Genomic DNA, 103813 nt, shown 5'->3' on the forward strand with positions numbered 1-103813 from the left:
TAGGCTATCCTGAACTGGGCCAGCTTAGCTGCCTCAAAATGAAATTTCCCAAAGAATCCAAGCTATAAGCTCACACTTTTCACTGTGATTGCCTTTGTTATTATTTGATTTAATGATAATTTATTAAGTACCTCCTATTTGTCCAGCTAGGTATAGTGAAGAGTCCAGAAGACTTACTTGACCTTTATCTTAAGAAACTCTGTCTCAAGAAATGTACAGATTGTTAGAAAAGACCAATCTTATGTTTATAAAAAAATTTGAAAATAACAAAAACCAGATTGTTTTGTGTCAAATGGGTGATTCACTTAAGACCAGTGGGCACTCAAAAAGGGAGATCAGTTTGGGCTAGAGTAGCTTGGAAGGGATCTTCATGGAAGATGGGCAGAAATTCATTCATTCATTATTTGAGTGGAGTCATCTATCACTTCTTGCCCCCAGGACCACAAGATGAGCAAGATCTGGGATGAGACGTAGGATGAGAAGGTAGGAGTCTACAGATACAGAACACTACTCATGCTATTAGGCATCTTGCCCTTAGCACCCACAGATCTACAGTTAGAAGGCATTTCTGAGGCCTTTGATTTCAATCCTTCCAAAAAACTGGGGGTCAGGGAGAACTAAGTGGCCTGCCCCAATCATTCAGAGTATCTCCAAAATGGATTCTTTTTTCTCTGTGCTGCACTGTCTTTGGATTAATTGTTTTTTTTTCTTTGATCTAAGCAATGATGATATTAAAAAAAAGGGTAGCATCAATAATTTTAAGAAAAGTTAGATCTAGCTCCTATTGTCTAGAATTTTACAGCAGAGGACTTGATTTCCTCATTTATAAAACAAGAGGTTTATATAAAATCTAAGGATTCTTCTGGCTCTGACATTTTATTCAGCTATGAATCTGTGATTTGGGAGGTACCTTGAAAAATATGTATGTATAACAAATTTCCATCACTAGGTTTCTCCTATGACAATAAGAAAAGCTGTTTTCTTTCATTTGAATACCATCTTTGCGAGGTTGGGCTAATTGAGAAGTTTTGGTTTTGTCTTTATAAGATAAATGTTTAAATAATGTAAATTATCATTTGCGTTTTGTATTAATAGTTTGTTGTTTAGTCACTTCAGTTTTGTCTGACTATTGTGGTTTTCTTGGCAAAATATTGAAGTATTTTGTTATTTCCTTCTCCAGCTTATTTTACAATTGAAAAAAATTGTCAAACTTTTATTAGGTAAGGGGGCAAGGTAGGCAAGATCTAGTTTCATCCTTCTTGGTAGCAGCCTTCCTCATGGCAGCTTCTCTCTCTTTCTCTTGGCCCAGATGTGAGTTCCCACCTTTTTTTTTTTTATGAACTTAAGGACTCACTTATCCTTGGAGACCTTTAACAATTCCATGGTCCTCCTTTCATGAGGAGCAAGCCCACATGCCTCCCTGATTATGTCTCACAGACTGGTGTGTTTGGTCAAGTGGCAGTGCCCTGACTTGGAAACATTTTTGGTACTTTTATGGCCCTTATTGAGGCCCACAGCCATGAGATATTGCATGGCCATGGCCCTGGGCTGTTACAGCTCCAAGAGCAGCCACAGCAGAAGGAAGAGGGAGTGTGGAACTCTCTATTTAACAGATTTTATAGGAACTGAGGGAAATAGAATTAAGTGACTTGCCCAGGGTCACCCAGCTGGTAAGTGTCTGAGGTTCCAATTGAACTCAGGAAGAGGAGTCTTGCTGACTTTGTGCAGTATGGTACCACTGAGGTACCCCCATATTAATAATGGTACTTTCTTAGGTTTTGAAAAAGGCTTTGCAGGTATTATCTTGTTTGCTCAAACTATCTCTGTTGCATAGATTTTATTGTCTTAATTTTATAGTAGGAAACTGAAGCTCAGAAACCAAAACAGCACTTAAAATACTTAATAAATGATTGTTGAGGGCAGATAGAAGGTGCAGTAGATAAGAGCACCACTAACCCTGAAGTCAGGAGAACCTGAATTCAAATATGACCTCAGACAATACTTTCTAGCTGGGCAAGTCACTTAACCCCAGTTGTCTAAGCAAAAAATAAAATAAAATAAAATAAAGAAAATTAGAAGTGGTTTTTAAAAAAATCAAATGCTTGTTGACTGACAGACTAGTTAATAATTGGTGTTAGCTATTAAATATCAGAGATAGGATTTGAAACCAGGTTTTGCTTAAGTCCAACGTAAGCCCTGTTTCTGTCACACCAATTGGTTTTTAGTTTTTAATAGCAAAAGCATTTTGAACACAAACAATGCATCCCAGTACTTTAAACATACCCATTGCTCCTCCTGTTACCCACTCCTTCCTGTTCTCCCAGGAGAGAATTAAATATATGAAGGAGTTAGCTGGGCTTTTCCCTCCGTGCCTTCTTTTACTCCAAGGAGTTTCTCCCCTCCCTTATGAAGAATTAGAGGTGGAATTAAAGGGACCAAACAGAAAAGTGTTGCCAGGTAAGAGAAAACCATTTCATCTTTTGAGATTTTAAAAAATGACCAATGCTGGGTTCTTTGCTTTGAATGTTCCCATGACAATTTCATTTTTCTTCCTTTCCACATGAAAGCCTCTTTGAGTGTAGGGGAGCCTGAAATGAAGAGACTGCATAAGGAGGTTTGATGTCTTAAAAACTCTCACATGGTGGGAACAGAATAGAATAATTGGGGAGAGGGTGGAATGATTGATAACCTGTTCTTTGCTGATCTAGATGAATAGATCATGAAGTATTATTATCATTATTATTATTATTATTATTATTTTATAGCTATAAAGTACTGTTGGTTTTGGGGAGAAAAATTGAAGACTTTTGTTAGAAAAGTAACATTTTATATTATGAAAAAATTTTAAAGCTTTTATGAATAATGAGATTGTAATACAGAAGACCAAACATGAGGGAGGAATCGCAAATCTTAAAATATTTTTTAAAGTATCATATTGTTTCCTTCTTTTTTAAATTTTATTTTTTCAATGAACAATTATTTATTTTCTCTCTCTGCCCAATTGTCCCAATAACAATTTAGGGGCAAGAGAAGAATGTCAGGCTAGATGTCATTGGGGTTTTTCCTAATGTTTGACTTGTTTCCTTACTTCTGTCAAATGCCATAATATTTTTATGGATGAAATAAGATGCTTATTTTTGCAAAGCTCTTTAAGAATCGGCTACGTAGAGTTACTTGTTTGGATTCCATTGAGATGGGTTTTGTTATTATTATTGTTTTATTTTTCTTTTTGTCTTTTAATCAGCAAGGAGAGAGAAGGTAATTATCCTGTACTTAGTATCATCAAACACACAGACAGTGAAGAGATTGGGGAAAGACTGTCTTCCTGTGGGACACTCATTATTCCTGAGATTTGGTTTGTGTACTTTATAGGAAGAGAAGCAATTTCCATTTTGGCTCATTTATCTATTGACTTGGGGAGTAGAGGAGCACCCCTGGCTAAAATGTCCCCCAGTAAAAGACAATTAAAATCTTCCTGGAATGATCTGGACTTTTCATTTCCCTTTCTTAGCTCATGGTTAGGGTGAGGATACCAATAGAGGTTGGAGGGAGAAACATCAGATAACCCCTGAATTGCAGGAAAGGTCATGAAAGCTTTACAGAGCCATTTTTGGGGGGTCAAAAAATAAAGAGTAAATGAGCCTTTTTGGGAGGGTTGCAGAGGTTTATAGAATCCAAGGGAAGAATTTGGTTGACAAATAAGACTTAATTAGGGATTAAATGGAATACATGCTTTGTATGCAGGAGCTCGGTTAATTGTTTAAAAATGCACACAGGAAATATTATCCTCAAACATTCCATAAGAGTTCTGGGTATCCTTACTCACTAATATATTATCTAATTGCATTTTTGTGGTAGAGAAGTTTTATAGCATCCAGGATTGGGAAAAGGTCAGAGCTGTGATTGTATTCTCTTCTCTGTTTCTCCATACACATTTGTAGCAATGAAAGATTAAGCTAAATTTTAAGATTTTCTTTGATGTCTTAGAAGGAAGCATGAAGATGTTAAAACAGGATGCATTTAGTTAGGAGACTTGAATGTAAATCCCGTCTCTGCCAATTGCAAAGTCAAATGACTTTATTTTTGTGAGTCTTGGTTTCTAGTCGTATCAATTAATTATGTTTTTTAATTCTTTTTAGATTTTTGGCCATCAAAACTTACAGAAAAATAAACAAATATGATTCCCATTTTATTATCTTAAATCTTCAAAATAAGTATTGCCTTGTGGGAATCCCCTGATTCCCAAATTCCTTTTATTCATTGGATAGGACATTCAAAGTTTTTGATCATGAGAACAGAGTGTCTTTTTCCAGTTTTGGGAAGAATAAAGGAATTTAGAGACCATGATATTGAGATAAGGGAAATGTTTGGATTGTAGGATTCTTTCAACTCTTGGCAAAATACATCATCTCTCCCCTTTTTATGACTTTTTATGATAACACGATATGGCTGATGTGTCCTGTTAGCAAAGAAATTCTACTAGAAAGGAAGTCATCTGGGGAAGGATGTATTGGCCAAGTATAGTTATTTTTACATTGAGACTGTGCCATATCAAATGCAATACCATAAAGTAAGGCATGGGAAACGTGGTCAGAACTGTGGCTCTGTTTGTGTCTCATCTAAAAGGTGTGATCTTTTTTTTTTTTTTTTTTTTTTTTTTTTCTTCATTTGCTTGCTTTAGTGTCAAGCCTGAATGATTCAAGGGAAAAAAAGGGTCTGGTATAGTAGAAAGAGGGATGACTCTACAGCCAGAGAACCTGGGCTCAAATCCTAGCTCTGATGCTTGCTGCTGTGTGACTTTGGCTTTAGCATTAATCTCTGGAGGCCTCAGTTTCCCAAACAGTAAAAAGAGAGGCTTGGATTGTATGATCCACCAATTCTAGCTCAGAATTCTGTGTTTAATGCCCTGAAAACTCTGCTTAGGATGTGGAGCCTTTTCCGCTGTGTGAAGATTATTTCTGAGCATATTTCCAGCCACATATAGTGCAAATGATTTCATTAGCCACTGACCTTCCATCAATGAAAAGGCTCCTACATGGTAGGCTTGCATATGCCTTATATGATAATATGATATTATTTATATTCCAAGACATTTTGAGAGAAGAATCATCTGCTTTTTGTTCTTGTTCTTCTGTGGTTTCATGTCCAATTTTTTGTGACCCATTTGGGATTTTCTTGGCAGAGATATTGGAGTAGTTTGCCATTTCCTTCTGCAGTTCATTTTACAAATGAGGAAACTGAGACAAATAGGGTGCAGTGATTTGTCCAGTCACACAGCTAGTGAGTGTTCAAAATTCAACGCTGAATTTTAACTCATGAACACGTCTTCCTGATCCACATATGGAATGTTATTTTATTATTTTAATTTATTTTAATTTTAACAAGATTTCACACCAAGATCCATCATGCAGGCTTATTTTCCCCACAACTTTCTTGTTTTGTAAAGGGTAGTTTTCTATCATCCTCCTATGTGTTTTTTGAATAAACATCTGTAAAATCAGAATTGTCTTGGGCTGCTGTGTCTCTTCACTTGCCAAGATTTACTGTTTGCTAAATAGGCAAGTTTCTAGGTTCCTTTGGCCTTTTTCTTGTGGCAAATATTTTACATTGGTTAAGATTCTCTTGGAGACATTGAGGAAATCGAGAGAATAAAGGGGATTTCATCTTTTACCTGTCCCAGCAACTCAGATGGAAAATGGATCTCAAAGGAAGGCCCAGATTCAAGTCCCATTTTGATACCTCCTGCCTGTGTGATCCTGGCATATCTTCTCATCTCCCAGTGCCTGAGGTTAAGTGCTGAAACATCAATACTCTCAATTAAAGGAAAAATACCAATTGCATTGGTTGATGGAGTTTCTTTGCATGGAAGTCCAACCCTTATGCAAGGCCAACCCTTATCCTTAAAATCCTCTGAGAAATGGTGATAATCAGAGTTAATACTTTTAATTCTAGGTTCGATTTGCTATGAAAATAATACATAAAACAAAAATATCAACTTTGCATGTGTCAACGAGTACAATCAATTGTTCAAAGAGTTCAATCTGTGGCTTAAAAAGTTATCATTATGGGGCAGCTAGGTGGTGCAGGAGATAGAGCACCAGCCCTGAAATCAGGAGGACCTGAGTTCAAATCTGCTCTCAGACACTGCACATCCTAGCTGTGTGACCCTGGGCAAGTCATTTAACTCCAATTGCCTTAGGGGAAAAATTATCATAGGGATCTCTTGCAGAGAACTACAAGAAACTGGTTGAAATCAGGATTGGATTAAGCTCCAAGCAATTTGTCATTTATTTGCTTAACTCCTAAGGTACTTTTTGTTATTTGGGGGCATAAGAAATAGGCAGTGACATGTTACCTAGGTGTCCTGGAAATCATGAACTTCTGTCCTATTGAGGAGGTAACCCAAATTGATCTACTTCCAAAAACTATTGCACTTTTAAAAAATGAACCATTTGCTACTTTCTGTCTCACTGGGTGGACCAAATCCCTGAAACATTGGAGTAATAAATTAACCACATAAAAAATGCACCATTTGGTTAGTTTTAATATATGTATGTCCTTATGTTAGATCAGCTACCAATTAAACTCAGGAAAAAGCTCATTGAGTAGCAAGATTTTAATTAGGGCCTCCAGCTGCTCTATCATCATCCTTGTGAGCATTCTCAAATTTTTGTAATCAAACAAATCTTTTCTGATATGCAAAGCATTATGTTCTAAGGTTAGGATTCTTAACTTGAAGTGCGTGGTTCTAATAGAGGTCAATAGATAGATTTTGGGACAGTCTGTGAATTTGGATGGAAAACTTACATCTTTATTCCAAAATAATTAGGTTCTTTTGTAATCTTGTGTAAAGAAATGAGCACATCTGCAATGAATCTTTTTTTGCCTCAAGATTTTGTAATCCTTAAATTAAAATATATGCATTTAAAAACATCATTTTGAGAAGGGGCTCATAGTTTTTACCAGAGGGTCAAAGGGGTTCATAATATAAAAGATTCTAAAAGCTGGGCATCCACTTCTAATCCCAGGGGCCAGGGAAGATGAAACTATTGGATGTCTTGAGCTAAAGTGGGCTAAGCTGAAAAGGTGTCTGCATTAAGTCTGGCACTAATATAGGTTCCAGGGGCCACTAAGTTGCCTAGGGAAAGGTGAGAAGAAACAGAACAGGTCAAAGCCCGCATATTGATCCATATTTGGATCAGGCTTATGAGTAGCCTCTCTTCTTCCAGCCTGGGTGAGAGGAGGAGACCCATTCTTAAAAAGTGAAGAACTCATGCTTAGGGGCTGATATTTGACAAGTTCTTGTAGAGGGCTTCTTTACCAATCCTTATTGTTTTTATATATATATATACACACACACACACACACACATATACATATATGTATACATATATGTATATATGTGTATATATGTGTGTATATACATATATGTATATATGTGTGTATACATGTATGTATATATATGTGTGCGTATATACATATATGTATATATATATGTGTGTATATATATATGTATAGCTAAAGCTGGTTATATGTATATATATGGCTAAAGCTGGTTAATTTTCCTAAAAATATTTACTTCTATTCTTTGAAATATTTCTATATCTTTAGTGATCTATGTACATAGAGGCAACACATTTGCAGATCACACAGGAGAAAACTCGTGAGAAACAAAACTGAAGTTTAGCTCTTTCTATTAAACACACGGTGTGGTCTATAATGTTACATGTGGAGAAAAACAAATTATTATTCCTTAGCTGTTTGTGTTACAGAACTATCTTAAATCTTGATGATCAGATGTTTATACACTAAGGTTGCTTTTTATGAGAGCCAAGAAGCCAATGTTTAAAAGAATGATGTTCTTGACGAAGATTTGAGGTATGGACAAACCCAGACAATTCACTTCTTGGTCTGAATGAGAACATATGGACTTTAAAAAAAGGGTCTCCCACCCTATGACATTACAAAAAATGAGCATATATACAATGAATTTTTCACCCTAAGATTCTGAAGGCTTCTTTTAAGCTGATGCTATATTTATTCAAACTTAATATTCTGGTCTCTGCTACCCAGAGTATTTATGGGGCTAGGAAGTCCCGGATTTGAATCCCACTTTAAATGCTTGATAATTCTATGACTCTGGGAAATTTCTCATCTGTTTCCTCATTTAAAATTAGGTACAAAATTAACAACTATATGATGGGTTTGTTTTGAGGCTCAAATGAGATAATGCAGGAATTCCCATTCTGGAATACATGTACAAGAAACCTGATAATGGGGTACTGGGAATATTTAGTAGATGACTATATAATCTTATTAAAATATTCCCAAAGTAGCATTATTAGTTGAAAAAATTATGAAATAATTTTAAAATGAAAAACTGATCTATATTATTTTATTTCTTAAATATGTATGCATGGTGATCTCTGGAATTTATTTTGTTTCATATTGAAAATTAAGTATAAAAGTTTTGTTGAAAACCAAGGGGTCTGGGTACCAACAAATGTGGTTACCAGTCCTTTTGTGAAAATAATAACAATAGACCTGTACCCATACTATATGTACTTCTTAATCTCCTGCCAGAAGGCTCTTTAATGGTTGGGTGACTTAGCTCTTCCATGACCTGGTTGTTTTGGGGTTCTAGGTTTTGGAAAACTGGAATTGGCAGATTTAGAGATAAGATGTCTACTACTGAGTGAATATAAAATGGGTATGAAGGTGGGAGAGGAAACTTAGAGCACTGGATCTCCAGATCCTAAATTTCTGAAATGATTTGTCAGATTGATAGGTTGATAATAATCCCTTTCTTGGAAATGGAAAAAAGAAAACAGACAGAGGCTATTAATTCCTGTTCTTGGGTGAAATAAAGGGAAGCTGCATGTCTCTGGCTTAAGACTCCCACACAATTGGTCTTTAAACACTGGACAAATTATGGCTTATTGGTGAGGAGTGGTTACCCAGGAAAAAAGGGCAATGAGTATGACTAAGACTAATGTATTTTCTGGTTTTCTTGAGAACTTTTGGTGGTGACTCAGATGAGTTCAGACTTGACAGTTCCTGGGTTCAAGCCCTATAGTTCACAGGGTAGTGGAGAGAGAGTTCTCCCCTTCCTTTCCCAAATAAATCATTATTCCATCTTTATATAGAACTGACAAAACGGAGATGAAAAAATACCATTCCCTAAGTGATGAGTTTACTGTGGACATTTCTATCCCTGAACTTAGCAGCTTCATTATTTTCCCTATTCCATCCCATTCAGCCAATCTCTTTGACAGAACTATTGGTTTGAGGTGCTAGGTTTGAAGTGATAATAGAGTCTACATAAAATATGATCCCTGCCCTCATAGAGCCTACAGCTTAGTAGGAGGATCTGAGACACACAAATGACAATGGCTGACATTTATATAATGTTTTATTCTCTATAATAGGCTTTAAACATGTCATCTCATTTGGCCTTCACAAGAACCTAGCAGAGTGGTCATTATTACAGCCATTTAATAGATGAAACTGAGACTCATATTTAAGTGATTTGGTGAGGTCACAGAGCAAGTTAGGGGCAGAGAAGGAATCAAACTCAAGGTTCCAGATTCCCAATTTGCTGTTCAGTCATAGCCCTGGGAACCCTGCTGCCTGTAGGTTTTTCTTGGCAAAGAAACTGGAATGATTTGTCATTTCTTTCTTCAACTCATTTTACAGATGAGGAAACTGAGACAAACATGGTGAAGTGACTTGCTCAGGGTCACACAGCTAGCAAGTGTCTAAGGCTGAATTTGAACTCAGGAAGAAGGGTCCTCCAGATTGTAGTCTCAGTGCTCTATTCACTGAGCAACTTAACTGCTACCTATTTTTCACTATCCCACCACTATCAAAACTAGAATAAAAATTTTTATGAAATATAAAAAAAGCAACTGAATGTAGGAAGAGGGAGGATTGGGGATGTCTTCAAGGAAGGAATTCTGAGGCTCAATTTTAAATTATGGATAGGGATTTAACAGGAAAATGGGATAAAAAGTGAATTTAAGCAAAGACACGGGGCCAGGCAGGAATTGGACTTAGGTGGAGCAAGGGGACTGGTTTATGTTAGCCAGAGTTTCTTGGAGGAAAATGCTAGAACTAGGTTGGAAAAAGAGGATGGCACCAAACTGTGGAGGGTGTTAAAAGCTTGACTGAAGGAAGATTATTCAGAGAAGCAACAATTAAGTAGGGGGAGAACCCGCAGAAGGTAGTGACTTGGAACCTGAAGCAGGAGAGACTATCCAGAGGGAACTGAGTCAGGTGGTCAGCAGTCCCAAACTATTCCCAGAGGTCATAGCTGATGAACTGAACAAGGACAAAAGATCTATGTTTATGTTTATGGTAACCTTTAAGTTAGTCTTTAGTCTAGTGATCTGGAGACTGCAAGGAACTTAGGAGACAGAGGTTAGTAAGGAAGGAGAAATGGGATCAGTTAAGTGGCTCACAATGTAGTTAAGGCTGGCTATGGAGGCAACAAAACTGGGAAGGCAGAAGTCGTTGGGGGAACAAGAGGGCCCAAGGGACAGAAGGTTCAAATGAAGTTGGCTTAGCTTTGGTATGAATGTGGGAGTCAGAGATAAAAACAGAGTAATTTTGGCATCTCAGACAAGGAACAAGAAATGTGCCTGGGGTAAAGAGCACCAATGACGTCTTTGTGTCAGCTTTCCAGTTGAAGGAATGCATATGCTAAACTTTTGCACTTCCTAAATATCGGTGGCCTAGTCAAAACCCCAGTTGCTACACTCTCCATACAACTTTGGGTAGATGAATAGAAATATGTATAGAGTGTAGTAATTTGTGTATTTTAGAATTTTAGAACCAGAAATGATCTTAGAGATCATTGAATTCAATCCCATTATTTTGCAGATGGGAAAACCAAGGCTAGGAGAAGTAAATTAATTTCCCAAAGTTAAAAGAGCTTGTTAATGGAGAACTGGAATTTTTCCTGACTACCAGCCCAGTACGCTTTTTTAATTTATATGGGAATTTGAAATTTAATCAACTAAGATCAAGGTTGTTTATAGTTTAAGATGAGGAAAATTTCTATCCTTTCTCCTCTCCTCCCCCCACCCCCCTACAATGTTACCTTAAAAAAGGTACATCAGCAAAACATTTCTATAATGCTTAGCAAGTTCTAAGAGTTCATATTTTGTATGTGTTCCATACCCACTAGATTAAACCTTATCTTCCATTTTAAAAATTACTGTCAGACAAGACATTTGATTAAAGGGTTGATATGTAGAATCTCATTTTATATGTCTAGGGAGACCTCTTCGTTTCTACTTGGCCTTAACAATATCTTAGTAGGAAAAAATTAGTTTTATCTTTACCTGGGTAGAAGTTATGACATCACAACTTTTGGCTCAATGTTAGGAAAAAATTCCTAAAATTAAAAATTGTCTAGAGATAGAAAGTTTGTCCTCGTGGGCAGTTCTGCTTCCCTGGAGTTTATCAAGCAGAGGCTAAAAGACTGTGATTGGGGATGTTGAAAGGATTCTCTTTGGGGTCAGAGTTTATAGGATCATTGATTTAGAATTGAAAGGGATTTTAGAAAATGCTTAGTGCAATTCTCTTTTTTCCAGTTGAGGAAAGTAAAGTCAAGAGAGATGAAGGGATAAATTTCATTGTCCTTCAACTGCTTTTTGGATTAATAGACCACAGCAGTCCCTCTCACCCCATGGATTTGCTGCTCCAGTGTGCCTACTGCCTGAGAAATACTTTTAAAAATTTCTGGTTCTTAAGAGTCTTGGAGAAATTCCAGTTAAATGTTAGGGGCCCAGATTCCCCTTGTGAATCTGTTTTTACCTAAAGTTCTCTTGTCTTCATTCTCACTCTTATAGAGTCAAGGATAAAACTGCTTCAGCAGCTAAAGCCAAGAAAATCAATGCCAGATATGTAGCTATCAGTGCAGAGTATATTTGGTGTAGACTATTACTGCTACTAAGTGCTGAATGCAGTTATTTTTTGCCTCGTGGCTATAAAACACACACAGCTGCTACGTGATTATAAAAAGCTGTTGGCCTTTGCAGAAGCTTTCCTTAACGGTTGCTGTGATTTATTTGGACTTCACTGAAAATAGTAATTATTGGCTTGTACTCTTCTAATTCCTCATTTCCATGAATAATAGTGACAATAATGGTAATTCTAATAATGAAGATAATGGAAAAATAGATCCTGTTCTAGCTTATTTTCTCCCTGACCTGGCTAGCCCAATAATTTTTAATATTAATGTATTATAATTAAAATAATGGTTACCTGGATTTTTAAAAAAGCAATCTTCTCTTTAGGAAGATATGTTTGATAGAATAATTTGGAGCATGGAACTTATATTTCTTCCATAGACAGATCTTTCACAGTCTTTCTCTGCCAAGAGAAGTGGATTCTTGGAAAAAGCTGGTGAAATTTCTGGCTGGGAAGTACTTCCTTGAGGGTTCCTCCAGGAAGAATGAATGAAGAAATGAAAAAGCACTTATAATATACCCCAGGCACTGTGCTAAGTGGTATGGTTACATATACAAAAATCAAGACAGTCCCTGCCCTCCAAAAACTTACTAAAATAGCATGTTAGGGGAATGAGGGTGAAGGAAATGTTTTGTCTGGAAAATCCAGATTGGTGAATGGAGCCACAGGACAATTGATTGATTCATTCTTTCCTGGAATGGAAATGGTAGTTTGATTATCATTTGCAGAGCTAGCAGGTGAAGGGGTTTGGGGTTAGGAAGAATAAGGAAATGACTTGAAATGAAGACAGAAAGAAATCTGGATCTGTGCTACATATGGAGCCCAGGGCTCCAGGAAAGGCACTGGAGTATTAGGTGGGAAGCAGAAGTTGGCATCTGGAGGTACAATATGATCAGAGAGTAAGTGTCTCAGTACGGATGACCCTGAATGTTGAGGGAATTGGTATAGTATTGAAGATATTTGACAGAGTGATGAGTTAGGAAAAAAAGAAATAAATATTCCCTATCCATATTCAATGTCAATCAATCAAATAATCAGTTAACATCTATTAAGCGATGACCATCTGTCAGATACTGCACTAGGAGGAACTGTTGATACAAAGTAAAACATGAAAATTTAATCCTCAAGCTTACGTTTTGGTAGGCTACATGTATACAGATAAGAGTATACAAAATGATACAAGGTGAGTGGAGAGATATAGAAAGAGAAATACCTGTCAGTTGGCTAGTGTTTTTTCCTCTTAAAAGTAATTGAAATTATCCTCAAGACTTTATTGGCTCAGGGGATGAAGGCATGGACCAAAATAGCTTCCAGGCGGCCTGAGAACAAAATAAACTATGAACAGAAGAGATCAGTAGCATTTCCCTTAAGCTTCTGACCATCAGAGTGAAGTGACCATGCAGAGACTAAGAAGCAACACTCAATTGAATCAATGCTGTGTCCTTTTTGAATATTCCTCTTCATACTATGGATAATTAAATTTCCTTTTGTTAGTTCCTGGATGGTATAAGGATGATTCATATCATTGCAAACTTGAACCTGAACCAGAGGGGTTCAAGAAAGGCTTCAATGGTATCCTTTCTAAAGAAAGGTGAAAATGCATTTATCTAGCACCTACTATATTCCAAGCACTAGACTAAACTTGTTCCAAATTTTATCTCATTTTGATTTAGTTACTTGTCAAAATTCAGCAGCCATCATGTGCCTACTATGCAAAGACACAAATTGAACAGGTGCTGCCCTCATGGAGGTTATATTTTACTGAGCAAGTATAACATGTTCATAAGTAAACACAAGGTGCTTTTAGGAGGGAGCTGATGCTACTGACAATTGAGGATTTTCATAGGATGTGGATCTTGATGGAAGGTAAGAATTCAGAAAAGTAAAGGTGAGGAGTGAGTATTTTTCTGGTAGAGGGAATGATGAATAAATGATGGGAGAGAAAGGTTAAGTTTGAGGAGCAATTAATATGAAAGGCAAGAGAATAAACTAAGTGTGAAAGGATAGGTCAGAGGCAAATTGTGGGGAAGGCTTAAAGGTCAAACTAAGGCATTTATATTTTATTCTATAGGTCATGAAGAGCATTACGAATTTTTGCCCAGGGAAATAACACGACATCTGAGTAGTAGGAAAATTATTTTGGCAGTTGTATGGAGGACAGATTGGAGACCAGAGATTTGTAGAAGCTAGGGAACCAAGGAGGAAGCTTTTGCAATAGTAAGGCAAGAAGAATGATGGAACCTGAACTAGGATGGTGGCTTTTTTCTGTACACAGAAAAGAATGGAGGCAATAGAGTCATTATGGAGGCGGAATCTGTTAAAAGAGTTTCTTTTCCATACATTCTGCTCTTTGTGCTATGTGTATTCTGGAAATGGAGATGTGCCTGAAAAATTATTGCTTTTCTTGAAGTTCTTTGGAGACAGATTCAAAGGTCAGAAAGCAAATTTAACATTTAAATTCTTGCTTCTTCTTCTTCTTCTTCTTCTTCTTCTTCTTCTTCTTCTTCTTCTTCTTCTTCTTCTTCTTCTTCTTCTTCTTCTTCTTCTTCTTCTTCTTCTTCTTCTTCTTCTTCTTCTTCTTCTTCTTCTTCTTCTTCTTCTTCTTCTTCTTCTTCTTCTTCTTCTTCTTCTCCTCTTCCTTCTCCTCCTTTTTCTTCTTTTCCTCCTTATTCCTCCTCCTCCTCTTTCTCCTCCTTCTTGTTCTCGCTCTTTCTCTTCCTTCTCTTCTTCTCCTTCCATCCTTATTCCTTCTCCTCCTCCTTTTCTTTACTTTTCTTTTTTAATAGGCTTTTCTTTTTTCCTATTACATGTAAAGATAATTTTTAACATTCATTTTAAAAATAATATTGAGTTACATTATAGATAACTTATTTTCTTTTTTTAAAAGCATTAATAGTATTTTATTTTTCCAAATTAATGTAAAGATAGTTTTCAACATTCATCTTTATAAGATTTTGAATTCCAATTTTTTTATTCAATCCTCTCTTATGCCTCCCCTCTCCCCAAAACAGGAAGTCATCTGATATAGGTTATACATATATACTCATTTTCCATATTGGTCATGTTTGAAAGAAAAATCAGAACAAAAGGAAAAAGCTGTGATAAAGAAAAAAGCAAGCAACAAAAAACTGAAAATTGTATTTGTCAATCCACATTCAGTCTTTGTAATTTTCTCTCTGGATGCAGATGGCATTTTCCATCCCAAGTCTATTGGCATTGTCTTGGATCAGTGTATTTCTGAGAAGAGCTAAACCTATTATAATTGATCATCATATAATCTTATTGTTACTGGGTACAGTATTCTCTTGGTTCTCTCACTTTACCCAGCACCAGCTCATGTAAGCCCAGGCTTTTTTGAAATCAGTTTGCTCATAGGAGGATATGAGTAATAGGATGATAATATTCCATAACATTCATATACCATAAGTTATTCAGCTATTCCCCAACTGATGGGCATTCACTCAGTTTCTAGTTTCTTGCCACTACAAAAGGGATGCTACAAACATTTTTGGACTTGTGAATGAATCCTTTTCCCTGTTTTATGTAGATCCTACTTTCTTCGACTGTGGGTCACAACCCCATATGGGATTTTATAACTGAATGTGGAGGTCATGAAATTATAATTTATTATCAGTAAATGTTTGATTTGTACATTATTTGGGCTCACACAAAAATTTCTTGAGCAAAAAGGGGTTGTGGATGGAAAAAGTTTAAGAACCCCAGATCTAGATGCTTCAGAGAGAAAGACCGCAAGAAATATTTTCAGGCTGAGTCAAGACAGATGTCTTCATGACATAGTTAAATATATTTACAACTGTATACAAATGTTTATCTAGTTGCTGAATTCTGATTTTATACAGGCACAATTCTCTTGAAATATTTATTTTCTGTCCACTCATTTCAGTCTGTGATACTGGATTCCCACCTCTTAAACTCATTATTCTGTTTATGATGATTTCTTGGGAGAGATTTGAATTATAAAGGGCTTTTTGGAGTATTTAAAATCCTTTCCATGTTCGACTTACACCACTTGTTCTTAGCACTCTCAAAGTAATAATGCGTGATTGAAGGTTTTGCTGTTTTATTAGAAGACGTCTTAATCCTAATTTCTTTCTTTTTCTAGTCCCGGTGCTGGCATGGATGTGTTTCCACCCTTGCTTTGGGTCATTCTCTTGGCAGCTACCTTCTCCTCAGTCAAGCCACAGAGAAATGGTAATATATCTCTTCTGCTTTTGTTTATAGATGATAATTACATTGGTAATGTAGCATAGTTTTAGCAAAAAGCTAAAAAGGTGGCAGAAGAATCCACAAATAAAAAAATATGAAAAAAGTAATTTGAAAGGTAGGCTCATTTATGTGCATCTCACCGGGATCTTAGAAAATATTGGGGCTCAACACCTTTTATAAATGGGAAAACCAAGGCCCAAAGAGAGGCAGAAAAAGACCCAAGAACACAGATCTAACCAGAAGGGCTGGGTTCCAAATGAAGACTTTCAGATTCCAAAGCTAATACTCTTTTTCTTTTGCCTTCCATTCCTCTCATCTCTATAGCTATTCCCCAACTGAACTGTGGATATGTGATTTCATTTTTTAAAAAAACCTACGTGATAACTATTAAGGCAGAAATCAATATATATATTTGACGATTTTAATCAGCACAGAAAATATATTTTGAAGATATATTAATATACATTTTGTTTTATTTTGTTTGGCAGAACCACCCAGATAGGAGCAGTAGCTCTGTGATTCCTGATAAAAATTAATGGCTTTATCTATAGCTGGTGATACTTTTCCAATTTTCTCATTTTTATTTTAACAAAAGCTTTTGTAAGATAGAAAGCTAATTAAGAAAAGATTGTCTGCTCAACGGTAGTTTTTCATGGATACCTCACAGAGGTTTATGCATTTGAATACAGTAATGAGTTTTTGTTGGGAAAAAATAAGCTCTGTCCTAGCTAACTTAAAGCTATTTGAATTTTGAATTCATCTCTAACATGCCAATGAATGGGAGCTTTGGCTGTAATAGACTTTTTATAATTTAAAAATATGGCAAAATAAATTAAAAAGAGGGTTAGCTATTGGATAGAGTAGAGAAAGAAATGATGTCTAAAGATACAATATATCTCTTGATGTTTCCTAAATCCTTGTGCAAGATTGAACCGATTAATATTTGCCAAACAAGTTTTTTATGTACGGCCAAGGAATTTTTCTGATAACTGAGAATAAGAGCTAAGGAAGGGCTTGATAGTCTGTATTTTGTTTCTCTTTAAAAATGAGAACTCTAGATGGCCATTATGCTTGGAATTCTAGCTAATCACCAGGCTGGTATGTTCCTTCCTCCAGGCAGAAAGAAGGTAAAATTGGATTCCAATTGTAATCACTAATCCAATTCCATTTTCCATTTTCTCTTTTCTCATGAAGAAATTTGGCTTTGTGAACTGCTCCTAAAATCCATGGTTTCTGGCTGAAAATAGTTTCCTTGAATCATGGGCTTCCTATGTTAACTAATACAAATTGAAACTTTTCCTCCTTTTTATGTAAACCTTGCATTCTTCTCCCATGTTCTCTTTTTCTCGTAACCTTTAATGTTTAGGCTGCTCTTAATAGGAATATTTAATCTTAAGTAATTCCATGCTTCTGTTAGTGTGATAGGTTAGAGGGAATCTGGTATGGGAGCCAGAAAACCCCGACACATCTGTTCCTGGCTGGGTGACTCACTTATTTTCTTTGCTCTTCAGTGGAAATGACCCTGGTTTGGGAACCAGAGGACCCAGATTCCAACTGAGTTACTTTCCTTTCCTGAGGAATCAGAGGTGGGATTCAGACCCATGAGAGGAGCTTAGTTTCTCTTCTGTGAAATGAAGGTTGGGGTTAGCTATCCTGTGAGCTATATAGAGCACTGTGTAGCTCTACATCTTTTTATTATTTGTACCCCAGCACTGAGCATGGTACCGGGCACATAGTAGGCACTTAAATACTGTTTATTGGGCTGGCTAGATTTATGATCTTTTATCATTAAGATGAAAGGTGCTAGTAGAGATAACCTGGAATCCCCTGTCTCTCAGATTCCCTCTCTCTCTCATTCAATGCAATTTAACCACTGTAAAGTCTAAGTTCCAGGCACTCTTTCCAGACCCCAGGAACACAAAGACGAAATTGAAATAATCCATAACTTCAAGGATTTTACTTTCTACAAAGGGGAACAATAGAAATGTGTTTTGGTAAATGCATTAAAATTATTTTAGGGTTAGGATGGCAAGGAGTAACAACTGGAGGGATTTGGAAAGGCTTATTCTAGGGCAGGGGTTCTTAAACTACAGCCCATGGGCCAGATGCGGCCCGCTGTGGACATTTATGCAGCCCTCCTGGTTATGGCAAATGGACTGAGGGGCGGAGGCAGAGTGTGAGTTTTTGTTTTTACTATAGTCCGGCCCTCCCACAGTCTGAGGGATAGTGAACTGGCCCCTGTTTAAAAAATTTGAGGACCGCTGTTCTAGGAGGTCACTCTTCACCTGTGTATTGAAGGGCATCATCAAGTATTCCTACAAAATGGGGGTGAAGACTAAGAACATTCAGGGGCATGGTATGCCTTGCCCAGGGTCACAGTCTAGTTAGTGTCTGAGGCCAGATTTGAACTCAGAAAGAGGAGTCCTCTTGACTCTAGCCCTGATTCTCTACCCACTGCATCATCTAGCTGCCCCAAAGTGATATATAAGGGACAGTTTTTAGGATAATGACTTTAATTTTAATTAATTCTGATTCAGTTCATTCAATAAATATTGAATTGGATTGAATTGACTTTTATTATGTTTTTATTTTGAATTTTTATCACTTGGATCCAGTAGAATAATGTACCTTGTCAAAAGTTCTTTCTTGTTTTCCACCTATCTAAAAGTCTTTTCACGGGGAAAGTTGTCAAGAATAGAGGAGTGGATGTGTGTTTTCTGAGGACTTATCTAGATCAGTTCAGAAAGGCCACCTGAGGCTGGCCACAGAGAGAGGAAACTTTTGGTGACACGAATGGTTTTTTGGAGACAAATGAAGACTTTTAAAATGAATCTTTTGAAATCCACTTTTTAAAAATAATGGCTTTTTATTTTTCAGAATACATGCAAAGATAGTTTTCAATGTTCACCCTTGTGAAACCTTGTGTTCCCAATTTTTCTCTCTCCTCCCTTCCACCTTCCCCAGATAGCAAGAAATCCAAAGTAGATTAAACATGGGTGACACTAACTTTTGAAGACTATCTCTTAATTCACAGAAGCTGGTAATCTGTTAGTGAAGGGAATTCCTACATCAGTAGAGATGGGAATCCTTGAATTGTATCTTCTCACCAGTTCCCTGCCCATTTTGTCTATCTTGGGTGATAGTGATCCAGTTTGTGGTTTTATAGCTCCTGATCCTGATCAAATAATGCCCACAATTTGAATGACTTGGCAAGATAAAAGGAGGAGAAAGAAAAGACACAGGAATAAACCGGGGTTCAAACCCTGATCCGTGTGCCATTGGGCAGCTCACGTAACTCCCCTGGGCTCAGTTTCCCCATGTGGTGTGATGGCTGGCCCTGAGCTTGTCTGTGACAGGAGACCGCATTATTCTGATTTTGGACTGAGCCCATGCCAGGACGGTGTCTCTGTTTCTCTTGTCGCCCATCCTGGTCTGTGGCTTGCTGGCCTGGAGCAAGTAGGAGGGCGGTGTGGGGAGGCAGAGCCACAGATTGACTGGTGGCGGGGGAAGGTGAGGGATGGAGACAGGTTGATCCAGGCCACTTCTCTTTGGGGCCAGCCCATCTTGAATTCATTTATGCCCCTTTTTCCTGGCTTCCTTTAAAGTCCCGGCCTCTCCTTTCCAGTCTGTCGGGAGGCTGCAGCGGCGGACGTGGTGTTCCTGGTGGATTCCAGCGGAGGCCCAGAAAAATCCCGGGCAGTTCAAGATTTCTTGTCCGCGCTGGTGGACGGCCTCGATGTGGGCCAAGACAAAATCAGAGTGGGCCTGGTGCAGTCTGGCCCCGCTCCCAGCACGGAGTTTGCCCTCAGCACCTACCAGAGCAAGGAGGAGGTCTTGGGGCACATCCAGGCCTTGACGTTCCAACAGGGCGCTTTCTACGCGGGCCGGGCCTTGCGCTTAGTGCTCGAAGAGGCTGGCAGCCGGATGCGCCCGGGGGTCCCAAGGCTGGCTGTGCTGCTCACGGGAGCGCCCGCCCAGGATGACGTCCAGGGGCCAGCCAGGGCGGCCAGGAAGGCGGGCGTGCTGCTGTTCGTGGTGGGCCTCCCGGGGGCCGATCTCTCTGAGCTCCGGGGGATAGCCAGTGATCCCCAGGACAAGTTTATCTTCCAAGCAGCGGAGCTTCCTGCCCTAGGGGACCTTTCCCAAAGCGTGCTGCTGGCCCTCTGCGCCACAATCCTGGAGGCCACTCAGAGCGGCACCCAGGTCTCTCCAGGTAGTCCCTAGCTGTCGCCTTCTTTCTTCTTCCCTTCTTCCCTAATAGAGCATCCCAGCAGTACTTTTAGGTTTTCACAGGGTGTTATCTCTTATTTGGAGACTCAGATTTCATTGGACATGCATTCAGAAAACTTTAGTGAGCTCCCACTTTTGTGTAAAAGCACTTTGTGAGGGGCTGGGGGTGCTTTTTGGGAGCGTGGTCAGGGCTCTCCTGAGGGCTTGGGCTGGAAGGGCCCTTCTACTCTGACATTCTAGGGTTCGGGGATCCCGTACAAGGCTTTCACCAGAGAGTCTGTGAAATAGACTTAGCCGTGGCCAGGCTGCCCAGCTGATAGAATACTGGGCTTGAAGTCACCAAGACCTGAGTTCAAATTCTTCCTTCAGCATTTAGTAAGAAGCTTATAGGAGATAAGAGACAAGTACAGAAGTAACTGTGACTTAAGGGAAAGGGATTTTGTTGCTCAGGAGAGTGTCACAACTAGATGGGCAGTAGATAGAGCACAGGGCTTGGAAGGAGGAGACTCATTTCCCTGAGTTCAAATCCAGCCCCATTCACTTGCTAGCTGCGGGACCTTGGCCAAGGCACTTCACCCTGTCTGCCTCAGTTTCCTCATCTGTGAAATAAACTGGAGAAGGAAGTGGCAAACCATTCCAGAAACAACATAGCAACAACAGGAGAATTACATCAGAAGTGTGATGAGGTAGAGATCATTAAATGGGGCTGTGGGTGGAAGGAGATCAGGAGGGCTTCATGGAGGAGGCGGTGTCTGAGCTGGGTCTTGAAGAACTGGAGAGACATCAACAGAAATTCACTATAGATCATGAAACTGGCATAGATAACAGCCCTGGGGTAGAGCTGGAATAAGCATTTATTAAATGCCAGGTACTGTACTAAGTGTTTTACTCCTCACCACAGCTCTGGCAGGTAAGTGCTATTTTTAGCTCCACTTTACAGATGAGCAAACCAGAGGAGGTTAAGTGACATCCAGAATCACACAACTACTAAGTGTCTGAGGCTGGATTTGAATTCAGGTCCTCCTGACTCCAGGTTTAGCACTCTGTGCACTTGCCACTCAGCTGCCTCTAGGATGGGAGAAGGCAAGGGGAGAATGGAGGCAGGGGTGGGGGAATGGAACACAGTCCAGTTTAGCCAGATCATAATAGGAAGGGTCTTGTATGAGATGAGGCTGAATGGTAAGTTGGATCCAGATCATTTGTACTGTACACTGGGTCCTCATCCTAGAACAGAATTCATAGATTGCACGTTTGAGATTCATGACTTTGAGAAAATCTAATTTGCCCCCTTATTTTTATAGATATAGAAACTGAGGCAAAGAGATTAAGCCAGTTCAGAATCACACAGCCACTGAAACGTCAGGCTGAGAGTGTTCACTTTGTGTTTTTTCATTCCCCTTCCCCTTCTCTCCAACCCCAGCCTGCAGAAAAGCAGCCGTAGCTGACTTGGTCTTCTTGGTGGACAGCTCCACGAGTATAGGCCCGGACAACTTCCAGAAAGTGAAGAGCTTCCTCTACTCACTGGTTTCAGGCCTTGAGATCGGCAGGGACCAGGTGCGGGTTGGCTTGGCCCAGTTCAATGATAACATCTACCCGGCATTTCTGCTCAATCAGTTCCCTCTGAAGAGTGATGTGCTGGAGCAGATTCTAAATCTCCCTTACCGAACTGGAGGGACCCGAACCGGGAGTGCTTTGGACTTTCTCAGGACAACTTATTTCACTGAATCGGCGGGCAGCCGGGCCAAGGACAACGTCCCTCAGGTAGTGATCCTGGTCACGGACGGGGAGTCCAACGATGAGGTGGCCCAGGCGGCCACCAGGCTGAAGGAAGGAGGCGTGTCCATCTACGTGGTGGGAATCAATGTCCAGGATGTCCAGGAGCTGGAGACAATAGCTAGCAAGCCCTTAGAGAAGTTCCTTTTTAGCACAGAAAACTTCAACATCCTTGAGGGTCTCTCTGACAACATTCTTCCTACCCTGTGCTCAGCAGTTGAGAACCAGATGCAAGGTAATCATTTACCCTTTACTAGGCTGATTCCAGGCAAGAGATGAAATAGATGATATTTATCTTTGGGAACCTCAAGCTTCTTCATTCTCTCTCTTTCTCTCTCTTTCTCTCTCTCATTTTCTCTCTCCCCTCCCTCCCTCCCTCTCTCTCTCTCTTCTCTCTCTCTCTCTCTCATCTCTCTCTCTTCCTCGCCTCCCTCTCTCTCTCTCTCTCCCTCTCTCTCTCTCTCTCTCTCTCTCTCTCTCTCTCTCTCTCTCTCTCTCTCTCTCCCTCCTCCTCCCTCCCTCTCTCTCTCTCTCTCTCTCTCTCTCTCTCTCTCTCTCCTCTCTCTCTCTCTCTCTCTCTCTCTCTCTCCCTTCCTCCCTCCCTCCCTCCCTCTCTCTCTCTTCTCTCTCTCTTTCTCTCTTCTCTCTCTCTCTCTCTCTCTCTCTCTCTCCCTTCCTCCCTCCCTCTCTCTCTCTCATTCTCTCTCTCTCTCTTTCTCTCTCTCATTCTCTCTCTTCTCTCTCTCTTTCTCTCTTCTCTCTCTCTCTCTCTCTCTCTCTTCTCTCTCTCTCTCTCTCTCTCTCTCTCTCCTCTCTCTCTCTCTCTCTCTCTCCCTTCCTCCCTCCCTCCCTCCCTCTCTCTCTCTCTCTCTCTCTCTCTCTCTCTCTCTCTCTCTCTCTCTCTCTCTCCCTTCCTCCCTCCCTCTCTCTCTCTCATTCTCTCTCTCTCTCTTTCTCTCTCTCATTCTCTCTCTTCTCTCTCTCTCTTTCTCTCTTCTCTCTCTCTCTCTCTCTTCTCTCTCTCTCTCTCTCATCTCTCTCTCTCTCTCTCTCTCTCTCTCTCTCTCTCTCTCTCGCCCTGATTTGCTCTTTTTTTTTCATAAACTGATATCTAGCTCTTCATTCTTCCCACTTTTCAAACTTTCTATCACCCTGTGATCTATAAGAGTGATAATCAGTTTACCTAGGATCATAGTTTTAATTTATTTATTTTAAAGATAATTTTTATTTTTTCCCCAAATTTTAAAATTTTAATTTAAATCTTAAAAATTTAAAAAGTTCCAATTTTACATGTAAAACAATTTTTACATTTTTCTTTCAAATTTTGAGTTCCAAATTCTTTTCCTCCCTTCCCGTCCATTGAGAAGGCAAGCAATTCAACATAAATTGTATATGTATAGTCATACAAAACACATTTCTATGTAAGTCATGCTGTGAAAGAAGGCACAGACAAAAAAAAACCAAGAAAAATAAAGAAAAAGCATATTTTATCTACTGCTCTTTCTCTGGAGATAGACAATATCTTTCATCACAAATCCTTCAAAATTGTCTTGGATCATTGTATTGCTGAGAATAGTTAAATCATTCACAGTTGATCATCTTACAGTATTGCTGGTTACTGTATACAGTGTTCTCCTGATCTTATTCATTTCACTTTGCATCAGTTAGGGTCATAGATTTAGAGGCAGAAGGGACCTTAGAACCCAGTCCCCTTATTTTATAGATGAGGATACAGGATGAGAGAGGTTCAGTAACTAAAGCTCCAGAGAAACACAGTTAGTAAGTGTCAAGTTGGATTCCTGACTTCAGGCCTGGTACTCTGGGTACTATGGTACCACCCAGCTACCTAGGTTCTATAAAGGTAAAAATTAAAAGAGTCTCTGAACTCAAGGATGAAAAAGATGTTTTATATATATCTATATACATGCATATGTTACTAAAACTTAAAATTACATTAAGACTTTTAGGACAATATTATCTATCTATTCATCCTTCTAAATATACCTCTCTATCATCTGTCTGTCCATCCAGCTAGTTATCCATATCTCTCCTTTGCTCTCCTATCTTTTTTCCTCCTCTCCCTCCTCCTCTTCCTTCTTTTTCTTTTTCTGCTTCTTCTCTTCTTCCTCCTCCTTTCCCCTTTCTTCCTCCTTCTCTTTCTCTTCCTCCTCATCCCTTTCTTCCTCATCTTTCTCTTCCTTCTCCTCCTCTTCTTCCCTTTATTCTTCCTCTTTCTCTTCCTCCTCCTCTTCTTCCTATTCCTATTCCTTCTCCTTCTCATCTCTTCCTCTTCCTCTTTCTCTTCCTCCTTTCTGCCTATGTGACCTTAGCCAGCCACATATGTGTTCTAGGCGAACTAAGGCTGAACCAAGAGTCAAGAAACAAAAGACCAAGTTCAGATCATGTCTCTGTTCATTACTCCCTCTGTGAGAGGGAGTAGTTGCTAGATTTACTTAGCTCATCTGTGACATAAAGAGAGCTGGATTAAGAAGACTTTGGAGTTCTATTCAACTAGACATCTAAGATGATGCTCTCCATGCCTTTCTTTCCTCATTTGTAAAATGGGACTAATAAAAACATCTTCCTCTCAGGGTCATTGTGAGAATCCAATGAAACAATGCATATAAAGTATTTTGCAAACCTTACAGCTTTATCGATGTCTCTATTGGCTTTGGGAATAGTGTAGGTCCTGGCTCACGGGTGCATCACATCTTGTAGAATGGAGTTCTCCACTTATCCTGCCCCATTTTTAAATGTGATTGTTAGCTTAGGAGTGAGAATGAGAAACCCATTTGTCAGTCAGCTGTTTGAATTATGAATTCACCCATGGACTGTGTAAATAAAGCTTTTGATTTGGATCTTACAGTTGGTTATGGTTGTCCATAAAACTACTTGCTTGTTACAGAAACATTGAATCAGAACATTATAATGACTCCCCTCTGAGGTGGAGAGCTGATATAGTCACAAATGACCATCTCAAGATCTCAAGTGACCTCCCCTGTCAGGGACTCAGTTTCTTCATCTATAAAATGAAAGGGTTGAGCTGGATGGTCTCTGAGGTCCCCTTTCTGCTCAATAGCTATGATGGAATGTAAGCTCCTTGAGGGCAGGACTCTGTTTTATTTTTTATTTTGTATCCAAATAAGGAAACTGAGGTACAGGGCAAGAATAGTTTCCAATGCTCAAGTCTCTCTTCTTCCATCTGAATGACTCAGGAAAAATCATCCTTGTCTTTAGTTACTGTGAACAACATCTTTCACGTTTATTATGTTTTTTTTTCTCCCTCTTTTACCTCCCCTTCTAGCATTCACCAAATCCTATGCTGATGTGGTCTTCCTTGTGGATACCTCAAAGGGCACATCACCAGCCAGTTTCCATCGGATGAAAAGTTTTATTTTCAGAGTCATCGACATGTTGGAGATTGGGCGTGACAAGTACCAGATTGGGCTGGCCCAGTATGGTCACCAAGGTCATGTTGAGTTTTTGTTCAACACCTACCAGAAGCCAGATGAGATGATCACCCATATCCAGCAGAATTTCCTACTCCGAGGAGGTGCCAGGAGGACAGGGAATGCCCTTCAGTTCATACAGGAGAATTTTTTCCAGGAGAAGGCAGGGAGCCGGTTTCTCCAGGGCATCCCTCAGTATGCAGTGGTCATCACATCTGGGCAGTCTGAAGACTTGGTCTTGGAAGCTACTCAGAAGCTTAAGGCAAGGGGAGTGAAGATCATGACAGTTGGTATACAAAACTTTGATAGAAAAGAACTGGAGGTCATGGCAACTCCTTCCCTTGTCTTTGAGATTGAGGGACAAGACAGGCTCAGGGAGCTTCAGCAGGATGTCAGCCAGGTGTTGGAAAGCTCTGGCTGGTTGCGCTTCAGTTCTGAGATGGAGGAAGAAACCTTGGCAGGTACGGTGTGTTCTTTGGGGTAAAAGGAGAAGTTTATGTCCAGAGGGTCAAAGAGCTGATAGTAGGGAAGCTAAGAGATTTCTTTTGATTATTACTTTTACTTATTATTCTTTTACTTTTTAAGATGGAGCTGCCTTGCTTTTAGCAAAACCAATGCCATGATGCCTTGATTCACACATTCTCTGGGAAGGAGGACAGGGCCACACTTTTGAATCACACACGAACAAGTTTGGGAGGTTCTGTTGGCTATAGTTGTGAAGATTTTTTCTAACACTTAATGGCAAAGAGGGATTTAACTCCAAGATGGCAGAGGCATAGTCCATCTTACCTTGAGGTGAAGAGGGGTGAAAATAGTGTCCTGATTTCCAATGAGATGGGAATATACTGACAGAAAATCTTTATACTTTTTATGTCATTTCTTTCTTAGGCAATGAAGTTTCTAGTAATTGAGAGTATGATCTGAATACATTATCTATTGTATCGAGAAATGAAAAAATCTCTATGAATAAAAAAGATAAATTGGGGGATGATTATTCATTCTACTTTTATTTATCCATTTTAATTAATTTAAATCATTTAAGTTTTAAGAAGAGGATTCATAATGAATTTGATTTCTCCTTTACTACTATAAAAAGTGCTTAAAATAATTTTTTTATGTATAAATCCTTTTCTTCTTCTTTTGATCTTTTTGGGAAATAGACTCTGGATCAAAAGACATGCACAGTTTAATAACTTTTGGCTTAGTTCCAAATGACTTCCCAAAATAACTGGACAGTCGATAGCTCCATCAATAGTTTAGTACCTATTTTCTCACAGTTCCTCCAGTATTTGTCATTTTTTGGGCAGTCAGTTTTGACAATATGATGGAATCAGGTGGTATTTCAGAATTGTTTAATTCTATAATTATTAGTAATTTTCATTTTAAGAAAGGCATCATGGATTCCTGTGCTTTCCAGTGTTGTTTGTTTTAAAATATAAATGAGTATTGTATCTCATCAAAAGGGTTTTTTTGCATCATTATAGTATATGATCTTTGTGATATGTCTTTGCAGTCTCTTTGCTGATCTTTTTTGTCCCCATAGCATATGATGGTTGCTGATTTTAAATAGATGCTACTGATTATTTTAAGGAAAAGTCCATTTATTCCTATACTCTCTAGTGTTTTTAATAGGAATGGGTGTTGGATTTTATCAAATGCTTTCATATTTTTTATTTAAAATTTTTGCATAAGTGTTTACTATTGGTAAATTGGTCTTATAGTTTTCTTTTTCTATTTTGTCTGTTCTGGTTTAGATATCCAGTCTATATATTTGTGTCATAGATAGAAATTGCTTTTGTCATTTTTTTCCAAACAGTTTATATGGCATTAGATTGTTCTTTAAATGTTTGGGAGAATTCATTTATAGATTTAGCTAGTCCTGTTTATTTTTCTTTCCCACAGGGAATGCACTTATGGCTTGTTTCATTTACTTTTCCATTATAGTGTTATATATGTACTCAATTTGCTGTTCTATTATTCTAGGCAATTTATATTTTTGTAAATATTTATCTATTTATTTAGATCAGTTTTATTTACATATAAAATAGGAATATAGCTCCTAATAACTAATTTTTTCCTGATTGTGAATTTGCCCTTTTCATTTTTGATACTAGAAAATTTTTTTCTTCTTTTTAAAAATCAAATTAACTAATAGCTTATCTATTTTATTTTTTAAGCTTCTTATTTTATTTAATAATGAAATTTGTTTTTGCTTTCAATTTTGTTAATATTTCCTTTTATTTTTAGGTTTTCTGTTTTAATGTTTAAATGAAAGTTTTTAATTTGTTGTTTTCCTATCTTTTAAAAAGTTATATGCCCAATATATTGATCTACTCTTTTTCTCTTTTATTGATGAAACTGTTTAGAAATATAAATTTTACACTAAGTATTGCTTTGGTGGCATCCCAGAAATTTTGTCATATTGTCTCATTGATGTCATTATCTTTAATAAGATTATTTATTATTTCTGTGATTTATTCCTTGATCTACCCATGTAGAATTAAGTTATTTAGTTCCAATTAGTTTTTAATGTTTGCTTCAAAGTTGTTTATTTAATATAATTTTATTGTATTTTGGTTCATGAAAGATATACTTAATATTTCTATTTCCCCCTCCATTTGTTTATGAAGTTTTTGGTTCACTAATATAAGGTCATTTTTTGTGCATAGCTGAGACATAGATATACCCCTTTCTGTTTCCATTCATTGTTCTCCAGAGATCATCATATCTATCTTTTCTAAAATTTATTCAGGTCCTTAATTTCTTTTTTGTTTATTTTTTGGTTAGATTAATCTAGGTCTGAGAGGGGGTATATTGAGGTCCCTGGCATAATTTTAATGTCTATTTCTCCTTATAACTCATTTAACTTTTTCTTTAAGAATTTAGATGTTATATCATTTGGTACATATGTGTTTAGTGCTGATATTAATTCATTGTCTCTGGTACCTGTTAGCAAAATGTGCTTTTCTTGTTTATCACTTGTAATTACATCTGTTTTTGCTTTTATCTTGTCTGAAATCATGATCGTTACTCTTACATTTAAACATTAGTTGACATATTGTAGAGTCTGCTCCAGCTCAGTCTTTTAACTCTCTGTGTGTGTGTGCATGTTTATGTGTTTGTTTTTCTTTTTCAAGTGAGTTTCTTGTAAACAACATATGTTGGTCTCCATTCTGCTATCTGCTTCCATTATGTGGCTCTCATGCTCAGAAATAGGTGGGTCTGTTAGGTTGAGATCCTGGAAGCAAATTATCAGTAATAAGATAGCTATGAAGTGATAAAGACCTGGAATAAGAGGAAGAGGTGGACCTAAGGGACATTTTGAAAGAAGAACTTATAGACCTTGACAGTAGATTTTACTCAAGAAATGCAGTAAAAAAAGAAACTAGAAAGTCATATAAAGGAACATTCTTATTGATTTTCCAGATATTCAGACTCTGGATGAGTGGTGTGAATATGGTTCAGGGTTGAACATTTTAAAACCTACACATTGGTAGTGTATCACCTGTAGTTACCTTCCTTGCCTTAAAAGGAGCAAAAATTAGACCTGAATTCTAAACCATCAGCTTTGTGCCATGTGTTCTAAATCAGCACATGGAAAATATAGTAGTCATTAGAATTGTGACTGATCCTTTCTGGCTTTTTGCTTGTAGTGTGTACAAGTGCTTCCATGGCTGACATTGTGTTCCTTGTTGAGGCGTCAAGTGGAATGGGGTTGGAGAATTTCGAGCTGGCCATACAGTTCCTGGGGAGAACCATCCACTCTCTAAATATTGGCCCTGACAAGGTCAGAGTTGGCCTGGTACTTTACAGCGAGGAGCCGAGGCTTGAGTTTGGGCTGGACACGTTCCTGAGCAAATCAGAAATCTTGAGCCACTTGAACAAGTTGCCATTCATAGGTGGCCAGACCAAGACAGGAGCCGCTCTAGACTTCCTCAGGAACACTGTGTTCACTCAGCAGAGGGGTAGCCGGTCTAGACAAGGAGTTCAGCAGTTTGCTGTGGTCATTACAGGAGGCTCTTCTCAGGATAGGGTGGACAGGCCAGCTTCTCTCCTCCGGCGATCTGGGGTCACACTCATTGCCGTGGGCACCCAAAAAGCTTCAGGAAACGGTGACCTGGACAAAATAGCCTCCTATCCACCTCGGAAGTATGCTATCTACCTGGAATCATTCCTGCAGCTCTCAATGGTCAGGGACAAGATAAAGAAACGTTTGTGCACAGAGATTGTGCAGAAAACCTTTTCAGTTCCAGTGATGACTCGTACCCTGAAAGAAGGTAAGAAGCATTCCCCTATTCTTCTCTCTTCTTTCCTTCCTCCTTTCTTTTCTTCCTCCCTTTTCCCCTTTTCCTTTCCTTTCCTCTCTCTTCTTTCCTCCTTTTACACTCCCCTTTTCTGTTCCAAGTATCTCATATAATCCGTATAGTGTCATAGGTTGGGAGTTTTAAGGGACTTCAAAGGCCACTGAGTCCATGCCCTAATCCTACAGATGAGAAGACTGAGCCCCATGGAGGTAAGGGTGTCTTGGTCATATTTATACAGTAAGTGGCAGAGCTCAGCTCTGTACCAAGGCCCTTCGGCTCTTAAGCCATGGCTTTTCCGGTGTGCATCCTCTCCCTTAAAGAAGATTTTGAACTTTGCACTTTTTAGTTTTGTGAAGAACATACCTTGCTTCTGTGTGTATGTGCCTGAAGGATCTGTGATTGTCTCAGCACATGGGAGCTTCTGCTGCTCCTTCCCTGAATGCAGATCACAAGCCATCTAGGACTTGGTAACAGACCCTAGGTAATAGTCCCTTGGTAACAGACCCAGAGAAATTAGAAGTGGGCACATGTAAGGGAAGAGGCTAGAATCACAGAAAAAAACTGCCAGTAGACCACAGGCTGGAATTCTCTGTACTGCCTGGCCATAAGGGGCAGGCGTGATGCTCTGTGCAAGTGCAGCTGGCTTCTTGCTTCTTCTAGACAACGCTCACTCATGGGGGACCTCACTTAAAACAGGAGGCTCCCATTCTCACAAGGGCAGTGCCAGTCATGAAGGGACCTGCCTGGCTCATTGAGTCTGCAGAAAGGTGTGGCTCATAAGCACACCATTATCACTGTCAAGATCACTCATGTTTTTTTTTTTTTAATAGTTTTTATTTACCAGATATTTGCATGGGTAATTTTACAGCATTGACAACTGCCAAACCATTTATTCCAATTTTTCCCCTCCTTCCTCTCCCCCCCCCCCAATGGCAGGTTGACCAATACATGTTAAATATGTTAGAGTATAAATTAAATACAATATATGTATACATGAAGGTCACTCATGTTTTAAGGTTCACAGAGGTTTTTTTCTCAGAGTCCTCCTATAAGGGACAGAGAATGAAAATGCTCCTGTTCCATTAGGATGCCGTGTGGTGCAAACCTCTTGGGGCCTTCTGTAAGGTGAGGATCATCTCTGAGGTCCTTTCCAGCTTTAATCAGTTTTTCCCATTTTACAGATAAGTGCTCAGAGAGTGACTCACCCATGGCCATGGGGCTGGTTAATATGGGAATCAGGTGTCCGGCCTGATCCGGCTGCCTCTTCATCACCTCCTATGTGGAAAGTCTTAGACACAGAACTTAAGCAGGAATTGTTTCCTTTCTGTCCGTGTATCTCCAGCATTGAGCCTAATGACTGGAACTTGGTCCTTGTGGATGTATTTCTCTCTTAGGCTGTGCCTTTTAACCTCTCGGCAGGGAGTATTTTTACCTGTCTCTGTGTTCTCACTGACCAGGCTGTGTAAACACGGAGGAGGCCGACTTCTATTTCCTCATTGATGGATCAGGCAGCATAGTCCCTGAAGACTTCAAGGAGATGAAAACATTCATGGATGAGCTGATCAGCGTGTTCCATGTTGGTGCAGACCAAGTGCGCTTTGGGGTGGTCCAGTACTCAGACTACTCCCAGACCGAGTTCAACATCAGCCAGCACACCAGCGTGGCCCAGCTGAAGAGGGCCATTGGAAGCATCGAGCAGATGGAAGGTGGCACCCACACGGGAGATGCCCTGAGATTCATGAAACAACTTTTTTCAAGGGATGCCAGGGACGGAGTTCCTGGATTTCTCATCGTCATAACTGATGGGAAGTCCCAGGACCCAGTGGCCCAGGCTGCAGAGGAGCTGAGGCAGGAAAACATTACCATCTATGCCATTGGGGTCAAATCTGCTATCACCAAAGAGCTGGTGGAGATCTCTGGCTCAGAAAATAGGATGTTTTTTGTGAATGACTTTGGGTCCCTAAAGCATATTCAGGAAGAAGTCATCCGGGACATCTGCTTCTCAGAGGGTAAGGAAGATGAGGGCCCCAAATCAACTCTCACTCATCATCCACAACACTCCCATCTTCAATCTGGCCTACAGCTGGGGAAGTTAGGTCATCATGGAACATAGAATTAGGGTGCCCCATGGGTCATCAAGAAGAGCACATTTCACAGTCTTGTCTTATGTCCACTCAGACATAGCCACACAATGGTTTATTGGCTTGAGAAATGGTTGGACTGAGCCTTCTAAATCACAGTGGATTTTCATTTTTAGAAGAGCTGGTACATTTTCCACCTAAGTTGCCACATGTGGATGTTTTGGGGGAGGGATTTAGAGAGTGGGAGGTGGGAAAGGGGGCGAGTTCCACTAAATTCAGACATGAAATGTTCCTTTTTTTTTCTTCTACATTTTCTCAGTGTGTAAGGATATGAAAGCAGACATTCTTTTCTTGGTCGATGGCTCTGAGAGAGTCCGCTTTAAAGACTTTGACAAGATGAAGGAATTTGTGAAGCAGATGGTGAACCGGTCGGACATCGGCTCTGACAAAGTACGCATTGGGCTCTTGCAGTTCAGTTCAGTCCCCCAAGAGGAGTTCCAGCTTGACACTCACTTCTCTAAGACAGACATTCTTGGAGCCATTTCTGATATGGTACAAATGAAAGAAGACACCCTGCTGGGGAGCGCCCTTTCCTTCGCTTCTTCCTACTTTGATAGACCAAAGGGAGGAAGACCTAACGTACCCCAGTATTTAATCCTGATCATCGATGGGGAATCCAAGGATGCCATAAAAATGCCAGCCAAGGCCCTCAGAGATAAAGGAATCAAGATCTTTGCCATTGGAGCACATAAGGCCAACAACTTCCAGCTGCTGGAGGTCACAGGTGCCCAGGACAAGGTGTATTATGAGGAAAACTTCGACTCCCTCCTTTTCTTGGAAAAGGAGATATTTTTTAGGCTCTGCAACATAGAGGAGGGTGAGTGACAGCAAACCTCTGGTTTGTTTTAAAATTCACACATGAAACGTAGAGGGTATCTACTGGGTTTAATTAGATTGAAAAGTTCTCTTTAGTTCTGTGCCATAGGGGTGAGAGATAGTGAGTGGAGTGGGGACACTTTGCACTGAGCTCTTGTGTGATTAGGTACACATCACCCCATTTCCATATAGAAGCTCAAGGCATGACTGTGCAAGGTAGGCACCTACTTAGTGAATGAGTGAATGTGTGAGACTTTTCTCCTTTTCTTTTCTCGTAGCTTGCAAAAAGACAGAAGCTGCAGATATCCTATTCATGGTACATGCATCTAGTAGCACCTCCAACCAAGAGCTCATGGCCATTCACAGACTCATGGAAGCCATTGTCAATGACTCGCTTGTTGGAAAGAACAATGTGAGATTTGGAGCAATTTCCTATAGTGATAATTCAGAAGTACTCTTTTCACTGGATACCTACATTACCAAAGCTCAGATCAGGGAAGCCATTTTACACCTGAAGCCCAAGGTGGGGAAAGCCCACACAGCCACGGCTTTAAAGTTTGCGAAGGAAATGTTTGCCGAGATGCATGGAGGTCGCCCATCCATGGGTATCACCCAGATCTTGGTGCTCATTACCAACAGGCCAACTGAGCCTAAAGAAAGAGCGTACCTACGAAACTCAGCAGAGGCTCTGAAAGAAGCTGATATTAATGTCTTTGCCATTGGAATAAAAAGTGTCAAGCGACCAGAACTTCACACTATCACAAGATATCAAGATAGATCATTTGTGGTGCAGAGTTATGATGAACTTTATAATTTGCATGAAAAAGTGACTCATGTCATATGTAATGAATCAAAACCAAGTAAGTGAATCTTTTTTTTCTCAAAAAATAATTTGTTGGTAATGGGATTTTTTTTAATTCTAAGAATTGCCAAATTAACTATCACTTTCCCTCTTTGAACCTACTCATAACAACAACATAACTAAGAAAATAGTTGGATGAAGCATTTGAATCAAAAGCATGTACAACATTCTTCCAGTATTGATGCTTACTCTTTCCAAGAAGGAAATAACTTTCATTAAGCTTGGTTGATTTTAATTGCTTTGAGTTCATCTATCCTTTGGTAGTGCAACTGTTGCTTATATCATTGGATATATTTTCCCAGGATTCTGGGTTTTTTGTCCTGAATCAGTTCATTTGAGTCTTCTTATTTTCTCTGAATTCTTCATCTTTGCCATTTCTAATTATACAAAATATTACTTTGCATCCATACACCACTATTATTTTTAGGCAATCTTCACTTCATGGGCACATATTTTGTTCAGTGTTTAGACAACCAAAAAAAGTTAGTGAGCCTATTTTTTTTTCAAATACACAATTCTTCTCCAATAGCTTTTTCCATTGCATCTGATTTTTGTGTTTATTTAGATGGTCCAGCTTTATTAAATTACATTTCCTCATGTGCTTTAATGATATCTGGCCAATTTCTAATTTAGAAAGGATGCCATCCTCCTTTTTTGTCTCCTCACTTAGTAGTATTTCATTTTTTTCTATTTACATCTAAAGATAATTTAAAACATCTACTTTTTGATTTCCATTTTCTCCTCTTCCTTTTCCCTTCCTCAAGATGGCAAGCAATCTGATAGAGGTTATATCTTTACAATCACACTAAACATATTTCCATATTAGTGATGTTGTGAAAGAAGAATCAAAACAAAAGGGAAAAATCATGAGAAAGAAAAAATGAAAAAAGAAAAATATTTTGCTTTGCTCTGGATTGAGACTCCATAGTTCTTTCTCTGAATATGGATGGTAGTTTATAATGATTTATTTTATGATGAGTGTTTTTGCACTAGATCATTATATTGCTGAGAAGAGCAATGTCTGTCAAAGTTGATCATACACTTTTGCTGTTACTGTGTACAATGTTCTCATGGTTCTGCTCACTTCACTCAGAGATGCCATCATTCTTGTTGCTCTTTTATCCTATTTTGATTCTTCTTTGATTCTCTCAGGCCCCTCAGGGTCCTCACTGAGCCCATCCAGATTTCTGGAGATTAGGGATAGGGGCAGAACCATAGTTTTTAGTCCCCCATTCATAATACACTCTCACACTCACATTCACATACACATCCCTTACACACATCTTGTGCTTGCCTCCGGGAGCTACATGATGCTGGGCAGCATGCAATAACATAAACATCTGAATTAGATCATGGGGTTACAGGACAAGATGCTTGGGAGCCCCTCATTGCCATGTGGCAAAGCTGAAACCAAAGTCTTTACCAAAGGTTGTGCTGTGAGCAGAGCCAGAATTTGCTCTGGGTTCTTCTGCCTCCAAACCCAGTGCTCTTCGGAACAGTCAGGATGCCTTTCTAGTCAAATCAGCGCATGCATTTACCTAAATTGTTCTCAATGAGAATTGGAGGATTTAGCCGATCTGAAGCTTGGATGCACTTCCATATTTATGCTGGTACGTGAGAAGTTGTCTCATTCAGAGCTGTAGTAATGGAGCAGAGAGCCAGCCCCAGATCCAGGAAAAGGGGTTCAAGTCCTACCTTTAATACCTATTGACTGTGTGACCCTGGATAAGGGACTTAACCTCTCAGGGTAGTTCTCTCCTATTCTAAATTATAGAAAAGGGGCCACTTTGCATTGATAGAGCCCTGTGAGTTCTGTGTATCAATTGAAATCACTCATGTCTATCCCTCGCCTCCTTGGCTCTGTGCTACATTTTTCAGAATACACTCAGTTTTAACTTGTCTACAATCTCATTTCTTAAAAGACATATGACTTTAAAGACATAAATGTGTATTTTTGTTCATTTGATTGAATCAGACATATGACTTTAAAGACATAAATGTGTATTTTTGTTCATTTGAATGAATCACTTGGCTAGGGTTGGGAATAAGAGTAAAAACATCAAAGGAGAAAGACTTGGATAATGATCTTACTTCTCCAAACTTGTGTTTATTTGATTTTTTTTCCATTTCCAGTTTGTGGCCATCAGCAGATAGACCTTGTGTTCCTGATTGACGGATCCTTGAGCATCCATCCCCGGAACTTCACTGCTATGAAGACCTTTATGAAGCAAGTAGTAAGCAGTTTCACCATTGGCAAGGATAAGGTGCGCATTGGGGTCGCTCAATACAGCACTGATCCTAAGAAAGAATTCTACCTCAATGCTTTCTACTCTGGTGCCGAAATCAGTGACCACATTGACAAGATTACTCAGCTGAGAAGTAAAACGTACACCGGGAAAGGACTGAAGTTTGTCAAGAGTTTTTTTGAACCTGCCAATGGGAGCCGGAAGAACCTCAATGTGTTACAGAGCCTAGTAGTCATTACTGATGGGATGTCCAATGATTCGGTCGTGGAAGCAGCGAACGACTTGAGAAATGAGAAAATCAACATTTTTGCCATCGGTATTGGAGTCATCAATCTCTTTGAACTTCAGGCCATTGCTGGCGACGGGAAGAGGGTCTTTGTGGTGGGAGACTTTGGACAACTGGGCTTTATCGAGAGGAGGGTTGTCAGTGAGCTCTGTGCACCCAGCGACATTATTAATCCTGGTGAGTGACTACTGGATGTGTGCTGTTCATAATTCACATTTCCATGATGACTCCAGACAAAAGAAGAGGTATTTATTGAATGGAGTAGAAATAATCTCAGAGAGATTCATTACCTAAAGAAAGGCAAGGAAGTAGATGAGGGTTAGATGGAAATTCAATAAATAGGAGGTCTCTGGGATCTTGTCAATGGAGTCAGGAAGATTCAGCTCTTTCCTCTGACCATGAATTGAGACTACAAGTTCCAGAGGAGCTGCCAGTAGATTCTGGTGGAGAGATTTTCTATATTATGCATTTTCTATACCAGTGAAATCACAGGATGGTATGAGAAAAAAAGTCAACTTTATGTAGAACCCTGATCTAGGGTTCTAGCTACATTAATGAAACTGTGGACTCATTTTCTGCTTTCTTTCTTCTGCAATAGTTCAAACTAGTCTTCTTTTGATTAACAGCTTTTATACAGTACTTCAGGTTCATAGGCATCTAGATTTAGAACCAAAAAGGATCTTGGAGACCATTTAGTCCAATGTACTATATAGATAAGGAAAACAGAGGCTTAGAAAGGTAAACAAGATTGAGGTTAAAAAGATAAACAAATGAATAAAAAGGACTTAATTATATAAGGTATTAATATCCTATACTCCTAAGGCAAAATAAAAAGATAATCATGATTAAGTTAATGGAGACCAAAAAATAAAGGAAGCCCAACCCCAAAGAATCATAGTTAGATTGTCAGCACCTATCAAATACATCAGTTTGCATTGCCTACAAAGACAAAGCCTAAAAATCCATTTTATGATAAAAGCTTGAGGATTTTCTTTTCTTTTTGACTCCATATTTTCTCCAGATCTTAGACACTGGGAAGGTTCCCTTGACTAACATACAAATTAGATTTATCTGATTTTAAAAGCACATAAATCTTTATAGTTAATATGACTATCATACATCAATCTAACCATTTATAAAATATGTTTATATCAATCTAACCATTACAAAGTATACTTACTTTGTAAGAAAAAAATCATGTTTAAGGCTTTATATTAACACAGTAGGAAATCTTCCCAGGACACTTATTAGCATGAAACATAATTATTGCCTCAGTGAAATTATTTTCAAAGAATCTTGGGAAGCAAATATTCTCAGAAATCTAGTTTCTTGGTACCAATTGATGTATAGTCTCTGTAGGGCTAAGCTATTTCCCCAGGTTTATCATTAAGGACCCCACTTTAAGTTAAGTTCAGCTATTCCAGAAACTGGTGGAATGTAGAGACTTCTTTTAATGTGAAGCCAAAATTTTCCTAGGTTGGCGTTCTGTGTTGTTAGAACACTGTGAAATAATTGAGAGCCACAAATTCAATATCTTCTTTTCAAATGTAAAAGACACAGCACTATCAGGGACTTGAAAACTCAGACTGACTGCCTCACTGTTTATAGAGGCCACATAATATATTGGAAGAGCAGTAGGGACCCAGTGTAAGATTCTGACTGGAATCTTGTTTCTGTTCCTTATTGATTCTGTGACCTTGGGCAAAGCCTGTCACCTCTCAGTTTCCTGAGCTATAAAATGGGGACAATAATATTAGTAGTGTCTACTTCACAGACCTGTTGGAAAGGGTCAAATGAGCTAATCCACTTAAAATTCAAGGCAAAACTTCCAGTTTAGTGTAGTCAGCTGCGATTAGTTGGTGATTGTTACAAAAAATTATTAATTGCATAATTTCTATAGTGCCTTCCAATTTTTCATTATACACATATGAATAAATGCTTTTGTTTCAGCTACCCCAAATTCAGATAACATGTTGCTAACAAAAGAGCCAGTGATGGCTATTTTAATGCCCTTCACATCAATTATAGCAGCAGGTTCATCCCCATTTTACAGATAAGAAAACTCAGACTCAGAGCTAAAGTCATTTGTCCAAGGACCCATAGTTAATAATGAAGTGATAAGTACTTGAATAAGATCTGATTCTAAACCTGATATGTTAGAAATTTGTAACCAGAATTGAATTAATAATAGGCTAGAATAAAAAGGTTATAAAATAACTTCAACAAAAAATGGATTTTTAAGGAAAATGTATCTATATTTTAATATTTAATATATTTATTATTATATAATATATAAATAATAAACAAAATATATTTAAACACAACCATACGCAAATTATGTCAAAAGGCAGTTATTAAATGCCTACTATGTGTGTGAGACAGTGAGGATACAAAAAAGGCAAAAGCTGTCCTTGCTGTCAGTGAACTCCTGACCTAAAATAATCTGCCAACAGCTGTGTACAAACAAGATATATACAGGATGACTTGGAAGAATACAAGTGTTTCATGGTTATATGTACATGGAACAGGATCTCAGCAGCCTCCCTGTGAATTTTGAGTAGAGAACAGAAACTTTTAAAAAATCTGTTATCCAAGAGTATATGTTCTCAATTCATAGACACGAGTGATGATTAAACATCTCTGAAAGATAAATGACTAGCTGTCACAGACTCTGCAGTAAGCATGGCTGGGTCTCAGCTACTCTTGAATACTTGATAGTTTTTTTGACCTTTCTAATGTTCATGAGAACACTAAACAAAAATGAGAACAGATTAAAATTTCCCACATTCATCATCATCATCTCCATTTTTATATTAACAGTACTCCACTTATTTTCTCCAGAAGCATCATTGTTTAATTTTCTCTTGTGTCTGCAATCTTTCTTTTCTGGGTCAGAAGTGAATGGCTGAGGCTTTTTTAGTGTGATTCCCTCTCGGGGCCAGAGAACTGGAACGCTTCTGAATGCTGACTTTTCTTTGCATGATCTGACTCCTATTGGAGCCAGGTAGGAGGTGACAGAGCAACGAATCATTAAAATTATTTCTAGGAAATGGCTCAGCTACGGCTAAGAGATGCTCTGAGGCTCATAGAACCCCACCAGTTCATAAACGTGCCCATTTGTGCTAGTGAAAAATCAGCTTTTCCAGAAACATGTTTCTCTGTCTCTAATGGTCATTTTACAAGTTTTCCCTTGGTCCGTTTTGTTGGATGATATAATGAGATCTCAAGCCAAGAAGGTTCAGGATCTAGCATTGCCTCTTATTCATATTTGTGGCTCTGAATGCCCCAGACATGCCACGAAGTAGAGTAAGGACTTGTTGTCCACATAGGGTGAAGTCCTTATGGGCCTGAGTTACAGCTGGGTCCGAGAGGCCGGGGAAACTCCATACAGGGTGAAGTCCTTAAGGGCCTGAGTCTGATAGGCCAGGGCTTCACACAGGGTGAAATCCTTACACTTGCTTGTTGCTGGTCTTCCCCCCACACAGAGTGCACTGTGGACATCTCAGTGGGACTGGACACTTCCACTTCTGCCCATCAGGTGCAGCAGCGGCTGCAGCACCTGCTGCCAGGCGTGATGCAAAGCCTGACCGGGCTGGCCAATGTCAGCTGTGGGGCCCGTACCCCGCTCAACATAAGGCTGCGCTACCATGTGCCCACCCCCGATGGCCGGTCCCAGTTCGACTCAGGGTTTGAGAAGTACAGCAAAGGGATCATCCAGAAGTTCTTTGACCAGCACGAGCTGATGAGCAACTCTATGAATGTGGCTTTTGTGCAGTCCCTTGGGGAGAAGGCTCTCAGCTTGACTTCTGCTAAAGTGAAGGTAAGGGCTGCATTTGGAACCCAAACTCCCACCGTGCAAATATACTTTTGCTCTCACAGTATTCCCATGCACACCTTCGTTTTTAGGCAGTGGAGTCCCCATATTTAATGCTATTTTAAAGCAGTCTAGTGGAGTAGTCAGAAGGCCGGCCTGTGAATCAGAAAAACCTGACACATCCTGACTTGGTAACCCTAGGTAATCTCACTATAACTTGAAGAATAGGACCTCTCTCCACTGAAGACGGGGCGCGGGGGGGTCTTTATTGGCCATTCCCTACACCAATGAAATCACAGGTCTAGTATAAAAATGAAAATGCCTATTTCCAATTTTCTTCATTGTTGGAAATTTCATATTCATATTCTGCTCTCACATATTCTAGAATAAGGACTGATAAGGAGATTCCTATTTGTCTGGATTTGTCACAAATTCCCCCTAAGTATAAGTTGAGTGACTTTAGAAGGGACATTGTTCTGTAGGAAGGGTTCGGAGTGGAGGTTATTGCAGATGGAGAGACAATCTCCTATAAAGTGATTTCTAAGTTCACATAGGTGGTTAAGAAGGATGGTGGACTCTTGATACTTGTGCATCACATTTTTGACAGATGCTTTTTTTTTGAATAACAGGTTCTCTTAGTGTTTACAGATGGATTGGATGATGATTTGGAAAGACTAAAAGAAACTTCGACATTCCTTCGTCTCAAAGGTATGGTCCAATATTAATACCACGGCATCATACAGTGTTTTGTAATGGATAGAGAGCTGGTATTAGGGGTCAGGAAGACTGGGATTCAAATGCAACCTTTGGTGCTTACCAGCTTTGTGGCAATGGGAAGACCACCAAACCTCTCTGAGTCTGTTTCCTCATCTGGAAAATGGGACTAAAAAGACCTGTAACCCTGCAGGCTGTTATAGAGCTCTAGTGAGATACTGTTTGTCAAATGCTCTACAAGCCTCATAACACAACATAAATATGGGCCTATCACTATGTCTCATTGGAGACGTTACCTACTTTCTGATTTCTAGGCTGCCCCATCCTGTTTCTATTGGTCTTAAAGCCTCCCATGGAGCTGTTTGAGGCTGATGCACTGACAAGCAAATGAAAGTTACTGAATGAGTATGAAAGGGATGAGTGGGATGAAGAACGCCTGTTAAATCCCCCTTGTAAAAAAATATTTTAATGTTTTTCCTTGGAAGGTCTTCACGCACTTGTATTAGTTGGCTTGCAAAGTGGGCAGAAGTTAGAAGAACTTCAAGATATTGAATTTGGCCGAGGATTTGGTTATAAACAACCTCTGAGTATCACAATGCAAGCTCTTCCAAGTCTTTTGCTGAGACAACTTGTAAGTTGTTTTGTACATTCACATCCTCCCACGTTGGAACCCATTATTTTTTTTGGTTGAAGCTTTTTATTTACAAGATATATGCATGGATAATTTTCCCAACACTGACCCTTGCATAACCTTTTGTTCCAAAATTTCCCCTCCTTCCTCCCCCACCTCCTCCCTTAGCTGGCAGGTAGTCCAATACATGTTAAATATTGTTGAAATATGTGTTAAATCCAATATATGTGTACATATTTATACAGTTATCTTGCTGCACAAGAAAAATCAGATCAAGAAGAAAGAAAAAGAAAAACTGAGAAAACAAAATGCAAGCAAATAACAGACAGTGAGAATGCTGTGTTGTGGTCCATACTCTGTTCCCACAGTTTTCTCTTTGGGTATAGATGGCTCTCTTCATCACTGAGCAATTGGAATTGGTTTGAATCATCTCATTGTTGAAGAGAGCCACGTCTGTCATAATTGATCATCATATAGTATTGTTGTTGAAATATATAATCATCTCCTGATTCTGCTCATTTCACTCAGCATCAGTTCATAAAAGGCTTTCCAGGCCTTTCTGAAATCATCCTGCTGGTCATTTCTTATGCAGTCATTCTCCAATTGATGGACATCCATTCATTTTCCAGCTTCTAGCCACTATGAAAAGGGCTGCCACAAACATTCTTGCACATACAGGTCCCTTTCCCTTCTTTAAGATCTCTTTGGGATATAAGCCCAGTAGTAAGACTGCTGGATCAAAGGGTGTGCACAGTTTGATAACTCTTTGAGCATAGTTCCAAATTACTCTCGAACCCATTAATTTAAAAAATTGGATCTTAAGTTTTTTTCTTTTAAAACTTTATACCAAATGTCAAAATTAAAATGTATTTTTCTTTTTATGTGGATTTTATTTTCTAGGACACAGTTGTAGAAAGAGAATGCTGCAAGGTCAATTGCAAATTTTGGGGGGAATCTGGTATTTCAGGAGAACGAGGGGGCGATGGAAGGAAGGTAAGAGGCTTTATCAATGTTTTCCCCTTACAAGAAGCATTTCTTACTGACTTTTGTCTGGTTATTGAAATAGAAAATAGGGGGGGGGGCAGCTAGGTGGTGCAGTGGATAGAGCACCAGCCCTCAATTCAGGAGGACCCGAGTTCAAATGTGGTCTCAGACACTTAACACTTCCTAGCTGTGTGACCCTGGGCAAGTCACTTAACCCCAGCCTCAGGAAAAAAAAAAAGAAAGAAATAGAAAGTAGGACCAGGGCTTAACTCTAAATTGTTGGGGCATTGAGGTGACAGCATAAATTCTGCTCCAGTTATAATTTGTCTCGTCAGCAGGAGGTTGTGTGGTTCAGTGGGCCGCCAATGAATTTAGACAGCTGACATTGGAGTCATTGAACATCCAGTTTTTTGGATTTAGTTTCTTCATTTGCAAAAGGAGAGGGTTGAATTTTCAATTCAAATTTAATCTGACAAACATTTATTAAACTTTTATTATGTGCTAAGTGCAGAGGATTCAAATTAAGGCAAGCAAGATAGCACCTCCAGGAGTTTACATTTTAACAGGTAAAAATGCACATAAAGAGAGCTGGAAGGGAATGGATTGTTATCCTTCCTCCCCCAGAAACCCCTAGAGATAATCCAGAGAGTCCAGTGGAATCTGGAAGTGAGTATAAGGCCAGGCTTTGTCAAGGATGAAATGGACATGATGGCCTACTTGGAGTCCAGGGCAGACTACAGGGTTTGTAATAAATTTGATAGCCACATGTCCCCCAGTGAGAACTATTCTTTCTGCCACTCAGCTGACTTGATTTTGACATACAGGCTTGAATTTTTTATGGAAAAAAAAAACACTTTTGTTATCATTTAGTGGTTCCCCATTGCAAGGCATTATGCTACCAAGATTGTAAGTGTTTCTAAGACATAGCTCCTGCCCCAAGAATCTAACAACAGTTGTAAAGTTTTCACTTAGTCACAAAATGTCTTTTATGCCACGTCTAACTAATACTATACACTGGCAATTTTTTATATCACTAGACTGCGATAACCCAGGATGTCTCTGCTAAGTCTGCTAATTTACAATTTTTCTACTTTCCCTTTGCTTATTTCTGTGATTTAGTGATAAGAAATTCCCTTGTCCAATGCCATTAAGGAAATAGGTTTCACCTGAGCTGGCTTCAGTACTGCCATCTGGTTTTCATAACGAATGGGTTTAATTATTATGGCAGCTATGTAAACCTAGATCAGTATCAAAAATCTAAGATCTACCTCTTATTAGTTTTAGAACTAGATTTTCTCATTTAGTTGTCTATAATCAGCATCTCAAGATTAGAAAATCAAGCCTGGGAATTACTAAAAATGTTTTCTTGCTGGCCACAGACATTTAAACAAGGGTGAAGAGGCAAGTCCAGAAAGTGCAACGAACTTAACCATATCTGCCCTCTGTTTTGTAGGACTTAGTGATCAGTTATTGGCATGCTTGTCAGGAGTAGAAGATTGCTCACGGGTCATTTTAACTTGATTTAAACATTTTTTCCAAAATGGCTTTTACTGATATCTTTACTTCATTTCCCCCCAAACCTTCCCACTACCCATTTCCTCACTTATTATCAGAGCTATCCCTTGTAACAAAACTTTTTTTTTTTAAAAAGAACTACTGAGCAAAAATAACCCAACATATACATGTCTCACATGATATATATGAAATATCCCATTCCCATAGTCCTTCACTTCTTTTTTTTATTTTATTTTATTTTTTTTCCTTCACTTCTATAAAAAGGGAGAGAGGTATATATTCTCATCTCTTCTTCAGAACCAAGACTGTTCATTATCATTACATAGCATTCAGTTTAATTTTGGGGGGGGATTCTTTTCATTTGCATGTTTATAACATAAATGTTGACTTACAGTTATTTTGAAGGTCCTTCTGACTACAAGTTAGCATTTCAAAATTGTTCATTTCAGTGGTATGTATGAAGGGGATAAACATAATACATAACATAACATAACAGGAAGGGCAAAGGGCAAATAAAACTTAATATCTGAGATATACAGAAAAAATCAACAACCTTTCATTACCTTGGATGAGAAAAAGTTAGTTTGTGATGCATCATCATTATTACAATTATTAAAATGGGCATCTATCTTCAGGAGAGAATTTATCTTTAATCCTTTACTCCTAAACTAAGGAATAGCCCTACAATGATACAATTATTACGCAAGCTTAGAAAAGAGGAATAGATTTAAGTTTGTGTCTAAAGAAAGAAGTATTCAGGTTTCTTTGATCAATTCTAATCTAGGAAAGTGTATTATTATGTCATTTCAGGAAACTAGCCACAATTTCATCAGTTTGAATTAACAACAGAATTGAGGAACGATGCTAAATGAATTTTACTTTAAGAATTAAAGTCTATTTTGTTTTCAGGGAGAGACAGGTCTTAATGGGATGCCTGGCTATCCTGGTGATGAAGGTGGACCTGTAAGTAATAAATCTTAATTTGATACAGAAGAACAGTGTTGAAAATGCTCCAATGGCTGTTTACCATACTGAACCAAGGTCATTCCAATGACCCTTCACTATACTTTTCAAAGAATTTCATTTTGTTGATTAAAATAAGTATAAATTATATACATTCCTTTTAAGTTTTTAATCAGGTAGACTAATGAGAGATTCAGGAAGTAAAACTGCAGTTATTTTGGTGTGGTCTTTTATAATGAGCCTAAAAGTAATCTGTGTTGAGTTGTGTGCATGTAGCTGGAAGATTTTAATGTGGAGGGTGGAGCCTTCATTAGAGAACAAGGGCTTAAAAACTTTGAAAAGAATCACAAAGTAATATTTCTCCAATTATATATACTCTCGTAGTGGTAAGGAGCCATAGAAGCTTTGTAGTCCTATTAGTATCTGAACAGAATGGGAGAGAATACCTCCAAATTAGTCATTCATCCTTCGCTTAAAAATCATCCAGGAAAGGAAACTTACTCCCTCCTGTGGCAGCCCGTTCCATTTTTGGATGGTGCCGATTGTTAGGCCTCTTTTGCTTACTTGGGGCTGGTCTGTCTCCATCCAGAAAAAAAGCTAACTATGGCCATTCATATTCTTTTAAAAAATGTATGGAATAAAATAAACATTTCCATAACAGTACAGTAAAAATGATTGCATATGGAACTGTGAGTCTATTATGTACAATTTGCTACTAAGTTTTTCCCCTTTTTTCTTTGTTTCTTTTTTCCCTTCCTCCCTCCCTCCCTCCCTCATTTCCTTCCTTCCTTCCTTCCTTCCTTCCTTCCTTCCTTCCTTCCTTCCTTCCTTCCTTCCTTCCTTCCTTCCTTCCTTCCTCCCTCCCTCCCTCCCTCCTTCCCTTCCTTCCTTCCTTCCTTCCTTCCTTCCTTCCTTCCTTCCTTCCTTCCTTCCTTCCTTCCTTCCTTCCTTCCTTCCTTCCTTCCTTCCTTCCTTCCTTCTTCCCTCCCTCCCTCATTTCCTTCCTCCCTTCCTTCCTTCCTTCCTTCCTTCCTTCCTTCCTTCCTTCCTTCCTTCCTTCCTTCCTTCCTTCCTTCCTCCCTCCCTCCCTCCCTCCCTCCCTCCCTCCGTCCCTCCCTCCCTTCCTTCCTTCCTTCCTTCCTTCCTTCCTTCCTTCCTTCCTTCTTTCCTTCCTTCCTTCCTTCCTTCCTTCTTTCCTTCCTTCCTTCCTTCCTTCCTTCCTTCCTTCCTTCCTTCCTTCCTTCCTTCCTCCCTCCCTCCCTCCCTCCCTCCCTCCCTCCCTTCCTCCCTCCCTTCCTTCCTTCCTTCCTTCCTTCCTTCCTTCCTTCCTTCCTTCCTCCCTCCCTCCCTCCCTCATTTCCTTCCTTCCTTCCTTCCTTCCTTCCTTCCTTCCTTCCTTCCTTCCTCCCTCCCTCCCTCCCTCCCTTCCTTCCTTCCTTCCTTCCTTCCTTCCTTCCTTCCTTCCTTCCTTCCTTCCTTCCTTCCTCCCTCCCTCCCTCCCTCCCTCCCTCCCTTCCTTCTTTCCTTCCTTCCTTCCTTCCTTCCTTCCTTCCTTCCTTCCTTCCTTCCTTCCTTCCTTCCTTCCTTCCTTCCTTCCTTCCTTCCTTCCTCCCTCCCTCCCTCCCTCATTTCCTTCCTTCCTCCCTCCCTTCCTTCCTTCCTTCCTTCCTTCCTTCCTTCCTTCCTTCCTTCCTTCCTTCCTTCCTTCCTTCCTTCCTTCCTTCCTTCCTTCCTTCCTTCCTTCCTTCCTTCCTTCCTTCCTTCCTTCCTTCCTTCCTTCTCTACTTCCTGATTAATTCCCTAGTAATGAACTCAAGTCTCCCCTTCTGGTGGGATAATTAAGAAACTGAAGTAAATGGACTAACCTTTTCACGTCTTGTCATCTTAGCAAAATTAATGAAATGAATCAATTAGTTTAGCGATAGAGATAAGATGGCATAGTTGTAAAAAGTACTTGATTAAGAAACAAGACACCTGGATTCTAGTCCTGCCTCCTTGGGTCTCAGTTTCCTCACTAAAATGGCTATATGAGAAGATTTGTAAGTTCATTTATAGCACTAAGCATCCTTAATTTTTTTATCTTTCCCTCCTGTCAATCAATTTGCATCTATTAAGCACTACCATATGCTACCCACTATGCTAAGTACTGGGAACACAAAGGAAGGGGAAAAACCCCAAACAAGAAGGCCCTTGCCTTCAAGGAGCTCACAAATAAGTTGGAGCCTGGATGACGGGGGGGACGGCTTAGAAGGAAAGCATAAGCATGAAGGGGGATCCCAAAAGACTGCTTGCAGAGGGTAGGATGTTAGCCGAGATGTGAAGGTGCGGATGAAGAAGACCTTTCTGGGCACAGGGGACAGCCAACCAGAGAAGGTGCACAGTGTCGTGGGAGAGGAATAATTGGCTTGCCTGGCTGTGCAGGAAGAGCCTGAAGTATTTTTATTCCACAGGGGGAACGAGGCCTTACTGGCTTGCCGGGACCTCGTGGTGATGGAGGATGCCCTGGTGTAAGAGGGCTTAAGGTGAGCACTGCCCACGGGGAGGAAGCAGCAGTCATTGTCCTGGTCTCATTTTGCACTTTCTGCACTAGAAATGTCTTCTAACTTCTGAAGTGTTCAGGACGTGACTTGTGAGTGCTGGCTCTTAGCTAAAATTCTATCTTGTGGGGTGTCTACTAAATTGAGTCAGACAGTATCACTATAAGTGGCGTGTCAGGGTCATCAATGTTACCTGAAGATTTCTTTGGCTTCCCCTCCCCCCTACTAACCTACCTAAGAAAAGGCCTTTTTAGTCGACAGCCTTAGATAATACTCCTTACCTGGAGAAGTTCAGATGTCGACTCATGGCATCTTCCTGTCTCATCTTGTTGTATGTTGGCAATAAAGCTTCTCTTCTCAATGATCCAATATCTCTAGAATGTCAATTTCTCTGGGGGAGAAGTTCTAAATTTTTATGTCATATTTATCTTTCTTTATTATAAATAATGCAAATGGTTTAATGAACCTGATATAGTTTTTTCTAGATCTTGTTTTAACAATTTTTTTTCTCTCCAAAATTTAGGGATCAAGAGGGTTTGTAGGAGAAAAGGTGAGTATTTTATTTTCTCCTAAATTGGATATTAATTTTCTATTGAGTAAATGCGATGGGGAATCTTGTCTCTTTTGCTTTGCTTCAATAAAGGAAGATCACACAATTCATGGAAAAACAAAAGAAAGTTTTATTGATGTTGCAGGTCCAGCATTCAGGTCTAATAAATGAATATATGGTGATATATATACGCATTTTCCAAGGAAATGGTATATGGTAGAATTTGAATGTTTCCAGCTTTGATTAAATCATCCCCATGATGATTTAACTCAAGTGGGGGTTTGAACTTTTTTTCTAAGGTTCTGAGTAGTGGGGTGAGGATCAGATAGGGATTGGCTTTGAGAGAGTCAGTTGTTGGATCCAGGGTAGTGGGGTAGATGTTGGCAAATCTGGGAGTAGCCATGCGTACCTGCTAATCCAGAGGCAGAAACTGGGCAGGAAGCCCGAATTTGCCACAGGTCTGTGAGAGTTGATTAACATATCCTATCTAGTAAGTAGAACATACAAGCATCGCATGGTTTTATAACTGTATAGTTCATTAACCATGGTCTAAAAATCTCTCCTTCAGCATATGGGCAACAAATACATTGAGTTAACTATGTATGTGTTTCCAACCTAGAATATAGTACACAGTAAATGTCTGTGGAGTTTGATGATGATGATGATGATGATGATGATGATGATGATGATGATATCATTGGTAGAAGGGACATTTACCAGGAAAGCTGAAGTGTCAGTAAGAGTCTAACCAAAAGGATCTAAATCCTCAGATAGGTGATAGGATGTTGACCTGTGATTTCTTTAGTATAGGGGAATCCCAAGTGAGGGAACTCCATCTACCAATGCAGGTGAGTACTTCCTCTGCAATTTATAGTCTTAGAGATTTGTTCAGAACACAGCTACGGAGTGAGTAAGTCTCAGAGTAAGAACCAAACCCAGGACTTCCTCTCTCCAAGGTCAACTTCTTATCCACTAGGGCCATTTTGTCTTAGCTATCTGCATAACCCTATTGGAAACAGAAAATGTGCAAAGTTTCTCTGAAGACTTTATAAACTAGAAATTAACAGCTCCCTTGTGCCGTGGGACTTTGGCATATTGTACAGGGAAAATGTGCAAAGAAAGGATGTCCTCAATGCACTGGTCACCCCAGGAGAAGGAAGACAATGATGGAATCTGCCAAATACTTATCCTATACCAATATTTTTCCTCCTTATTTAATGCTTCAACCATGCTGAGATCAATAATCTGAAGCTCCTCCCTTGTAGGGTGGTTGTCAGGAAATGTGCAAACTTTTTAGGGCTAAATGGGAGTTATTGTTGCCTAAGAAGGAATCCAAGAACAAGTTGCTATTCTTGTTTCACTCTTGTATACTTAATGGTTTTAGATTTTGGGGCAAATAAGAAAATGATCTTTGAATGGGAAAAGGTAATTGCGTAACAGTATTGAAATGGAAGCTCATCTTCTATAAACTCGCTGAAAGTTTTATTGGAACACATCCATTAGTAGACAGGATAGGAATGATATATGTCTCAATATGTGCCCCATTAAAAATTCTACTAGATAACTGTATTTGAAAATGTTTCTTTCTATGTAGTTTACAGATTCTGTATTCTGTATGTTGAGATCCACTGAAATTATTGTCCTTAAATTTGTATGAACAGTTTTTATGTCCAGAGTTAAACGTTGTCATTATCATTGTCATCTCATTCTTCTTATATTACTATTACTATTGCCCCTACTAGTCCAAAACTATGATCCCTGGAAATCGCCTTAGAGATCTAAAAGCAAGACCGTTGAACCATTGATGTGACCAAAAGTTAAAGTGAAATTTGTCCTACTGGTAGAGAGAGACCACAATAATGAATAAACAAGAGTGAAAGTTTTCTTGATGAGAGACTCATAGTAATTACTGTGTCTTTATGTGTTCTGGAAAATGGGCACTTTTGCTCATATTAATCATGAGTGCCCACACTGGTCTGTTAGTAAGGAGATAGGGACCACTTATAGGAGATATGGGTTGCTGGGTAAACACCACTAGCCTGCTGAGACTTTCATTCGGTTCATTTCACTGTCTAGTCTTTTATTCCAATACCTCTGTGTTTTTTGGCCACCTTGTCTGTCTCCAAGACACAGCACACCGCTTCCTGAGGATTTTATATCCTTTTCTAAATTCTGGGGAAGAGGAAGGAGAAGACACACTCTTTTGTGCACATCAAAGCTCTCTCTTGGTGATTGTTAATTCTCCAACTCCTATTCAGCAGCTGATTTCCTGAGCATGTATTAGGAAGATTAGCACATAGGATTGGGGAGAAAAAGTAGTAAAAAGAAATCATTTGGCAAAAGAAGAGAGTCCTTGGTATTCAAACAACCAGTTGAGTATTATTTGTTATTTTGTGAAATTTATTGTTGTGACAACTGCCTAAGAGCAAATCATTACTATTTGATATATTTTAAAACACTTCCCTGAACTCTCCACACTATTGGCTGCTCCTGTGCCTTTGGTCATGATTTAAGAATAAAACATTGTTATTTTCTTTTCTTCCTAACTTTGACAGTATTCCTTCTTAAAAGCATTGATTTGCATAAGATGGCTAAACCAAGCTCTATCAAATTTTGAAAAGTCCAGAGGAATTAGTTCTACTTTAGGAGTCAAGAAAAAGTTTTTCATTACCAGAATCCCACTCTCCCCTCAAAAAGGTCTTTTTAGAATGTGCTTGATTTTATCTTGGTACAGTTGTGCTGACATCCTGACTGGTTTCTCTTTATCACAGGGCAACCGGGGTGACAATGGATTGGATGCGTTTAATGGAGAAGAGGTATAAGAATATATCCAATCATTGAAGGAATGGAAAAGACTCACTAATATAGTTTATGGGATAAGAATAGTTCCATGCCTTTATTTTTCTTTTCCTTTTCTTTACCCCTGAAATATAGGGTGAACCTGGCAGTTCTGGAATCTCTGGAGAAAAAGGAAATGCTGGACTTCAGGTAAAGTGTGGTATAACTTTGCTCTCAGAGGGTGAACTTGTGCCAAGTGTGACAAGTTCTGCTTGGTGGTAGAGGCTATCAGTGGCATAACTTGAGATCCTGAGGCAGGACTCAGTTAAAGACCTTGATGGCACTGAGGAGAAGCTGAGTTGCTTCTCCCTCTAAAGATGATGAATTGAGTGACTTCAGAAAAATCACTTAATCTTCTGGTTATCATCATATCATACCCCTACTCTGCAAGAAAGCCTTAAGAACAGCTCTGTCTCTGACACATCGAAGATGTGTGGCCAGCCATACTTACTTGCTCCCCAGGCAACACTCCAAGAACTTACTTTAGAGATTGCTATCAATCTGAAGGAGTAGAGGGGATTTCCATTTTGGGAAGTCCCTCTGCCAATGAAGTCAAAGGTAAGGTCATATTCATGTGTACATGTACACTTGTCTATATATGTATACATTAATGTATATGTATGCAATGTGTCTCTAAGAATCTATAAAGTATACATATGTAATATATGTATGAATTATACATACTGTCTAGCATATTTTGTCTCCTAGGTTCCCCTATTAAAAGAATAAAAGTTCTTAACTCTTTGGCAATCTGGAAAGCTTATAGATCTTTAAAAATTTATATATATATATATATATTATAGATACATATAATATATATATACACACACATAAACACATAAGAATACAAAGTTATCTATTTATATTGGAATACAGTTATCAAAAAAAAAAGTTCACAGTCTCCAGATTAAGAACTACTGACAGAATGCCTTTGTCTATTTATCTACCTATATTTCTTCTTACTATTTCAGTGGTTTTGTGTTCATGGATTTGTAATTTAACTAATGTGGGTACTTTCTTTTTGATAGGAAGCAGATAGTTTTCAAGAGCTACTCTGCCCCCAGAATTCATTAGAAAGCCTAGTGATTGGCCCCTTCTAAACGTCATGTGGTTGGTCCTCAGTTGACTGACTTACCGTACTTAGTGGATTCACATTTGGAGCATTTCCAACTTGACAGAATCTATTCAAGCTTATTCTCTGCTGGCCCAGCCTTTGAGATCCCAGTATTAATGTCGTGCTACAATGAAGCATCATAATAAAAACTTTACAAATGGAGACATTATTAATCTTTTTTCCCAACTAGCATATTGTAAGCCAGGTCTCTGCAAATGTGCAGAGGAAAACTATAATCATTTTGTAATTATAGGTAGAAGAATACTTTAGAGCCTGAACCTTCTTTGAATTTCTTAGGATACTATGATCTTTCTCCTGTACGTTGTCATTTTCTAACTTATGTTCTTTAACTGCAATTGAGATCACTGACCCCACTGTGCGATTGGAGAGACCTTCTCTCCCCAGGCCTTTGTCTGTCTCCAGACAGACAATATAATTTTGAGATTATCTCAATATAATCTTGAGAGAACACTTTGTCATTTCTCTAGGACTTAACTTCCTTGCCAGTGTAGGTCTCATGTGCTTTTTAATCATATCTCTAGGCAAGGTGATCAGTTCCCTGGCATTGGAAATATTGTCCCCATTGAGCCTGGAATGGACACCTCTGAATATTGAAGTTTCTGACTGGTCTCTTGTTAGGAACTTCTCATACAGTCTCCAGCCTGAATTCAGAAGTACTTCTGTGCTCAGTGGCTATGAGAACCACATTAGTAGTTCAGGTTATAGTAAACTTGATATCTTTACTTATTTGGGAGTCATAGTCTATAACTGACTTTCAGCTGCATGATTTCAGAATTCTGCTGCTTTTGCTGCATTCAATATATTTTTGTCCCTGATCTCACTCTTTTTTCCTGTCATTCAGATTAGACTTGTGATCATATCAGCCAAGTGGCCAAATCTCTGGGTGTGAGAAAGCCAACCCAAATAATCCCTTAGGTTCTCCGAGCCATTCTGTGCTTCCATCCTCGTCTTATTGTTGGCTGGCTTAACTCTTGCCTACAAGTGGCCAACTAGCATCTTCATGGCACAGATCCAGCATGTCCACCATGACTCATGGTCCAGAGTACCCCGAGAGCAGTAGGAATTCTATCTTATCTATTGAGAGCGCCCTAAGAGAACTTCCAAAGGATCACTTGTTTGAAAGAGGTTCCTTCCAACCTCCTTTCCACAAAGGCTATTTGTACCTGACATATTATAAACATGTGATATTATATCATAAAAGGTAATTCACACCAGACAAAGAGAGGCCTGAATTGATGTTAGAGTGTGTTCTAGCAAGTGTAGGACTGTTGAATCTGGTGGCAGTGGAGCTACCGTGATGTGAGAGCTACCGTGATGTGAGTACTTCCGTGATGGTGGTCACCTCCTGCAGGTTTGGATTTATTCTGTATCTCCAAACTGATGCTACCAAATCTTAGAGAAAGGCAAGTTACATTTCACATCATGTTTTTAAAATCATATCCTTAGGTTAATAGAGCAGAATCTACAAATCTGTGTTCGTCAGAAATGCATCCAAAGCTGTGTCTGCAAGGTTTTCTTATTCAGTTCTCTCCTTGCCATAAACACCAGAAACCAAGGGAAGGGGTCCATACGAGCATCCTGCCTTGTGCACACACAGCCTCCCCATTCTGTTACTCTCTGTGTTACAGTCCTGAGTTAAATTAAGTAAGTTTCTCTTTGAAAAACTTAGCACAACTTGTCTAGTTGCATAAAGATAATCTTCACAAAGTTTATAGTGTACAAATTAATTAAACAGTTCTGAAACCTGAGGATTTAAGTAACATACTTGTCATAGTTGAGCTTTATTACTGCAGAAAAAATAATGCTTAATTTCTCTTTTGAAGTTTCCTTAGTTGCCTGCATATTTTAAGGGACTTTTGGCAAACGTCTTTATACATTCTTGCTAACACACATTTACACCCATTCACTTCAATTCAGTATCTATTTACTCAGCACAATGCACAGGCCAGGCACGCTGCTAAATGCTAGGGATACAAATAGCAAGAAGAGACAGTTCCTGCCCTTCAGGAGCTTTAATCGAATGTGGAAACACAAGACATAAAAGGAAGTAAAAATTCAGGGTCATGGGGAAAAGCAGGAGGAAGACCACATTGTTCTGAGGATCCAAAACAAAGCAGAGACGCTGGTGGGAAATGGAGTGACCAGGAAGGTTGTGAGCCCTCTGTAAAGGAAAGCTTTAGGAGGAGTTTAGTCAGTGAAATAAAAGTAAATATGGAAAACTTAATTATTTAGATTCTAATATAAGAAAAGTCCATAAAGTTTTCACAATATAATAAATTTTAAGTTTTATATGATATAAGTAAAAGAACACTGAACTAGACTGTTTTTCCCATATGTTTTTCCCTATTATAATGCGTACTTCTTGGGAGCAGGAAAATCTTGCTTTTCTACTTATATAGCCAGTTCTTAACATATAGTGAGAAGCTAATAGATTTTTGTTCGTTCATTCATTCATTCATTCATTCCCTCATGGGTTTCTCATATTCTGGAGGCTCACCTGATTCTTAGTCTCATTTTTTTGAAAATTGCCTAAACAGGAGGTTTAAATCTTCCAGGGTTGAGAACATCTGCTCTGCAGGCATTCTGCCTCCTTGCTTTCACCAAAGTCTCTAATTTGATGGATTTGGTGCTTTCTATTGCTTTAGTATTAAAATATAGCCAACTGGTATTCTCAGTTTCCATAATACTGCTGCCCATGGTGCTGACTACTTCTCTCGCAACAGGGCTGGTCACTCAAAACACCTCCTCCGTTCTTGTTCCTACCAAGTATTAAGTCCCGATCCTAACATTCGAGATTCTCTTTTCTGATTTCAATTGCACACATTAATGTTATATCCCTCCACTCCATGTATTTTATTTCCCAGACCAAGTAGACTATTTTCTATCCACAGTTTTCCTGCTATCTTCTCCCATCTCTGTATCTTTGCTCGTGTCATCCTAATGTCCATAATGAATCCTCTTTCCTGGAACTTTTGTATTCCTATTCTTTTCTTACTTCAAGGTTCAGTTCATAAGCTACTAACTCCATGAAGCTTTCCTTACTCTTTTCTTCCCCCTCCCATGAAAATCATCTCTTCGTTTTTAAATTTTTTGTATCTCTGTGACCAGAACTCTCCTCTGCATTTTTCTCATAGAGTGTACTTGTCCTTCCTCCATTAGATTATGATCTTGTTATTATCTATCTTTGTTTCCCCACAGCTTGGAATATAACAGATATTTAATAAGTTTTTGTTAAATGATTTAATTGAATTGTTAATATCCAGGTTTAGTTACCCATTAGATAGTTGGAAATATAAGATGGGAACACAGAAGTGGGATGCCATTGAGATATAAATGTGGTGTCCTATGCAAAGAGATGGTAATTGAAATAATGTGAATAGATAAAATTACTAAGGAAAGGTACAGAGAGAAGAGAGGGCTAAAATGGGACCACAGTGAATACCTGCCTTTCAGTGTTTGAAAGAAGGAATGATTAAAGATGTAAAAAGAGAACTGTGGGTATGAAATGCCACAGAAGTCGACAGAGAGAAAAACCAGGAAGAAGAATGTGGCTTATGATGTCATGATTCAGGGAGCACCGAGGAGGAGAAGATGGGATAAGAGTCACTGGATGCAGTGGAAGGCCATTTCCTTCTCTAACTCATTTTATGGGTGAGAAAACTGAGGCAAACAGAGTAAAGTGAGTACCCAGGGTCAACAGCTAGTAATGTCAAGGCTGGATTTGAACTTGTGAAGACAAGGCTTCCTGATTATAGGCCTGGTTCTCTATCTACTGTGCCATCTATCTGTCCTCCAAAATATGTATTTATATGTGCATATAAATATTTATTTCTATGTGTACACACATATAAACATACATATATGTATGTGTGCAACACACACTATATAAGTGTACATGTATATATAATATGATCACTGTTCTAGTTGATATAGAGACATGGAACATATATGTTAATCTTTTTAGAAATCTGGCAATGAAAAATAGTTTAGGGATGGAAAACAGCTTGAGGCAGTGATAGGGTCAAGGGAAAGCTTTTATAAGACAAGGGAAAACTGAAAATAATTTCTTGATCGAGGAGTAGGAAAGCAAGAATATTGAAAACATATGAGATTTTATTGATGAACCAAAGTTATTGTTGATTCAGAAGGACCAAAGGTATAGGAAAGGAGGACTACTTTATCTCCTCTGAGCCTGAAAGGAAAAGAAGAGAACAGGTAAATATAACAATCAGTTTAGAGGAATATAGGATAGGGATTGAGGGATTTTACTTGCAATAAACATGCTGCAATTTTCTCAATAAAATATGAGTGAGGGTGAACCCTTAAGAGTGAGAAGAGATAGAATAGTATTGAAGGCTGGAGGAGAGATGAAAAGGTTTGAAACAGCTCATTTTGATGATCTGTATTGAGTCAATAGGAACAGAGTCAAATTGTTTCTATACAGCAGTGAGGAACCAATTGGGATTAAAATGGTCACAGAATATGAGCTGGTCAACACAATTTCATGATTTCCTCTGGTTGCACTTGGCTATACTGGGTAACAGAAATTGCTGAGGGTTAGCAGTATGAGAATGATGGAAGGAGGCAAGAGATTCAAGGGTGGAGAAGAGGAAATATTAAAATGTCTGACCATAAGGTGAGGTAGAGATATGATGGAAAGTGAGCTCAAATTAGGGTTGATAGACTGGAAGATTAAGGGATCTTAGGGGATCACAAGAAAGGTGAAGAACAGGTTTGAGATAGTAATAAAGAAGGAGATAGGGAAGAACAAGAGGCTGTAATCAGAGAGAGGAATTTTAGAGTTCCAGGTCTTGAAGGTGAACTTATTTCAAGTAATGCTGAATTCTAAGATAGGATTCTCTAGTGGGTAACTGAAATAGAGAAGAGATAGAGGGCATGGGGATTGAGATAGTCAAGGAACTGTTGACACAAAGGGGTTTTGCAATCTCAGCAGTTAATTGTGGTTTGCCAGTTCTCTAATTGAGCAGAACTGAAGCCACAGCTTAATCTAAGAATCCAAGAGAGGGACTGATGGAAGATTTTCCTGACTGGTCCTGTTCAGTCATGGGGTGATTGGAGGAGATGATTTTCTCATGGACTCATGTGTTTTAGGGATGCAGTCTGCTTGAGGAATGTTTTACTTCATATCACAGTTACTTGTTAATAGTAGGAATGAATAAAAATGTGTTTTTCTCCTTCTTGTGGGCATTTGACAACTGTAGCTGTTGCTTCCCATCAACTTTGGATTAAGAGTATCTTTGAACTTGGAACCATTTTCTTATTTTGGTGTCAATATTTATTTTAACACATCAGGGCTGAGCCTCCTTTTTTCCTTAACTCCCATTTAACATCTACATAACATAACATAAGGCTGAGCAAATAAAACTGAATGCCTGATTTCTTATTCTCTTTTTGTGTTTTTAGGGCTTGAGGGGCCCTCCTGGAGCATCTGGTGACCCAGGAAGTCCTGGTCTGAGAGGAGACCCTGTAAGAGATGGTTGATTCATTTCTATAATTTTGGCCGCAGGACTTTTCTGTTGGCTAGGGGCTGGGATCCAAGAATGTTAGCAGTTATTTAGCTTTTTATTGACCTTGCATCAAAACTGACCTTTGAAAGTGAAATTCTTCTTTTGGGTAATCAGGGCTTTTAAGGGAAATGAAATGTATTTCTTCAGAATTCACATTCCTTGTCTGTGTTCCAAATCAAGCCCGATAACTTTGGTGACATGGGTTTTGGCTTAATGGATGCTTGCACATTGATGGATGCTTTTTTTTTTCCTTTCTTTCATTTACAGTAACAAAAGTTTTGTTTTCTTAGGGAGAGCCTGGAACTGATAGCAATATTTGGGGTCCTCGGGGAGAAAAAGGAAAACCAGGTCGCCAGGTAAAATCTGATCCTCTATCTCTGGAGCATTGGGGCATAAGGGACTTGTCCCAGGATGTCGAAATTAAAAGAGTCCAACAGCATTTGAAATCTTATAGTGGTAATAATAGTAATAATTAACACCTGTATATAGGTGCTTTTAAGGCTTGGAAATCATATATATATATATATGTCATATATATTCTCATCTCCATTTACTCTCTAGTTTTCCTTATTTCTGTTCTTTGTCTGAGATCCATGATCTCTTAACCTGCCTCAAGAGAGAGAAAAATTAGCATTCTTTGCCTCTGGCTAGAGTAACACAGAACATTCCTGAAATATGGAGCTCAAACATTACTGGAGGGCCATGCAAGGTGGGCAGCTTTACAATGGGCAAGAGATCCCTTAAAGTTCAACAATCAGTATTTAAAAAACCGATTATAATCAATTGTTCTTGCTAATTGTGTGCTTCCCAAACCTTAAAAGCTCTTTATAAGAGCTAGTTACTACTACTACTATTATTTTTTTTCTTGTCTTGAGACATTGTGGTGTAGTCGTGAGGATGCTGGACCCAGGCTCCTCATTCTGGCCCCGACACTGGGTGTCTCTGTGGCAAAATCATTACACTTTCCCAGGATGTAACTTCTGCATCTGTAAAATGAGAAGGCTGGATGAGAAATGATGACTAAGCTTCCTCCCTGTTCTGAAATTCTTTAATTTAGGGAAATTGTATTTAAACAAAAGATCCCTCATGCTAGAGAAAGGTTTGCTTTCCTTTCTGGGTAGTGTCAGAATATTTTCTTTTCTTTTTTTTTTTTTTTTTTAATTAAAATTTTTTTGTGTCAGAATATTTTCAAATGCCATTTCCCTTCTTTTTTAGATCCCTTTCTTCTTTTGGTGCTAAATTATATACTCATAATTTAATAGGACAGGAAAATTATAACTCACTGATCCATAGGAAAACAAAAGCATATTAACCTGTCAATTACTAATGTTTTAAAATCAATACTCTTAGTTCTCTATAAATCTAATACCAAGGTGCTAGAATAAATAACTTAGAGAACAAAATTTCTTAAAAAGAGAGTTGTATATATTTGGTGATCCTTTACTCATTTTATGAGTCAAGAAAATGATGTTCACAGTTTCCTAGTAAATGGTAACTGAACAAGATCCTTGGTTGGTAAGTCCATGAGGAACAATCATTATAGTCATTCGTCATATTCATTTGCTAGGTACTACAATGCCTGGCATATTGCTAACTCCTACAGAGGCACTAAAACATACTTTTAAAAAATGGAACAAATTATTCGTTGAATAATTTGTGTTCTGGTCCTACCTTTCTCCACTTACTCACTGTGTGATTCTGGGCAGATCCCATCACCTCTCAGGGCTCTAGGCAATTCCCTAAGACTCTATTTATAATTGTAAAGGAGATGCTAACCTGCTTTGGAGAAGGGAGTTTCTCCACTTGGAAATTCTCTATACCGATGGAACCAGAAGTCTAGTCTCTATTTCTGTTCAACAAATCGCAGCTGACTAGCCCTTATTTCAAGGTATTTCTTTTCTATTTCAATTAAATTCTTTGGGGAAAAGACAATATAAATTTCCCCATTTCCGTGGAAAGTATGTTTTCTGGACTGAAAAATCAAACTTCAAATGCTGTGACACTTGGTGATTCCTTTAAGCTCCCTATAATCTTATGTAACTGTTACAGGATCCTGTATTTAGATTAGGAAAATACTTAGAGGTCATTGTGTCTCTCTCCCCCCACCCCTGGTTTTACTCATAAGGAAATTCGTGGCTCTGAGGCTTTGAGAAGTTAAGAAACTGTCACTCTGGGCTATTTGAATCCATGTCCTCTTGACTCCCAGTGCAGAACTGTCCCCACTCTGCTGCCTCTCATTCGAGTATACATTTTAGGGCCTGTGCACTATCAGAGGAAGTTCCTTAAATGGAGCTCTCTGTAGCAACTAAATGGCAAACATGGCTGTCTTCCCTTCCTGTATGTTCATATTCAATTTGCACGGAGCATTTGCTTTTCAGCCACAGCTGGTCAGTGGCAAGTTTCCAGCTTAATGAAAGTTGGAAGCTGCTCCTTTCTGTGGAAGCTACCCCATGATCTCAGTCGTGGGCCTAGAATAGCTCCTATTTTTCATTTTGCTGTAATTGTCCTCCAAGCCATCCCCCATAGTTCAGTCTTCTTCAGCTCAGTTCACTTTTCTTAAATATCATCCAACTTGACTAGTATTAAACAAACTAGCATTTGTTCAAAAACGAATTGGTCAAACAACAACAATTTGGTTTATTCCAGTGTGGATCTCAGCTCACCCTGGAAAAACCTCAGTGATGGACACCTTGTCTTCAGGATAGCCTTGGATCGCCATGTGTCCCTCCAGGAGAGTAGGTTGAGAATCCTTATTAAACCCTTGGGTTACCTCCTCCATCAAGTCGTTGTCATTCTTATTAGCAAGTTTGTTGATGACTCAGTGCTTGCAGAGCCCCCTGTGAGCTGCCCAGACTAAGGGAATACTCTGCCCTCTGTCCCACATGGGAAGCAGGCTATGCCAGCATGAAGCGTGTAGGAGGTAATGGGCCAGTATTGACAGTCAGAGGCAGAGGAGACCTCAAAGAGCATCAGCAGCAACTGCTAAACTTCTGTAGAATTCAGGGCTTGGGCAGCACTTTACATGCCTCAGGCCATTCTGCCCCATGAGCTGGGAGCTGCAGATCCAGTCCAGTCTAGTCCACAGAGCACCCATTCATTCCCCACCATGGCTGGGCACGGGTCCTGGAGAGAGAAGACAGAAAAGTGAGATACTGGAGATTAAGCTCCTATAGACACCGGGCCAGTGAGTGCTGGGGTAGATTTACAAGCCCAGGTGTTTCAGATGCTGAGTGCGGCACTCTTGCCACCTTGTCCTGTCTCCCCTCACACCTCCCTTCAGCTTAATTTCCTCATTTTACAGATTTAGAATCAGGGGACCGGAGAGTCTTAGCTTCTCAAAGTGATTGATGGAAAAGTGCGTGCCCATTGTGATTAATAAAGCTTTTAGTGGAACCAAGCCTTGAAGGAAAGATCCCAAATAGATTTACATCTAGATGGAGTTTGGAGAAGCCATAAGTTCAATATTCTTACATTCTCTGTGGAGAAACTGAGGACCAGGGAGTTCAAGTGAATCCTATGAAGTTACAGAGGTAGTCAGGGGCAAAGCCGATGTGTGCACACACTTTCTGAGGCTCTGGATTCCGTGCTTCTCCTGCAGGACGTCTGGAGCACCCTGAAATTTAGAAATTCTGTGTTTGGCTGTTATTTAATTGGAGAGAACCAACAAAAAATGTGAATAAATCCAAACTCCTCTTATTTTTCAGGGAAAACCCGGGCAACCTGCTCAGGGAGGTGTGCCTGGAGACCGAGGTTCTAATGTAAGTATAACCTGAGCTTGACACTGTTTTCTCTGGGACTCAATTAAAAAAATTCTCCCATCAACTCTCTACCTAACTGAAATTGTTCTTTTTTATTTTTCCTCAGGGCCCAAGAGGTAGAAAGGGTCTACCTGGAGTGCAGGTTGGTGCTTTTCAGAGCAGAGATATTTATGTTGTTCTCTCACTTGTGACCATTTGACCCTGCAGTCCATAGAAGTAGTATTTGTATTTTTTAAAGGTTTACTTTTTTATTTTAATATTTTAATAGTTTTTATTTACCAGATATATGCATGGGTAATTTTACAACATTGACGATTGCCAAACCTTTTGTTCTAATTTTTCCCTTCCTTCCCCCCCCCCCAAGATGGCAGGTTGAGCAATACATATTAAATATGTTAAAGTATAAAATACATGTCCAAACAGTTGTTTTGCTGTACAAAAAGAATCAGACTTTGAAACAGTGTACAATTAGCCTGGGAAGGAAATCCAAAATGCAGGCGGACAAAACTAGAGGGATTGGGAATTCTAGGTAGTGGTTCATAGTCATCTCCCAGAGTTCTTTGGCTGAGTGTAGCTGGTTCAGTTCATTACTGCTCTATTGGAAGTGATTTGGTTCATCTAATTGTTGAAGGGGACCTCGTCTATCAGAATTGATCATCATATAGTATTGTTGTTGAAGTATATAATGATTTCCTGGTCCTGCGATATCTGTATTTTTTTACAGACACGATTTGATCTTATGTTCAGTTTCATAAAGATGATTGGGAAGTTTTGGGTTTTGGGGGGACATTTTCCATAGACATGGGGAAGTTTATATTGTGTTTTTTTTCCTTGATTGTTTTGTTTATGAAGGCATTTTGTAGAGTTTTTAATTTATTAAGCTCCTACTATGTGCCTGGAGTTTTTAATTTATAAAGAAGTTTTTTTTTTTAAATTCATTTCTTAAGCTCCTATTGTGTATCTAGAGTTTTTATGAAGGAGTTTTTAAGAGTTTTTCATATTTTTAAAGCTCCTACTGTGTCTAGAGTTTTCAGTTATTAAGCTCCTACTAGGTGTCAGGTACCATGATAAGTGCTTTATAAATATCATCTCAACCTGGTTCTCACAACAGGCTTGAGAGACAGGTGCTATTATTATCCGTGTTTTATAATTAAGGAAACAGAGGCAGACACAGATTGAGTGACTTTCCCAGTACCTATAACTCGTAAGTGTCCGAGAGTACATTTGAACTCAGCTCTTTCAGACTCTAGGCCCAGCGCTCTGTGCTTTATGGCATCCCCCAGTAGTTTTAAAAGAAACTCAGTATCTTTGAATAAGGACCACTCAGCTCTAAGATCTCAAATAGGGGTAGATTTTAGAGCTTAAACTTAGAGAATTCCTGGGTGAGGGCGCCCAATGGCACCTACTTTGCTAGAGGGCCAAGAAATTAAGTGACTTGTCTCAGGTCCCACCAGCAGTGTTTGTCAGAGGTCAAACTCACCTTCTGGTTCCAAGGTCATTTCTCTCTTCTCTATATTCCAATGCCTCCTGACTAATGAGAATGATTAAGGGGGGTAAGGAACTGGCTACAATTAGGAGCAACGAGTGAATGTTAAAGGAGATTCCATAGAAGAGAAAATGCCCAAATTATTAGAGCTGTCTAAAATAACAGGTTGTCACAGGAGATAATGAGTTTCCTGTTAATCAAGGTATTCAAGTAGGGGTATTCATGAGCCTCATGATTTATGTTGGACTTGGAGTAGACTGGAGATCCCCAATAACTCTATTAATGCAATGAATCTGTGGCCCTGACTTGAAGAGATGACGGTTATGCACTGAAGTCACAAGAAAACCTTATTACTGACAGTAGTAAATTCTTTCCTGGCTAGAAGAGAATTTCCAAAAATTGTCCTAACGCTGACGGAACGGTGGGGCGGGCGTGCTGGAGAGTTGACTCTCAGGGAGTTTGTGATGGATTGTTTAAGAGTAGAGTCTGAGTTACAGAGGCTGGTGAGCATGTTAAAGTAAAGGATAAAGCATCTATCTGCTTTTATGGAAGCTGAGATTAACTGTGAATCAGTGTGAATGACTCCCAGACTGATTCCAAATTGCTGACCAAGGGGAAGGGGCACTTCAGGTCTTCAGATGAAACTCTCTCCAGGTTGGGACCATGGAGAGAGGGAATTCTGGGGAAGTGGAGTAGCTGATTCACCCCATTAGAGCGACCAACCCTGGGAGTGCATGCATATTCGGTCCTAGAGTTATTCCCCTCAAAGTGATCACAGCACTCTTTTAAGAGCAAATAGAATTGTTTTTGTTATTCAATTTTTTCAATCATGTCAGGCCCTTCATGACTTCATTTTGGAGTTTTCTTGGCAGAGATACTGGAATAGTTGGCCATTTCCTTCTCCTTTTGATTGTTCACTTTACAGATGAGATAACTGAGGCAGGCAGAGTTAAGTGATTTGCCCAGGGTCATTCAGCTATAAAGTGTCCAAGGGCAGATTTAAACTCAAGTTTTCCTGACCCCAGGGCCAGCACTGTTTCTACTGTACCACCTAGCTACCCTGCATTCATTTTCTATATGATTTATATATTCACATATAGGGTATCCCCAAAGTCTTAATATAGTTTTAAGCTTTAGTAACTTCAGAAGTGTAAATTCTACAAAATTATAGCAGATAACTTTATAAATAACTCATAAAATATTTCAAACTTGTGAACTTATAAAAATTTCTAGAAAAAATTTAAAAGATTATTGAAACTTTTAAATATTTTATGTTTCTCATTAGAATTCAATATAACTACTGTCCTATGGACTTTTTTTTAATAAAAACTTTCACTAGTTGCTGCTCAGAGACTGAAAGCATTACATTTGAAATCCTAGCCTTAAAATTATTAAGAAATGAGAGCTTAATGACAGTTTTGACATGATCCCACAAGAAAAAGTCTAATAGAGCTAGATCAGGGAACCAAGAGAACCTCCTCCACCAATCCTCTGGATCAAGAAAGGGTCATCCAGAAACACACATGCAGTGCATAGTGTGACAAAGTGCTCTATGTTAAAATGAAAATGAAAACTTCATCACTTAAAATGTACAAAACTAAGTAAGTATAGGAGACATTTAAATACTTAAGCTTTCAAATTATGTTTTTAAAAAGTTATAGAACACATCTTTGAAGTTATTAAAATTAAAACTAAAAAAGACTTTAGGAATACACATACATATGCACACTGCCTCTCCTGATAGAATGTAAACTCCTTGAGACCTGGACTTCCTGCTTTTTATTTGTATCCCTAACACTTAGCATTGTCCTTGGCACATAGTAAATAGTTGTTGTAATGTTTGAGGAATTACCCTTGCCCTTTATTTGAATGCTCAGGATGTATTCCCAAACTCCAGCCAAGTGCTCTTCTGGATCTTCTGTACGGGGGTTGTCTGAGGTTGGACCCTTTTACCTCTGAGCACAGATGGCAATAAGGTGGTACTTAGATATCAGGCTTCTTGGATACAAAGGAAAGGGAGTAAGTTGGAAATAAAGCAGACAAGCTACCCATGGATCTTAAGAGAATGCCTCACTTTCAAAAAACTAAACCTGCTTTGTAATTTTTAAGAGACAGGGTCTCTTCTCATTAAAAAGTTAGGCATTTGAAAACAAGTCATAGATACCTGCCTAATTGCTCATATTTTGACAAGTAAGAGGAGGAAAAAATCCCCTAAGTCTTAAAATCTCATTTTAGCTTAGTTCTTTTAAAAATATAATATTTTATTTTTCCCAGTTAAATGTAAAAACAACATTTTAACATTCTTTTTTCAAATTTTGAAATTTAAATTCTCTCCCTTCCTCCCTTCACTTCTTCACTGGGAAGGCAAGCAATTTGTCATACATATATAGTAATGCAAAACTCATTTCTGACAAGGCATGCTATGACAGAAAATAGACAAAAAACCTCCAAGAAAAATAGAAAAAGTAAAGCAAAAAGTGTCTTTCATCTGCATTCAGGCTCTACCAGTTCTTTCTCTGGAAATGGACAGCACCTTTCATCATAAGACCTTTGGAATTGTTTTGAATCGTATTTCAGCTCCTTTTTTTTTTCAGTAGCAGAACAGAAAGGAAACAGATTGAGAGCTTGCTGGCCTTAGCTTTGGAAAAACTGAGCTGCTCTGAATAATTAAAAGATTTCCTCATTTAGGATATTTTTGTTAGAATATGGTGTTCTCTATCTTTCCCTGGCCCTTTATTGAATATACTTTTTATTGCATTGTGGTCTGAAAAGGAACATTTACTATTTCTGCCTTTCTGCATTTGATTTTGAGGTTTTTATGCCCTAATACATGGTCAATTTTTGTGTAGGTGCCATGTACTGCAAAGAAAAAGGTATATTCCTCTCTGTCCCTATTCAATTTTCTCCAGCAGTTTATCATATCTAGGTTTTCTAGGATTCTATTAACCTCCCTAGTTTCTTTCTTGTTTATTTTGTGGTTAGATTTGTCTGATTCTGAGAGGGGGAGGTTAAGGTCCCCCTGTAACTGGCTTAAAATCTTCTCTAGGAATTTGCCTGCTCTACACATTTAGTATCGTTACTAGTTCATTATTTGCAGAACCTTTTATAAAGAAGTATTTTCCTTCCTTATCTCTTTTAATAAGATCTGTTTTTACTTTCGCTTTATCTGAGATCAGAATTGCTACCCTGCTTTTTTTTTTTTTAACTTCAGCTTAAGCATAATAAATTCCGTTCCAGCCAGAATATGGTGTTCTATTTAACAGGATACCCACTAGACAAATGTTGGGAGATCCTAGGATTATCTCTCTTGTTGCTGAACCATATTTTGGTTATTTTAAAGTTGCAGAGGTTTGTAGATCTTTATTCTGGAAATTACACATATTTTCCTCTCTTTATTTATGCAGTATTTCAGGGTTTTCTGTCTGTCTATCAAGCCCTGAACAGATAAGACTGCTTAGAGAGGTTGAGGCTCACATAGGGCAGATGAGACACAGGAAGACCTTTAGTAAGAGGGGTAGAACGGAGTGGTCATAGCTGTTTCACATATCCAGGAGGATAAATGCTTACCAGTAAATGAGTAGCCTCAGATGGGGCAAAGAGAAGAGGTATAATCCTGGGGAGGTTCATCATGCCAATCCCAGAGCCAGCCTCCCGGACAGTAGAGCTTTAAATGTCAACTATCCCTTGAGATGGCATTGTGTTAGATTTCTCTTGGTTGGAGTGCTGTCCAGGGTCCTGGTTCTGGCATGAGATTCTGTCATCTTTTCCAGCCTCTGATTCTTTCTGCACATTTCAGATATGTGGCGGGAGAGTAATCAGCTCCTGAGAACTTCTACAAAGTTAGTCTCAGACAACTAGCTATTTACCCCTGGGCAAGTCACATAATGTGTCTGCCTCAATTTCCTCACCTTTAAAATGGGGATAATAATAGCACCTACCTCCCAGGGTTGTTGTGAGAACCATTTGAGATAATAGTTATAGAGCACTGTTCCTGGCACATAGGAACTGCTTAATAAATGCTGGTTCATTTCTTTTCTCTCTTGAACTGTAGCAGGTAAGAGAAAATAGAGAGCTCCCATTTTTTTTTTTGTTGTTGTTGTTATTGATATTTTAACACATAACATACGTTTAACATATAAGTTTCCTAATTCATTGTGTCAAACTTCTTGGAGGGCATAAAGTCACACAGGATGGACAGGAATAGCATCATGGTTCCATGGAATATATAAAGAATGTGCTTTCACCTGAACCTGGGTTCAAATTCTGACTCTGCCTCTGTCTGTGAGCTCTTGGGGAAACCACTTCATTTATCTCTGCCGTCATCTATAGAATAAGGGATTTGGAGTAGATGCCCTCTGAGTTCTCTTCTACTTCTAACTCTATCTTCTTCACTGTCCCCTTACACTTGGGCATGTGGCTATTTGCGTCATTGGAGGGAATGCCCACAGGTGGAATTAGAGTTCTGTTGGAATCCTGGATATGACACACGCTGACATAACAATTTATTGTGTGATGAATGGCAAGATACCATTTTTTTTTAACTACTGTAAGTTTTGCTTAAGAGAGACACTGAGGTCACATTAGGTGTCCCATGTTGAGAACAATTAAATGGTCCAGTGCAAAGACTGCTTGAATTGGAGTCAGGAAGACCTGTTCAGATTCTGCCTTGGACATTGACATGGCTGTATCTGTGGGCAGGTCCCTGGATTTCTCTCACCTTCAGTTTGTTCATTTGTAAAATGTAGACACTAACAGCACCTAAATTATCGGTTTGTTGAGGGGATGGAAATAGAGAATATTTGTAAAATGCCCTGAAAACTCAAAGTGATGTAAAAACATTAACTATTATTATCATTTTTGAGAGAATCTATTACGTGAATTCTCATTCTTCTGTCTGTCCTTGAAAGTTAGCTTAGATGAAGGAGAAGTAGAGATTTCTATTTCATTAATTACATGGTTTTCATATGATTTAATGACAATGGTATCAGTGTTATCTACAGAGATTTTTCCTCTTTCCTCCCTAAAGGAAAGATACTGAGACTAGGGAGCAGAAAGAGCTTAACCTAATGTTTTTCCAGAACACCAGATGGAAAGTCCCCATACTTATCCTCCTCCTCCTCTTCCTCTTTCCTCCTCTTCCTCCTCCTTATTTCTGTTTTCTCCAATCCTTTAAATTTTATCCTTTCTAGCAAAGAATGAACCCCACCAGCTGTATTTCTCATTCTTTTAGCTATAGTCCAAAAATACTGTGTAGGAGGGAAAGATTTTGTTCTGGAAGCTGTGGCCCCATTGGAATAATAATAAGTTCCAGGGAAATTCACTTATTTGCTTTGAGAATACCATCCATGAGACTGACCACTTTTATAGATCACACAGTATCTTGCACCCCATGGGATGCATGAATTTTTAAGTGTATTTGATGAAAAACCATAGTGTCCACTAAGAAGAATAGTTGAAACAACCAACATGCTGATCTTATACACTGAATACTTTTTAAAAAGCTGAATGTAATAGTTCACTAAAGAGATGTATATTTTTCTTGCTCCCATTTTTAGCAGCCTGACATCTGTTTCTTCTTTCTGTTCATCTTGGCAGGGTGTGCCTGGAGAAACTGGTATACATGGCTACAGTGGAGTTCCTGGACATCCAGGCTTGGAGGTTGGTCCAATATAGGCTAACTTACCTTTTGTTTTGCTTTTGCTTTATTTTTATTTTTGCTCTCTTCTACTGTTCTTTGATAATTCATTTTAGAAGGCAGTGGATCATTCTCTCTTTTAAGTCTAAATAAAATTGACCTTGGGAATCCTTTTTATTAATGCATTCTGGAAAGTGGAAAGAGCAGCATATTTTTCAGTCTTTCTTAGAATTTACCAAAAAGCTGTCTATAAAGTCAAGTCAACAAGCATATCTTAAGGTGCCTATATGCTAGGCACCTTGCTAAGCCCTGGGAATACAAAGAAAGACAAATATCCTCGCCCTCATGGTGCATCCTATATAAAGGAGGAGTTCAATATGCAAACAGCTGTACACATGTATATGTTATACATAGGTGTCATGTATGTATGTATGTATACATGTGATATAATATGTAAAAAACAATCTCATAGGAAAGGGACAAACATTCAGGAAGACTTTGATCAGGAAGGGCTTCTTTGCAAAGGTGTGATTTTAGCTGAGATTTTAGAAGGAAGCCAAGGCGACCATGAGGCAGAAGAATTAGGCATGGAGGCAGCCAATGAAAATTCCAGGAGTCTGGAGATGGAGTGTTGTGGGGGAGACAGCAAGGAGGTTTCAGAATACTTCAAGAGGAATAAACTGTAAAAAGAATAAGAAAGTAGGAGAGGGCCAGGCTGTCAAGGGTAAAATAGAAATTCAAACAGAATTTTGATTTGATTGTGGAGTTGTTACAGAGTTTGTGTTGAGTGTGTACGGGGGGCAAGGACAGATCTTCTCGGGAGGATGATCACTTTGACAGCGGAGTGGTGGGTGGACTAGAGTGGGGGGGGAGAGACTTGAAACAGAGAAAAACCCAGCAGGCCAAGCGTGGGGTGATGAGGACCCTTCACAGGGTGGCGACAGCATCCTAGGAGGGAGCAGAATGCATGTGAGAGATGTTGCCAAGTTAGAGTTGATAAGACTTGGCAACCGATTATATGCCTATAAAAAAGAGAGATATAAATATGTCCAATGTTCAGGGTCCTATATGTGTGTATGTAAGTATCCTGGGTAGGTCTGTCTGTGTCCCGAGGCAGCTAGGTGCCTCCTGGATAGACGCTGGGTCTGGAGTTAGGAAGACACCTCAGACACTCATTCGCTGGGTGACTCTGGACAAGTCATTTCACCTCACTTTGCCTTAATCCACCGAGGAAGGAAATGTCAAACTCCTCCAGTCTCTGCCAAGAGAAGCCCAGGGACAGTGTTGGTGGGTTGTGGTCCACAGGGGCAAATATGACAGAACAACTGAATAACAGCATCGTATCTATCTGCCCATCTCCCATGAAAAATCTCCAGAATTTCCCATCAATTCACTGGGAAAAATGAGGCAAGCAAGTTGTTTCCAGTTTGTGGAAGAGTAGAGAGAGCTGAATTTCAGATACCTTAGCTAGTGTCTACACAGGGATTTAGGGTTTGCAAGTAGCTTTCTCTGTTTGTGTCATCTGATCTGTGCTCAAGGATCAGGGCCTAGTGTCTATATTTAATATAGAAACTGAGGCCCTGAGAGATGCTGGCCATGGAATTGAAGTCCAGCTCTCAATTACACCATGCTGCCTTCCTTTGCCTCCTAAACAGAAGAACCTAAATTGGAAATCAAGGAAGCTCTACATGAAAGCTTTTAACTGTCCACCTCTTTTCAAAATACCAAATATTGTGGCTGTTAATTGATTGCAAATAATTTAAAATGAAAAGAAAGATTCTGTAAGTAAATTTCAATATTGTGTTGGACCAGTCTCTAGATTTCAAAATTGTATAATCCGTGGCCTGCTTCTTTCATCCTGTGTGACTTTGAGCAAATCTCACTGTAAAATAAGATTATTGGATTCTTCAGGGATTGTTAACCTGGGGAGACGGATCTATGAACTTAAAAAAATTTTTTGATAACTATATTTCAATATAAGTGGTATCCTTTGTATTTCTTTGTATGTATTTTATATATTTTAAAACATTCAGAGAATAGGGTCTATAGCGTCTACCAGACTATGCCAAAGGAACACCTAAAAATCACTAAAGTCCTTTCTATGTCTTATGAGCTCATCAGTTCTTTTACTGAAACTTTCAGATCCAATGATTATCAGCAAGAAAAATGTCACATATGTGAACTAGAGAATATTTAATTACAGATCAAAGTAATCCCATGATTACTTTATCATGGGAATAAATGCCCTAACTTAGGAGGAAGAAACTAGAGGTTTGGGGAAATAGTCATATATGTTCATTAGTTTTATTGAACTGTGCTCTCCCTTTCTTTTCTTATTCTTTATCACAAGGGATGATTCTGTGGAGAGGGAGAGAGAGGCAGATACTTGGAAATGAAAGTCATATAAAAACCATCTCAAAACACACACAGAAAAGAAAAAAAATTATCAGTGGCTTTCGGTAACTTTCTAGCACCCTCTCTCCCACCTGAACCTTCCTCTTTTCCTATCTCTCTCTATATTACAGGGTTTTTTGAGTTGGTAACCATAGTTCTGATGATTCAAGGAGAAATCAATAAAGCCTCTCCATACTTGTACTTTTCCTGTTGAGAGGTAGCTGTGCAGCTCAATTTAGGGAGATAGCTTCCAATATTTCACTCAGTAGCCTGCTTGCCAAAATCAATGAGGCTGAGACCAGAAAGGGGTTCACAGTAGCTCCATGGAAAAATAAAGCATTGAAAATCAATAAGGAAGAGGGGATTAGGGAGAAAATGAGTGACTCTAAATGCACTACATTTGGGGGCTAGTCTGAACAGCAGAAATGGATATTCATTTTGTTGATATTGTGAACATAAGAGTCTCAACCTTTTGCAAACACAGCTCCTCAGCCTTTGTCCTTGACATGTAAGGAGATGTATGGTATTTCTTCAAATGAGTTTCTTTCCTCAGTATTTAAGAAAAATTAGATTGAATTTTTCATGATGACCAATAAAAAGATTGGCCCTGGAAACAAGTAGAGGACAAATACTGGCTTGGTTTTATTCTGTGTCTATGCTTTTAAGCCAATCCAGGAAGCATTTATTAAACTAGAAAAATGATGTTATACACAGGAACTTACTTGACTAAGCATCATTTGGACAGATAACTTCCTTTCTCCTGTTTGCTCTCATTTCTTGCTGTGTATATTTGAATTCTGCCATTACTGAGAGTAGTATAGGCACCCCTCCCTTAATTTCCCCAACTCCTGAGCTCATGCTGGAAAGGTAGATCCCCAGAGGGGCATATATTGTACCATCCTGCTTCCTATAAACCATCCTGCTTATAGGATCCTAGGGGCTAACTCCTGAGGGTAGCTGCCCTCCTAATTCTATAGCTCTTGAGCCCCTATCCCTGTGCCATGATCAGATTAGCCAGCTGACACTATTAACTCTTAACAAAGACATTTACTCCAGTCAAAGCAAGAATAATAATTGTATAGCATTTTATCTATAAACCCATTTTCCAAATAAACACAGTGTCCATAGAAACAGTGAACGCAAAGTTGAATTGTAGTAAGGCATGTGTGGCCAAGGAAATTCAAATCCCTACAACTGTGGGTCTCAATATCCTTTCTCCCTCTCAGGGACAGTCCTCACAAAGTTCAGGGAGATGTAGTATTTGTATGGGATGGAAGCTGACTTTGAGCAAATCACTCAAAGCAATGTGCTAAGCAATGTGGATACAAAGACAACATGAGAAACAGTTCCTTCCCTTAAGGAAATTCTATTTCACAAGAGCAGGTTTTGTACCATGGATCCTTGGGCAGTGTCTGGTGAAACTTATGGACTTCTCACAATAATGACTTTAAATATATAAAATAGAAAATTACAATGGAACTCAATTTCAGGGAAATACAGTTATCAGCATTCTTTTTAGAGAAACAAGTTTAGGGACCCAGGTTAAGAATCCTTATGCTAAAGGGATACAACAGAAATGGGAAAGTATGGACAGGATACATTGAGGAGGGAGAGGGCACTGATCATTAAGAAAATCAGAATGGGCTTCCCAGAGGAGGTGGCCCTCAACCTGGACCTGAGAGTAACTGGGAGTCCAGGATGCAGAGGTGAGTATACAATACATTCCAGGCGTGGGCAGACTTTGTACAGAGCCACAGAGGTTTGGGAGATGGAGTGCATCTATTTGGAAAATAACAAATAAAGTGATTTGCTGAAATATATGGGGAATGAAGGGAGGGAATGTGAAAGCAGGTAGGAAAGTTAAGGAGCAGTTTGTGAAGAGCCTTAAGTGCTGTTTTGTCTGGCCTGAGACTTTCAGGGCCAACATCAGGACTATTCTTATAAACAGAGAGAGCCTGCCTCAGCGGTATTTGTCATTCGTCAGTTATCACGACCACTTTATAGTTGGGTAAGAGCCTGCTCACATTTGGCAAAGTTAGCAACATCTCTTATTCATTTTTGACTCAGGGTCCAAGAGGTGAACAAGGATTCCCAGGAATGGCTGGACAACAGGGCTTACCAGGAGAACAGGTGGGTTTGTAAAGGAAATTTTCCCATCCCTTCTGTCTTAAGCTCTTTTGTGTGAGGGATTCCAGATAACTCTTGTACGCCTCCAAGCTTCTTTAGCCTGTTAAGTGTATGTCAAAGACTGGATATAGAAAATTTCCACAATAGAATAGTCCTTGTCTCACCTGTAACCCAGGTTTTGGTGAACAATGGACCTTTTTGCTTGTTTTCAAAAAATGCATTTATTATTTATTTTTAACAATCATTTTTGAAAAATTCTCTCTTTGCTTTCCTCACCTTCCCCATCCACAAGAAGAAAAGCACTGGAATAGCATAGGTTTTGAGAGAATTGAATAGACAATTAAAATAGCCAGTCCTGACTGAGCATCTCCGGTAACAGCTGGGCCAGTTCTAGAAAGGTGACAGCAGGAATGCCATCCATGGGGAGAATTGAATCAAATGCTCTCCCCATATTTCCAGGAGAGTGCCCTTGGTCGGTTAAGAGCTTGGTCACAGCTCAGGTTTCATGTGCTCTTACACGATCCATCTGTTTCAGGGGAAGCCTGGGCTGCAAGGCCCGCTTGGTCCTAAAGGAGGCATTGGGCCCAGAGGAGCGAAGGTAAGCACCAGCCAGACTCTTCCCAATTTGCTAATTAGCAAAGCAGTTTGTGTTATGTTTATTTGATCGATTCTAGTCTTGCCTACTACACAGAGGGCCCCGAACAGGGCCAATTAACAAGACTGGCCCTGCCCTTTCCGTACCACAGCAGAGGAACTACAGTCTTACGCTACACAGATACAAACGGATGAGTGCATTTGTACTGATCCATCACTCCTAAGCATTTATTAAGCACCTTCTATTTGTCAGTGATAGTCACTGGGGATACACAGATAAAAACGCAACAGAAACTTACATTCAAATGGGGCATACAATGTGGGCCCACTGAAGTATATATAAGATACCCACAGTGCACAGCCTTTTAAGGAAGGGGTTCTGTTAACTGGAGAAAACAGGAAAGATCCCATGAAAGAGATTGCACAAGAGAATTGTCAATCAAGTCAAGTCCACATACATTTATTAAATACCTGTTACGTGCCAGGTACTCTGCTAGTACTGGGAGTTAAAAAGAAAATCATTAATTTGGCCCCTGCTCTCAGGACAGGTTTGAAGAGTCGAAGAGGGAGAACATTCTAGGCAGGGACGTGGAGGATGGAATCGAGTGTTGGGCCTGGGGAATAAACAGCTTGGCTCCATGAGGGTAACTCCTGAAGGAGAGTTACCCCAAAGGAGAGGGTTTCAAATGCCAGAAGAGAGAAGGGATGAATAGGGGCTGAAATGTTCAATGTCAGTATTTACATTTCAAATATCAGAAATTCTGCATTTAGGACCACTGATAAAAGTTAGATTTTTCAAACTATACTATATACCAAATTTTTATCTATGTATAATCATGCCTTTTTTAATAGTTGTGATTTTGTCAGTATAGGAAATTTAAAATAAAGAATTTCTTTCTATTAATGTAGATCAAACACTGCTCTGCAACTGTATATACACATGTATATTTATGTATCTACACAATGCACTTATATAGCATAGACATATATATAAATTTATAGATATACAGGATGTCCCAGAAATGCAGCTTTGAACTTTAATAATATGTGCACCTGTATTAATATATCTATGTACATATAATACATACAAATGTATACATGAATATATGCTTGCCTAAATAAATATAAATGGATATAAATGTTCCATCTATTGCTCGATATGTTTGAGTATATAATCGATACATATGTATAAACATACACACATATGTATATATATAAAATACAGTAACTAGCACTCCATTAAAGTTCTACTCCATTTATTCTTTATGATTCATTATGGTATACAACTGATCCCGTGTTCTAAAAGTCCATTATGTTAGCAGAGAAGATGTAGCAGATTCTGTAGATCTGGGAAGATGAAGAGGAGCCCAATGACATCTGAGACCCAGCCTAACTAATTTTAGAGGTTCCCTGCACTTCCGTCCCTGCGTGTGTGTGTGTGTGTGTGTGTGTGTGTGTGTGTGTGTGTGTGTGTGTGTGTGAAGTGTGGCCATTGGCAAGATGAAGTATACCAAGTTGCAAGGTTGGACCACAAGATAAAATTAATTTCATGTTTAATTTATGTTCCCAAAGGGGGAGCTTGGTTATGCGGGAGAAAATGGCATGGTGGGACCGCAAGGACCAAGAGGGCAGCCTGTGAGTCTCGCTTTTCTGTTTTGGAATCTTGGACCAACTCATAGATAAACACATTTCTCATTTGTTAGTTGTTTCTCTTTCTCTTTTGGGTATTCTTAATCTCTTCTTCAGTAAATGACTTATTAAATATGAGTCACTAATCTGTCATGGCTAACCTTGAGGGTCAAATCACAATGAGAAGATTAAAACATTGGGAATTGCCTTCCTTTTTTCCTTCTCATTAAAATCCTCCCACTTAAAGTACAATCATCCTTTCCAAGTCCTCATTCCTGTTGATTCCCAGAATTCTATGGGTGAAATTCTCCAAAATACATAATTTAGACCTAAGGGATGGCCATCCTAGTGGATGCTCATTGCACATCTTATACTCATAAGAGAGAAGATTTAGCACCCCATTTTTGGACGTCATTCTCATCAGCTTTAGCTTTCTTGGTACAACACCTTCTAGGTTTCTCTCTTGTTTTTTAGTTCCCTCTTTGTTTCTGGTTCTCCAGCTAAAAATTGGCTAAAATTTCCTGTCTTTCATCTTACCGCTTGTGTTCAGGAAAGATACAGAATTGTGTGGCCGCCATATCACCTTTCCCCAGTTTTTCCTTTTTCTCCATCTTGGCATGAAGTTTAAACTAAATGACTTGTAAGCTTCTGTATAGAAATCCAGTCATGTCCAACTCTTTGTGATTCCATATGGGATTTTGTTGTCAAAGATACTGGAGTGATTTACCATTTTCTTCTCCAGTGGATTAAGGCAAACAGGCCGAGAGACTTGCCTAGTGTCATATAACTAGCCATGTGTCTGACACCAAGTTTGAACTCAGCTCTTCCTGCCTGCAGGCTCTAGACAGTGAGCCAGGTACCTACCTGCCTTCTTTCAAGTTAGATGGCATCAGAGGTAGAGTACTGGACTTGGAATCAGTAAGAATTGAATTAAAATCTTCCTGTAGTTAATTATGTGAAGGGGGGCAAGTTACTTCTTTTCTCATTGTTTTCATTTGTTAGATAAAGGGATTATGTCTCTTCTCCAGATGGATCTATAATCCTAAATCATCAAGTTTTCTTTTTATTTTGTCACATAGAAAAGCAGACCTTTTGTTTGAGGACACTATTTGAACCTTCTTATATGATTCCAGGGTCCAGACTCTTTGACTCCTAAATAATAATTTTTTTAACCCAAAGAGTAGCTTAATTGCCTAGTCTGAATCTAGTTATTAGATATCTAACTTCCCCAATTATACTGTTGTATCATGAAACCAAGAAAGACTCAGGTATCAGAGTGACCTTATTAATCAACTCTTCTCTTTATGCTTTTGTTTTCTTAGGGTTTGGATGGCAATGATGGATATGGCCATCCAGGAAGAAAAGGAGCTAAGGTAAATTCAAATTATTCATTTACTCTGAATCAGAGACATCTCTTCCTTGAAGGAAAGTGTGATCCAATTTAGTGCCGGACTCACAACTACATTCTTGCATAACAAACTGATGGATTAAAGCTAATACTATTTTGTCTTAAAACTTAGCTTCTAAATTTCTTTTTCCCCAAAAAAGTTTGTAGTAGAAAAGACAAAGGGTGTGCTTGATTGCTTTTTTATTTAGAGTTCTTTGGTCCTCTGTACTTATATAGCCAGAGCCGGATGCACGGCCTTAGGGATCATTTTTCTAGATCATTCACTTTACAGATGAAGCAACTGAGACCAAGAAAATTGAAGAGGTTTACCAATAACAATGCTTTAACTAGAAGATGAATCACTTAACTCCTTCTTTCTACTGTCTTGGAAGTCTAACTGGTCTTCCAGTGGAGAGCTAGTTGAGTGAGGTATCCTGGTTAGAAATCAAGTTAATGAGTTATTTATGGAGAATCCCTAGACTGATAAATTGAGAGCTGGAAAGGAGCTTAAACACTCCTGACTCCAACCTCATTCATTTTACAAACCCTGGGGTCATGGGCCAATAGATTCTCCTGAATTTTTCTAGACATCACGCAATGCTTCTGGTCAACAGCTGTAGCTCTCCCTTATGCTTCCAAAGATAGTATTTGACTTGCCCTTGCTTACTGTTGGATCAGGCCTGAAGTATCTGAAAAAAAATTCCTAATGAAGAAAACCCTGGATAGATATCAGGCTGAAGGAGGGAAATTTTGTAAAAATCATTTGAAAATTATTTTATCTTGAACTGTAGAAATGAAATATGGTCCCTCAAGTGTGGTGGGAAACAGGAAAGCTCTCTGTAGTTGTTTTTCCTGGCAGTGGTTCTCTGTCTCATTACTCACAATTAAAATCTATTTTACCTTTTCCCTTGAAGAAGCTCATAGCAAAGGCTTAATTTAAAATGTATCAAGTCAAATTTTCTGTTGTTCTTCATACTAGGGTGACCCTGGCTTTCCTGGATATCCTGGTGTACAAGTAAGTCAGCTGGCTTGTGGGAAATGCTATTCATTTTTTGATGGTTATTTCACCTTCCTTTTTTCTTAAGAATCTGGCTTAAATCTCTAAAGGGGGAAGATGGTGAGAAAGGTCAACCAGGAAACCAAGGACCAAAGGGTTTTCCAGGGAAAAGGGTAAGTCCCAGAGGATGCAATGCATGTAACACAGAGAGACCATGTACAAGATTCTTTAGGAGGCACCCTGGGTCTTTGGAGTTGGAAGGTTTTCAAGGAATCCTCTAACATTTCCCTTTTTTAAACCTTCCCTCAACCTTCTTCTCTGAGCACACAGCTTTCCCCTGGGCAAAATCACTTAACAATAAATTTGGAGACTTTAAAAAAAAATTTGGATACTTATTAGGACCATATCAGAAAGGGTGGAAGAGAAGGCCTCAGAACAGACCATCTTGCCCTGAAATTCTCTGTCTTTTCTTTCTGCTAAGACATTTTCTGTCATGCTGACCTTACAGAGAGATAGCCATCTAAGTGGTACAACTTGAGATTGACCAGCTGTGGCTTTCTGGCTCACTCCCTGCCAAATCCTTCCTTCATTACCTTTTATAGGGACTAACTTGTATTTAAATTTCACATTAAAGACCGTAGGCTGTAAGTCCACTGAAATCTTACTCTGGTTCCTGGTCATGGCATGTGGGTGACCTTGGTCTCTGAAAAGGCCGTATCGATGGAGGGCAAGTTTCAGTGGGTCTTGCCAAAGTGAACAAGTTTGAGTTTGTTCCTATATTATTCTTCATTGAAAGATAAACCGAGATAAGTTCTAAGAGGTTCAACAAAAATTGAAGACTTTTTTGGACCACAGCAAGGCTAGAAACTGTTCCAAGGAGTCCCAAGCAGAGTTTTGGAGTTAGTCTCCTCACTGACAAAAATCACAGATCTTGGGTAATGCAGAAGTGCCTGAAAGATATAGTGTGGTGGGTGCTGAGAATACACCAGGTGAGATTGTGGGAAGTCAGGCCCAACTCAACACAGCAGGAACATTCCCAATAAGCCTTTGCCCATTCTCCTTTGAAAATAAAATACTAGTGAAGAAAGAGCTCCTCGGCAGTCCGTTCCATTTGGGGACAGTTCTATTTTATGTGAACCCTACTGTTTCTCTACTTCCCCTTTCCTCCCCATTTCTGCCCTCTGGGGCCAGGCAGGACAAACCTAATCCTTCCTCATGACAGCCTTTTAGATTTGGAAGACAGCCATCCTATCTTCTCCAAGTGGCCTGGTTCTGAGTCTCCTCACCATCTTGGATGACTTTCTCTAGCTATGCTCTAGCTTCTCCATGTCCTTTTAAAATGTGGTCCCCAGAATTAAACATTATATTACAGGTGTGCTCTGGTCAGGGCATTCTACCTGTACACCTGACCTAAGCATCATTTGGGGGCTTTTCTCTCAGGCTCTGCAAATAGATTCCCTTAGCTTGGAGGAAATCCCTCTTTGATGGTCATTTACTCTTCTTTGCAAGTGCATTTCACACTTGAAAGGCATCTTTTTAAAAATTTGCCTCAAAGAAGTCTGGGTGTTTCTATTGAAAGGCAAACTTTGTTCCACTTCTCATTTTCCACACACTAGGGGCTGATTCACAGGATTCCTTTTCTGTAATACAATTCTTGGACTTTAAGTCAAGCTTATTAACCCAGGTTTGCAAGGATATGGTGGGGCTTTCAGTGCTGGGAGCAGGACAAATAGTTTCTGAAAAGGTAATAAAGATGGTACCAAGGAAGAAAGCTTATGACTTTGGTTTGATTTTCTTTAGGGAAATTCTGGCTTACCTGGGCTACATGGATCACCAGGAGATCCAGGGCCACCTGGACCAATGGTAACATTTCATTTAGCTAGATATTTGATATAAAAATACTGAATATAGGAAGCCTTTTATATGAAAAGGAACTTTTAAGAGCATGCTTCTTGCTTCCTGTTACAACTTCCAAACACTGACCTGTTAGGTCTCAGAGATACTGAGAGATATTATCCTTCATTGAAAGATAAACCGAGATAAGTTCTAAGAGGTTCAACAAAAATTGAAGACTTTTTTGAGCTTGGGGGTTGGTGAAGGGATGGAGTCTACTTTAATCCTAATTCTACCTTTGAAGAACTCAGATTCTCTCACAGCAGACAGGAGTATACCTTAGCATGTACCAAAGAGAGGCAAGATGCTCAGGTGGGGGAGAGGAGGAGACAAAACTTACAGTGCTTTGTGAAATCCAGCCTTCTAAACTCTGGGTTCTCTTCTTTTCAGGGCACCAAGGGATCAAAGGGATTGACAGACATGACGGTGAGTGATGATCTCAGTTCTGAATTTCATTCCATCCAGCGAGTGTCTGGTTCAGTGAAAGCTGTTTGCTTTTATTCATTATAGATCAGCTTATCTCTCAGAAAGATTCCTTAGCTTCTCTCCTTGTGAGGTATCCCGCTATTAAAAAGGTCCCTTGATGCATATGATAACTTTGTTCCTAAAAAACTAAGTATAAATCAGTGGCTGTTTTGGGGAGAAAGAAATATATGGTTTGGGTCCACCCTAGATGATGCTTCTGTTTAATCATGCCTGAATCTTTGGATCCTGTTTGGGGCTTTCTTGGCAAAGATCCTGGAGGGCTTTGCCATTTCTTGCTCTACCTCATTTTACAGATGAGGAAACTGAGGCAGGAAGGGTGGAGTGATTTGCCCAGGATCACACAGCTAGATTTAAATTCCACTGGGGAAGAGTTAATAGAACAAACAAAAATATACTATGACATAGCTAATGTCAGTTTGTGGTTTTCCAAGCCAATATCTGCCCTGCAGGGATCCATTTCTCTTTGAGTTTGACACTGCTAGAAATGGCAGCACCCTGCACTGGTAGAGGGCATTTCCTCACTCAGGAATTCTCTGTCCCAAAGAAACCACAGTTTCACATCCCCATTCCCATCCCTACAGCCTTAGGATTCCTACAGGAAAAAAAAACTTGAGTGTTGATTTATGAAATATCTCTAAATTCTGTTCAACATTTCTAAATCACACATTTTCCTGCTTTTGTAACTTTCTTTTGCTCCTTTTTCTTAAACAGCCTTGCGACATCGTTGACTTTGCACAGAAAAACTGCCGTGAGTAACCCAACCATTCCCTGTCCTCTGTGGGCAGATTTCCTGCTTGAGTGGAGGGGCCCAGCCCCCTGGAACAGCCTCAGTCATGAAGACAATGATGAGCCACTGAAGCTTCTTGAGCAGGGAAATGGAATGATTAAACCTGGGCTTTGGGATTTTCTATTCAGCAGCTACTGGGGAGGAGATTTTACGCCAGGATATTTTTATTCTGCTAAAAACCTATTTTCCCTAGCACCAAGGGAAGTTAGCTTTGTTTGTGACACATAATCAAGTTCAATTTACATGCCCTGGCTTTCTTCCTTGCCTTGTAGCTTTCCATTCCACTATTGTTCAAAAAAGTTCTAGTGTGAGTTCCTCCTTTCTGAGGGCTATCTGCCTTGTATGGTTCACGTCTAAATCTTTAAGAAGTTAGATTTTGTGGCTGTGAAGGAAAGCTTCTTGGGTTTCCTACTAAAAGTATGAAAAATAAAAGAGATGCTTCTTGTCAAAAACCAATTATACCATTTTTTCTTTTTTTCTTCCTTTCCTTTCCAGCTTGTTCATCATGTAAGTAACTTTGTGACTTTTTTTTCTTGCTTAAAAACATGGGATTTTCTGAGCTGTCACTAAAGTCTTAGTTATTTGTTATTTTTTCTTTTCAAGATGAAGACAAATGTCCAGTGTTCCCAACTGAGGTGGTCTTTGCTCTGGACATGTCCGAAGGTGTCACAGAGTCAGCATTTGAGAGGATGAGGGACATTTTGCTGTTACTGTTAAGGCGGATGAGCATCAGCCAAAACAACTGTCCAACTGATGCCCGGGTGGCCATTGTCTCATATGGTACCAAAATGCATTACTTGGTCCGCTTCTCGGACTTTCAGAACAAAAACTCACTCCTCCAAGCCATCAGGAACATACCTTTGGAACAGTCAGCGGGCCAGCGGGACCTCGGCGCTGCCCTGAGATTTGTGGCCAGAAATGTCTTCAAACGCATTCGTCGGGGCGTCCTCATGAGGAAGGTCGCCATCTTCCTGGTGGCGGGCCCGTGCTCTGATGCCGCTTCCATCAGCACGGCCATGCTGGAGTTCAGCGCCTTGGACGTCATTCCCTCTGTGATCGCCTTTGATGATGATCCCCTCTTACGGCAGGCCTTGTCGGTGAGCTGAGTCTGGGGGCCCGCCAGGAGTGGGGGGCAGAAAGGGACCTTGGGAAGGCCAGGGCTCACTGCAAGAAATGTACAGCAAGGATAAAACAAGCCTTTTATAGAGGGAATGTTCTTATAGTGGGAAGGGCAGTCAGGGAAGGAAATGGGGATGAGGCACCAGAACTGGTGGGCTTTGGTAGGGCTCTTCTCTGGGGGTTTGGTGGTTATTCATGCTATGGGGATGAGGGGAAGACTTCAGGGACCAGATATTGAGCAATATTCAAGCTTGTAAAAATGAAAAAATGAGCTATCACTCATGGCCTTACTTCAATAGGGTCACTGGAAGGTGTGATGGCTTCTTAATTTAGTGGGATGGTTTTGGGGTCCTTTCAAAAAGAGAGGAGAGCTTTGGGTTAGTACATATCAGCTTTTCAATAAGCATTTATTTGGCACCTACTATGTTCCTGACACTGTTTTAGGGAAGGACTAGGTAGTGCACAAATGCCTACAGTAGGTCAGCATGACTGCAATGAGCAGTGGCTCTAGAGAGAGGATTGGGATTCAGATCCCACCTCTGGCCCTTCTACCTATTTAACTTGGCTTCCCATCCTTGGGTCTCAGTCCCTTTAGCATGTGAGAATTCCTCCTTCAGACTGAGGACCCAATGTTCCTAACTCTAGTTTTAAATGCACAGCAGGGTCACCCAGAGGGAAACATTTGGGAATAATGTGTTCCGCCAAAGAGGAGGTAGCCTTCCCTTCCAGATGTTCTGTTAATGAATTCAGACTTACCTCTCTCTCCATGCGTCCCTTGTGATGATCAAGTGGCTCGTGTGCAAACTTGCCGTATTCACGGCTGTCTGAGGAGTTAGCAGGCAATAAAAATGGGGTCTTTGATAAAATACCGGGGCTTCCACAGACCCTTACCGTGTCCACGGGCCCCCTGCGAGCATTCTGATGAGCAGAGGCTGCTGTAACTTAACTTTCCTTTTGTTTTGTTTCTCAAAAGTTAGAGTTTTGTTGTTGTTGGAGTATTTTGGAGAGAAGGAGAGATTTCATTGATTCAGCAAATAGGAGATGTATGTCCTTGTGTCAAGGAGATAGATTGTGAACAGGATGCCTAAGCAGAACCAGGACTGGGGATGTGCTTTAAGGAAGTGTTTTGTGCATTGGCAAAGCTTATCTTTTTGGAGCTAGTCTCTTCTTGGCAGAGGACCCTGGGAACAAAGAAGCTGGACTCCCAGAGATTAGCCTATGCGCAAAGATCAGAGGAAGGAGACCAAGGGAGCTCCCCCAGAAGGCTCCCCTCCTCATCTCATTTTCTAGCCTAACCCCTGTTTAGCTCAAGTCAGAAGTCTGAACTGTCTCATTTCTCCTAAATCTCTTTTTCTCAATTCCTGGACTTTTCCGGGAAGAGATTCTGACAATTTGAATGGTTTCTCTTGATTGTTGTTTCATTTTTCATCCTGATCAACCCAAGATGGTAGCTTGAACCTAATCTCCTTCTGTGATTTGTTTAGCATTCTTGACCACCCTCACTTCTTTTGAACCTAATCCATTGACCTACTAGGAAGAGTATACGTTCTTTTCTCCAATAGTAAAGTCATTAATGTTTATAACATGGAGTCTCCTTGTCCTTTCCAAGTTGGCTATGGTTAGTAAATCTTCTACTTAAGTTTTGAGCTTGAACCAATAAACCAATTATTTGTGTCCTTTTAAATATTTCATCCAGAGCAGCCCAAAGCTTCTCTTTCATGCAGATGAGCTCAGGTTAAAATTTTTAAAAATCTAAGTGGGAATAAATGACTCTTTGAGATTTACTCCCAGAGTAAAACTATATTCTCCTATGAAATTCCTTATAATACTACTGCCCAAGGCAGAATATTGAGCTAGATGATTATTAGTTTGCCCAATATTGCTCAGCAGAGGTCACAATGGCTGGCTTAGCTAGGACCTTTTCTCGAGCTCTCTATTCTTCATCATCCCCTCTTTTTTTCGGAGAATGAAGGAAAAACCCACGTTTCCTGGGGTAAACCATTTGTATGATTAGAAGTGATGAAATAGCTCAAGAGAATTTTAGTTCCCTTGAAGGTCCCAGTACCAAATGGTCTCCCTTCTCTGCAAAGCTTAAAAACAAAATAACCAAACAAAAAAATCTAACTATCTTAAAATACAGATTGCAAATAGGATTCATAAAATTCTCTGAGCTCCCAGGCAATCTGTTGATTACCAGTTGACTACCAGACAGTTAATTTTAATCAGTTTCCCACAGGTTTTCCCTCTCTCAAAGCAAAAGCACAGGTTACAGTTAAAATTATCTTACCTTTATATGGCAAATCCCTCTTATAAATAGTTTTATTTTTTCTTATTCATAATGTATATTAACTTTAAAATTAAAAAAAGCTTAATAGCTTTAAATTTTCAAAATACATGTAAAGATAATTTTCAACATTTACCCTTGCAAAACTTTGTGTTCCAAATTCCCCCCCCCCACACACACACTGTGGTCCTTACCCCTTTCCCCAGATGACAAGCAATCCAATATATGTTAAATATGTGCAATTCTCTTATATATCCATAATTATCTGCTGCACAAGAAAAATCAGATCAAAAAGAAAAAAATGAGAAAGAAAATAAAATGCAAGCAAAGAACAACAAAAAAGTGAAAATACTATGTTATGATTCACACTCAGTTCCCACAGTCCTCTATTAGAAGCAGATGGTTCTCTCCATCACAAGATCATTAGAACTGGCAAGAATCATCTCACTGTTGAAAAAGGCCACATCCATCAGAATTGATGATTGTATAATCTCCTTGTTGCTGTGGTCAATGATCTCGTGGTTCTGCTCATTTCACTCAGCATCAGTTCATGTAAGTCTCTCCAGGCCTCCCTGAAATCATCCTGATGGTCATTTCTTTCAGAACAATAATATACCATAATATTCATGTACCATAACTTATTCAGACATTCCCCAACTGATGGGCATCCACTCAATTTCCAGTTTCTGGCCACTACCAAAAGGGCTGCCACAAACATTTTTGCACATGTGGGTCCCTTTCCCTCTTTTAAGATCTCTTTGGAACATAAGCCCAGTAGAAACACTGATGGGTCAAAGGGTGTGCACTGTTTGATAGCCCTTTGGGTATAGTTCCAAATTGCTCTCCAGGATGGTTGGATCATTTCACAACTCCACCAACAATATATTAATGTCCCAGTTTTCCCACATCCCCTTCAACATTTATCATTATCTTAGTCAATCTGAGAGGTGTGTAAGGTCTCAGAGTTGTCTTAATTTGCATTTCTCTAATCTAGTGAGTTAGAGCATTTTTTCATAAGACCAGAAATGGGTAAACCATTAAAAAAATATAAATCTCATGTAAGTAAGACTTTAAAATATTAGATTTTAGCAATGAATATTAGTCTCATTATTAAATAGTAGAGAGAATGAGAGGGGGAGGAGGGATACACACATGTGTGTATGTATGTATATATATATATATATATATATATATATATATATATATATATATATATATATATATATATATATATATATATATATATATGTATATATGAGCATAGGAACCCACTGATTGGATACTTTGAAAATTTAGTGTCATAGGGAATTGTAGAGCTCATTTGTGCCAAAGCCTTAGTTTTACAGATGACGAAGACCAAAACCCAAGAGGAAAGAATGACATTTCAGGATTCCATAAGTTATATCAAATGGATGCAGGATTTAAAACTGGTCCTTTGACGCTAATAAATGTGAGTTATTATGACGTCATCATCTTCATTGCTTTCATCATCATTGTCATAAAGAACGAACATATTTTTAAAACTTTATTGGTTAATAAAAAAAAAGGAATGGTTCTTGCTAACTAAAAGCATGTGAATGTCCCTGATAATTCTGTGCAATAGTTGGGGAGGCAGAGGGACAAAGATGTGGCAGTATTTCCAGTGAGCTTGGATAGTCTCGTAGGATCAGTCATGAAGTCCTTGTTGGGGTGTGTGTGTGTGTGTGTGTGTTTGTCTATCTCCATCTGAACTGAGCCTGGTCAGGAATAGGTAAAAACCAAATTATTTCTCTTCCTATTGGCTTTGTCTAGAAATGCTTGCTGACCTAGTGAGTTTTCCTCTTCCTTCTCCAGGATTATTATTGTGTTGTTTTTATTCAAAACCATAACCATATGTATCCTCTGGCAAAAAAGAACACTGATGACTTTGCACTAAAAAAGCTCCATCTAAAGAAGCCAGCCTCTCCCCCAAATGACAGGATGTGAGAGTGGGAGGGAGCCTAGGTAGTCCTTAAATCTGTTTTACAAATGGAAACTAAGGTGCCAATAGAAGTAGCTTAACCAAGGTCACACTGCTGAGAAATTAATGAAGTCGGGACTCATGCATTTCTTGCTTTTGTTTTGTTTGATCAGGATTGTTCTCCCTATTTCTCTTCCTTTCTATCTCTTTCTCTGTTCCTCCTGTTTCTCTCTCTCTCTCTCTCTCTCTCTCTCTCTCTCTCTCTCTCTCTCTCTCTCTCTCTATATATATATATATATATATATATATATATATATGTGTGTGTGTGTGTGTGTGTGTGTGTGTGTGTGTGTGTGTGTGTGTATGTGACACATATATTGAGAGATAGACATATACACATATATGTATATATAGATATATATCCCTCCTTTACCCTCTCTCTCTATTATTTAATAATGAAACTAATATTCATTGCCAAAAGTTTCTAATATTTTAAAGTCTTGCTTACATGTGATTTACATTTTTAAAAAATGGTTTGCCTATTCCTAGTCACATGAAAAAATGCTCTAGATCAGTATTTATCAGAGAAATGCAAATTAAGACAACTCTGAGACATTACACACCTCTCAGATTGACTAAAATGATAGGAACAGATAATGATAAATGTTGGAGGGGATGATGGAGGGGACCATTAAAAGAATGGGTCTTCTGCATTCTTTTAACATATCCTATTTTAACTACATCATGTTGCTTCATAAATGCAGCAGGGCTTAGTTAAGTTCCTGGTACATAATAGGAGCTTAATACCTGCTTATTGACTGTCTTACAAGCTGGATTTGAAATGTATGTTGATATTTTCAGTCACTTATTCCCCCACACACACACATGTCCATATTCTGCAGCCTTCAAATTCATATTTCACTACAAAGTTTTAGGCAAATTTTTCTTGGGAAAACTATTCAGCTTGCTTTTTGTTCTGAAATGAAAGAGAAAAAATGCTCAAGTTATTTTATAAGAAGAAAACAATGGACTGATGATTTCAGGGCTATTTTAATATGCATTCTTCCAGATTTGTGCATAAAGTCCTTTTCCTATAAAATGCAAGCACATTTTCCTATAAAGTAAAACAAAGCATTAGTATTTCATTTTTCCTTATTTACATGTAAAAATAATTTTTAACATTCTTTTTTTAAACTTCCAAATTTTCTCCTTTCCTGCGTTCCTTCCCCCTACCTTTTTTGAAGAGGCAGTCTTATATTGGTTATATATGTGTGGTCATGCAAGACATTTCCATAATAGTCATATTGTGAAATAAAACATAGATATGGCATAAATTTTAACTAATTGAAGGGCTCCTAAATTCAGAAAACAAAGTATCTTCATGTGTCAATTTTAAAGTCTTAGTATAGTGCCTCACATGTAACAGGCACTTAGTAAATGTTTCATGACAACTTAAAATCTGGATTTCTACATCTATGAACTACTCATTTATAAAAGTGATAGTAATAAAATGAGGTATTGTTAAGTATATCTTCCCAGACTGAAAAGTTATGAGTAGACAATTTTCAGATAGAGAAATTAAAACCATTTTTAGTCATATGAAAAAATACTCTAAATCACTATTGATCAGAGAAATGCAAATTAAGACAACTCTGAGATACCACTACACACCTGTCAGATTGGCTAAAATGACAGGAAAAGATACTGATGAATATTGGAGGAGATATGGGAAATCTGGGACACTAATACATTGTTGGTGGAGTTGTGAACCACTCTGGAGAGCAATTTGGAACTATGCTCAAAGAGCTGTGATCCAACAGTGTCTCTACTAAGTCTGTATCCCAAAGAGATCATAAAGGAGGGAAAGGGATCCATATGTGCAAGAATGTTTGTGGCAGCCTCTTTCTAGTGGCCAGAAACTGGAAACTGAGTGGATGCCCCTCATTTGAAGAATGGCTGAATAAATTGTGGCATATAAATGTTATGGAATATTATTGTTCTGTAAGAAATGACCAGCAGGAGGATTTCAGAAAGGCCTGAAGAGACTTACATGAATTGATGCTGAGTGAAATGAGCAAGATCAGGAGATCATTGTACACAGCAACAAGAAGACTAAATGATGATCAATTCTGATGGATGTGGATCTTTCCAACAATGAGTTGATTCAAAACAGTTCCAATGGTTCTGTGATGGAGAGATATATCTGCATCCAGAGAGAGGACAGTGGGAACTGAGTGTGGATCACAATTTCTCCTTTTTTTGTTGTTTGCTTGCTTTTCTTTCTCAATTTTTCCTTTTTAATCTGACTTTTTTTGTGCAGCATGATATTTATGGAAATATTATCGAAGAATTGCATATATTTAACACATTTTGGATTACATGCTGTCTAGGGATGGGCAAAGGGAGGGAGAAAAAAATTTTGGAACACAAGGTTTTGCAAGGGTAAATGTTGAAAACTGTCTTTTGCATATATTTTGAAAATAAAAACCTTTTGCTTAAATTTTAAAAATACATTCAAAAAGTATAACTTACCACAGAGATAGAAGCAATTAATGCATAAAAAGCTCAAAACATGCATTAGGTCATTATGGTAATTGGGTAGTATGATAATCAAGAGATTATCCTAAAGAAGGCAGCCATATGCTTAGCATAGGCAGGATAGGCAGGTGTATCTTTTGAGAGTACGGGGAAGGCTATCTCTCCTTCCCCAAAATTTCAAGTTCAGCTCAGCTTCTGTATTTGACAGGTGAGAACACAGAAGCCCACAGATGTCAGTGATTGCTAAAGCTTACACAGCTAGGTAGTAGAAGAAGCAGGGAACATTCAAGTCACCTGAAAACCCATGAACCATTTCAGGCCCAGAGATTCTCAAGGGATTTAATAAGCAAGGAAGGAACAAGAGTACAGTTATCCATAGCAGAGCTAACCAGTAGCTATTTGGTAGTAGTACTGCCAAACATTCCACCTCTCCTGTGGAGGTTGCAGCTCCATTAGACTGACCACATGTTGGGCTGCCAAATGTACACTTGCCAAAAAGACAATTTTAGGGAGAATTCACACTTGGCAAGCACTCACAAGGCAGTCAGAAAAAGCAATAGAAGGATGCTCAAGGGCTCTCTTAAGAACTTTAGAATTGATTGTGCAACATGGGAGACACTAATACAGGCATGCCCTCATCAGAGAAGATGGTGTGCTCTGTGGGAAAAGCAGAATTGAATTAGCTCAGAAGAAACAGAGAATGCCCAAAGTTGAAGAATCCACCCTACTAAATATGAGCATCCCCAGCTCGATTGATCTGACACAGTCATACACATGGTTACTTGACTGTGACATAGGGATGTCATTTTGGTTTTCTTTGAGAAACATTCACATTTTGAGGACATCCACCAAGGTATTAGTATATTTTAATATTTGAATGGACTCTGATCTCATCCCCATGGATAATCCCTCCATGGCGTGGATTACAACCCATCCCCCCCAACCTTTTCCATTATTTTCCCACACACCTACACCTTTTCCAAAGATCATGATCTTTCTGTGAATACAAGGATCACCCCGGCATGCCTAGAACCTCCCTCTAGATCTTTCAACATTCCTTAGATACCAGTTTGGGCTTTCCATCTGTTCTTTCTTCATCCCCCTACACAACCACCCAACAAACAGATATTAATGAAGGGGCTATCACGTGCAAGCCCATCCCTGGCACCAGATGGACGTTGCATGCTGACTGGATTCTCAACAGAGAAATCATCCCCATTATCCCTCATGGATCCATCCATAGGCAGCTTTCTTCCCCAACTAGACAGACATGAGTATGTTCAGAGGATTGTTTGCTGTCAGAGGTCACAACTAGCTGGAAATGAAACCGAGACAGATCTCAGCTTAATGAAGTTCCTAACAGAACTTCCCAAAGGGGAACAAAGTCCCTTTGCGAAGTAATGGCTCCTTCCGTGATGCCAGATGACTGAAGATTGGATACCAATGCTTTTGAAGCATTATTGATTTTTTGTATACTTCAGAGCTGACAAGGAAAAGCAGAAAGTGCTAAGCAGAGTGCCTCGGGACAGCATTCACTACATTCCCCAGTGACATCTCTTGGAGCCTGCCGTGAACCCCACTGGTAGAGAATGAACAGTTCCAGGGAACTTCATGTCCTGATGCTTGGTGGGAACAAATGGGAGATTTTACTTAAGGTCTCTATCAACAGTTAAATTATTAAAATTACTGAAGTATAAATACATATAATTACCCAAAAAAGATGATCATGAGATCCATGGAAGTTTTGAAGTGTGTCTTTTTTTTTAAAGACTCTAATTGAAAAAAAAAAAAAAGAAATATAATAAAAATTAAATCTGAGTTCATAGAATCATAGGATTTTAAAGTTCGAAGAGATTTGGGGGATCATCTCCTAGATGAAAAGTCTAAAATCTGATTTTGTATAATTCATTCATGGCAGAGAAGCCCGGGTTGGACTCCCGGGAGGCTTGTTTTCCAGAGAGTCATGAAAGCTAGAACCTTGGAACACCTTTGGAACTACTACAGTCCAGAAGCCTTCCTTTACTGCCTCCTACAAAAAAATGAAAGGAAGAGAAATACAAAAAACTAAACTTTTGCTGAGCAGTGACATTGAATAATTCCCTGCATTTTAAAAACATGAATCATTTTGCAAAAAAGGACTCTCTCCTCCATAGTTCCCTTAAACTTGAATTTTCCTTTATTTATTTAAAAATGTAACAAAGTGCTATCCCAAGAGTTGCAAGTTTGACTTCTCCTCTTGGCTTCTCTTAGTGGATGTGTGATTCTGGGAAAGTGACTTAGCATAAGTAATTCTAAATCTCAATTTTCTCATCGGTAAAGTAGGAATGATAATACTTACTTTAGTTTTCTTGAAGGGATTATTGTGAGAAAGGAAAAAAAGATAATTGTTGTAAAACACTTTATAAATATTAAAGGGCTATATAAATACCAACTAGCTTCTTCCTGTCCCTTTTCTCCTTTTCTTCTTCTTCACTTCCTTCTTATTAGTATTAATACTTATTATTACTAGTAGTCTATATGATAATGGATATAACTAGTATCATACTATGTTCATGATTATTATATTAATAATTGAGAAATAGGGAATACAATGACTATTTTCATGCATGTGAAAGTGCTTTGAGAAACTATAAAGTGTTATGTAAATGTAAAGAATTCAAATTATATTCAACTTTTAGGATCACCCTTATTGCGTACTTTGAGATATACTGGCTTTATTCCCATTATTAACATTCCTTATTTGGGTTGGAAGTTCATTTTATCTTATTAGTATATTATAGCTGTGGAGAAGAAAATGGCAAACTCTTTCACTATCTCTGCCAATAAAATCCCAAATGGAGTCACAAAGACAAGGACTAAAGGACTAAAAATGGCTGAACAACAACAAATATTATAACTGTTACCCTCTTGGTTTTTCCATTTTTGAGAGACAGAAACAGTCGCTTGCTGTATCATCCCCATTACGACAAGTAGAATAGGACATTCCTTTGGCCTTCTTCCTGTTAGTTGTAACTCACAATAAGAATGGAATAGCCAATATGCTGCCTCTTTTTGATTAGGAAAATAACTTTCTAAACTTTATTCAAACTAGAAGATATTAGGAGCAATCTGATTTCTCCTCTGCAGGTCTAGATTATATCTCAGTCCATTAAGCTATTGTCAGAACCAGCCGACAGAACCAGAACCATATGGTCCCATGAAGTAGCCCGGGATGAAGAAGTAGCTAGATGCTTCCTCTTACTGAAAGTGTGGTTTCTAGTTATTAACTTTCTGAGACTTTTCTGAGGATACACGATTAATTGTTCTGGTTTTTGCTCTTTCCAGATCTTAATTTGGCAAGAGTGCTGAGCAGAGTGGAATATTTAATGCTAAGCATATGGCACAAGTTCCAGGATCATCTTGCTAATCATCTATTAGACATTTCCAATCGAAAGTGGTAGAGCTATCTTGATGTCAAAAATAGAACTTGTTATTCCCCTTCAGCACAATTCCCTCTTTCTGTTAATGATTACTGCCATTCTCCACTCTTTCTGGTTGTGGTCTTGGTATCATTCTTACCTTTTCATCTCATTTTTCCTACAAATGGGGAGCTAGGTGGTACAGAGGATGGAGTGCCAAGCCTGGAGTGAGGTAGACTCATCTTCCTGAGTTCAAACCTAGCTTCAGACATTATTATCTGTATGGCCCTGGGCAAGTCACGTTTGCCTCAGTTTCCCCAGCTGTAAAATGAGCTGGAGAGGAAAATGGGAAGCCATTTCAGTATCTTTCCCAAGAAAACTCCAAAAGGGGTCACAGAGGATCACACAAAACTGAACAACAGTAACTCTATAAAAAACCAGTAGCCTATTCTTGCCATTTTTACCTCTATAATGTCTCTCTCATATAACCTTTTTTCTCTACAATCCACCATATTGTTTCAGACCTTCATTACCTCTTGCCTAAATGATTGCAATAGATGCTAAATGGTCCTTTTGCCTCAGGTCAAAGTGATTTTCCATAAGTGCATATTTGACTTTGCTCCTTCTATCCATCTGATCCTAGTCTCTCTCCTGACCTCCAGTCCTTGCTATCACCACCTGCCTTTGGGATATCTCAAAGTGGAGGTTTTATAGCCATCTCAAACTCAAAATGTACAAAATAAAGCTAATTATCTTTATCTTTCCCTCCAAACTCTTTCTGATTTTCCTGTTACTATCAGGGATAACACCATCTTCCCAGTCAGAAAGGCTTATAACATCTGTATTGTTCTTGGCTACTTACTTGTATTTATCTCTCTCACTTCCACAGATTTGCCAAATCCTGCCATTTTATCTCCACAACATTTTTCTTCCACGACTACCTCTCTTCATTAACCTAGGCGTCAGTCTACATGGAATCTGCTTAGACTATTGCAGTGCCTCAGTCCTTCCCCACTGTGCACCATCCTTCATCCAGTTGCCATGGTGATACAAGTCTGAGCATCTCCACTGGCTCCCCTTCCTAGAATGATAAAATGCTCTCTTTAGAATTGAAATACCTTCTTTCTTCCTCCTTTTCCAGTCTCCTTGCACTCTATGCCCCTCTACCTACTCTACTGTCCAGGGATCCTGGTCTTTCTTGGGCATGTTACTCCATCTTCTGCCTGGCCTTTTGCCCTGGTTGTTGCCTTCTTCAAGAATTAGCTCAAATTCTACTTTCTACAAGAGGCTTTAGCTGGACCTCCTCCCCACTTCAGCCCCCCCACCAAGTACCTTCCCTTCAAGACCCCCTTAATTTACACTGTAAATACTGTACATGGTTTATTTGCAAGTTGTCTCCCTCATCAGAATGTGAATCTTTGAGATCAGGGATCATGTTTTCAACCTTTTTGCGTGTGTGTGTTCCCAGGGTTTAGCACAGTGTCTGGCACATAGTTAGAGCTTAATCAATGTTTGTTGACTTACAACTACCTAATAAATTCCTATTGCCTCTAGGATACAACATAAACTCCTCTGGTTAGTTCTTAATGCCCTACATGTTCTGGTCCCAACCCAATTTTTCACTTTATTTCATGTTCCTCCTTTTCATGTACTCTGTGATTTAGCCGGAGTGACTTTCTCTTTGTTCATCACCTTTCATCTTCTGCCTTTGTACCCACCGTCCCCCAGGGTGGGAACATTCCCTCCTTTACTCTGCTTTATAGAATCTCTCTCTTCCCTGAAGACACAGCTCAAGCACCATCTTACTCAAGAAACTTCCTTATCCCTCTAAATGCTAGTATCCTTCCCTTACTGCCTTTAATCTAACTACTTTATTTTTATTCACATTTATTCTCTTTATCTTTATCACAAATATATTTCAATATGTACTTGGTACAGTTCTTTTCCCATTAGTATATAAGCTCCTTTTGAGGAGGGATTTGTTTCCATTTTTGACATTTGTGCTTAATGGGTGCTTAATAAATAATTGTCACTCAGCCAAAAAACATTTATTAAATGCCTTCTATATACCAGGCATTAAGTAAATGACACAAAGAAAGGCAAAAGGCACTTCTTGTCCTAAGGAACTTACAATCTAATGTTTGCTGATTGATTGAGATAACTTTATTCAGTGATCTACTAAACATGGCCACAAGCAAAAAATCAAACAGAAGACCTTAGGTTATTTATCAGTATCATGGATATTGCCCCACATGTAGAAAAGAAGGATTCACTCCTTAATGAATGATGGAGAGCTTCTCCCAGTGCTCTTCTTTTAAGAGGCTCCTGTACCAATTTCACTGTTTCTAAAATGCTGCAAAGCCTCTTAAGTAAAACCTTTATAGCAAAGGGAGAGGGGCCAGTCTAAAAGAGCATAAAAATGTAGAACCTCCATATTGTGAGATGCAGTTGGATAAGTAGTTCTTTGAATGAGTCCATAGAAATATCTTGGGCAGTCATTGCACCTGGAAAATGTGCTCATCAGGGAATTGAACGGGAGGAGGAAGTGGGGATGGCTTACATGTAGGGAGATGCTTTCAGGGACCCTGAACTTTTTCCTTCTACAAAAATGTATGTCTTTGACATTTTGGCCATGAAGCCCAGATGACTACAGATAGAGCAGACAAAGGACAATGGAAAGACACCACAGGGTGGTAAGAACAAGGAAATGGCATGCTACCAATACTGATCAATATTTTGATAAAAATAACATCAAAGATACCATGGAAAGCATGTGCAACTGGGAAAGAAGAACTGTGGGGGGAACAAAAATCTCAGGCCATGGCCCTTGAGATGCTGAAGGAATGAGGTGGGAACAGATGATAACCATATTGGAAAATACTGTATCGAATCAAGAAATAAATGAAGATGGTAAAACTTAGAGAGAACTTTGATGGAAAGATATGGCCAAGAGAGAAGTTATGGAAGGGTTGCTATCTATACTAGGAGAGGGGATAGTCACACAGAGAAAATCATGTTATAGAAAAGTGTTTTTTTTAAGTGTGAGTACCACATATTACACTAGATTATAAGTTGCTTAATAGGAAGGATGATATGTGATGTCTCTTTTTATCCCCAGGGAATAGCTTGGTAAATCCTACTCCATGGCCTCTCATGGCATGGAATTACTACATATCAAAGGCTGAATTTGAACTTGGGTCCATCCAACATTCTATCTACTTTGCAAATTTTTCAGACATATTGAAATATGACCAACTCTTCAATTAAATTCAGTTATTAAGTCCTAATTGTAAATATTTAGTTAAATAATTATGGACAATGGTGAAGACCATCTGAGTGTAGAAGAAGGGACAGATTGAGAGATGTCTTGAGGATGCTCTTAAAATTAGTTATGCTAACGAGAATCTTGTGTGTGTGTATGTGTTTTACATTAGATGGATAATGCAAAGCTGTATGTGTGGGAAAAGAAGAATGATGAGAATGTAGAGCACGTGGCCTCCTGCACGCTTTGCTACGGTAAGCCAGCAGAGCTTTGTCTTTTTTTCTTCCAGCCCTGGATGATTTCCTATAAAGCTGATTTGCGGGATCATTGATTTGGAGCAGGATGGGCTCCTAACCTGCAGCCTGAGGACTTGTTTTAAGAGCTGTGTGGTGCAATAAATAGAGCCCTTAACCTAGAATCAGGAAAATCTAAGTTTAGAAACTTAGGAAGATCCTGGGAAAGGACCTAACCTTGTCTGCCTCAGTTTCCTCATCTTAAAATGGGGATAATAATAGCTGCTATCTTTCAGCGTTGTTATAAGAATCAAATCAGAAAACATTTATAAAGTGCTTTCCAAATCTTAAAGCTCTGTACAAATACTGGTTGTTAATAATCACCCTAGCTGCAAACTTTAGGAGCTCAGGGGTTCCTGAACATGAAGCAGGGCAGCTGCTGGCAACCTGATTTAAGAAAAAAAGACTTTGAGACTATCAAGGGTCTCCTCCAAGAGGACCTGAGTTTAAATTTTGGGACTTTGGGTGAGACCCTTAGGCTGCCAAAGGTTCCCTTGGGCTCTGAGTCGATACTCCCATAGAAGGTTTTACTGCTGCTCTGGGAGGGTGCTCTCACTCTCGCTTTGTGCTTCCCCCACAGATTGGTGCAAAGCCAACAAGGAGTGTGAGGCGACCAGCCCCGGTCCCATCGAGGTGGACGTAGACATAGCTTACGTGCTGGACAGCTCCCCCGGGGTCACCCCTGAGACCTTCAGGGCATCCCGAAGCCTGGTGGACTCCATGCTGAATGACTTGGCCATCGCTCCACACCCTGAGCTCTCGCCTGCTGGGGCCAGGGCCGCCCTGGTGCAGCAGGGGGTCCCGGGCTTCTCCCCTTACCGGGACGAGCCCCCCATCCAGAAGGAGTTTGACCTGCTCACGTACAGCCACCCAGGGCAGATGCAGAGGCACTTGCAGGAGGCTGTCCGCCAGCTCGGAGGGCCCCCTTACCTGGGCCATGCCCTGGAGTGGACCATCGAGAACATCCTCGAGGAGGCTCCCCTGCCCAGGAAGAACCAGGTCCTCTTGGTGTTCGTGGGCAGCGAGACCAGCCCCGGGGACAGGGAGAAGCTGCGCAGGGTCTCTCTGGAGGCCAAGTGTGAAGGCTTCATCCTCTTTGCCGTGGCCTTGGGCCCCAGAGCCAACTTGGAAGAGTCAGCCTGGCTGGCCAGCTCCCCTCCTGAGCAGCACCTGCTGCACCTGCCCGATGTCTCTCCTCTGGAAATGGATTACGCCCAGCGCTTCCTCCGGGCCTTCCTGAGCCTTCTGAAAAGTGAGCGGGCCTTGTGGGCATGCTGTGGAGCAGCAGAGCCGGAGGGACTGGGAGGGGGATTAGGGGGGCCCAGACGCCCGGATCCAGCTGCTTTGGGAGCAGCCACCACCCTAGCATATTTTATCACTTACTGGGCTGGGCTGGCTGGTTGTTTATCTGAGTGTTTATTTTGGCCCAAATGCCACTGAAGCCTTGGGGACTGAAGACAGCAGCTGTCTGAACTTCCAGCCCGAGAGCTGCCGGGTTACAGATCTTCAGTGCTGTAGTTTATGATTACTGAGGTTCCTTTGGTGACCTCTGGCAGCTGGGGGGAGGTCTGAGGTGAGGGAGCCGTGCTCCCCGTGTGGCTGTTAGTGGGGAGAAGGGAGACAGGTAGAGGACATTGTGAAGGTAGAAATCCCAGGCTGCCGGGGGCGAGTGCCAGGCGGAGGCAGAGATGACAGACAGCTATTTTGGGGAGCTCATTAGACAGTATCTGTAGGATGTCTGGACTTCTGCTCCCTCCCCCTCTTCCTTCCTCAGTCTGCTCCCCGCCACTCGAGGGTACGTGTATGAATGGGCAGCCCACCTAAGCCAGGCAGCTCCAGGAGGGAGGAGGGGTCACGCTTTCCCCTTAGAGGGGCTCATCCTTGCAGCCACCTTTGGGCAGTCCCAACCCTCCTGCTTTCAGGGATGCTTGGGCCTGACACGAACAGCCGGGCACCTCAGCCATGTTTTACTCCAAGCTTAGGAACATCCTCGGACTGAGAAAGTTCCCGAGGAGATGAGTCCTTAGAAAAAGTCTTCCTGTTACTCTCAGAAGCATGATGCAGCCGTCAGAGGAGGATTGTGAGAACAGGGAGCCAGTGCTTCTTCCCTTTCTTTTTCTGCAGGTGAGGTGAACCAGTACCCACCTCCCTCCCTTCTAGAAGACTGTGAGAGACTCCATCGAGGGGACACCAGGAGAAAGGCCTCCTTGACCCAGAGGTAGGCCGGGCCAGGGCTTGCCATTCCTCTGACAGGGCTCTGCTTGGTCAGCCCTGGAGCATCCTCATCTCCCAGGCCAGCAGCTCACCCCATGCTCACACAGCCTCAGCAGCTCCTTGGGGCCCCCAGCTAAGCTTCCTTGTCCCTTGCTCTCTTCAGAATTAGTCTTTTTCCAGCCCGGCTCCATTCTGTTTTTCCAGGCGTATTATTCTCCTTCATGTTTTCCCTACAACAAGCTATCTCTCTGGTCTCATTTCTGGCTTTCCCAAACCTCTATTTCCTCCCTTGGAAGCGTCTCCTGATTCAGTTCCTCCTTCTTTCTCATGTTCAGATGTCCTTGTAAATGACTTTATTATGTATTTATAGGCAGATGGTGTCCCCCAGTAGAAAATAAGCTCCTTGAGGGCAGAGATTATTGGCCTCTGGTTTATGTGTCCCTATAGTAGGGATTTTCAACCTTTTTTGTGCCATATCTCACCCCCCCCCCACTCTTGGCAGGCTGGTGAAGCTAGAGACCACTTGCTTCTCAGAATAATGATTTAACTCATTGAAAGAAATGCTAAATTTCAACTAGAAATGAATGAAAATAAAGAAACAATTTTTTTTCTCACCCAAGTTCATAGACCTGAAAATTTGCCTCCAGAATGATTTGTGGACCCCAAGTTAAGAACCTGTGTGTACAGCACACAATAAGTGCTTAAATAAAAGTTGGATTGACTTGAGAGAGTAAGAATTCCTTGCTCATGAAAACTGATAGGTAATAAAATGTAAGACCCCCTTTAGAATTTTTTACTAACAAAGATTCTTTGAACTTTATCAGGTTCAGGTTCAATGAGTCGGACTCTGGAAGAGGCTGGAAGGCACTTAAGACAAAAGACCCTTCTGTAGGGATGAGGAGAAAAATTATCCAAAACACCCAGACTGACAGAAGTGACATTGAATATCATTATAGACCTGAAAAAAATCTAATGGAAGCCCTGCAAAAGACCGAAGAAACTGAAGCTGAGACCACCTACCTTGGTAAAAACAAAAACAAACCCCAAGCAGATAAAACCCCATAACTCATTTTAGTTCTTATTGATATGGGATTGGTTATTTTTAGCTATTGAAAGATAATTTTATTGATGCTTGACCTTTAACATTTAGCATTACAACTCACACCCATAATTTCAAACTCCCAAGGGGCATCATGTCTGTGTTGCAGGTAGTGAATGTCTTTTAAGGAAAATATACAAAAGCTTACTTTAGCTTTTGATTAATTAACTTGTGTTCAAGGCTCTGTTCTAGAAGACAAAAAGGGAGAAAGCCCTAATTCTTGGGGTGGGGGCTGGGGATGTCAATGAGAAAGGTTCCCATGGAGATGGTGCCAGAGTTAAACTGTGAAGGGATCTAAGACTTCTAAAAGGTGAAGGTGAATCCATGCAAGGGGGGCTGCTCTGCAAAAGCCCAGAGAGAAATGGAGGGACTGATGTGTTTGAAGGAGAAGGAACCCTGATTGACTGAAGGGTAAAGTATGTCAATAAGACAGGAAAGGGAGGCCAGAAGCAGATGAAAGCTAGCTGAGGAATTGATATTCCCCCCGCTCCCTTCCAGCCACCAAGACAGAGGGAAGCAACTGAGAGTGCTTCAGTGAGAAAGGGACAGACCCAGGCCTTCCATAGGAAAATTACCATCATCATCACCATTATTGGTGGCCATTGTGTGCACTCTGATTTGGAAGGGTGGGTGGGGAGAGCAGTTCTTGAGTTCAGAGGATTATAGGACTTGGAGATGAAAGAGAATCAGAGGAGACCAGCACAACCTCATTTTACAGATGAAGAAACAGAGAAAATGTCTTGCTTCAGGTCAGCCAACCCAGAGACATCAATGGACTGATCTCAGGCCCTTTGACCCCAAGTACATGTTGGGCCCACATACTAGACTTTAGTCTGGAAATTGTTGTCCAGTTGTGTCCAGCTCAGCATGATCCCATTTAGGGTTTTCTTGATAAGTTTGCCATTTTCTTCTCTAACTCATTTTACAAATGAGGAGACAAAGGCAGATAAGGTGAAGTAACTTGTCACAGAGCTAAAAAGTATCTAAGCTTGGTTTTAAATTCCCAGAAATGAGGATTCCTGAGTCCAAGGCCAGTGCTCTCATCACTGCACCACCCAGCAGTCCAAGCTAGAAAGTGAACACAATGGAGTTCTTAATCTCCATTGTGGTAAGACTCCAGTTAGGCTCAATCGGCCAGTGAACATTTGTTAAGAGTTTATCTCGTGTGAGGTGCTGGGAATGCAAAGAAAGGCAAAAAACAGTCCTTGTCTTTCTGGAGCAAAGATAATGTCCAGACCAGCACACACAAATCAGCCATGGACAGGATAAACTGGAACTAATCAACAGAGCAAAGGCGCTGGGATTAAGGGGGAAGGAAGATTGCTAATTGACGGTGGGCTTTTAGCTGGGACATGAAGGAGGTAAAAATCACTGTTAGTGATGTTTTGGATATGTTTGAACATAGAACATGATTTGCTGTGATTTGAATCCTCCTTAATGCTCTCTAGGACCTACTGTTATACATACTTTCTCCCTCCTTCCGTCTATCTCTCTTTCTCTCTCCCTCCCTCCCTCCTTTCCCCCTTTCTCTCTTTCTCTCTCCCTCCCTCCCTCCTTTCCCCCTTTCTCTCTTTCTCTCTTCCTCCCTCTCTTTCTCATTTCCTCTTTCTCTCTCTCCTTCCTGCTTTCTTTCCCTCCCTTCTTCCTCCCTCTTTCTCCTTCCCCCTCTCTCTCCTCTCTCCTTCTCTCTCTCTCTCTCTCTCTCTCTCTCTCTCTCTCTCTCTCTCTCTCTCTCTCTTTTTCTTTTTTCTCTCTCTCTCTCTCTTTCTTTGTCTCTGTCTCTTTCTCTATCTCCCTCTGGGTCTCTGTCTCTGTTTTTCTCTCACTGTCTCTCTGTTTCTGTCTCTCTGTCTCTGTGTTTCTCTCTCTCTTTCTCTGTCTGGCTATATCAACAAAGGGTATAGATTTGTAGGTCCCTGAAGTTATCAGATGGTCAGATAAATCTGGGATTAGATTGGTGAAAGGAAAAGGGTGACTGAGATAGTCAAATGAAGCGTGACTATTCATGGACATTGTCATAGATCAGTCAACATTTGCTATTTTTTATATATCTATCTGTCTGTCTATCCATCCATCCATCCATCTATCCACCCATCCATGTATCTGTATATCTGTGTATCTGTCTATCTACTCATTAATTAGTGTTTATTAATTTATCTCAGACCCTTGTTCCATGACTAAGGATGCTGGGATGTGTCATGACTATGTCTTGAAGTGGTACTACCATCAGGACCAGGATACATGCCAGCAGTTCTGGTTTGGTGGCTGTGGTGGCAACCAAAACCAGTTTGAAACCAAGCAAGACTGTGAGTCCCGCTGCGTCCTCTTAGCCCAGAGATGAGAAAACCATCCAAGTCCTCCACACTGTGCAGAGCTAGAAGAAAGAGGAGCAGGGCTGGCATTCGGATGGCAGGTTTCAAATGAGGTTAAAGGTTTCAAAATAAAAACCTACTGTATTTAAGTGAAAAAATATGAAAAAGGTCTTGTCTGATATTTGTCCTCATATGTTTTTATCAGTTTGAAGTTCCTAAAGTACTTTTAAATATGTTCAGTTCAAGAAACTTAAATGTATACAAGAACACTACTCTAGTGCTGAGAGAAGATACTAAGTTTAGAGGTCTTATTCCTTGCCTCATTGAGCTTACAGATACACAACAAACACTAATTATTTTAAAATAAAACACATTCTTATTTCCTCATCAAAACAGTCCTATGAGAGGCAAGACAGGTATTGTTTAGGCCCATTTTGTAGGTACAAACACAAGGGTTTGCCTAAATGATTTATCCAAGGTCAGATACCTCATAAGCAGTAGAACTGGGACTATAACTTGCATTTTTAAATTTCTAGGTCACTGCTCACCACTATATTTTACTATCATTTATTGGTCCTGCTGTTTTAGTCCTTTCAGAAATGTATACATGTATATGCATTTATGTATAAATGCATAAACAGTGACAAAGACATTTGACATATTAAAAAATCGCATATTTCTTACACATACATATACTCACCCCAGAAAATAAAGGAAATAAATAAGATTATGCCAAGCAGTGGGGCCTAATTAAAAGTTGAGAGAGAAAGTAGAAAATATTTTTATGTCTAATGACTCAAGCATTAAGATGTTCCGTTCAGATGTGGTTCCACATAATGAATGATGTCTTGAATGCAAAGCATCTTTTAACAGTTTGACATGAAAATGAGTTCATTCTTTAAGAAATTTCATGCTGTGGAATTACTTATATTATTAAACTTTTTATAACTTGACATGGTTTTTGTGAATATATCAACTGATGGATTGGCAATACCACTTTACTGTGGCAGAGTCCTTGAGTTCAGAGGGTCCTCAGGTCACCACATCCATCTAACCTGTGTTCACCTGAGAGTCACCTTTCTGACTTCTTCCCCAAGGAAAGTCTCTTCTTTTCTTGAAGACCTCTACTGAAAGGAGTTCACTATCTCCCAAGGAAGCCTTTTCTACTTATGGATCATTCTAATTATTAGGAATATTTTACTTTTTTCCATCTGAAATGTGCATTTCTCCCAAGGAATTGTAGTTGTATTTTCTGGGAACGAGAACGAATCTAATCTATTTCTAATAATAATCAATAATAGTTTGCATTTATGTAGTTGTTCATTCATTTTTCAGTCATGTCTGACTCTCTGTGGCCCCATTTGGGATTTTCTTGGTAGATACTGGAATGTTTTGCCATTTCCTTCTCCCGCTCATTTTACACATGGGGAAACTGAGAGAAACAGGGTTAAGTCAGTTGTCTAGGATCACACAGCTACTAAGTGTCTGAGGTGGGATTTGAAGTCTAGAAGATGAGTCAACCAAGTACTCTGTGCATTATGGTGCCCCTAGCAGCCCATTATCATTTACATAGTGCACTAAAATTCTCAAGGAATAAGTTTTTTTGTGCTATCTCACAACCACAATCTTGTAAAATCAATTAATAATTATTATGTCCATTTTAGAGATGAGGAAATAGAGGATAGAGATAATATGGCTCACAAAACTAGTTAAATGTTAGGGACAGGATTTGAATTCGGGGCTTCTTGACTCCATCCAGTATTCAAACCACCACCTAATTGTCCATTGAATATTTCAAGACCACTACTTTCTCCCTTCCAGGCTCATTCTTTTTTCCAAGTTAAATATCCCCAGTTTTTTTCCAACTAATCCTCATGTAAGTGTGAACTTCCTGAAAACAGGGAATATGTATTTTTTGGTCTTCCTTTGTGTCCCCAGCCCAAAGCCCGGAGGGGCACACAGTGTGCGATTCATAAATGCTGGTTGCCTTGTTGGGCTCTCCATCCTGGTCACCCTTCTCTGATGTCTGTGACTGTTTTTCAGAGTTTACTACACAATTAGCAGTCCCATCAGCCAGTTCATTAACTCCCTGGGATATAGTTCATCTGTACCTGGTGATCCAGACTCATCATGTGCTTTCCTCTTAGCCTTTGCTCTCCCATTGGCCATTTTTACTGTTTTAATCACAATAGAAAGGTGAATCCCTTGAAAAAGCAGAGAGAAGTAAAACAAGAGTAATTTTGCCCTAATCAATCTCTTTGCATTCTCCTTTCTAACCTATGCATTTTTTTCTAGCTTCTCCTTTCTTCCATATTGCTTTTTAAAATTATCTTTTTATTATTTTTTGATAGCCTCAGCTCATTCTGGGCTTTAAGACTAAAGGAACATGTCATACCATTGTGTTTGTAATCCATACTTGCTTTCCTCTGCCATATATTTCTTTTTTTATTTTAATTTTAATTTAATTTATTTTATTTTTATTAAAGCTTTTTACAAAACATATGTATGGATAATTTTTCAACACTGACCCTTGCAAAACCCTTTGTTTTCTCCCCTTCCCTTATCGCCTCCCGTAGATGACAAGTAATTCAATATATATTAAACATGTTAAACTATTTTGTCAAATCCAAAATATGCATACATATTTATATAATTATCTGGCT

General features: G+C 39.5%; 1 protein-coding gene and 1 pseudogene across 2 annotated transcripts; one reads left to right on the forward strand and one right to left on the reverse strand.

Moving 5' to 3' along the window:
* Positions 1-1216: 1216 nt before the first annotated feature.
* LOC141543804 (large ribosomal subunit protein eL36-like) lies at positions 1217-1539 on the reverse strand (annotated as a pseudogene).
* Positions 1540-2301: 762 nt separating this feature from the next.
* Positions 2302-101317, forward strand: LOC141544528 (collagen alpha-4(VI) chain-like). 2 transcript variants are annotated; one of them, XM_074270825.1, is made up of 40 exons: positions 2302-2457; positions 16100-16188; positions 19829-20416; positions 21854-22441; positions 25511-26116; positions 29309-29932; positions 31417-31968; positions 32360-32917; positions 33195-33776; positions 35912-36487; positions 39796-40130; positions 40754-40832; positions 41324-41469; positions 42370-42462; positions 44878-44931; positions 47382-47453; positions 47992-48018; positions 50790-50834; positions 50953-51006; positions 57416-57478; positions 57810-57875; positions 61224-61277; positions 61384-61419; positions 68359-68421; positions 72860-72922; positions 73455-73517; positions 75086-75148; positions 76465-76515; positions 77509-77544; positions 77637-77699; positions 79327-79389; positions 79810-79845; positions 80617-80653; positions 81188-81199; positions 81296-81789; positions 95405-95486; positions 96106-96777; positions 97650-97743; positions 98564-98763; positions 101001-101317. In XM_074270825.1, exons 2-40 carry the CDS (start codon positions 16113-16115, stop codon positions 101177-101179), a joined length of 8145 nt encoding a protein of 2714 aa, XP_074126926.1. In that variant the 5' UTR covers positions 2302-2457; positions 16100-16112; the 3' UTR covers positions 101180-101317. The 2 variants fall into 2 exon arrangements, with proteins under 2 accessions (XP_074126926.1, XP_074126927.1); XM_074270826.1 differs by lacking the exon at positions 19829-20416.
* The last annotated feature ends 2496 nt before the right edge of the window (positions 101318-103813 follow it).

This window comes from Sminthopsis crassicaudata, chromosome 5 (assembly GCF_048593235.1).
Source record: "Sminthopsis crassicaudata isolate SCR6 chromosome 5, ASM4859323v1, whole genome shotgun sequence".
NCBI lineage: Eukaryota > Metazoa > Chordata > Mammalia > Dasyuromorphia > Dasyuridae > Sminthopsis > Sminthopsis crassicaudata.

Coding starts and splice junctions, on each gene's coding strand:
- LOC141544528 (XM_074270825.1), top strand. CDS start 16,113: ATGGATGTGTTTCCACCCTTGCTTTGGGTCATTCTCTTGGCAGCTACC. Junction 22,442..25,510: donor AGTTGAGAACCAGATGCAAG/GTAATCATTTAC, acceptor CTCCCCTTCTAG/CATTCACCAAATCCTATGCT. Junction 40,833..41,323: donor GACATTCCTTCGTCTCAAAG/GTATGGTCCAAT, acceptor TTTCCTTGGAAG/GTCTTCACGCACTTGTATTA.